Consider the following 127324-nt stretch of genomic DNA (forward strand, 5'->3'; position numbering starts at 1 on the left):
TCGACCACGAAGCGAATTGGTCTGATATGATAAAGAGAATTAGCTCATCTCTGGCTCGGTGTATAGTTTTTATTTTGCAACCCACTGTAGTTCAACGCAAATGCGTCTAGGCCTAAGTTTTTAGCATCAACGATATCCTGCTGGCAATGGTCATTTGTGATGGTGCCGATCTTTTCATATCTGCTCAGTTACAATTCAATGAATCTTCAAGTGAACTCTTACCATGTAGTGCGCAAAGCTAAAATGGTCAATTATTTTGTGTAGTTTTGATGGCTGAAAACAACTTACACGGGTTTCCCCGTTGTTCCAGTAGGCTGCGTAGTCTGAACACTTGATGTGCTTGATTTGATAGTCGAAGTCGACCTAATAGTCGATGTCACAGACGTTGTAGAGGCTGCCTTAGTAGTCGATGTTGCTGTTGCTGTTCCCTGCGTCACCTATCGTTGTCCTTTTCGTAAGCCATTTTGCAGTCATGACAGCACCCATGCCCAAGCTTGTGTTTCAGGTCTACGCACAAGTACAGCAGTGGACAAGGTTGCTGGAACAGAGGTCACACATGTTCCCGCAACACTACCACCATTCGTAAAAGCACCAGTCAAGCCAACTTCACAACAAAAGCCGTTGCCGTAACTGCCCTTCCAAAGCGACCACGCGGAGTTTGCGCATACAGGGTTACCTTCAACAGAGCCCCGGCAATTGCTTGCTATAAACGTTTAGTCGGATCGAGCATCTTGAGGATATTGCATTTTGAACCCCGAGAATCCTGCAAGATTGGACTTACTGGTAGGACAACAAGCTGGGACTTCGCCGTTGCCAGTTGCTTGGCAATTCATGCCGGAAGGGCAACATGCACCAGACCCACAAGAAATTGTGTCCTGTGGGCAGGTTGCAGCCTGGAGAGACCAGCCCTGCACTATGGCTCTGGCAGCCAGGACTTGAGGAAGCCGTGCTGCCGCTGCAACATGGCTAAGTGCTACCAAGCTCAAGATAACTGGCATAATCGGCATCATGATTAGCGGAATTTGTAAGACTAGGAGACAATCAGGTCATTCTTTGACTGAGCTCAGTCGTGGACATCTACATCACCTCTGAACGAAGATGCGTTGATCGTAGAATATTTATACACCTACATGATGTATAACGTTACATAACGTGCATCAGTAGTGAGCTTTTGTCGTTGACTTAGGCACTGAGCCGAAGAGTGTCGTCTTGGCCGTGCTCCTCCAGTGTGACCTCACTTCATCGCACTAAATCAACTGATGGCTACTTTCACGGAACGTCTCATTCGCGGAGAGTAGGGCCGATTGGTGGCTTGCGGAGATCTCCAAGCCTATGTTGTGGGATCTGAGGCTGCGGAACTGCAGGAACTTCGATAGAGTTACAGGGAGGATTGGAACGAGTGTACGAAGTCAGGGGTTCCAAGTTTGCACACGCTTCGCGCTAGAAGATGAAGGCCTGAGATGAAGACACGTGAAGATGTTTCTCCGCTGGCATGTTAGTGAACCTAGTGAGTGAGAAGTGAATCAAATGGGAGAATGACCGGCCCCATTTCAGTCGGCGCCGAGTGCTGCGCCGCCGGAACGTAAGTGCATTTCTGGAACCCGAAGCACCACAGAGCGGGTGATACATCGACGATCAGATCAGTTGATCGGTGTGACTTTTGATCCTTCCGGCTCAAACCTCTCTTGGGTAGCATCCAGCACCTCTGTAGTGTGGACCGGTTGAATTACTCGCTTGAAATCAGCCCCGCGAATGTCTGGAGCGGGGACATACGCAGGTCCCGCTGCGCTGGAATTTTATCCAGGGATATCATCACAATGATCAGAGATATTTCACATTTCTTCACAAAGAGAGCATGCAGTGCGGGAGGGTAATTGGAATCGCTCTCATTTTTCTGGTATCGAAAACGTGACTATACGTTGAGTCGGGAAGTGAGCCCTTTCGCACATTAGTCCTTTCAGACAACTTTTGCTTGATATTACATCTTGGTTTTCCACCATGACGACTTGCCGACGAGAATTGAAGCTGCGACCCAAAGCCATGAATCCTTCGTTCTGTGCGTGTCGGGCTATTGCTTAAAACATTACTGTCGGCCAGCAGCTGGCCCTGCTATTCCGTCTCAATGGACTTCCTCTCGGGTATAAAATGCTGGAGACCTTATTCCCAGGGATTGTCATCTTCGGCCTCTTGACTCTGAAGCCGCGAATCTAGCGTCCGAGGCGCCTCTCTCTGATCATAGTGAAGTCGTTTCTCCGTGGGGTTTCGTCATGATGTGAGAGATCTCTGATACTACACATGAAGAGTGAGTCCCTGAGTCCATAGGCACAAGATTAACGGCCTTGCTAACAACTTGCAATGTGGAATAGCTTCATAAGCTACAGGATCATCCTTCGTCCCCGAAGTGAGAGCCAACTTACTCTATTTCATTGATACTCAAAGACTAAGCACGGCAAATTGAAGGATCCAATGGCCGAGTGCATCTGACACTCTGATATCACGAAGACAATGGCGACGAACAATATACTCGACTGAAACAATAGCCTCAATCTGCTAGACGCTTTCGGTTTGCTGACGTTCTATGCCGCTCATGATAAACGATATCGTGTGGTTCCAATTCATCTTCACATGATAAGATTTTGCAACCTATGTGATGGTGAAATTAATAGACGGCGATGCAACACAGCTTCTCATGTTCCTTCGAACCACGTTCTCTTGGTAGATTGCGCTGTTAAATGCTGCTGAAAACTCCCGGACGAGCCTTTGAGATTTGTCAAAATGATTATGAATCCTGAGATCTCAACCATTTTGGTAGTGTTAGAATGGAAAAGCGTAGGATCCTCTTATCACGCAAATTGTTGGCTCTTCGCCCTGCCAAGTCTGCAGATCTCTCCACCTTGCGGGCAACTGGAGCCCACCCTTATCTGGATCTCACCTTCGGCCTCATCCGCCGGCTTATCATCCATGATCGGCTACATTTTGACCACTTTTCTTGAGACGTGATTGGTGAAATGCTGAAGGCCTGTTTGCCGTCGGCCTGTTGGCCGTCGTCGAACATGTGCGGGTTTACGATCTCAACCCACACAACCGGGTCGACTTCTACCGATGCCAAGGGTCGCTTCGCCGATCCCTTATATACACGCCGTTGGAGACCTGTTTCCAAAGGTCCAGACCGCGGTGAGAGCTTCTCTAAATAATACCTTTTCACACGTACTGACGTATTTGGAACGTGCATGAAGAGCCGTGCAGGTGTTGTTCTTAAGTCCGAAAGCAGAGAGTTGTCCATTTCATGTAAGTATCTGCGAGATCTGCGTTTATCTAGTGACAATTGATTGACTATAAATAGAATACAGAGGAACAAGACACACTTGTGATGGCATCTGGACTTACCTCTAGAATGGCTCGCGCCATTAAAGTCCAGGAGACTAGAGAGCCAGACGGCAGCGAGAAATCCTATGGTCGATTGTCAAATGTTGATCTCGAGCCCACGGCGCCGCAACAACGAAACTGGTCCGGATGGTATTTCTTTGCCTTTCAATTCAGCATTGCATTCTCGCCCACTACGTATAATATCGGATCTTCACTATACGCGATCGGGCTCAATTGGTACACTATTATAGTGGCGTCCTTCGTTGGAACATTTCTCTGCTGTGTCGTTCTATTCTTCAACTCGAGGGGCCCAGCCTGGTATCATGTCGGATTCCCGGTATATGTGCGGGCTGCTGCAGGTATCTGGGGTTCGATGTTTTTCATCTTTATCCGCATGGCTGTTGCGATTTTCTACGAGGGTACGCAGACCTATTACGCCAGCCGTTTTATGAACGTCGCACTTCGTTGTATATTCGGCCACAAGTGGACGGATATACCGAATCACTTACCTGAGTCTGCTGGAATCACGACGTCAGGAATGGTGGCATTCTTTCTGACCTGGCTGCTGCAATTGCCCTCTGCATGGCTTCACCCCAGCAAAGCCGGACCCTTGTTTGTGGTCAAATCTTTCCTATCACCAACGGCCTACCTTGTTACTATGATCTGGGCTCTCGCTAAATTCAAAGGCGTGAACTTGGATCTCGGCAAGAAGACGGTCACAGGAGGGGATCTTGGATGGTCCTTCATGCGGGCTATCAACACCGTTGTGAGCGGCGTGGTACCACCTATGGTGAATATTGCCGATCTGGCGCGGTATGCCAACCGACCCAAGGACGTCTGGCCACTGATGGGGGGACTCTTCATCAGCAAACCGATGGTGATTTTGATTGGCCTTTTTACAACGGCTGCAGGTGCGAAGAGATTTGGCGTCGCCAATTGGAACCTCTGGGATCTGTATAGCCTCATCTTGGACTCGTACTGGGGACCAGGTACCAGAACGGCCGTTTTTCTAGGTGCTTTCATTCAGGCTTTTGCAACTGTCGTCACGAACATCTCCAGCAACGCCATTCCCATTGGTTGCGATTTGGCTGGACTCTTCCCTGGCTATTTCACCATTGTCAGAGGACAGATCTTGTGTAATCTCTTGATCTGGGCAGTCGTCCCCTGGCTCCTGGTCAATTCGGCTCAGAACTTCCTCACGTTTCTGGGATCTTATCTGTGCTTCATCACCCCTATTATCGCCTGCATGATGGTTGACTACTGGGTGGTTCGCAAAGGCAACTTCCATATTCCCTCTCTGTACAGACCTGAGCCAGGCTCACCGTACTACTACACCAAAGGCGTCAACCTCAGGGCCTACGCGGCGTGGGTGTCTGGGGTCGTCCTGGTCATTTCCGGGATTTCTGGCGCCATCAAACCGGGATCTATTAGCCAAACGGCTGTCAACGTATACAATTGCGGTTTCGTTTTGTCACTCACTGCCGCGGCGCTCGTGTACTACTTGCTGAATCTGATTTTTCCGCCAAAGATATATCCAGATGGTGAGCACGAGGACGAGACTCATGCTTGGGAGACCATGGTGTCCACAGAGGGCTTCTTCCCCGACGACGACGCTCAGCCGAGCTACATTAGGGACAGAATGATTCTGGGCGAGGAGCCCAACAGATTCATGACGCCAACCGTGGGTTCAGAGACAGAAAGAAAGGCGTGATAGTGACAAGGGCTCAATCTGCAAAGAGCTGCATGTATCAAATTATAGTACCATGAATAGATATATGATTAGAATTTATTCGACACTCATAGCTCGAAAATCTTACCCCATCGCTTGATCGCTCTTGTGTCTACTCCTTTCATTCGGAGCATTTCCCAGACTACCGTAGCTACTGTGTCGAGCACCGGCACGCCGTACTCAGTCTCCCACTTCTCTACCCTGTGCGCAGCCCTCAGATTAGTGCAAAATGTCGAGATAGCCTGCACCTTCCCCTCTCCCTTCGCGATCACGTCAGCCACCTGGCCATCTAGCATGTCCTCATCAATCTCTGCAAACTTCACATTCTCTGATCGCCGAAGATGGCTCTCGGCCACCACCTTGTAGCCAGCTGCATCGTACGTGGCTAGAATGCGCTCCTGTACGTCATCCAGGTATGGCGTGACAAGAGCAAAACTCTTTGCGCTGAGGAGGTCTAGCGCATGGTTCAGCGCAAGTGTGGACGTGGTCGCGGGGATGCCAGTCGCAGCGGTGATGGCGGCGCAGAGACGCTCGTCCTCGTCAAAGCCCAGCCAGCCCCCGGATGTGCCTGACCAGCCGATCACGTCGACGTGTGCATCCGCGAGCAGGCGCGCTGCCGAAAGTATCGGCCCGTTCGTCTCGAATTGTGACAGGGCCGATGGGTCCAGAGAGATGCGCGTCACTTCAAAGCGGGAAAAGTGCACTGTGACCTGTGGAGAGAGACTAGAGAGCATGGCCGTGGTTAATGGCTCGAGGGCAGTGTTTGACGAAGGGACGAGGATGCCCAGCCGGCAGGAAGTTGGTGGCGCCATTTCGTATAAAATGATTGAAGAATTATAACGCTGGGATTTGAGTATGACAACAGACGGAGCACACTATTGGAACGAGGTCAAGACTGGGTATGTTTGATATGGAAAGTTGGGTTGTGGCGCGTGGAGCTATAAGATACGCGAGACACATTTAAGAGAATCCTCCGGGGTGGTTCGCCGGCTCCTGGATGCCGACGGCGAGTGGCTGAATCGGCGGGGTCCGAGCCGATCGTTTAATGGCCCCGGTTTTGGAGTGCCAGACCAAAGTACGATATACCGTCCGTCCGTAATAGAATGGCTTTTTAGGTGGCACATCTCATGAGGTCTGCACATCAAAGACACTTCACCGTAGAAAGTACCCTTGTTTCGTCAAGTCGAGTGCGGTAAGATAGACCGCATTGATTAGTTCCATTGCATCAAAGCCAAGCCCAACTGCCCTGGACGCGACCTTCAGACTCCAAGGCCAACTTCTTGAATACCGCAGGACTCAAATCCAAATCCGTCGGCTCACAGCCGGTGCAGCGGTCCACGACGGTCACGTCTACACTGCGCCGTCCGGCATTGGTCTCGACAAAGTCGCGCTCGACGCGGATTTTGCGCCCGCACAGAGGGTTGTTGTTCGGATTGGCATCGCCATTGCCTGCCGCGTCAAAAAGCTTGTGCGCAATGGCGACGACCATGTCGTTCTCATCATTGGTGAAGCCACACGCGCCTTGTGCCGGCGTGTAGTAGGTGAGATCGCCGGTTTGGACGCCCGAGCCGGGCAGAGGCATATTCTCTGATGAAGAGTGATGGCGCAAGCCCAGCCCGAGTCCAAGAGCGAGCGCTAGGATTAAAATAAGGATTACAGGGAGCGCAATGAACAGCAGGAAAACGCGTCGTGTGCGGCCCAGGTAGCGCTTATTCGGTGGTAGAAAACGATCGAAGTGTGCTTGAAATGATGTTCTGAAATTGCTGAAGCGACTTGTCGATGTAGAGTGCGCAATTTGGAATGTGGCGTTGCCTCTAGAAGTGTCATTCGCCTCCTTGCTTGGTGCCGCTGTACTTGATGCTGGCAAAAGTCTATTCAGAAGAGAGCGCTTGGGCGGACGAGTGAGCACCTCCCAATCTAACGTCTGCTGGACCCGGGGAGACTCCTGGGGATGTGCCTCTGGATCTGCCATCATTTGCTTTTTTGAGGCAAGTGTATTGACGGCATGAAATCGTGCAAGGCTTAGCTAACAGCATTCGACGCGCATTGACTGTGCGCTTTGAATCCGGACTCTGAAAGGTGGTCGTAATCTCATGACAAGAAAATCAAAAAGGGAGAGAAATGACTTCTTAATCTTAGGAGTCACAAGAGAGAAGTCAAAATACAATCACTGTCAAAACTTGGAAGTTGGCCACGACGTCAATTGGGCATGGTAGCCAGGGATCTTCGTTTCGTAGCGATCATGGGCCAATCGGCTCCCGGGAGGGAAATTGCCGCCAGAGACACCTTTAATATGGTTTCGTGGGGTGTCCTGTGCTACATGTATTACTGAACAAACACTGCTTTTTGAGGCTGAGAAAGATTTAACGACACTTCCTATCTTTGAACGTTATCATCCTGCTATATATGGTATACTCCATCTCAGAGAATAGTAATTAGCGCCAGATTGCCCATTTTGTAGAAACATCTATCACCCAGGGCTTATCAATCATGGATCGGATCGTTCCACCTCTTCGACAAGATAATTATATACGGCTTTTGGAGTGCCGTGTCGAGCCTCAAACTCGCAGCATCCTCTGCAATTTTAAGATCGTCACTTTGAGTCTCTGTGAAGAACAATATACAGCCGTGTCGTATGCCTGGGAAGACGCGACGCCCGTGGGAAAGCTCGAGCTCTCTGACGGCCACACATTTCCACTGAGCAGGACTTTGTCGGATTTGTTCGCCTCATTGCAACAGAACCAGGAGCGATTCACTCTATGGATAAATTCAATTTGCATCAGCCAGCAAGATCCTCAAGAGAAAGCTTCTTAAGTACGTCAAATGTGCAAAATCTTCTCATCAGCGGGAAATGTTCTTGTTTGGCTTGGGGCTAGCACCGCAGAGACTAGCAATGCGTTCCTTCAAAGCAAGCAGTCACTTGCCTGGCCAGATGGTTGGGAACAAGAGAGAAAGAATGGATGCGATCTATCTGGACTAGACAGGGTCTTCCTGTTGTTGAGTCGTCCTTGGTTTCGCCGCGTTTGGGTGATTCAAGAAGTCACTCTGAATGAAATGGGTTTGATGTCTTGCGGCAACGATATGATCAGTCTTCACGTCCTTATGGCGAGCGTATATGCCATATGGAAATGGGAAAATGCGTCGATTATGATGGTGATCACCCCGCTATTCTCAGATTATGGAGTGCCTCAAGAATGTTTACTATTCTCGAGGAATTTCAAGAGGCTGGTGGTGTTCGGTACGAAGTTTTGCTTCAAACTGCGTTCAAATGCTTAGTAACGGACAAGAGAGACATGGTCTTTGCTTTTCGTGAATTGCAGATCATAATAGAGCGTTGCCTGGACCGGACTATACACAGGCTACATCAGTGGACCAAGTTTATAGAAAGATAGCCGAGGCTCTGCTCTGTTACGGGAAGTCTCTTGATCTTCTAGCACTCGGCGGCATCTGCCGGAGTCGTTCGGTGGACTTACCGACCTGGATTCCGGATTTCAGACATCATTCTTTCTCTGATCCTTTTCCTGTGTGTGACAGCTGGCAATGGGACGTGGGTGGTCCTCTGCTAGGATTCCCCCAGATTGTTTCACCCGACCAACTCCATCTTCAAGCCAAGATCTTCAGTATCGTTGATGTTACTTGTCCCGTCTTCTGCTCATCTTCTATAGCCGACCAGAAGATGACTTTCAGATCTATATTGAATCGAAGACAAATGATATCACGAGATGTATCGGAGGAGTCATGGCTTCGCGTGATTGCCATGACTTTAATTTTTAGTCTTGACCTCAATGACCAGCCAGCTGGGCCAGAGTATCATGATTATTTCCGGCAATATCTTGAGTGTCTGCAAGCTAGCTCATCTCAAAAAGACATAAGTAAAATCCGCAAGAAATTGTACCACCGAACTTTGAGAGAGCAAATAGACGGATGGAAAGGATTTACGACAAGTGCTGGGAGCTTCTGCGTAGAGCCCGCGGAGGTGGAGGTCGGTGACTTGATATATGCTGTTCCATGTTGCCGACTCCCGCTCGTTCTGAGACCAGCACCTGAAACTTCCCAATCTCAAGGGTTACAACAAGCAATTCTCGTTGGCTGGTGTGCTTCTCAGCATATGGTGCAAAAAAAGACCTGGGTACCAATAGGTCCGTGCATTGAGGTGCTATTGAGTTAATACAGTACCAAGTTCTGGTTTCCGGTGGTGGTCACGAACACCAACACGCTATGAGAAGCGCGCGGAGCGATCGAAGAGAACAGGAAAAAGGAAATTGTTTCACACTTGAACAAATCCATTGAGTCTGTGGCATTCGTGTCGTGTTGTACTCGTTGATTTCTCGTTCATCCATGCAGCACATGTGATCCATCACCTCCTCCAATCAAACATCTCAGTTTCGGATCCACCATCTCAGTAATAATCACTTCACATTCAGGCTGCCACTTGCGCAAGCACCTACACACTGCTTAGTTGTGTGAAAACAGGACCGATCAGTTACATAGGTCGTGATAAGGAACCCCTTTTTTTGTTTTTTGAGAAGCAGACTTAATGAAAAATGGGAGAGTCAGTCCATACTGCAGATGACAAGGCGACGCCGGAGCTGTTGGGCAGCACCGGTGAAACCACTCCAGGGTCAGGTAATAGGCAGAAGCCCTCGGTTCACATCCAGCCTCGAAGCCGCCCCCCGAACAAAGAGACCCTACAATCATTGGAAGGCTACTCCGAATATTCAGAGGATTCAATAGATGAATTGGTTGAGCAGTTAAAATTCACGATGTCTAATGATTTTCAGGTACTTATTCTTTCAAATGGCAGGCTTTCTGTGTTGCGTGGGTTAATGGAAGGAAACTCACGTCGCCATACAACAGGTCTCAGTCAACAAGGTCTTTCAGGGAAACAAAGGTTCTTCTAAACAGATACTCATAGAGTCTCTCGTCCGGGCAAATAACCCAGGCATATCCGATACCAAGTTGCAAGATATAATATCTAAAAACAACTTCGAAGTTGAACTTCTCCCAAGTGATCATACGAAGAAAGAGATAGGAAGTGGCCCGGTATTCAAATTTCTTTTGAGTCCCCCCTACCAGTTACTTTGGGAGATATTCTAGGGGAGTCGCAAGACAAGGAGTTGCTAGAAACGGGGTCCCCATACGTAGATGAGGAAAAATTAGTATTCGATACGACAGACTCAGGCAACTCGGACACGGATGCCATCCTTTCGACCCTAATGAGTCCTGTTTTCAAGGGACCCTTTTTATACGAGCCCTTAAAATCGACTGAGCCCGAGATACGCTTACTCCGCCTTGCAAAACCACCGGGACCAGATGGTCTCCATCTCAGCTTGACACCGTATCCGCTGAACAAAGCCCCTAGTTTCATGGCAGTCTCTTACTGTTGGGGTGATGCAAACCAGAGGCTAGAAATCACCTGCAATAAGCAGACGTTAAACATTACGACTAGCCTCGACTATGCTCTCAAGCGCATCTTTAATTGGAGACCTGACCTCGTCCTCTGGGCCGATGGAATATGTATCAACCAGGAAGACCTATCCGAGCGAGCTGCACAGGTAAAGCTTATGGGAGCCATCTACGGCAAGGCGCAGTCGACGGCAGCATATCTTGGCGAGGCGCTTGCGCCGGACGCCAAAGTGAACAGAGCGCCCGATACAGATCAGGCTGGGTTCGCGCTCATGCTGCAGCTCAACGCGATATGGGGCGAGGAAGAAGCCCCTGAACATCGAAACCACCAGATTCGACCCGAGAGCGACTGGACTCAGATGCAGATCCCAGACTCGCAGACCATCGACGGACTCAGGGTGTGGATACCGTTGTTGCACTTGTGCTCGCAGCCCTGGTTTTCGCGCAGCTGGGTCTTACAGGAAGTTGCGCTGGCCAAAAATGTAATCGTTTTTTTCGGGTCTGCTGTCAACGGACTGGAGACATTGACCCGGTTCTGGGGGCTGGCTACACGGCACGACCCGCCGATGGCACTGAAGCACGGATTGGTTGCCGATTGGAAAGATGGAATTGTGAACTGGAACCAGCTCAATGTGTTTGGCGAATTGAAAAGCCGGAAAGAGGGGAGTGAAACTGGGAAGAATTTGATACACCAGCCAGGAAATTTGGGTTTTGTGCTGGCTGGCCGGCGGCGCATTTCACATAGCCTCCTCGACCTCTTGGTGAAGAACCGCTCGGCTGATGCGACAGACGACCGGGACAAAGTTTATTCCCTCCTCTCACTAGCAGATGATACTGAATGCATGGACGTCGAGCCTAACTACTCCTCAAGTAATCTGGCTCCAAAATTGTATCAGGACATCGCAACATTCTATGTCAAAGCAGGACGAGACATAGATGTCCTGGACCATGCTGGTCTGCCTCAGCGCCTGAACAACCTCCCGTCCTGGGTTCCCGACTGGTCCACGAAGTCCCGCCAGCCGCTGCGCTCGTCACAATACCGCTGCACCCGTGACACTGTCTCGCACCTACAGTTGCTTTCCGACGGTTGTCTGCGAGTTCGGGGCGCATTCGTTGACGCGGCTCACGTGTTGCTACACAAGCTCGACTTGCAACGACTAAATCTCGTGAGAGACCTGGAATCGCTAAAAGAAACCCGCAACAAGATGTGGCGACTAGAGAAAGACGCGCTATTGCCACCGCTGCCGTTCGAACCGGACCGCGAGCGAGCCTTTGGTGCCATTGTGGCGCACGCGGAGCAGATGGCTTTGATGCTGCTGTCATCGTACCCGACGCGTGAAAGCACCCGCTCCGCCGTGTGGCGAACCCTGGCGGCTGGCCGTGGGTGGTTGCGCCCCGACGACCCAGACGGTGAACGTCTCGCCCACGAAGCCTGGTGTAAGTCGCGGCCTGACCCCTTCGACAACGCCTGGTGGCCGCCACGCGGTCTCGATGCCGCCACGCGCTCAGCTGTCTGGCCCTTCCAGACTGCAGTCCTCAATGCAAGCCAGGGCTACCGCTTCGGAACAACCGCCTGCGGTTATATGGGTCTGTTTCCTAAGGAGTGCGAGGCTGGAGACCTCATCGCTATCATTCCTGGGGCGAGCACTCCATTCGTCATGCGGCCAGGGCAAGCCGGTGCTCCGCTGACCCTCGTCGGCGACTGCTACATTCATGGGATGATGCGCGGAGAGTTGCTGAAACCAAGCCATCATGGCGACGTGCAAGATACCCACCGTACTGACGTGCGATATCACATCAGGCAGCGTGCTTGGAATGGGGCCAGCACAGAAACAGTGAAACAGCCCCTGAGGCAATATTTCAATCCCGACACGAGCAAGTCTGCACCACTTCGTGACATAGACATCAGATGAGAGATCTAGTGATGACCAGGATACTGAATCAACATTTTTCCTATCACTTTTTAATTTCTCTTCCAAAGTGCAGTCAAAAGAACGACTATATACATCTAAATATTGCTATTGTAACAAAGATAGTAATTGCAACGATTGTTCTGGGAAATTCAGGTTGAAATCCAGGATTTTGAGAAGATTCAGGTAAACTACGAGTTCGAAATTGTGCCAAATGATATCGTAGATTGGGCTGGGTTCAAAGATTCTACATTGATAGGATGATCAAGCGTCTAAGACTTCTGTGTGAGAAGATAAATCTCTCCTTCCGCGCTGTTATCACTGCCCACAAACAAACCTCGTCCAGCAGGATCCCAGGATGCCGCTGTGAGCCTCACGCAATTGCTCTGCGTCAGACCATTTGCGGTGCAAGATGACGGATTGCTCGCAGTAAATATGTCGTTGTATCCCTTCATGCTGTCCGCGGGGGCAACCGGGTCATATGCACCGCTCGCGGTCTTGGTGAACGGAATCTGCACAACCTTGAAGCCTGTAGGAGGCTGGCGATCCCAAGATCCGTGGAACGTCACGTACATGTTCTTGGCGTCCGCATCGAATGTGTTCCAGATGGGCGCGCTGTGGGCTTGGAAGGTCAATCGCGGTGCTGTTGCTTTGCTGTTGCAGCTTGCATCATTGAAGGTGCTGTTAGGACTGAGCACAAAGTGGCTGCCGGTCTTAAGTGCCGTGTTGTCCGTGAAAGAGGAAGCATCCCAGACAGAAAAGCAGGTCGGATAACCGTACCAGACATCCCGAGTCTTAAGTGGATCACCAACTATATTAGAAGTTAGCCCGAAATTCAACGTGAATGTAGTTTTGGAGTAATTTACGGTTGTTGAGCTTCTCTGCCGGATTATCTTTGTGAATATCTACTTGACGTCCATTTTGGCTTCGGGTAAAATCCTGCAATGAATGTGAGCTTGATTCTTCTTTAACCTATATTCAATTGAAAAGCAACTCACATCTCCACTATTCTCTACACCCCATACGACACCGTTCGGATCCGCGACGAAGCCGATCTCATTGCGTAGACCGTACCCAAAGACCTCACCATCGGTCTTATAGTTGTACCCGCTTGCAGGAGCCTTACTCATATCAAATATCTTGATGATCGCACGACCAGTCGCCTTGTCGGCAGCTGCGTAGTCGAAATTGGCGTTGCTGCCCACCTGCAGGAGCACCATGTTGGGTTGCGACGGTACAACCATGAGATTTCTGGTCGAATGGATTCCAGAGTCCATCCCGTTGACGACGGTCTTCTGGTTGCTAACCTTCATCGTGACCGGGTCATAAGCCCAAGAATACGCAGTTCGTTCTGAACTAGCGTAGAGCGTCTTTCCGTCCGGTGTGATTGCAAGACCATGGTTGAGCTGAGCGCTGGCAGCGAGCATGGTCGTACTATTGATACATCCATCCGCGCCGAATGTGTGCACTGAGATGCCTTTCGTTGCTTGAGAGACAATCATATGTCCCAAGGGATCCCACACAATAGTTCGCACCTGCTTCAAATTCCCGGCGACTTTGACAACCGACCATCCTGATGCGAGGGTATAAGAGAATCGAGGATTACCCGAACCACTACATGTAGTTGGAACAGGTAACGCTTGAACCTCTGCACGCACCTGGCCTGATCCGAAGAAACGCTTGATATTAGATTATGAACTCCATCGACTGAGTGAATCGTTAGCATACCTGCACTCAGAAGCAGCGCCGCAACATTAGTTGCAGTAGCGAAGAAACGCATGTTGACCGTAATGCTTAAAGCACAGATGTACAGCCGTCTTTGGCAAGAACGATGACATACCTTACACAAACTGGCAGAACCCTCCCTAAATAGAGATATGGTTGAGGAAATTCAATTTGCCCCTCACCCAAGACCTTAGCCGTAGGTGATTGCATGCCACTATCTCCATAGTGTTTGACGTGTTTTGTCTAATATATTTGTATCGCTTTCTCGGCAAAATGGTTGAGCTTGCGCCTTGACAACGGCAAGTCATGACAGATGTAGTGTCGGTAGAATATAGTCCGCGCATTAAGCGGGGATGATCAACTAATTATCATTCGCCAATTATATTAATATGCCATTCACCTAGCACCGGAGCCATAATGGAAATGTATTTCTTCACCTTTTGATTTTCAGTGTAACCGCAGCCTAGTGATTCCGCAAAGGCATGATAAGTTACTATGTAATTTACAAGATGCTGATAGAGAAGCTAGCAAGTATTATGGAAGACACGCGAAGTACATCATTGCGATAAGTCTTTCGTGCCATCATTTCCAACTGTCTTCATCTGTGTGACCTATGAGCTAGCGATGGAGGTTGGCGCCTTTACATAACTCACTCTTGCTTTCAAAATTAGCTATAAATTGGATATATTGGCCGCGGTTATACGCGATGATTCATAGTCTGGCTAGTTTCCAGTATTCAACATCAATAATCTTGTCACATGGTGCCATATTTTTTGTAACTCTTCTCGGCAGGGACTACACGCCATGCATCACCGTGTCCTGCACAATTACCCCGGGATGACATTGAATCATGATATGCTACCTTCAAGCCATTACTGAGGCCGCACAGCTAGCGTACTAACTCATATCCAACTGATATTAGAATGGTATCAGTGTTGATTTTCTTTCTGGTCTCTACTGCTGCAGTGTCCGTATCATTTTGTTGGCCTTAATCATCCTTCCTCTTGAAAAGTCGAACAGCACCTTTTGCGGAAGAACGAAAGATAGAACTACAGTCCTTCTTGGGTGACTTATATATTAGTAGAAGGATTGCCTCCACTAGGAAGCAATAAACGCAACGTCGCGTCATCGTACTCCTTTCTATGGCACTATTTCGCCTTCAATATCGTAGTGGATCTTTAAGGAATGTATGGTAGCCATAAGACACAAGCGCAACAATGCAACCACTTCAACTCCATAATGCGGCTTACTGGTTAGATCAAGTATCATAGTCACGGTTCGACTCGTAAATGCCGATCCTAACCCTACAAATTCAACTTTACACCCTCGCATGGGTAGACCCACCATTACACACCGCCTGGATGCTACCTTCCCCATATTCATGGCATTCTCTTTAGGAAGCTTGGTATTGTAGTCTAGTATTAGACGATTCTTGATGCCAAAAGGTTGCATAATGGAAAAGAAGCTCTCATACTTCCTAATTCTAGATCATAGCGAAGGAAAGCCTTTTGATATTGCCCCCCACAGTGTTTAAACTCTTCCATAACCATTGCTTGAGTGTACAACTACTTTCCTGAATATTCCATTTAATTGAGATCCTAACTTTTCGAGTGTTCCTCGTATGTCCGGTCTTTGTATTCTTGTCATCAGACTCATACTTCACAATTGGCGCTAAGCACCTGAAGAACAGCAATCGACTGCGCCGAACGAGGGTTTTCTTTCATTGAAGACCTCTGCGGCGTAGTCGTAATTTTAACAAGATCTTAACGGCACAGCCATCCTTCGCGGTTTCACTAGGCAATATTTGGTCCACCACGTTCAAAATGGGACGAAACCTTTGCGGCACAGCAAGGGACTACCGGGATTGTGCCCTGCAAGCTGAATGAAAGGCTCACTTCTTCACGCAACACACCTCGAAACGAAACACTGAGCATCTCACTTGCGGCTTCAAGGCACAGTCATCATCCCACGTTGCACATAGGAATGACACAAGAAAGTCAGAAGCTCCGGTAACAACTAGGTTTCGTGGTTGCTTTCCGATAAATTCTGGGAAACTGAATTTTCTGCCGTATTACTCACTTGGTCTTTCGCATGGAATACACGGGAGAACCAGTTCAATAGAATTCGTACTTGAATATCAACATGCGCATGCTAGAACTGGTCATTTTAGCAGGCTGCTATGCCTGGGAGTTGGTCAATCAGGGGTTAAGGTAACGTTGTAAGCTGTCTAAGCAACTCTGGCCCACTAAAGTTATTTTCAGGCCCAGGAACTAGCCCCGAAACCTCCACTACCCTGCGCTTAACGTGTTGCCGTAGGATCCATTATGGAAATGGCGAGATTGGTCTAGCTTTTCCAGCTTGGTTCTTGAAGAGAACGCGTTCCCTATATAAGCGCTGGCCTAGACATACCTACGGCGATTTGAGTTGGAAATCCATCCCCATCAACCCACAATAACTCTAATCATGCACTCCTCGTCGATCCTAGGTTTTGTGTCGGCTTTCGTGGCTTCGGCCTCTGCGACTGGCGTGCTTCTACCCCTGTACGTCTACCCGTCTGCAGTTTACAATGACGGCGCTGCCAATTGGAAGCCTGTCTTCGATGCTGTCTCCGCACACCCTAGTGTGCCCTGGAGCGTCGTAGTCGATCCACACAATGGCCCAGGTTTGTCTGGTCTACCTGGAGATAACGATGCTAATTACATTTCTGGCGTCTCACAACTTAATGCTTACTCTAATGTTAAAACAATTGGATATGTCCGAACGAACTATGCTACATCTTCGATGGACGAGCTGAAGAAGAATATCACTCAATGGCATGACTGGAGCACTTATACAGGAGCAGACATTGCGGTGGACGGAATCTTCTTCGATGAATCTACCGATAACTTCTCCTACCTCAACGAAGCTATTACCTTTGCTCGTACGACATTTGGCAGCAACCCTATCACAACAATTTGCAACTTTGGTGCTACAGCCCCTGCCGAGTACTACAGCATCTGTGACATCGTCATCGCCTTTGAGAGTTGCCTGAACTGCGTTGGAGCGCCGCAATATCAGAGCCAGACAACAATTAGCGCTAATATCCCATCAGGATACGAGCCTCTGGCTGCTGTAATTGTCCACGACTTCACCGGTGCAGCTTACGATGGTTCTATAGCCGATGCCAGTCTTCTCGCCACCTATCTCAACACCTTGAAATCGGACAACGTGGGATGGGCATATTTCTGTTCTGCTGGCTATGATAGCATCACTACTGGTCCCGCGACTGTGGGTCAGGTTGCTCAGGATCTTGCATAGGGTGTTCAGGACTCTGCTTGATTCTAATTTTCGCAGGAAGAAAGGAAGTGACTTTTCCGAAGACCAGAAAGCAAAGACGACCTGCAAAATACTCTTTGTTCTTAGCTATCAATGAGTAGGCCGAAAACATTTAGGACTTAGGCAATGATACCAACGTTAAGACGAGGTGGAGGTTTCCTATGGAAAAGGTGTATCAGGGGTGCGGCTTACGTGAAGTCGGATATACGAATTGGATAGCATTATGATCGTATTATTAAATGTCTAGATTAAGAGCGGATCTTTTCCGCGTGGAGGATTTCAGGATGAGTTGTTGTATCTTGAAAAGGGGCATCAGTCAACAGCATAGATCCAACTTGTCATAACTTCGCCACAATAAGTAGAGAGTAGGAACTACGACTTACAGATACCGTGTATACGAAGATTTCTTCTAATATCAGTGTCAGGGGCGGTCCTTTTTTGCGTGTGGTTTCAGATAGCTATGGCTGTCGGGCACCTATGTGGAACCAACCAGAAGGGCAGACTACGTAACGAGCCCCACGTCTCAAATAGGCAATGGAAATACGACAATACGCTTTTTGGCATCAAGCGGCTCAGTGCAGGTCTGGCTCTGGTTCTTAAATAGTAAAGTGACCCTCAGTCCACATGCATATATTCAGGAGTGACCTACGAGTAAACTGGGAGGGCTCGCGTTTATTTTTCCTTGTCGTATTCTCTTTGTCCAACACATTCACCATTTTAATCAACTACATTTCCAATTCTTTTAATTCAACAACTACAAGACATCGATACAAGTTCAACCTACCATGAATATAAGTGATGAGGATGGGCCATTTGGCCCCATAGTCAATGGCACTCAGATCGTTTTCTTCGAATATCGACCCAATAAGACAGCAGGATTTTCATTTGTCGCACTATTCACACTTGCTACTCTTCTCCACTTCGTCTACTTCATCTGGTATCGAGCTTGGTTCTTTATTCCCTTCCTACTCGGTGGCATTGGTGAGTTACTTTGTCCCTTCGACAATCATTGATTCCGGACCAGCTGACTTTCAAGCTAAGCTGAAATATTTGGTTACTATGGGCGTGTCATGGCATCTGATGAGCCTGCGAAGGCTGGACCTTTCATCATGCAGAATGTGCTACTCCTCTCCGCGACACCTTTCCTCGCTGCAACCGTATATATGAGTCTCGGACGAATCATCACCGCACTCGATGCTCAACGTGACTCTGTCATCAGTATCCGTTGGATGACCAAACTCTACGTCCTCGTCGACATCGGTTGCATTGCGAGCCAGTTCGCAGGCTCCATCTTACCCGCGTCTGGTGATCCTCAAGCTATCAAAAATGCTCGTATCATTTTGCTTGCTGGCCTCATCACCCAATTTGTGGCTCTAGCACTTTTTATGTTCACATGCTCGCATGCATTTAGGCGCATTCAACGCAATTCACCGAGGCCGCTCGTGGCCGACCCAATCGTCAAGTGGCAAAGGTACTTTTTTGTCATCGAGTTCGTAACGGTTCTCATGATTGTGCGGAGCGTGGTACGATCGATCGAGTATCTCCAAGGAGAGGGCGGCTTTATTATCTCTCACGAGGCATTCGTATACGTCTTTGACGCGCTTCCAATGTTCATCGTCATGGCCATGCTCGGAATTGTTCATCCGGGACGACTAGTCCGACTCATGCGTCGTCAAAAACGACTATCCGAGGGCCATATTTCTTTAGATAGTACAAGGATGTGAGAGGAAATGCGGCTGTATATAGAAAATGCCCACATTAGAGGGAACATGGCGTCTAGGGGACTGATCAGATAGAGACTCGAGCTAATTTGAGTACATATTACGGTATCATTTCGTCATCAATTGGGCTGTACTGAAGCCTCCATGCTCGGAGTCTCTGTTGAGAAGATTTACTCCTGGCAGTCAGACTTTTGGCGTATCCATTTCACTGGCCAGGACACCAAGTCTTTGTGTTCGGGATCTAGAAATTGGCACATTGAACATACAATATGTTCTGGCCATCCTTCCGTTATCCATGATGTTTCCAGTTCGCCAAGAACCACAGCCCAACAAGCAAAAATAGCAAGCGCAAGAGGCACCTTCCGCTGTAGACGGTCCAAAAATGGCTTTGTTAAGCGGTATAACCATGCAAATGGAACGTTGCTGTATGGGACTGAAGCTGACAGCGATCCGGACCCTTCTTCGAACGCTGCTGAGAGGAAGGGCTCAAGAGAATCCATAGCTTTGATATACACCTCTGCTGAACCGGTATCGAGCGGATCGGTAATAGCGGTCGCAATACTGCGCAGATATTGCATGTGAGCGAGATATGAGGCATCTTTGGTGGTCGCACAAGTATATGGACCATGTGGACTTTTTTCGGTTTCATCGCCGTCGTCAGGTTCGCGGATTGGTTGAAGTTCGTTAATACATCGTACCCCGCGCAGGAAGGTGAGAAAGGAGCCCTCATTCCCATCGCTAAAGCCTATGTACTCGCCCTGTCGCGGTCCCATCCCAAGACTAAACAGGCTGATGAGAATAGTCGATGCGAATGCTGCCTGGAAGTCCACAAGATTGATAGTTCGAAGCATCTCTGTCGCACCACGCATGCCAATGACATGATGGGCGTCGGCTTGAGCAAGTAGTGAACTGCGTTGTGCTGGACTGACACGGGCTTTATGAAGGGCTCCGAGGCCGAGTAGAAGGTGTAAGATATGTGGATGTTGGAAGCCCATTTCAGGAAGCTTCACCCGCCAGAAGTGGTTCCCCGGGCCATTCGACCATTCAGCAACAGTACCCGAAGTCAACAGCACGTAATGATGCCAAAGTTCGAGATCAAAATATGACAGGCCGGACGACGATTGTTCAGGTGATAGCGGGTGAGAAGAGCTTTCAGGTAGCTTCAGTTGGCCACACAGAAGTTGTAAGTTCGAGATGACCCGCCTCGGCGTTACTGGACGGTCGCCGGATGCCGTCAGGTCACCGGAACGCCTGCCGGCATCCGGTGCACGGCAGTCAGAGTTATAAGCGGATGGAACAAATCGGAGTCCGCGTCGGTAGCTTCTTGCAGTGTGCGACAAATTTTCCGAACGATTAGCATTTGCGTTGGCTGCCGTATCGGGATGGTTCACTGGACGGGAGGGAGAGCTGCAAAGCACATCCCGTTTGACACAATTCAGACAGATAGGCCATGTCTCGTCACACTTGATCTTGCGCTGTTTGCATTCTACGCATCCATGACGAGATTTCCGATGGGAGCGCCTATGCCGCTTACTGTCCTTGTCGGTGCTCTCCGGGGTGCTCATTGCTGGGACTAGGAGCCAAAGACAAACAAGGTGGCGTTCAAAGGCCATGCAGTCTTGAGCCGACGTGAGGTAAATAAGATCTAGCTTTAATCCGCGCACATTTCGCTTTGATGTTGAAATACGCATAACCAGTGGAAGTTGCCAAAAATGACTCGTAAGTAGGGTTGACGACGTGGTTGATCCGCTTGGCAAGTTTGTTAGCGCGCGCAAAAAGGGGGTCTGAAAACTAGCGCCCGCGTATTCATGCACAATAATTTCCTAATGAGGAAATGCAAGATCGTATCCTGCACTGGTGGGCGCCATGAATATAGTAGAACGATTCGTGTTTCAAGTCTAGTTAACAAGATCGAAACAAGAGCATTTTACTTTACTCGCCGGTTTCACATATCTCCGGCGCCATGTTGATGAAGCAAGAAACAGCGAAAACACGAACATCTGCTCAACAATGCCTGAGTCTACTGTTATTATTTCGAAGAAATCATTGGCCACCGCTTTCTTATCTCGAATTCTATTACCATGCAACATCCTAGTTCTCCACTTATTCACGATCACAAACGGACAGCGAGCAGCTGTCGAAGAAACTTCAAATGCCCTCATGTTTGTCTCTTCCTATCTACTGCGTTATATCAACACTCCTGGACTGGATTTGATGGAGGATGCGCAAATTGAAAGTCTGTGGAGTCGACCTGCAAACTCAATAGTTAGTCACTATCACTATAATTGCGGTAATAAAAAAGAATACATACTGCCAGCTGCGAGTCGCCCGTGGGGTCCTGCGCATCCAGAGTGATCTCGATAGTCACAATGATCTCTCCCGAAGTGCCACAAGGCGACCAATGCGTACTGCTGGCCGTGAGGTTATCCGTCTTTACATAATCATTGTTGATTGGCCCATTTATTTGGATCGTTCGACGAAACTAGGTTGTGTATACATTAGTAATGATCTTCGTAGTGTCCACAAGATGATGCTTTGTGTGGGAAGGGCCTAAGGGAGATAACATTGGAGAACCAAACGAACTTCTTCATCCTCTTCAGAGTACCCAACGTTGACATCAACTACTCCTGTATCCCTACGTTGTAGCTTACTGAAGCCGCGCTGCGTCACACCGAGCACATTGAAAGCATAGCCCGAATAGTGTGTAAATCGGACTCTTAGCTCGCAAAGCTTCTGGTAATCATCATCTGTCGTTCCTTGTCCGGCACTAGCGACGAATTTGTCATATATAACCGTAAATGTCCTTTGATCTGCTAGAAGCTGAACAGATGCAGTGTTGGACGGGCAGCCTGAGCCTGACATTGACACAGATTGGATCTTGACATCCCGGTTCTGTCGAGCGTCAAGGCCGAAAGGAATGAGATGAGCTGAGGAAGTTAAAGTTGCTAACAACAACACTAAAGTGGAGAATGAGAACTTCATCTTGAATTTATGTTCAATTGATACTAGGGACTGAGATTATGGAAGTTTTCCAGTATCCGACTTATCCAGAAATCTGCGCGGAGCGACACTTGACCACTTATCCATAACCCTAAACTGTTGCCTATTGACCTAATAGTGATTCAGCAACTTCTACATCACAAAAATAGTAACGCCTTTTCAATCATTTTGACATTCATCGTTGCCTAGACTCTAATCAAACCAGGTCAACTATAGATGAAGCCGCACGGGTCTAGTTCGGCGATTTGTAGACAGTGGCATGCATTGTTTATAGGCTAGAACAACCTCAGGGGCAATTGTGAAACTCTTCCTACCGGCAAGCAAACCAATGATAACTGCATGAAGACTCAGCCACTGGAGAGGTTGAATTTGGATATGTGCCAGTGGACCAAAAAGGCTATTTTCGAGCCGGCTACGAATAGGGAGATGAGTTCTCGACTTGGTGAGTTTAGGCTAAACTTCGCTTTGCATGATATCTCTGGTCTCGTGACTTCAGCACCTCTGTAAAAAGTCAGGATTTGCACGCAAAGGAGGTTTGCAATCATTTTGTAATATTTGCTGACTTGCAAGAACCACACATGAGTGGCTGTGGCTCAAACTGTTCACGAATTACGATTCAGCATATGGGGAGCTTATGCTGGTCGCATCTGGCCAAGGAAGCTATGACGAAGACAACAAGTTCTCATTGCTATTACCTACTATGAGCCCTCGCTCTGCAACACACATTCTACATGCAACAACAGAGAAGTCATTTCACACCTTGCGCCCTTTCGTCGAGCCATTAGTCTTTGACGCCCCGCTCGCCTTACCGTTTCCGTTCGCATGACCAATCAGCTTCTCATCTGGCATGATCTTCGGCCCATTCAGCACCGCAGCCTTGTCCTTCTTGCGATACGTTGCAAAATAGAACGAGATGAACAACACCAGATACGAGCTGAGGATGCCACTGCCCGCAATGGCCGCGAACTCCTCGCCGGCGCACTCACCCGCGTTCGGCAACCACGGCCAGTACGTGTTGGTGAAGTACGTCCAGCAAGCAAAATACACAAACACTGCCGGTCGTGTTAGTTCTGTAAAATGCGAGTTGTAGGTCCTGGTGTTGAATCAACTTACCGAGGTCAATGACGAACTGGATGATCTGCAGTCGCGTGACCCATTCTTTCCACCAGACGCGCACGCCGCGGGCGCTCTGGAAGTAGTACCAGTACATGACGACGTGGACGGTCAGGTTGAGCACGATGGGCACCCAGGAGACGGCTGTGAGGCCGACTAGCTGGGAGTAGCATAGCAATGCAGTCGCACCATGGTGGTAGCAGTGTAAGAAGGCTTGTCACCCTTAGCTGTCAAGACTTTGGTACGATCAGGGGATACAAAGTTCTTACTCAGGGGCTTCTTCTTGAGGAAGAGGAAGACTGTGTCCAGCAACTCGACGTATTTGGTCACATAGTTCAGCTAAGGCAGCCGTTAGTGTTACTTGACTCAAGCCTTGAGCTGCGGATGTTGTCCTACGTAATACAGCAGCACCAGCGGCTTTGTCCAACCGCCATTGGCATCGCAGATGGCGTAGAAGACGCCATGCCTGACAACGGTCGGGAGTAGCTGCTCAATGAAGAGAGCCAGAAGCCCGCCGCTGACCAGCGTGAGAAAAAGGTTATGGACGAGAAACACCGGCTGCAGCTTGAAAGGCTTGCGGTCTCTCATCCACTCTCGACCTCCAAATATGACAGCATAATATAAGATGATAAAGGTTGAAGACTCCTTCAGAGTCGACAAAGGGGTCTCTCCAGGAGTGAACTTGAAGTCCTCGGCCGGATAGCCCATGACGGCCGTGAAGGCCTTGTCGAAAAGGGGCCATAGCTCGACGCCAAAGGGGCGGTCGAGCGTGGGCAGAGGCAGCTGCTGGTAGGACATGGCGGGCATTGCTGCTGAGGTCGTCATCTCTTGGAAGATAGACACAGAGACCGACAAAAGGATGGACAAGACGGGACGAGTTGGAACTGAGCAACGTGGGTTTGTTCCTCTACGCTACGAGCGTGGGAGAGGCCGGGGGACTGAAGAAGAAGACAGCGGCCAAGAGAGCAGAAGTCTTGGAGTAGTCTCAGGGAGATTGCTGCCCCGGGACGATCAGAGAGGTTTGGAATGAGACAGACGAGAGACGTGAGTCAGTCACAGGAGTGAGAAGCGGAGGCGGATGTCGATGCCGATAGGGCAAGGACAAGCGAAAATATGGGCGAGACATGATGCCGCAACGATAATGGAAGGTCGGTCAGTCTGTTTGCCTGCCGGCCGGCAGTGGATGCGGCGGCGTTACGGTAGGAAGCTGACACGAAGCCTCTAGATAGCAGCGGGAGCAATCACGAAGGCGGTCATCCGGGAGTAGTAGATGCAGGTAAGAGAGGCTACCGAGCCTTGTCTTCTAGACTGACTGAGATAAGCCGCCCGGAATAGAATGGAATAGATTAAACATGGATGTGAGGTATGTGAGATACTGGTTGCTGGAATCGGAGCGTGTCATTCAATAAAGGCAAGGCGTGCTGGAGCTGCGCGTGTGGTGATCCCTGATAACACCATCGCAGGGCTAATGCGAGTGCGCATCTTGCCAGTTCTAGGCAAGAGGATGCATACATTCGGTCAATAAATTCCCCAATCCATCCGAACTGGGTTGAAGCAGAGCTGGAGTTGGGCTTGAAGTCGCGCGCAATACGGTGATTGGTGGAGTGACGAGGCAAGACAAGATAGTCAAGACAATGGGGACGGAGAGTTTGCGGGAAGGTTTCATTCACGAGCGCGTTACACAAACATATTCACACATACACAAGTACGTAGCGAGTCGTAACTAGAAATGTATTGATTCCCGTGCGCCACATACGGCACATGCAGGAATGCCCCTGGAGATGGTGGTTGATGGGATGGGGAAAGGATCTGATAGGCGTTGGTGGAGATGGTGTCACTTCAGTTGATGTGTGCATGGTCCCAGGTAGACTCAAAATAGGGGCGACTCGAGGGAGAAGTACCTGTCTCAGACCAGTGACATCTGGATGTGGCTAACTGCGGGAGATAAAATAATGACGGCTCGACGGAGCAGTAGCTCAGGGCCTCTGCATTTGAAGGGGGGGTTCGTATCGGCACGCCAATACCCGGCAACAACTGGCTGGCGCCCCGGTGCCAGCTGGTGGTGCGAGTGCGACGCAGTGGCTGGCATCCCCTGGTCCTAGTGCCATCCACACCCATCCACTTCGCGCCGGGACTGGCCCTTTAGTGAGCGGCAGGCGATCTGACAGCACAACGCTCCCTGTCTCTAGGGCTTTCCCGGGTGGCTTTTGGTGGCTGCTAGCGGCTCATCATCCTACCCAATTAGGCATGCCGTGCCCAGCAGCCGATGCATCTAACCCTAAAGTGCATGTATCAGAGATAGCAATGCCCCCACGGGCCAGGACCTCGATTGATGCATATCTGACAGGTAGCATTCTGAGGTCTGCATCAGCTTAGGTGTTAGTGCATCTTCTGCTGCACTTCGTACGTAGCCAATCTCTCCCCGGCCCTCCTTCATCTCATCTCATTCATTACCCTCATACCTTAATGAGCCTTAACCACACACCCTCCCCCCCAAAACGAATGAGCAAACACCCCCTTCTCGCAGATCCCTTCCTTCCCGGAATGTTTCGATGCGTGGGAAGGAACGAACGCGCTGACCCGACTCGTCGTACCTTGCGAAGGTGCCTTGGGCTGCATGGCGCTATGGGACACGTTGGAGGGCTGAGTTCTAGCCCATCTCCCTCTATCACTACCTAGGTAGGTATGGACATTTAGTCATGGTTGGATTGTTTGCTAGGCTTAGGCCGGGCTGGGCAGCGCTGACATGCAATGTCGTGCCCTTCGCGCCTTCCCTCCACCATGCCGTCATCCCTTCCTTCCTCCATCCAGAAAGATTTGCTTTTTCCATTGTTCTGCTTTGGGAAGCCGACAGATTCCGGGCCCCGGCGACCTGCTCCGTCATGCAAGACAATGGCTCCTTAACAAGGGCCGTCGCTTCCTATCAGGGCTGAGCACCGAGGGCGTGCCGAATGGCAGGTGGCAGGTGCCAGGCAGACAGACTAGCAGACTAGCAGACTAGCAGACATGGCAGGAAGCTTTCTTCAAGCCCAAGCTTGCGTCTAAGAGTGGCGGGGGTCGTATCCGAACCTAAGTGACTCTCGCCTCGTCTGACATCTGTCTAGGCCTTGCTGGATACCCTAATGCTGGTCCTGGATCTTCAATCACTCCTTCAAGCTTCATCTTGGGAGCATATTGCGAGGTTGGAAGGCACACACACGCGCATACGAACCCTACCCTACACTACACCACTCCCTGGTCCGCGGATGCTTACCTGCAGCAACCTTTCTCCCATCCCACCCAAAAAGCAACCATGGATGTTATCTCGCTCGACTCGCCAATCAAGCAGTCACCTAGGCGAAGCGGCTTTACGGAGTCTCGGACGTCAGTGCCATGCGATGACTCCTCAAGAAGTCTGGGCCGTGAGGTCGACTCGCTATCACTGCGCCCAGAGAGTCGAGAGCATCTTGGCTCCGAGTCGACGCAGAGTATCCTCCGGTATGATCGTTTAAAAACTGCGCAAAACGAGTACAGAGGCAGTCAGTTAAGCAGAAGCCCCTACTCGTACTCAATGTCTGCAGCTGAGCCTTTGCCCGAGAAGAGCGGACGGAATTGGACGCGGTTCTTCAAGAGAGGCGCACCGACATGCGACTTGGATGTACCCCTGGAGCCATGGAGGAAGGCTCTCATCACGTTTGCGTTGGCAGCTGCGGGCTTTCTAGTGAGTTGAACCTTGCACTAAGGATCGTGAAACTATGTTGCCAATTGACTTTAACTTACAATGATGTAATAGGTGGGACTTGATCAGTCAATTGTTGGTAAGTGATCATGACTACACTCATGTGGACTTATTCTGACCTTCTATCTAGAGCCTGCACTGCCTACTATCGTGGCTCAGTTTCATGCTCTTCATGATATGGGAGCTTATGGCTCTGCATATCTGTTGCCACAATGCGTTCTTCACCCAACGTGTAACAAACTGTACTCTATGTATTCCTTCTCTAGCGTTTATATCTCGTCTATTTTGATTTTCGTTGGTACGTCTTTCAACTCTATTCGCATTGGTGGTCAGACTAACGAGTGATAGCTGGTTGTCTTGTATCTGCACTTGCACAGAGCTCACCACAACTGATATGTGGTCGAGCAATCTCTGGCATTGGTGCCGTTGGCCTTAGTCTCGGGGGGTTTCGTCTATTGGCACTGCTGCCCGAGTCTAAGAAGCAGAATCTGTCAATGGGTGCCTTCTCCCTCATACTGGGTAAGTAATTTGTCTATCTCGAGCGTCAATTAGTCTCATTGACAAATTTTACCAGGCTCTAGCATTGTTGTAGGGCCTATCATGGGAGGTGCCATCACCCAGTCTCTCGGCTGGGAATGGATCTTCTGGATTAATCTTCCCGTTTTGGCTATTGTTCTGATATGTGTTCTTGTTGCCATGCTCGCAGGAGGACCAGATCTCCGTGGTCAAAAGTATGACTTGCCATTTCTAGAGAAGCTCAAGTCGCTCGACTGGCTCGGAACGAGTCTTCTCATTCTGACTTTGACACCCTTCATTTTGGGAATACAGCTCGGCCAGACTGATAATTGGTCTGGCGGGCGATTTCCTGCTATGTTTGCAATCAGCGGAGTTTCTTTCATTCTTCTCATCATACAGCAAATGAGGGCCCCGGAGCCAATTTTCGATCGAAAGATTATGTTGAACAGAAGCGTGTGGTCTACTGCTGGTCTATTCCTGTCAGCCCTATCTTGTGTAGCTGTACTGATATTGTTTCTTCCTTTCCTCCTTCAGGTATGTCTATCTTCGACCATGATAAGACCGAATAATTCGATTATCGTTCTGCTAACATCGCTTAGAAAGTCAATGGTGTTTCACCGAGGACCAGTGGATTTCTCACATTTCCACTGGCAGGCACGTTGGCTCTGGGCACATTCATATTCTCAATTGTCTCTACACTTGTCCCCTACTTCAACCCTTTCGGGCTTGTGGGCTGTGCCATGTTACTGGTAGCAGCTACGCTATTCGTCAATTTGACGAGGTTCTTCAGCATCCCGCAGATTGTTGGCTACGAGGCTATAGCTGGCTTCGGCGTGGGCATGAGCTGGCTATCAGAGATCATTTATCCACGTGCAGCCCTTGATAAGCACCAGCTTGCCACGTCTTTAGGTTATACAAGAATGATACAACAAGTCGGCGCGTGAGTACTACTCATTCATTTACCTATGAGTGAGAATTACTAACGTCTTTTCAGGGCCGTGGCAGTACAGATGGCTACAGCTATCTTCACCCATTCCTTACGTAAAGAGCTCATGGGCGTTCCGTCGTTGACGCCAGAAGAGCTAGGGGCTATTTTGAGTGGGCAACGAGCGGTCACCCTGCCGCTCTCACCAGTCGCCCAACTTGGAGTAATCATTGCATTCAGCAGGGCAATCCGGACTGGATTGATTCTCGCCAATGTCTGGGCGGCTCTGGCCTTCTTATTCTCAACTGTGCTGCCCTGGCCAAGGCTCAAAGGGGGCATCACAGACCGAGGGTCGCTTCCGAACAAGGGACAAGTCCGTGAAGTCAACTCGACTAACCCTCTTACGGATGACCTACCCGCTGCAGAATCTGGGGCTTCTAGTGCTGTGACTATAAATATGGAGCCGCAGAAGCCGGCATCAACACTTAATGTGTAAGAATTGGGTCTTTTGAGGTTCTATAGACATGGTTCGATAGATATTGTAGTGTCGTGGGGAAATTGGCAGAATGCAATTGAAGACTAAATTGGACCATGACTATGACTATGACCCGCTTTTGAAAGACCAAAGCAAGTATAAAGGAGCAATATCTTAAATACAACACCGTCTTGTCTTATCTCCTACATTCAATCTTGTTTTAAGACAGACCCCATCCCTACGTTCTATTGACATATTTAAGCTAATCAGATGACCTCGTAGCGGATGCTTTGCCCTCGTCTCCAGAAGGCGCACTATCCGTTGACTGCGGAACTGGCTGGCGACGCAGCAAAGAGGCAGGGTCGAAGATAAGGAAGACGCCAACAGCTACAAACATGAGCGCGGCGTCCAGTCCGATGAAGAAGCCCTCCCTCTCAATCAGATAGCCGGTCCAGCCCTGAGCCAGCTCGACCGTTCGGTAGATGCTGCGAATGTAAATCATGACAAACGACACAGCCAGAGCAAGCAGCACGAGCTTCACCGCGCGGGGCAGCACGCGCCTTCGGACGCGGCGCAGGAAATCCAGCACGAGGCCGGCGAAGAGCGTCATGGTGGCGAGCTGGAAGGCGATGCCGGCGACCATGATGTTGGTGCCGGGCTTGGTGTTGCCGTCAATCTTGCCGGACTCGTTGGAGGCGAGGGCGCCGCCCACGGCCTGCACGACGAGCGAGATCACGTCGCACGTGCAGAAGACGATGGCGTACATGGCCGGCGACAGGGCGCTCGTCTCACGGCCCAGCTGCGTGATCAGCGTGCCGAGCAGCACGTACAGGCCCGCGGCGAAGAAGGTCGGCGCGATGATGAGCGTCGTGATCTGCATCAGGAAGGCATCGTGGTTGTAGGGGCACTTGGCTGACCAGGTGCGTCCGGCCCACCCTATGGCTTCGGCTGAGAGGGAGAGTCACTCATTAGTTGACGGTTCTACTGCATTTGACTATGGCCATCATTGGGTCGATAACGACCGAAAAGACACATCCCAACTTGATGGCATCAAAGGAAACGAAAGTAGTGACATACTCGTTGCGCCGATGGCAAACAGAACGGACGTCCATCTTCTGAACCGGCCGATCTGAATAGTGTGCCCAATCAAAGCTATGCCAAAGAGGGCACAGAAGACAATACCTGCCGCCAATGTCGGGCGGTAGCCATAGTCTGTTCTGACGCCGGGCACAAGATGCGGATAGCAGCCTTCTCTGATGTGAAGCAGCTTGTTCCAGGTATCGGGATCGATGCCCGGAGGTGGATTGGTAGCATTGTAGCTCATATTGACAGTCGTACAATTAACAACTAGCGTCTCAACAAACACAACTCAAGTCGAAGCGAATCGAAGGAGGGAAGCAGGAGGCTGGCGCTGGCGTGATGCAATGCAAAGTTATCTCTTGCGAATGTTAGAAGACGAAATCAGCCACCGTTCGAATTCAAACGGCCGTGACGCGACTGGGTGAGGTCACAGGAGACAAGAGACAAGAGTGCTGTAAGACAAGACAAGACGTCTCGAGAATGTGAAGAGGATGGAAAGAGAGAAACAGGAGTGGGAACAGCGGTCAGAATTGGGGGGCTTGCTTCAGTGCGGATACTTGCCTATCCTGCGGCAAGACAACGACTCAGCGCGCCTGTTGGAACGGGAGAGGCGCGAGCGTCTTTGCCTGTTAGGGTGGCGGTTGCGCTGTTGGCTGCCGGAGGACGAGTGCAGCATCCGAGTATGCAGTTATGAAGTTATTGCGATAAATGCAACAAGACGGCCGATATGCACGAGTTTATCTTGACTCCCGATATCCCGGCCACTAACACGACGCAGCACCGCACCACAGCCCGCCGGCTGAAGTCCGAGATCCTTCGGATGGATGCACATTCGGACGGCTCGCCTATCTCAAATAACTGCGTAATCATCGATAAGCATCTATACGCACCAACCGATACGCTGTCCACTGCATGGGAAATTCTCTGATGGAGTGTTCGAGCGAGGATGATGCTTGTATGCTTATAGTGCTGACATGGGCACACTCATCGCCCTTGTGTACCGATGCAACCTCAAAAGCCTACCATGCAGATCCATTCCTCCACTAATTGCACTTTACCTTGCATCAGTACCAAACTTTGCCATCAATATCTGTAAGCATACCAAGATTAGAACGAGGCCTGGCCCACGGATTCGTTTCGTTCATTTCCGGTGCATTAAGAAAATAGTCTTGTACAGAGTGTAAGTTGCATCGTAAAGTAATCCGTCGCTCCCTGCAAGCTTACACACAGCTTCCTAGGTTAACTCCGAAAGATGTACTCGACAGTCACTCTAGCCCTGGTAGGTCTTGTGGCATATTGGATTATCTCCAAGGGCATCAGGCTCTGGAGGTTGAGGCAGTTTGCCAATGCAAATGGCTGTAAACCACCGGCCAGAATCCCTCAGCGGGAGCGCATCATCGGCTATGGCCTCTACAAGGAGGACATGGCAATGGGCTATCAGAGGCGAACAATGGAAACAACGCAGCGTCGATTCCGCGAGCTAGGCAATACCTTCTCAGGGACTATCGTTGGCCAGTACTTCATTTCTACCATCGAGGCCGAGAATATCAAGGCTCTTCTATCTACCCAGGTAGAGCATTTCAACAGTGGCAAGAAGATGATCTTCGGGCCACTGCTTGGAGATAGCATCCTCACATCCGATGGTGCAGTCTGGAAACATGGGAGGGTAGGCATGCAATACTCACAGCTCGTGAATCAACCAACTAATGTTCTCCTAGACTTTGGTCCGACCTCACCTAGTCAAGGAACGGATAACAAGCCTTGAAAGCCTTGAGGTTCACATCAAGAACTTCTTCGCTTGCATCCCAAAGGATGGGTCTACTGTAGATCTACAACCACTCTTTGCGTCCCTGACTCTTGACAACATCTTGGATTTCATGTTGAATGAGCATATCGGAAGTCTCCTGAGTGAGCCCGGGTCTAAGCCACGAGAATTCGCAAAGTCACTCGAGGAGGCTCAAACGCGAATGACAAGGATGGCAGCCAAGGGCCCCTTCCTGCGTTTCTACAGAGACCCAGAATTGGAGCGGGCTTGCAAAGAAGTCCATGACTACGTGGATCATCTTGTTCTCAAAGCCCGCGACAGCAAAGTGGCAGAGAAATCTAGCCACTTCAATGACACGGAAAGGGGGACTTTCCTGGACGACTTGCTCGAAGCGACAGATGATCTTGAGAAAGTTCGGTCCGAAATCGTAGGACTAATTCTTGCGGGTCGAGATACCGCAGCAGACACCCTCAGCAGCTTGTTCTATGTTCTTGCTCGTCGACCAGATGTATGGGAGAAACTCCAAGCTGAGGTCAAGATGTTAAATGGGAGGATCCCATCGTATGATGACTTGAAGCAACTCACATATCACAAGCATGTTATTGACGAAAGTGAGTATTTGTCCCATTATCCTACCTCAACAAGTACTAACTGCCATCATTAGCCATGCGTTTCTACCCACCAGTGCCCGTCTTGTTTCGTTCAGCTAATCAGGACACTACGCTTCCTCGAGGCGGTGGTCCGGACGGGAAGGCTCCTGTGTTGGTGCCGCGTGGGACACTGGTGAGTTTTTCGACCTACAGCTTACACCGCCGCGAAGACATCTATGGCAAGGATGCGAATGAATTCCGACCGGAGCGATGGGACGATCTACGCGTTCGCTGGGAGTATCTTCCCTTCAGTGCTGGCGCGCGGGTGTGCATGGGACAAATGTATGCGCTGGCAGAGATGACATATATTTTGGCCAGAACTCTCCAGGAATTTGATTCATTGGAGAGCAGAAGTGCTGGCCCATGGGTAGAGAGGTGGTCCATAACACTTTCGACTGGCGATGGCACAAAGGTGGCATTAACTCCAAGGAAGGAATCGGAAAAGCAGATTTGATTTATAGAATAGACAACGATAGACAATAGAGAATTTTGCCCTTTTTGAAACCATAGTTTCGTCCTCTAGCAGCACATTTATTTAAATTTTTGATATACCAAGAGGAACAATATTGTAAATAGCAAATAGATATCAAGTACTATCCGTGATTGTTGTTAATCTGCTCTACTACAACATACCGACTTTGATCTTCAACCCTTGAGGTTTCAACGAAGTGCCTTTCTGGATTGGAGGGTGATACCCTGGTATCGCTTCCTCAAACTTAAACTTGGATACAAGAACCACCAGAAATACCTTCAAGCTAATAGTGGCAAAGTCCTTGCCAATGCAGATACGTGGGCCACTGGAGAAGGTCAAGAACGCCTGCGAAGTCTTGGCCCCGCCATTGTACGACTCCTCCCACCGTTCGACGCGGAATTCATCGGCATCATTGCCCCACAGCTCGGGGGACCTGTTGACCGCATAAGGGCTGACCATGATGTGCTTGCCTTTGGGAATCTGCAAATCGCCGACAGTAGTCGGACGAGCTGCTTCGCGCATCATGGAAGGGAAGGCAGGGTACAGGCGGAAGACTTCCATGAGGAAGCAGCGAAGGTACTTCATGCCGTTGATCTCATCTAGTGTCGGAACTTCCGAGGCCATGTGAGGCAGGGATTCCCGGATTTCGGCACGGAGCTTTTCTTGGACATCCTGGTTTTGAGCGAGCTTGAACAGAGCCCAAGCCAAAGTGATTGCGGTGGACTCGTGGCTATGTACATTATAGGTTAGCCAAAAGTCAGAAGCCAGTCAGCGAAGCACCTTACCCGGCGGCAAGAATAGTCAATAGGTGACTGAGAAGCTCGTTCTCGTCCGTTAAACCAGATGCGATGATAGCGGATAGAATATCTAGGTTGACATTGTCAGCATACAACTGGATCCACGATGGGATGCATTACCTTTCTCTCTAAGCTCCACATCATCAGCACCGCCAGCATCAATCTCCTTCTTCTTCAGTCGGATTTGGTTGGTGCAGTACTCCTTCAACATTGCCATGCCCTGGTGGAATTCGCGAATAGGTCTCAGAGGAACTTTGAAAAGCACATGAGGGGAGATGATGGCAGGAAGAGTGGCACCGACGAATCTCTCAAAGGCATTTTGATTCTCAAGAGATGGAAAGACTTTTTGGTAGGCTTGGAGGATTGGCTGATCAGGATACCTGATCGAGTCAAAGTCAGTGCCGAGAGTAGTCGAGCCAATGACGTCTAGAGTAGCAGCCATAGTGAGAGGATGAACAAGGATGACCGTCGGGCCACCAGCTTCTTTTACCATCTCTTCCAGCTTCTGGCCGAAGACTTGTGCTTTAGCCCACATCTGAGGAACTAGACGGCGGTTGCGACTAAGACCAAAGATGGGAGTTAGAAGCTTCTTCTGTTTCTGGGTGGATGTTAGTGAACATGAACAATTCTGAAGCTGTAGGTACGTACTCGATGTTGATCTCCTTCAGCTGCTACCAGACCAACTCCAAGACTCACGACGAGGCCATCACGAACAGCAGCTGGCTTCTCAAACACGTATGGCTGGCTCATTACCGCAGTCACAGCCTGGGAACTCTTGGGTATAAGATAATCAAAAGGTCCCAAGAATACTCGGTAGAATCCGCTCTTGGTGGTGGGGATGGCCTTCTGCCATCGAGCCAAGGGGAATCCCCATGGCTCGGCTAAGAAAGGAACCAGATTGCCCAAGACAAACGGGGTGTTCTGTATGAATTAGACTTATAGTTTTATTAGAAGAAGATTTATCTAAAACTTGCCTTCGGATGAGGAAGACTCTTGGTAGCAGAGAAGAACCAGCGATAGACTAGGCTGTGGTAGACCACATACACGGCGATCTCGGCCAGAGAGGCAGCTCCAAGGTAGAGGAGTAGGGATGGGTAAGAGCTACCAGACAGCTTGGAGTAAAACAGCACCGCGCCAACAACGGACGCGGTTGCAAGGCTTGCAGCACCCATATCTCTGCTGCGTAATGCGAATGAAGTGCAAAATCTCAGTCACTAGCACGACTCACAGAAACAAAGAGCGAAAGTCTTCTTCAGCAAGGAAAAAGACAATTCGAAATGGGAGAAAGGCTGCAGACAATCCAACAATAGCCTTCTTGCCTCATTCGTAACAAATTGCCAAGGATCAGCACAAGGGTGATCTTCTAAGACAATTGATAGCGAAAACCCCAGGATGGCAGGTGTCTAGGACGAAGATGATCCAGGGGGTCCAAGCTGTGGGAGATGATAGATGCATGCCAATATCGGGCATACCTGGTGTAAGTGGATAAGTGCATACGCTCCGAGCTGCTTATATGCATGCATGGGACATCCCACGGGCTCCACCCACAAGAAGGGCGCCACCGATTCCACACCAAGAGTAAGACAAGGGAGGGACGGGAAGCGCTGACACAGCATATCAGCCAGAGCTAAGCATGCAGCCAAGGAACGCACCCGCGTGCGTGGCAGAAGCCGCCGTGTTGTTAGGCTTTGCTAGTGTATCAGCCTCCTTCTTGCCTGCCCCGACGTTGCATTGCCGAGTCCGACTTGCGTCTTGGCTTGATTGATATTGTTATTGTCCATGATAAGCTTCTCGATTGCGATGACGATCAGCGTCGGATGGAACCGTGATGACAAGTCACATATCAAGGGAGGCGTCAAGATGTCAAGGCGGAGACACGGAAACAGGAGCTTGTCCAATGCTCCTCCCTGCCGTACGACGCGAGAACCACTCAAACGGGAGAAGTCTTGGAAGATGAGTCAGATCTTACTTGGCGCCACTTCCTTCACAATCTAATGGAGGCATCGCTGGAATTCGGAGACCTATCAATTGGTCAATCAGAACTGCATTACGCCTTACTGCATCAGACCAACCCCGTCGGGTCTGATATCTCGCGTTTGATAACATTGGTTGGCAAACAGCTTGCAAACCTCACAACATATTGCGCAAGTCTGGCTCAACAAACCTTGATAGCTAGCTGCTTGCTTGCTTCTTGGCTTGACTGCTAGACTACTCTCAAGGCCCCCCCTTTCCCTTCCCATCATACAACACAACAGTCTGTTTCCCAAGACGCACATTGCAGCTATCAAGAATGGCGATTTCCACCACCCTGCTTTCTCTCACAAGCATTCCCCTCGATCATGGGTTTGCAACTTTTTTTGTCGGGACTATTGCTGCTCTCTTTCTATGGTTCTACTCCATTGGAGTGACTGTAGAGGGGAAAGAACCACCGATTGCCAAGTCCAACATCCCATTAATCGGTCATTTGGTTGGCCTTTACAATCATGGTGTTAATTATCTTGATGTTCTTCGGTGAGTTCTGATTTTCTTCCAATTTTGCAGAAGCATACTAACTCCACACAGAAAACAAACAACATGGCCAGCGTATACGATGACGTTTTTGAAGTACAAGACATATGTCGTAACTACGCCAGCTTTGTCGCATGCAGCTTTGAGATCCAAATCGTTGTCTCTAGAGCCACTCAGTTCCCTCGTGGCAGGGAGAATGTTGGGTCTCAGCAAAGAGGCTAACAGGCTCCTGGGCCTTGGTCCCAATGACCAATGGATCGGGTCCCATGCCATTGGTGAACGTAGAGTTACCTTTAGCAAGCATCTAGCCTCTGGCCCAGGGCTTATAGAGCCAAGCCAAACTGCATCAAACATCGTGGCTGATGGCATCAACAAGATTACCACTGAGTGGATCAAAGCCGATCTCTTTATGTGGCTTCGAGATGCTATCACATACGGTACCGTCCAAGGTCTTTATGGGCCCAAGAACCCTGTCGCACTTGACGAGTCCTTGATTGAGGACATCTGGTAAGTTGGTTCGTTTTCGGGGGCATAGATTTATGTATACTGACTTGCATTTCAGGGTTTTTGATGACAATCAATTGCGGTTGAGCTGGAATTTCCTTCAGTGGCTAGTTGCTCCCGCAGGATTGAAAGCCATGAAGCGTCTTTCAGCTGCTTTTGTCGATTATTTCAATTCTGGAAATTACAAGCTGGCTAGCCCCGCAGTTCTCTCCACAGTTGAGATGATCCAGAAACTTGGCATCGGTATTGAGGATTATTCTCGATTGGAGATCTTCAACATCTCAGTCGCCACTGTGAATACGGTGCCAACTGCTGTATCTATGATGTTTGGTATTCTCGCTCAACCCCAGCTTCTCAAGGATTTGCGAGAGGAGATCAAAGCGATTGCAACCACTCTTGAGGATGGTGAATCTGGCCGTAAGCGGATACAGCTTGATATTTCACACGCCCAAGAGAAAACTCCACTGCTGTTTGCATGCTACCAGGAGGCGCTGCGAATTGGTAGCACTCCGACTTGCAATCGCGCCGTGCTTGAGGACACCCTTTTCACAGATCCTACAACGGGAGTGGACGTTTTCATGCGCAAGGATCAGCGAGTCTCCATACCCACATTCTTGTTGCACAATCGTGAGACCATTTGGGGAGACGATGCCATGGCGTTCAACCCTTGGCGGTTCATGCCAGGCGGCGCTGGTGCCGACAGCAAAGGCCAAGCACGCAACCAAGGCTTTGTACCCTATGGCGGCGGCGTTCATCTATGCCCCGGTCGCCATTTAGCGAAGATGGAGATTCTAGCTGTGGGCGCATTGATGACTATGGCTTTGGACTTTGAAGCTGCCAATGGTGGTCACATCAAGCTTCCTGTAGACGCAGCGCCAAGCGCGACGAAGAAGCTGGCAAATACCCAGGGTGTACGGATCCGTAGACGAGCTGGATATGAGAATGTCGAATGGAGCGTCAAGGTATGATCAAGTGTTTGGGCGATCACGGATATTTCTGGCGTTGTTTCTTCCTAGGATCAAGATCCCAGTCATCTCATATCCAGACTTCCTTAGCCATGATTCCAGTGCCCTTGTAATATGATCTCGAATTGACGCTGTTATATCTCGACATAGTGACAATAAGGGGCCATTTAATATGGAAAACCATGCGAATAATCATGTGAATGTATGGATTAGCTGGAGGTGATAGGAGATTTCAAACTAGTATGGTGCACCATGCTTATTCCAGCAGCTTTTGCTATATACAACAAAACTCCATCCACTCACAGCTCAGCATGCTCCTCAAGTTGAATGCCTGACTTATTCAGGAAGACCTCCAAGCCTGGATCGCGAGTTTGCAGATACCAAGAGTTTATCTTGCTCCCAAGGGCCTGGATGTCACCTGATCGCCAGATTACCATCATTACCATCGCCCCCCAGGCAGCAATGAGCGCATTGATGCCCCAGAATCTCCACGCTGGTAGCCACCAAGCGCGAGCGTGAGTCTGCTCCAGTTTGGCCTTTGATTCAGCGGGGAGATCTTTGTCAGCCAAGGTGCCAGTGCGGTACCAGACTTCGAAGTTGAAGAACCACAAGAGCCATTTCCATTGCATGCCACACTCGAGCAAGACCCACCCAAGAGGCAGGTAGCCCCAGTGACCAAAATACGCAAATAATTCATCGAACCAGTGATGGAGGTAAGAAGTGCACCAGAAAGTGCTAGCAATGGTGGACATTGTCAACACCGGGAGCAAGAGTGTGAAGTAAAAGTAGGCGTTGCTCAGCTCTGCGGATTTGAACCAGGTTTTTCGGAACTGATAAAGAAAAACCAGCGTTGTGGTGGTGGCGCCTGATATGGTTGCACCAAAAAAGACAAATTGCATCAACAGACGCGAGAGCAAAGCATCATCTGAAGTGAACGTTGAAAAGCAGGTGCGAATCCAAAAGAGAAGAGCCGGGCCCATGCAATGATGGAGTGTGGAGCCTTTGTCATTACGAGTGACGGTGAGGTCTATTATGTAGGCTCCAGTCAAGATAGAACTGCCAAGTTCGTCAATACAACAGCACATGCTTCGCAGCTGATGAGATCAATTACCATGAGAGCAAAGAAGTCTTTGTATCCTCTGCCGTCCATTTCTCCATCGGCTCAAACCCCTTCAACATTGTAGGAAGTGTGAGATAGAAGAGAACGATGCGAGAGGGAATCACAGCCACTTCAACAGCCAAGCGGCTTTTGATGTCTTCTTGGAGCTTTTGCCAATCAGGCATTGTTCGCTCAAAATGACGCCTTGCCATTGTGCGAATGACAGTAGTCATCGCTGCAAAGATGCCGACGACGACAAAGTCATCGGCCAAGGTAGTTTTAGCATTATGTGTCAAATAATTCATTGTTGATTGTGATGCTTGTAAAGTTTGTCGAATTCTAAGACTAAGAAATTTCTTCAATGATTCAGAAGAAGGTTGAATGATTGTGTGTAGAATTGTGCTTATACTGATGATAGATGAGGTCTTGCCTCAGGATCTAGTACTTGGACAAGGGATTAAAGGAGGATGAGTCTACCTCAAACGGTGTACCCTAGGACTTGATGCACTGAGAAATGGCTATCGTATTGTGATAGCAAATGCTAGTGTGACAAGGGGTACAATACTTATGCTCAGACTGGGAGTCAGCTACATTCATGGAATTTTCATACCAAGACTTGGTATCCTGTACCCACTTCAGCTAACACCCACTTCAGTAGACAAGGACTACGGTTGTTGAAGGCGTTGTCATACTTATTCGTTAGCTCCACGCCACTTGGGAGGAATCTCATGTTTGATAAGAAGTCTCACTAATTGCAACGCTGGCGGCAGGTCAAACCGGCTCGGATCCTCCGTTAACGTTACACCTTGAGACAGCACATGGCTGGTCATCTCGACAGCCCCCCATCATAATCCTACAGGCAAGAATGCGTAGAGATCGTGACGGACTTCTATCTCCCACACCGGTGTGAGACATTGTGATTAGTGTTCACGTTGAAGAGACGATCACGAACTCGTTCGTTCACCGGGTTGAACAACAACTGCAAATCAAATACCAAATCTACAGAACAGTTTGACATATCATTTTAATTGCAACTCGAAGCTTCGAGGTTGATAGTGGGAGGCTGATCAGCCAAGATTGGCAGCTGCGAGTTGGATAAAAGGGGCGGCGTTTATTGCTTATGTTTTAGAGCCACATCTGAAAGTGGCAGCTACCCCGAGGCAGGTGGCCCTAAAGGTGTCAGAACGGCGAAGTTGACTACAAGCTCGGCGAGCTTGAAGAAGGCGTTCAACGCCGGTTATGCGAGCGAAAGATCCGGCAGGCACCTACCGGAAAACTGCCAACGGATGAGGCACCTGTCTCATCACGCAGCCATCATTCTGGCAAATATCAGAAGCTAATTCGTAAGTAGACTGGTCGGTTTACTGGAATAGCCCACTCCCTTGCATCAATATTCATGTATCCTGTATGTGCTGTGTAACCGGTGAGGATCTATGTACCAGGATGCAATTCCTCCTCTGCTAGATAGACGAAGTAAGCTTATCCAGGTCTCGACCAGGGGCGTGCGGGCCGAAAAAGAGAGAGTGATCGCCAATCGGTAGTTGGGTTGCATTTTGCACACATAGACTTAAATGAATATGGAACGAAGAGGTCTCATCCCTGGTTAGGATCAGCATCAGCGGCGCAAGGGTTCAGGGAGATAAGCTTTCAATTTGTCACATATGTACCTGAGGAGCATGTCTCTGTGGGGGCTGAGGTACTTCGCTGACAAGTTCGCCATGTCTCACCAATCCGAGCCGTTACCTCCCGCGACCGTCATCACCGATGATTGGACCGCCTCATCCAAGCCAAGACATCTCCTACCATTGACAATTGTGTACCAGCCGTTTGCTTTGGAAATGGCATCTCCATATGGAGATCCACGCCTATGTTGTGAGTTACCGGAAACAGCCGTCGTAATGATGTTAGTGTATTTGCACTGTCTATCATGTTCTTGGAGCATAGCATCCGTTCCTTCTCACTTGTATTTCAGATCCTCGTACTCTCCCTAACTCTTACCAACTCGCTTTCAGTCTTACATCCCGCTGCTTTCTCTGTGCATACTGTCTTTCACTTAAGCCTCAGCAATGGCGGCGGGACTGAGCTTTGAGATCGATATTCAGATCGCCTCCTTCGCCTTTATCATCACAGGTCTCTTGTACAGAGCAACTCATGACTGGTTTGAGAACAATCTACCAAAATGGCATCAATTTTCTCAGAATTTGCGAGATCGCATGTGCGTCGAGATCGCGTGCATCCCCGTCCGCATCGGCCTCATTTACTTCACCTTACCGGCGGTCGCTACGGCCTTTTCCCCGGCTGAGAGTTGGACTCCCGCGTATACCCGGGATGCATTGATTGCTTCGTTAGTCATAAGATCATATAAGATGTCTCAATACAGTGACCGCTGACAGTTGAATGAAGTTCCATCATGACCGGAGCCTACCTATTCGATCTGATCATCTACAGACAAGACGTCTTGTCAGTCTTACACCACTGCATGGGGCCGGCCTTGTTGCTATGGATCCGAACCTGCTTCTCATCCTTCACATCTGCTGATGCCCTAGTATGTCGAAGCTTGATGATGTTCGTCTTTTTCGGTGCTGCCACAGGTGGTGTAGCTGCTAGCTCAGGTGTGTTTCTCCTGCGTGTTGGGAAGAAGTACCTTAGTCGTGAAGTGCTGTATAAGTACTTCGCACTCAGTGTGGCGAGCTTGACAGTCACGACAGTGCTGTCGTGCTACATGAACGTCTATTACTTCGTACATGTTTGGGATCAGGCATTTGCATATTTCGGGGTGTGGGCCGTACTTCCAATCATGTGGGAGACCTTTGAATGTTACCTACAATGGCGATGGCTTTTCCGCTTCTATGTTTTTGAGGCGAAATTCTGCCAGCTCCCAAGTGAGCGAGAGGCCCGGAGTCCCTCGCCAGATATTCTCAAGGATGTTCCCACCCCAGAACTTCCTTGCACGTCATACTTTCCGCGTTGGACAGTGCCGGTCTTAAAGGTCTTAACCGCGGTGTGGACAGTATTGTTGGGAGTGCTGTACTTCAATCTTGCTCGCGAGCTCTACTTTCTTTGCGCAAGCCAGCCAGAATCAGGTTCTCTGGGAGCAGTGGAGCTGTAAGATGCGAGTGAAATAGACAATAATGTAATTATCATCAATGCAGTGTCTTTAGATTCGACAGCTTGGTGGTGTTCAATGAAAGGAGAGACTAGATAGACCATATTTTAATAATGATCAACGCATAGAGAATACCACGCGTTTTCAACACATAATTATAGTGGAATGACCCAGTCAATATGAGTGCAAACGGGCCGGCAACTTCCTTTCCTGAACCCTAGCGAATTGGATCAGAAAACATCCCTTCACACGGAGCTGACCTACGCCACGTCCACCAGGAGTGAGCACCTTGCAGCCATATAAGGGAGGGTTCCCCGCCGTAGGAGGTCGCGACCGAGCTGAGCACTTGTTCAACCCACCTTCCCCAGTTTTTTTTTGTAATTGAGTAAAGATACCCTCAAAGCTGTGTAAGAATGGCAAGCACAGAACACATTATGGACACTATGAATTGGCAATATTTATCTCCTATTGATCAATTGATGCCACGCACGCCTGTTGGTCAAATATTCTGCTTTCCATCAACAGATCCACGAGTGTATGCAACTTTGAGGGATGGCCTGCGCCAAGTGGCTGAGACTTTGCCATGGGTGGCAGGCTCAGTGATCAAAGAGAAGTCCAGGAAAGGAGAGTCGAAGCTTGGAGCACCATTCGTCGACATTGACACGCTGCTCACATACCACGAGCGTCTCGACTTGAGCTATTTGGCGCTCAAGGATGCATCATTCCCTATCACGCCGCTCAATGCACCTTATCTGTCCCCGAAGATTCATGAAGGATTCATTCCGGAACCAGGCCCAATCTTACGAACGAAGTTGACACGTATCAATGGTGGATTTACATTATCTGTCATAGTACATCACAGCGTATTTGATGGGACTGCTTACGCAGCCCTCATCAAGCTCTGGGCTGATTCATGTCGTGTTGGACCAGAAAAGCCAATCTTGGTTCACCCGGTTCGATTAGATCGCACAGCGGTATTGAGGTCAACTAACGCCGAAGCTGCCAAGCCTTCTGACATTCATCACCTTAAGGCCTCAAAGGACAGCTTCCTAGAAAAGGCAGCTATATATGTCAAATCTTTGTCCCGTTCCTGGTTTTGCTTTGGTCGGAACCGTCGCAAACAACCTATAAGAACAGTCTTCTTTCGCTTTTCTGGTGCCACACTCCAAATGCTGAAGAAACAGGCAAATGCGCATGCTGCCGAAGTTGGTGTTGAGTTTCTCTCAACCAATGATATTCTCAGTGCCCTGATTTGGAGTGCGATGACTCCTATCAACGACATAAGCAAAGACAAAGCGCTCTCTACCCTGGGTATGTCGGTCAATATTCGCAGCCGCTTGGAACCACCACTGCCTAATGACTACATGGGTAACGCGATAACACAAGCTTGGACACATGTCTCTCCAGAGAAGCTATATACAGTAGCCGAAAGTGGCTCTATCCAAACACTCGCAGAGATAGCAGGAGCAATTCGTCAATCGCTAAACAACATCAACAACAAAGATCTCACAAACTTGATCGATTACGTCCATCATCACAATCCCAGCAAACTGTTGTGGGCACCAGGTCCTATCGACTTCTACACTGTGAGCTGGGCTAACCAAGATCCGTATGGTTTAGACTGGGGAGATGTTATTGGCAAGTGCGACTTGGCTTTAGGCTTGAAATTTCGGATCAATAACATCTGCATGATATTTCCTCGAGACTCGAGAACGGGCGGTGGTTTGGACGTGATGATCAGCCAATGCCCAGATAAGGTCGAACAGCTGAAGAGGTCAAAGGTTATGAATATGTACTCTCAACTGGTGGATTCTTGTTGAAAGAACGAAACCTCTTAGTAATTTGATTTATTAGCTCGAGGGGTTAGATGTGGCGTCACACCTAGTTTCTCTTCGACCTGTTCACATACGTCTCTGCAAACCTTTCCGGGCTCAATTACACTCAGTCTAATAATATATACGACTTTTACTACCCTAATTCATTGAGAGTTTTCCTTGAATTGCTAGAGCAAAATGAATATCCGGGGATTTGATGACACCTGCCAAGTCTGCCAAGCTAGCGAAGGAGCCTGCCTATTGACGTATTTGGACTCAATGTGAACTTATCTGCAACGATATTGGGCTGTTGGAAATTTGGGTTAAGCTTTCTCTAGATGCTGTCCAATGAGAGTCACTGCTCGTTTTAATCCTTTCCATAAGACTATGTTGACCTGCCGTATCTAGCCTGCTGATCAAGTTGGTTTGGCGGCTGTACCACTCGGTGACGTGATGTTTAACTAGTACCCAGTTCTTAGATCTTCAATAGAAGATTTCAATACACGCAGCCATATTCCCCACAAGTTAGTGAGTTTCAAGATTGTGCCTTAACAATTGGTTCCTTGATCATGGCTGGTATTCTTACTCCTAACGCAACTTTCACAAACTTCCACTCGGTAAGACTCGCGAACTATTCTTCTGATTCTACTTCATGCATTCTCGAGGTTTTGGACTTCTTGAATATCATAGGGAGCTTATTGCTACATCGACTTGACCTCTCCTCTCAGCGCTCTCTCACTAACTGTGTAGTAGATCCAAAGCGCTTGGCGATACTTCGCGAATGCATGTGGCCGAATCCCTGCCGACTTCAACAAATCCATCATATGCTACGCATGGAATCATGGTGAAGCTTATAATCACTCACATGGGGGATTTTCTGGAAAATCAGGGAGCTGATTGGGAGACTTACTCTCCTTGTTGCTCATTCGCAACCCCAACAACTTGGGATAAATTCAAAATCTACAGAACAGAAAATGCTTGCGGGTCGGTCTATTGCTACACGAACAATGTAACACAGGCGGAGGCATGGCCTCAATGCATCCAGGATGCCGCTGGCGCGAAGATTGAAGAGCTAAGGGAGATCAACTCAAGCTCGGCAAATGCCACTGGTGGAATCACCAAGGAGATGTATGAAGGAGTGTGCGAGTACATCGATTATGAGACCTTGAGTAAAGGTCTCATTGAGAATGGTGCTATGCCCTACTGCCACCGGTGGTCGGAGGCAAGTTGGGGGAAATTGCTCGGATCTCTGGTGATTGTCAGCACTGTCCATAGCTTACTTTATGTGTGGGCGGTGCTCGTTACTCCGAAGCGTCAGAAATAAGAGCACACCGCAGCAATCAGCAGTCATAATTCTATATCATTCGTAGCTTATCTAGTAGTCTTGATAATACAATATAAAATCAAGTGCCGACATTTGCAAATTCGACATGCTGCTATGCAACTAAAATGCCTTTCAGTCCAACAACATGAAAATTACAAAATGTGATGATTAATTGAGACCACAGATGTTCAAGTATGATACATAAGTACGGCTGCGTTAATTGATCCATTAGTCTATCCGTTCACGAGAGGTAACTACCCTAGTCAGCAAACAATGTCTCGCTGTCATCTTAACGTGACACGGTAATCCCTAAACGCGTTGGTCCAAGCGATCATTGCTTCATGAAGTCGAAGCAAAGTATGCCCCAAGTGATGCCAGGTAAATTACATCAATGTCAGAAGGGATTTCACCTACTAAACCCAAAAGTGAAGTCTTCGATTTGCTAGAAGAGCACACGAATTACCCGAGTCTATCGTGGCGCCTATCGCCAGGCAGTGAAAAAGGTCTACAATGATGATCCAACCCTAATTAAGCAATCGATTCGGGATTTTCCATTTAGCTCGGAAATTCCGTAACCTTCCGGATCCCTCTTCATGATCGACGATTCTTTTTGCGCCTTAGGGCAGGGCAAATGAGATAGGGGGTCACGCCGTGGCGTTCAGATTCTAGGCCCATTAGACAAGTTTTGAACTAGTGATAGATAGCCTTCGTCCCCATGCGGCACGTTCCGGACTAATATACGGATTGATGGCCCAGTTTTGTGGCACTGCTTGCCCTTGGCAAAGCTTCTTGCCAACATCGTCAACCATCAAAATGCTAAGCGGGCTTCTTGGTCTCCAGGCTCCTGATGATGTCTGGTTCTCACGCGACATTCACAATCAAGTACTTCAGCACTGGATGCTGATAGTCAAAGGACGTAAATTCGAATTGGTACGAACGCCGGAGGGTGATTATGCCTTTAATTGTGGTTATGAACCCGGCTGGACACCGGAGCGCGAGCGACAGAAGCCCAGCAGCAGAAACCGAGGTGGTTATTGGAATGGCTACGATAGCTGGATTGTGTTGCGCATCGGTTGGTCGAATTTGTCAAAGAAGGAAATCGATCAGTGCTTTACGGCTGCCCGATCATACTACCCACCACGGCTCTCGTGGACACAAGCCCAGGACTTCCTCCGCCGCTTCGCCAACCAGTTTGTAAATCGTTACGATGCTAACTGGAGGTTCTTCATCGACAATTTCGATATTCAACGCCAATCCGTTCCCCAACTTCCTCCTCCTCCAGCTTTTCTTCAGCAGCAAGGAACGACTCAGAGGCAGGGTATTTCAATGCAAAGCGTGGATAGGCTTAATGCAATGCAAGCGGGATACATGAGGGGACAGCAACAGAACATGGCACTAAACAATCAACTCATGCAAAATGGATATAACCCTGGTTATGGAAGTTGAGAAGCCCATCTTATGTCAATGTCTTTTCCATAGCTACTTTCAAATATGAGATCTTTTTTTGATCAAAAAACAGCCAGATCATAGTAACATCTTGTCCCAGTCAGACGTATCAAAATCCAAGAGCTGAAAAAAGAGCCGCACTGCTCCAGGCTCAGTCTAAATACTCTTGTTTGCTTTTGAAAGAGAGAGAGAGAAGGCGCAATCATCATGCAATGCAGCTGGTAGGCTCAATTGACAGTAACGATTTGATCAGAATATAATGAAGAACCAGGAGTTTACGATATCCTGAATTAGGTTGATCTAAATGTAACGATCTCGAAGTATCGTGCAGTCATCAGAGCATTATGGGCTCTCTAAATGCTTTGTATTTATGCAGCCGCAGGAATTCCCCATACAACTAAGTTTGCCTTGACCTTGTCCATTGCTTCAATTTCCTCTTGTTCATACTTCCCAAACTGACCCTGTGCAAGCGCTTGAATAACAAGATAGCCCTCCTCATTAAGCTGTTTAGCTTCTTCCAGCTTCCCTTGCCTTGCCAAGATCTCCATCAAATTTCGCATGTGACCAAGGACCTGAGGAGAGTTTGGTCCTAGCATCGGGTGTGTCCTAATCATTGGCAACGCCTCACGGGCAAAAAGCTCTGCCTCTTCCCAGCGCTTAGCCCTAGAGAGCATGTCCACCATGCCATCAATTGCAGCAAGGTCTTGCGGGCCTCTGAGGCTTGGGTCGATACCCGAATCAAAACGTTTCTTGTATGTTTTCATTTGAGAGTTCAATCGCCGTTCCACGACATCAAAGTCACCAAGCTCTCCACCTAGTTGACACAACAGCCACTCGCGGGTAGTCCAGCGCCGCCAATCTTCGGCCTCAAGATACTCAGCCGGCACCATGGGCCGTGTTGCTGCATCATCCTGTAGTATATGGTATAGTTGTCGTACCTTCGCCTCTTGGTCGAGGGCAGCATCCAAGCTCATGGCGTCGAGCTCATCAGAGGTAAATATCTGCGAAAAGGCGCGGGCGCGGTGCCTGTGATTGTCGTCGAAAGTGTCCCAGAAGGGACCAGTAAGAGTTGGAACTTCCCATGGGAAGACTACTTTTGATTGCAAGTCCGACATCTTGGACGCTCGTGGTTGATCAAGTTAGATGTCAAATTATGGCAAGGTGTTGGGAATTAACGACGTAACCACGGAAGATGACCAAGGCGAATAGAGATGTCCAGACATAGGAGACGGCGGGGTATTTATGTAGGATCAGCAAACCAAAGCGGTACTACTACCATCCGCATACCGTGTTGCCCAATTGTTTAGAAGAACGATCAAATTCTACAGCACTGCACCCTCTTTTCAGAGGAACTTACCCCAGCAAAGAGCAGGAATCAGATGACTAGATTGGTAGGATTGATGCGTCTCAAAAATTCCGTTTATGGCCATGTTGTATCTTCAGGTGGAACCGTTGTCAAGGTGATGATGTTATGAGTTTCTGCTGACGAATCCCGGAGCTTCAAATTTTGCTGCCTTGGATATCTCTTGATAAGAGCCGAGATAGCCTCTACATGCCATGACATTCCGAGCAACCTGGAAAGCGAAGCTGTTGCCTAATACTTTGAATAGAGCAATTCATAATTCTGAATAGCACATCGACTTTCTATACACCAGGATTCATAAGCGCCAAAGGCTTATCTGAAGGGATCATGGGTATTCCAGGGTCAAAGTACGGTGGGGTGCTACAATCACTAAACGCCAATTTCACTAATTACTGTAATCTCAATGTTCATTCAAGAAAGCCCTTGCGGCCGTATTAAATGGAAGAGTGCTCGGCGCACTCATGACCTGTGATCTGAGCTCAAGATCGAGGTCACCGTACCTAGTAGGGAATGCGTATCGTGTAGAGTCGTAATGCTTGATCTATACAGCGCAATGCACTTGCCTCCCAGTCATTGCCCTGCTATGAATGAGGAGATTTTGCTCGTTCCAGCGATCCTTCACAGCTAGGCGTGATTCATCAAGATCTTTGAACATATCAAGTACCATCTGACGCTCGCTAGCTGTTCCTGACTCAATAGACATCATCAATGGTACCGAGAATCTCATACAAGCAATGGGCTTAAAGCACCTGATGCAGGGATAGATGCCCCATATCCGCCTACTCCACTCTCTATTCTGCCATTCAATGTCACCTTGGTCAGGCAACCCTAGAAAGTTGAGGCAAGTGCCAAGTATGCGATTAACCACAATACTTAGCATAGAATGATAGGCAAAGAATTGCGTAGTTTCGAGGTCATTGATATTATAGTGAGTGGTTTCAGAGAACTCGTCATACACGACGGAAATGATACCCAATTGCTCCAATGGCTGTACCCAGTTGTCGTCAATTAGCTTCAAGTCTTGTAGTGTCGCCTCAGCCTCTGCAACGAGTGACAGACCATCGCTATGAGCATCGACCGCGTATGGACCGGCTTCCAAGGCTTGCAATTTTTTGACCAAAATTGGCCATTTTGCAAACCCATGTGCAATAAGCTGATACATGCTCATCAAATTAGGCGAATTGGAGGAAAAGTTATAAACAGCAGCTTCTAACGCAGCTGACCAATCTGGAAGGGTGTACAGATTATCTTCGGCCGAGTCAATGAAGTACCGAATCTAACTTCCTGTAAGTGAAAAAGGAACCGTGCACACTGTGCCCCAGAGCAACCTTACCAGAAATCCGCTATTCTCGAGGGCCAGCCAGATGTCCAGTTCATCTCTTATACTAGACGGCCCTCGTCGAACCATGATAGCATGTATGCCGCGAACATGTAGGGGGTGCCGGTTTTTGGTTCTGAAGAAGTCGTAGGCAAGCTAGCAAATGATTAGAGGTGTAGACGTCCTCTGCTCATAAATTTCCTTACCTGAATTCTATGCATAACCGTCGTTGCTGCGAGTGTTTCAGCCGATGTTTGTTGCTCTGGATCATCGACTGCTCTTTGTAAACTTCTTAGAGCTCTATGATAAGTTTTCGAGTCCATCATGTCTTTGGCTGACAAGCCCTGTCGCAACCTCTCGTATGTGGTGATGAGACAATCTATCGAGTCTCGGAGGGCAACACTTGCTGATATGCGGCCCACCATCAATCTCAGGGCCTGACCTGGCAGAGACATATCATATCCAGTACCCTCAAAATGGTTCAAGAACGCCGCCAGCCGTGTTATCAGCACGTCTTCCTTTGACATGTGCGTTCTGGCTTGGACGGTTTTCTCCCTCATGATCTTCATTTTATGAAAGGTGCCAATGCCATTGCTTGCACTGTGTAGGTTGACTTCCACCAATTTACCAGAAGGTGTAGGGTTATTCAGGTGTCTCCCGCCCAGTAGGAGCTTCTCTTCTAGCCTGCTCTTTTTGGTTGATGAGTGATTGTTATTTTGAACAAACTTGCGCTCCGACAAGGCGCCAGAGCACACCTTGCGATACCGTGTACAGTTACCACATCTTGGCCATGCTGCATCGCACTATACACAATACCAGTCAGTCACTTTGTTTTAATTGCAAGAACCGATGGCGATCTGATGCTGGGGCGGTACTTTCTAGGACGGTATCAGCAAATTGGATATTAACAGGAGCGCGAACTGTTCGTCACCACGTACTATTTTCCTTCTCTTACAATATAGACATCTGTTGCTGCACGGAATTCCAGGCATCGTAGCGCAAGCATCCTTGAGATTGCATGCTCCTTAGAAAACTATGGTCAAGTCCGGGAATTGTAGTCATGTGAAAAATAGACGTTGCAGCAAATAAGCTAGGAAGTTTATTTTAACCACATTCTGGTGGCCATTCCTGAAATGGAAGCAGCGTAAACGAACTTTTAGGAATTGCGCCAAGCCATCATAGGGCAGGCTTGTGACTAAATTCCCCTGAAGCCTGTTGTCAGATTTGACTGCGCCGTCTGGAGACGGCAGGGATCAAGCGCAAGCAATGGGAAGCCCACATTCGCACCAAACGTCATAGCGGATCCAACGCAGTACGTTGCTGGTTTGGGGAACATTCGCTTCATAGATGCGGGTACTCAGAAGTCTGACCAGCTGGGATGCGAAACGGGCTATGCAATCTGGTGGATTGACTCGGACTGCAAACTCCTATAACATCATAGAGCTGAAATCTAGACGCTACTACTGGAAATCTTTCGAAAGAGTGAGATTAAGCTTGGCTTATATTTGACACGTCTCTCCAAACTCAGAACATTTCAGGGAATTAAAACAGGCTATAGCTGTGGCTCGGGATCTTGAGGATCATCCACTTTAGGTTCTGACAGCTGATCGTTAAGGTATGCTTGCATGGAATGTGACTTGTTTCGTGAAGCCACCTAGTGAATTCCGGAAGTACTACTGCAGCTAAATTTAACCATGGTCAGGCTATTCCATTGACGTGAGATGAGTTTCGCGTACCTCAGAACAGCCTCAAACAGATGATAGCTCATTTGGAGCTTGTAGCTGTTGTGACACGCATGCTCCCGTTTTCACACGAGTACATTGTTACGAGTAGATCAGATTCAATATGGTAGCCTTAGACTATTTATCAAGGCGCTTCATAAACTTTAAATGTACATACTTCTACCCTGGGTTTTAAATACGTGGATTTTCTGTTCCTTCGTTCTCCATTGTCTCCTTTGCTTCCCATGCAAGGTATACGGTCTCGTGTACAAGCACCAGGCCGCCATCTGTACCGGCTCCATCATCCTTCTGGCCCTCATGCCCATCTGCATTCTCAAACTCAGGTGCCCTCTCCACTGTGAAGACTTCGTAGTACTTCCTCTCTCTTCGTTTGGCATAAGCCAAAAAGCCTAAGAACCAGATGGCGCCAACAGCAAGAACAAGCCAACCAACCATTGGGACGACATACCACGCCAAGGAGGTGACGAAAGCGGATGATGGCGGTACCCATTTTGTTATGATCGGATACGCGTTGCCAAGGAGGAAAACGACAGCAGATGTGACACTGATGACGGGTTTGATGCTCCGGCCTGTCATTTCACTCCAGGTCATCCCAGCAACCTCGCGAGCCGTGGCCGGAGGACCGCTGAATCGGAGGAGTAGAATGCCCATCGCCAGAAAGACACCGAAGAAGGCGTTGACGATGTAAGCTGCAAGCCCTGTGAGTAAGGAGTACGCGTCTACAGCTTTCATCTTGTAAGTGGCAAAGATGAGAACTAGACAAGAGACGAAATGCAGCAGAAGTGCGCCGACGGGTGTCTTCTCAGAATGCTCTTTTGGTGAAAACCACCTGTATGAGAGAATCGAGACAAACCAGCCCTTCTTCTTGAACCAGTACAGTACACGGCCGACGCTAACATCATGGTTTTGTGCAAAGAATCTAGCCCATGGCAGGATGCCTTGCTTTGCAATTTCCTGCTTGACTCTCGCGGCAGTAAAGGTCATCACCACGATGTTTCCGAATGATGAAATGGCAAGAAAAGCCGAAAAGATGCGGTAGCCAGTGTTGTCTTCGGGCGAGAGCTGACCGTAAGTCAATTCAAAAAAGCGTTGTGCCACATTTGAATTGATCTGCTCCTCTTTGGGGACGACAACCATCTTGAAGACAAATTTAGGTTCAATGTTTCAAACCAGCTAGAATCTAGGGAACTTACGTATGCAACATTAGTTGCCATGTAGAGTAGACAGACGATGCTCGTTCCAACAATCATGGAGATAGGAAATCTTCGTCGTGGGCGACTAATCTCGCCGAGGACGTAGTTAGGTTGCTCAAAGCCCGAGAAAGCAAAGACTACTGTCGTGAGCACAACACATTCTATGATACCGGTATTCGACTTTCAACTTACTGATCGCTAAAAATCCTGACGCATACCCATTTGCGTCAGATGATGCATTCGAAAACGCTGTACGTGCATTTGCATTATCTGATATCACATTCTCAGTTTTGGGCAGCGTTCCTGCAGCAACTATGATTGCTGTTATAATTATTAGGAGCAGCATCATGAGTTTGATGACTGCGAGCAAGTTGTTGAGCCAGATACCTCCGCGACGGGAGAAGGCATGGATGAAGCAGGCAAATGTCGCTGCTGCAATAGCTATGCCGCGCACAGTACCCTCGGATGCTTCGCTGTTGGCTGCTCGCATGATCCAGATGGCGAAGTTGATACAATTTCCCGCCATGTTGCCGAGGACTATGAAAGCAATGCCAAAGAGACAAGTGATGGGAAGGACTGTCTGGCCGCGATAGCCAAGCCACCGAAACGCGTATTGAAGCTACAGAACACTGTCAGATTTGAACCTCCCTTCTCATGTTATTGAAATCTCACGTAGTTCAGATCTCCTCCGCTTCTAGGTACGCTTTGCTCGATGCCCTTGTAGACAATTCTGGGAACGTTGAGGCCATACTCGATGTAAACATGCATTCCTGCGAGTGCATAAAGCACACCTGCGAACCAAAATAGAAGGGCAGCTCCTGTGCTGTGCGTTCCTTTCATGACTGTTTGAGGAGTATTGAAGATTCCACTCCCTAATTTTTCAAGACATTAGCATATGGCTCGTGGTTGTGTGTAGAGACTTGACAAACCTATCATGCGATTAAGGATTAGACATATCACGTCAATGTATCCCAGCTTGAAGCGCTCCTCGGGGGCATCTGTAACAATCTCAATTGGATTTGGCGGAGGCCTTTCTCGTAGCTCCCGCCGCATCGAGTCGAGGGAACTTGCATCATCATCACGTTGTTGCTGCCTTGCAGAGTAGACATCATATGCACTGGCATTGTTCATGGGGTTGCCTCGCTGTTGAAAAAATCGAGAATCCATGACTACTGACACAGGACTGCCCCAGACAGTATGGATGAAGGACTGCTCCTAGAACAACCGAAAGACAGCTAGATTGCTACCAGATAGTATATCATGGGAGGTGCGGGTCACAAATAGTATAACTACGAGTTGGACTACTTTTGGGCTTGTGACTTCTGGTAGTTCGCCTACAGCCACCAGGCAGGCTTGGCAGCTTCGAGAAACACGCCAAGATGTTTCTATGGCCAAGTAGCTCGTCTCCATGTTGCCTGACTGAGTCCTATGCAGGACGAGCAACTGAGACGGCATCGCGCATAAGGCTGTGCAAGCTGGTGGAATCTGCCTGAGAGCCTCGTCGATTCGCTAGTTAGCCTCACTCAATGGTGCTTGCATGATAAGAGCGAACTATAACTGGTCAGCAGGAGACGAGAGATAAAAGCCGCATCGAAGTATGTCTCGGCTGGAGTGGCTGGTAGGCAGCTGAGATGGTTGTGCCCCGCAGACTTGTGTCCCTTGGATCTCGACGCTATCGACATAGCTGCAGGATAGGCGGTGGCGGTGCCGTTTGCGCGGGCATGACAACCCGGTATGCCGAGCGACTCAATGCGCGCTCTTCACCGACCACTGCTAAGACAAGGCAACGAGCCGCCAAGGGACGCCCCAGCCATCCTCAGACTCTAACCAAGCTACCTAAATGGTGCGACAACTGTTATCTGTCCAGATTGAGACGGTAATAAGCGACGAGATGGCCGCCCATTACCGTCGGGCGCGCCCGTAGTCTGCTAGATGGTGAAGTGGAGTGTTGAGCCGAGACCCCGACTGCGCTCATCGGGCACACGATTCTCTTTGGAATTGCGGCTGTTGTAGCTCTCGTCCAGCCGGATGGTATTTGATTTCCAAGCGAGGAGGCGTGCGTCATTCTGGGTCAGCTCTCACCTCGCATCCCGCACACCGGAGGCTGGTTCTGGTCTGGCTTGGGACTATTTGCTGTACTCACTCTCCCGTATACATGCTATCTGTCGCGTGGGCAGATGGGCAGTGCTGGATCGGCTCCCTTTTAGTATTGTATTGGCAAGCCGCGCAGCCTTATTATTCCACCTGTCTATGCATCTTATCAGAAGCAACTGGCGACGGACCTGCGACCGAGACCGCTGACGCTTTACATTGGAACGAGTCATCTGTCTTCCCTCCCTGAATGAAGCCAAGGGCCCAGCCGCTGTCCTGTCGCCTGTACACCGGCCGCCTGAAGTCATAATACTTCCTCTACCTTGCCCCCTCCGACGTGACGGCTCCATCATTGACACACACTTGCATCGGGGGAAACTGCTGCCTTTTCTTGCACACAGACTACGAGAGCGCGCACTTCGATGGCTGGCATCCAGGTTGGGGATATCATTGCTCTGACGAAGATCGCGAAGGAAATCCTCGACTACGGGTGGAATGAGAGGTTGAATGCAAGTGAGTAACCCCTATATTCCATTTCTGATCAGCACTGGCCATGCGGCGCTCGACGTCAGATCGGCCAAGAATGCCCCGTCCGCCGTCGATCCATCCACTCGGGTTCAATGTGCAGCAATTCATGACACTCAATAACGTGATGATGTTGAACACTATTCTAACAACAACGTCACTTTTGCAGCAAGACAATATCAAGAGTTTGGCCAAGATGTCACCGATCTTGCTACCAACCTCGAGGTGCTGGCCGAGGTGATACAGCAGGCAGACCTCAAGCTGCAGACATTGGGTGCTCGCAGCAGGGCGAGGTTGCGGTGGGACTGGTGCTCGCTCAGTCAAATCATTGGGAACTGTGAGCAGACTCTACAAGACTGCTACGTTCTGTTGGAACGCAATGCCCGATTCGCATCGGGAAGCGGTGCTCTGAGGAGCATCGAGTGGAACGTGCTCGTTCAAGGCGAGGCCGACCAGCTGCGACAGAGGATCCAACAGCACAACACCAAGATTCTACTGGCCCTGGCGCCGTTTGAGATGTGAATAACTTCACTCCTCACGATACATATTAAGTTGCTAATGATTCACAGTGATCTTCTTTCTCGCATCCAGCAAGACCTCCAGCTCATCCACCGGGATCTTGCTGACCGCATCACTCGTGTGCACGAGGATGTGCTCAGGATCCAAGGTGTAATCATCCCTGACCTAAGACAGGAGTTGGCCCAACAGGATGCGCGAGAGCCTCATTCGATTGAGGTTCCACTAGACATTGCCGATGCATTCGAACGCGCGTTCAGCACTGTCTCGTTGGAACCCGGCGCAGCGTCACCCGAGCTGAAGGACCTAGCTGATGCTTTCGTTTTGTTCTTCCGACAGAGCACTGTCTGCTTCAAACAAGGCCTCTTCGCGCGAGACAGGGTGCCACCAGATGCACAATATGTCAACTTGCTCAAATGCATCTGGCTAATGCAGCGACTCAGAGAGTCGACAGAGCTGCAGGATGCGCCAGCGGACTCACATTGGCCGTCATATGTGACCAAACTCGAGGATGAACTGTCTGAAGAGTGCCGCCGATTCGAGCGCGAACTTCTCCCGCCACAAGACCCGCTATTGACTGCTGAGATGGTCATGATCTGGCCGATGAAGCGCGAGTCTACTGCACTACACGAGGTGAAGAAGGAAGAGATGATGGAGGGAGTCCTGGACATGTAAGTCGAGCCGATTTATTATTGAGATTTACCTACTGACAAATTTCCAGTAATGTCAAGCATGCTTCCGAAGATCGCGTGATGAACCTACAGCTGCTAAGGCGGTTGGAGGCGGGCGGTACCGACTTCAGGGTCAACATCTCTGAGGAAATGCCGTCACCTAACGCAAAGCGTAAGTGAGCTTCCTCTAGACGAAATAGCTCAGAGCTGACAATCCCGTAGTCGATCCAATTGACTTCGACATACGAGGCACAAACTTGACGCCGTTGTACATAGTCGACGCCAAAGTGCCCTTTGACATTGTCATCGAGACGCGGCGCAGAGTGACAAGCCTCCATTTCCTCAAGCTGAAGGAAGCCCTGAAGTTTCAACACGTTGTGACTAACTTTAGAGTATTCGGCTATTCACAGTAAGGGAGATCTCTGGATGTTTGCGGAGGCGACGCGCTAATGGACGATAGATTCCATGTTGAGGCCAAGTTTGTCTTTTCAGGACAGAGCGAGCCCGTCCAGGATGCTTGTGCCCAGATATGGATTCACAATCCAGTAGAGGGTAGGCTCTTGACAACCGCTGAGTCTCAGCAGGAAGCTCCCTCGCCCGCATCCGGTGCGCCGCCTGCACCGCTCACAGTTCGATCTCCCACGAGCATGAGCGGACGGACTACTTCGACTTATCAGGACACCTTTTCAAGAAGAGACAGCGTCATGTCTGCGATCATGGAACGGTCGCGCCAATCAAGCGTCAACTCAATCCAGCAGAGCCCGCGAGCCGACAATGGCATGTTTGCAGACCAGGAAGCGAGACGCTTCAGCGTTGCCAGAACGACCACTCTGTCCACCATCTCTAGCGCGGCGTCTTACTCGACAGCCCGTACCTCTGTCGGCCCCAACGACTTCTTGCGGCAGAACGGCTCGCCTCCGGATGAGTCTAGTCTGGCCGGCTATGGAATGAGTCGACACTCCAGCATCTCAGACAGGAGCACTGCTCCGTCCAGACTCGGAGGCACCATGGCAAATGGTAGCAGCAGCAGCAGTGATCATACCATGACAATTGCTACTGGATCTGGAAACACGGGGATCCTCCACGTAGAGCCTATCAAGCCGATGCTCGTGCTGTTCACTCAACACCGGAAGACGGGTGTCCGAAACATGGTCACGCTGGAGCTAGACCACCTCACAGATGTCAATCCCGAGCGGTGCAACTGCCGGCGGTCTGACCAGAAAGGCCTGGCATGCCGAGATGTGTCCTTTGAGCGAAACAAGGGCAAGGCGTACCTCGAAGCACGCAGATTCGAGCCGGAGAGCGCACAGCAGGCCGATTGGGACGTGAGTCGCCTGGCGTACGCGCGGCGCAACGAGATGGCGGCGAAGAAGTCAGCGTGGAAAGGGCTGACGAGAGTCACGCTCACGTTCGCCAACCCCCGAGACAAGGCCAAGTTCACCGGCGGGTGGTGTCGATGCGCGCAGAGAGGAAAGACAAAGGAGACGGACGAAGAGCGGCGGCAGTGCGTCGTCGACGGCCACCGAGGGCTGATCGGCGAGGCAAAGGAGTACTATCTCTCCAAGATGGTCGAGTTTGAGAACCGGCGCAACACCCGCCAGCCCGTCATCATGGGTTTCAGAGATGACCGTCAGTGAGGAGAGTACTCATTTTGCTGGGAACATTTATAGATCATTGTCACATTATGTATATAGGGGACTGGCTGGGGACTGATTGGCGCTGTTATGATTTGATGACTGTTTATCTTATGGCTTTGTAACTTTGGGTTAAGGTGAGATGGATGGATATCTGTACGGTAACATTGAGCGAGCGCGGTCGTAATTGTAGCTTCATATTTATATCCAACTTGTTGTTCTTCAGCCTTCACCGTGACCCAGCTACATACAGTGAGCCCTGTAACGTGGGTCCTTACAGTGCCCGAGATGCCCCGAAAGATCAGGGGAGATCAGTCGATAAGTGAGTCGCGGGGCCCCACAATGTGGTCGGAGCTATTAGGAAGCGAGTTGGTCTGTGCTTCAATTTCTTCTTTTTTTTCCTACTGCATTTTGCGACATCGCTGAGTCAACTGGCAAGCGCACCATTTACCGGCCTGTAAACAGCTCACAGTAGCTCTACCTTCGGAGATTCGATCCATCAACCTCGAAATTCCCTCCATCTCTCAGCTCAGACTCGGCGATCCCACGAGAATCGACGACGCCAGCATCTTTTGTTTCTTCTCTATCATCTCCTCTCTGTCGAAGCGCCTATTCTTTTCCTTCGTCTATACAACTCTCTGTCATTCACAATGCTGTCGACTTTCAAGGTTGCCGCCCGGCAGTCGGCCCTCCGAAGGGCCGGAGCTATCAATGTCGCGGCGATGCGCCCGGCCTCAACTTGGGCCAATGTGCCCCAAGGACCTCCAGTATGTGCCATGAACCCACCTGTTTTGAGTGTGTGAGTATTAACCAAAGCTTAGGATGTGAGTTTTCCCACGAATTAACCCTACAGCAGCGCCCAATGGCTGATCAACGGCATCGACATGACATCAGGCCATTCTAGGTATGACTCCTACAACACAGCAAGAAGACATCAACAGCAAAGCTAACACATACCTCAAGGCATCACCGAAGCATTCAAGGCCGACTCCTTCGAGAAGAAGATCAACCTCGGTACGATTACCCGCCCAATACAGTGTCATGTTGTGGAGTGGTCATGTTGACGAGCTCGGAATTAGGTGTCGGAGCTTACCGTGATGACAAGGGCAAGCCATACGTCCTGCCCTCCGTGCGCAAGGCGGAAGACAAGGTCATTGCCTCTCGGATGAACAAGGAGTATGCAGGCATCACCGGTGTTCCCGAGTTCACCACCGCCGGCGCGAAGCTCGCCTACGGTGAGGGCAGCTCCGCCCTCAACCGCGTGGCCGTCACCCAGTCCATCTCCGGAACGGGTGCGCTGCGAATCGGCGCCGCATTCCTCGCCCGCTTCTTCCCCGGCGACAAGACCATCTACATCCCCACCCCGTCGTGGGCAAACCACGGCGCCGTCTTCAAGGATGCCGGCCTGAAGGTCGAGAAGTACAGATACTACAACAAGGACACCATCGGCCTCGACTTCGACGGCATGGTTGCCGACATCAAGGCTGCTCCCAAAGGCAGCATGTTCCTGCTCCACGCCTGCGCACACAACCCCACTGGTGTTGACCCCACTCAGGAGCAGTGGCAGGCGATCGAGGCTGCCATCAAGGAGGGCGACCACTACGTCTTCTTCGATATGGCGTACCAGGGATTCGCCAGCGGTGATACCAACAAGGATGCCTATGCTCTGCGATACTTCGTCGAGAAGGGCCACAACCCCGCCCTTGCCCAATCGTTCGCTAAGAACATGGTTCGTCATGCCCTATCCCAATTGGGAAGCCCAATCGATCTGTGACTGACATATGCACGATAGGGTCTCTACGGCGAGCGTGCTGGTATCTTCTCCGTCGTCTGCGAGTCCGCCGAGGAGAAGAAGCGCGTCGACTCCCAGATCAAGATCCTCGTCCGCCCGATGTACTCGAACCCGCCCATCCACGGCGCCCGCATCGCCGCCGAGATCCTGAATAACGCCGAGCTGTACGAGCAGTGGCTCGTCGAGGTCAAGGAGATGGCGGACCGCATCATCAAGATGCGCGCCCTGCTCAAGGAGAACCTGGAGAAGCTGGGCTCCAAGCACGACTGGTCGCACATCACCGACCAGATCGGCATGTTCGCGTACACTGGTCTGACCCCCGAGGAGATGGACAAGCTGGCCAAGGAGTACTCCGTCTACGCCACCAAGGACGGCCGCATCTCGGTGGCTGGCATCACCTCCGACAATGTCGGCAGACTGGCTGAGGCCATCTACGCCGTCAAGGGTTAAACGACGTTACTCGTGTCTCTGGTGGAAGAGCGGTGTCTGGTAGAGAGTGGATCTATTTGCATGAGCAGGTCAGGGGGCATCATTCCCTGTGTATAAGTTTGGATCGTCTATAGACACAAACAAGGATAGACGGTAGAAAAGCGACAGCCGCCAGCTATATAGCAGATGCATGGATTGTGTAAAATACAGTACAGAAATTCACAATTGTAAGAGTTACGGTGAGCAGTGAACATTGAGATAACATCCAAACGAATCGGTAAAATGTCAGCTACCACTAACCTCGGCACCAGACTGCCTGTTTTCAATTACCCAGTCGGCCGGCGCTATCACCACAGCTGCCGACCTGAGGCAAGTGGTGCTCTAATAAACGGATATCATTGCCCAGCTGGCACCTTGGAATTTAGCCAACTGCCACCAGGTGCGGCCAGCCGTCGACCTCGCTGGCTTAACCGGCGAATACGCGGATGAAGATCAGACGAGTTCTGTGCATGGTGAGTGCACGGGTCGTCCCTGGTGAGGCTACAAGTACAGTTGTAAGCTTCTTTTTAGTGTACCGTGTTTCTGTTACCGCCAGGCAAACGACTGGTTGTTGGCTGCTCACTCAAGATACGGCGCTAACACGGTGGTCCGCTGTCAACACAAGCGCTGGACACTCAGACCCAACCACGCAAGGGCCGGCGCTCAGAGGTGAGACTGGCATCGCCTCCCCATCGTAACAAACGATGTAGTATCCAGCATTCACCGAGAGCGAGTGAGCCTCAGGGCCGTTCGCGATGCGACAATCACTTCGGAGGGTCGAACGATATCGGACGATGCCCATGTGACCTTTCTGCTGCCCACCTACCTGCTTAGGTAGACAGCCATCCGCGCACAGCCAGCCCGATGTCGCGATTGTCGCTGGTGTTGGTGGGATGCTCTTGTTCGGCAAAAAGAGGAAACCACCGGACGGGGAAAGATATCGCAGTCATCCAATCATTCCTGAGGATCGTCATTTGAAACAGGTTTTCACGACAGGCACGCAAACAAATCTTTGGTGTCCTTACAGATGCCCTCACATGGCCTCGCAGGTGGCGATTTTCTCAGCCAGCGATCGTCAAGGGACCCTTCAGAGAGGTGGTGTTTCAGCCCAGTCATTGGGTATGACGGTGACCCTAGCGATGCAACCCCTGCCGCACCTTCGCGACTAGCCACAGCTTCTCGTGTGCTACTACCAGATATGCGAGGTATGGCGTCGATCTCACCAGTTCGGTACCTGCTTCATCCAAACGTTGCAGCCTTCTGGGGTTCCCCTCTGTGGCTAGAACGCCAGGAAGAACTGCAGGTCTGGCTCGCTTTCAGGCTTGAGAGGAGGACCCTGAAGTCTTACCAGCCAAGACCGCCAGGGGACAACAGCACAGCCACGCCCGCACTGGGAAACGCTTCGACCTGCCCATTTCCAGGCCATACCCCGGCGCCTATGTCGTCAGTTTGCATGCACGCGAACTTCTCGACTCGCTGGAATTCTGTGACTCTGGAGATGTGAATAAATGCCATCCAGTCGTCCTCCCTCCGGGGGCGACTTTTGGAAAGATGGGCACCATCTACCTATCGCTCCGACGGTGTCCCCTTGTGCATTCAAGTCAAGTTATTTTGTATATCAACTGCTTTCCCCGAGATTCACCGGCCGAGTGGGTGGTGAATTAAGGCGATTTGCAAGTCTGACATACAATAGCCCATTGTGCAAGTCAAAACAATAGGAGCAACCCCCCTCTGGCGAGGGGCTTCCTCAACAACAAGCGTACCAAACCTTGCTTTGCCTAAAGAAAACCTACGAAGCGGATACGAGACGAATCTCAAGTCGTAAGAGCTAAAATAATTATTTGGTAGCCTCCGGCCAAGCAAAGGGCGGTTTCCTCGAGACCCTAGACAAAGGCTTGACTGGCTGGGAGGCGCCGAGCGCTTAACCACCCGCCCTCGCGCCTACGAAACAGTCAAAGAGATTCTAGGCATAGGCCTCTCGTCTGAGAGACGAAACAAAGCAGGCCGTTCTATTTTGGACCCTTCTTTGGGGGGTTCGTGACCTTCTGGGTTGTCAACTTGAATTGTCAAAAGCAAGGTGTGTGCCGGTTCCTATGTTGTCAGTCACTTACACCTTCTTTCCTCCCAAAATTTGCCCCGACCTCGTCTATTGTCACCACCACTGCTATTGTTCACAACCTGCAACCCCGTGACTCACGACTATTCACTTTGAACAATGACCGCCTAATCAGAACAACACCGTTTTCTTATTGTTTCTTTGTTCGGTCTCCTTTGTCATTTTCTAGCTCTCTTCGGCATATACCAGCATCGCTCGAGGCATCCTCTCTCGACCTCTTAATTTGATGACCTTTTCTCCTACTCGACTTCTTGCACATTAGTTTCCCGAGACACTATTACGAAATCTGTTTCGGCTGGACTAAGACTCGATTTAGCACACAATCGCAAAGATGTTCTTCTCAAGAGAGAAGCAACCCTCAACATACCCCGAGGTACCGCCCTCGCTCAACCACGACTCCTTCGAGATGGAGGACGTGAAGCGCGCGGCCGCGGCATCCTCAAACAGGCCTCCCGACAGTGCTGGCAGCATAACCCCATACCTTGGCCTTCGCTCACGACTGTCGCAAGTCTGGGTCAACCGCTGGACCATTCTGCTAATCCTTGTCCTCGTCCGAGTCCTGATCCTCCTTGCCAGCCTCAACGACGATCTTGGTGACGCAAAGACCAAGGCCCTGTCAGCATGTACGAAAGTCGAAGATATCGGTAGTGCCATGGCTTCTATGCCACACTACCTATCTGTCGGCGTCAACGACCTCGCTGCTAACGGCATCTCTAAAGCCGTGAATGGAATGGTGGACGTGCTCATGATGATACTCACTGGAGTCGAGGAACTCATCCTCTTCATCATCAACATGTATGTTGGGACGTACGCCTGTCTCATTGCCGCTTTCATCCACAGCGGCTTGAGCATCGGAGTCACGGTAGTCGGCGACACGACCGACTTCATGAACTCCGGTATCAAGACAATCACCGACGAAATAGCCGACGACGTCAAGAAATTTCAGGACACTATTAATGACGCCTTTGACGCCTTGAACAGTGTCGGCAGTGTCTTTGGTGGCAGCAGTGACCCGCCCACGATTGATATCACGGGCCGTCTTGATGATCTCAGAGACATCAAGGTCGATTCGACGCAATTCACCAAGGACTTGGTCGCACTGAACAAGACCATCCCCACCTTTGACCAGGTCCAGAACCTCACCCGCCAGGCAATCTCGATCCCGTTCGATCTTGTCAAGCAGCAACTCAATAATAGCTATGCTGGATATGCTTTCGACAACACGGTCTTCCCCGTCGCGGAGAAGGAGAAGCTCACTTTCTGCTCTGATAACTCATTTATCAACGATTTCTTCGAGAACTTGTTCGAGATTGCTGCAAAGGCCAAGATCGCCTTTATCGTTGTGATCATCGTTCTCGCCATCCTCGCCATTGTTGGAATGGCATGGTTCGAGATCGTTCGGTACAGGAAACAGCAACGTCACGCCAGGGTTCTCACAGAGAATGGCTTCGACCCCATGGATGTTGTCTACATCGCTTCTCGCCCAATGACCGCCACCATTGGCATCAAGATTGCCTCGAAGTTCTCTGGCAAGCGGCAATTGCTTGTTCGCTGGGCCATTGCGTACGGCACGTCTCTTCCGGCTATCTTCGTCCTGTCTCTCGCAATTGCCGGCTTCTTCTCATGCTTCTGCCAATGGATCGTACTTCACTCGATCGAGAAGGAGGCGCCAGCGCTGACAAGCCAAGTTGGAGATTTTGCCGAGGATGTGGTCAAGACTTTGGAGGGCGTGTCCGAGAAGTGGGCCAACGACGCGAACGGAGTCATCACCAAGTTCAACGGCGATATCAATGATGATGTCTTCGGCTGGGTCACCAACTCGACTAGCGCCGTCAACGACACCCTAAACACGTTCGACGACCAGATGCACAAGGCCCTGGACGACGTGTTTGGCGGTACTATCCTGGAGCAACCCATCAACGACGTGATCAAATGTCTAATCGACAACAAGATCGACGCTGTGCAGAAGGGCCTGACCTGGGTGCACGACAACGCGCACGTCACCTTCCCCCTCTTCCCCAACGACACCTTCTCCGTTGGCGCGCAGGAGTCCATCGATGGCGATACGGAGCTGACAACCTTCCTCGCCAGCCCCAGCTCGGTGACGACCGACGAGATCAGCGGCGCCATCGAGCACGTCACGACCATGCTGCGCAACAACATCATCCAGGAGGCGCTCATCTCCACGGGCCTGCTGCTCGTGTACGTCATCCTCGTGCTCGTCGGCGTCATCCGCGCCCTCATCGGCATGGCCGCGCCAGACAAGTCTCACGGTGAGGGCGGCCAGCGATTCTACACGGGCGACGGCCGCGCGCCGCTGACCCCGCGCTCGCCAGCTCGGAGCCGGGAGATATCAGAAGCGCGGTTCCCGCAGTTCGGCCGCGGCGTCGCGGAGAGCGCGGTCATGGACGACTATGAGGCGCGCGCGATGCAGGACGAAAAGCTCGGCTCTGCATCGACAGCCCAGGTGCGAGGTGGAAAGGGCGGCCTGAGGAGTCCGGGCCATTGGAGAGGGAGCAGCTACGGTCATGTCGAGGAGAGCTACAGGTAGGACCTGCCTCCCGTCGTGCCTGCGCACATGGTCTGAGTCCACCGGCTCGGTCTCCCTCTTCTCTTCCATTGACTCCTGGCTCCCGGTCGGCATGGTCAGGCAGTTTGCTTTTCGGTATAGATGGCAAGCAGGCGTTCTTTGTTTGGCATTGTTATTTGTCGGTCGGTCGAATGATACCTCGGTGGATGTGTTATTGCATTTACTCTCGATCTGGCATCTCACTATTATTATCCCCGGTCAAGAGGCGGCGCGGACTACTTGGGGAAACCCTCAAAAAATCACACACAACTTTTTCTTTCGCTACGGTCTTTCTCAGGAACCACTCATACTAGAAGAGTCCAGCTCCCACCTCTGCGAGGGGGCAACGCTGGGCTCGATTACAGCCGCTAGGCTAGAGAGCATTTGGATCTTTCTTGTTCATAATGTATTGGTCAATCAGTCAAGCAGTCAAGTGTTCAGAGGAAGTATGAAACTGGGACTGTCTTGTCTTGTCTCGGGAGAAGTGAAGCGGTGAGAGAGGAGGGTATGCAGGCTCCCCTAACAGCGTTGTAGATAGTTGGATACGTTCTTACTTCAGAGTCTACTGCTTGCTGGTCAAATGAAAGGGTGTGCTGCAAATTGTCTGACTCTTCAGAACGTGAATTCTTTGTGATTATATATGGGGCCTTGTATTCTCATCCATCCTGTGAAGCGGCCTCCTATCTAAATGGAGTTATCTTACATCACGGAAAGTAAGGTCCCTGAATCGCGATCAATCTTTTGCTCCATTGCTACTCGATGTTGAAGAGTCATCGTAGACCTGCCAGGAACCCTCCCAATCTCGGGCGGAACCCATCCGGACCTGCATGGTCCGTACATATTGTAACGCTAGTAGAGGAAGAGGCGTCTCCAGTTTTCCGGGATCGGGGGGTGGCAAGGAAGTGAAGAATCGTCCTTTGGGCTTTTAGTGGCGGTTTGCCGATAACAGAGACATAGAGCGGGACGGTTGGGGGACTGCAACAGTGAGGTGCGAGTGCGGGGCACAAATTGGCTAAGAGTCAGAGGTCGAGATAAAAAAAATCCGTGAGTCAAGGACGACATCCATCTCTCTCTACATCTACCTCCCTCCTTACCGCTTTCCCCGTCTTTGTCTTGTCTTGACTTTCTCCTGCATCCAACTATTCTCAAAAACATCAATTGACCCAATTGGACTAGCAAGACAATATGGAAGGCCTCAAGAAGACATTTGCCCACTGCAAAGCGCAGGGCCGGGTACGTTGCCCCTCCATCTATCTCCTGGGAGGATTGGTCCTGGAGCTTGACCGAGTTTCCAGCACCAGCTGCATATGGCACAATGAAGCTGACGATGCACCGTAATAGGCTGCACTGGTCACTTATGTGACTGCTGGCTTCCCCAAGCCCGAGCATACCGCAGATGTCCTGCTGGCCATGGAGAAGGGAGGAGCTGGTGAGGATACCCGCCCCCGGCCCGAGTCCTCTCACCCCGGATGCTGACACCGCTCGATAGATGTTCTCGAGCTTGGTGTGCCCTTTTCTGACCCAATCGCCGACGGCCCGACTATTCAGACCTCGAACACTGTGAGTCGACCACCATTGGACTCTAGATACAATGCCGGTGCTGACAGTTCATGCTAGGTCGCCCTCAAGAATGGCGTTACGATCGAATCGACCTTGCAGATGGTCCGCGATGCCCGGAAACGCGGACTGAAGGCCCCAGTGCTGCTGATGGGCTACTACAACCCTCTGCTTGCCTACGGCGAGGACAACCTCCTGCGCGACTGCACCGACGCCGGCGTCAATGGCTTCATTGTCGTCGATCTACCCCCCGAGGAGGCCGTGTCCTTCCGCAAGCTGTGCACCAAGGGCGGGTGAGTCACGTCCTTTAGTCTCTTTCAACGCTTCGTCACCTGGGTCGATGCGAATACATGCTAATATATGCCCCTTTTTAGACTGTCTTACGTCCCCCTGATTGCTCCCGCTACCTCTGATGCCCGTATGCGCATTCTTTGCCAGCTCGCCGACTCGTTCATCTACGTCGTCTCCCGCCAGGGTGTCACTGGCGCCCTTGGCACTCTCAATGCCCACCTTCCAGAGCTCGTTGCTCGTGTCAAGAAATACTCTGGCGACAAGCCCGCCGCCGTCGGCTTTGGTGTTTCCACCAGAGAGCACTTCCAGAGCGTCGCCCAGATTGCAGATGGTGTTGTCGTTGGCAGCATGCTTGTCACTACACTACAGAAGGCACCCCAGGGAGGCGAGGCCAAGGCTGTCCAGGAGTACTGCTCATACCTCTGCGGCCGTACCCCCGAGGAGAATCTCACAAGAGAAGTCGGTGTTGTGGAGGCCATCTCGGCCGCGCGGGAGCCCAACGGTGAGGCTACTCCAAGCGCCGTCATCACCAACGGTGATGTGCGCGGTGACGATTCTGCTCTAGTAGCAGAGCTGTCGGCTCTACATGGCAAGATCCCCGATCGTTTCGGCGAGTTTGGTGGTCAATTCGTCCCCGAGTCGCTCATGGACTGCTTGTCAGAGTTAGAAGAGGGCTTCAACAAGATCAAGGATGACCCTGAGTTCTGGGAAGAGTATAGATCATACTATGATTACATTGGTCGGCCGGGACATCTTCATCTAGCTGAGCGCTTGACGGAGTATGCTGGCGGTGCCAAGATCTGGTTGAAGAGAGAAGACTTGAATCACACTGGATCTCATAAGATCAATAACGCATTGGGTCAGATTTTGCTAGCGAGAAGACTCGGAAAGACAAAGATCATCGCTGAGACAGGTGCTGGTCAGCACGGTGTGGCTACCGCTACTGTCTGTGCCAAGTTCGGCATGGAGTGCACAGTCTACATGGGCGCTGAGGATGTTCGTCGTCAAGCCCTTAACGTCTTCCGCATGAAGCTGCTTGGTGCGAAGGTTGTCGCTGTTGAGGCCGGCACCCAGACTCTTCGTGATGCTGTCAACGAAGCCATGCGTGCCTGGGTGGTGCTTCTCGAGGACACTCACTACATCATTGGCTCTGCTATCGGCCCTCATCCCTTCCCGACCATCGTTCGTACGTTCCAGTCTGTCATCGGAAACGAGACAAAGGCGCAGATGCTCGAGAAGCGAGGCAAGCTCCCTGATGCGGTTGTCGCTTGCGTTGGTGGTGGTAGCAATGCTGTGGGCATGTTCTACCCCTTCAGCAAAGACCCCTCTGTCAAGCTTCTCGGTGTGGAGGCTGGCGGTGATGGTGTCGAGACTATGCGTCACTCGGCTACTCTCACGGGCGGTTCGAAGGGTGTGCTCCACGGCGTGAGAACCTACGTTCTCCAGAACGAGCACGGCCAGATCCAGGATACGCACTCCGTATCGGCAGGTCTCGACTACCCCGGCGTCGGACCCGAGCTGTCGCAGTGGAAGGACAGCGAGCGGGCCAAGTTCATCGCCGCCACTGATGCACAGGCCTTCCAAGGCTTCCGTCTGATCAGCGAGCTGGAGGGTATCATCCCTGCGCTGGAGTCCGCTCACGGTATCTACGGTGCCCTTGAATTGGCCAAGACAATGACGCCTGACCAGGACATTGTCATCTGTCTCAGCGGCCGTGGAGACAAAGACGTCCAGAGCGTCGCCGATGAGCTGCCTAGACTTGGGCCCCAGATTGGCTGGGACCTGAGATTCTAGACGCTGCTGGATAGCGGCTTTTACTAAAATAGAAGGGCAAATGTCGGAATACTGGTTGAAACCATGTATTCTGAAAAGTTGGAGTTCTAAGTGCTTATAAGCCTGAAGTATATACAGCCTTCAATAAAGACTCAAAAGTCCTTTGCCCTTATCTATTTGTACATATGATACAACATGCTCTGTGCTGTTTAGTGATATTTATTTCGACATTCCATAACTCTTATCCAGACCCATGCCTAGTTTCGCGGCCTCGGCTCCTCTTTCATGAAAGCTTCTGGCGCAGCTTCTGCTTCCTCGCCGATAGCAAAGTCACTCTCTCCGTCCAGCATAGCCTGCGTCTCCTCCATTAAACTTTCTCTCGTCACTCCCTCACCCACGAGCTCCACGGGTATTTCACCAGATCCCTCCTCCAATGGCGGCAAACCGAGCGCCGCCCGCTGTGCTGCGTACCTCTCCCTCACACTCGACGTCTGCATGACCCTCCACCTCAGCTTCCAGCCCCAGGGCCCCAGCTCGCGGATGCGCGCCGTCTTGTCGCCCAGCAGATACTCGTCGAGGCCGCCGACCTTGTCGATGGTGCGCAGCACGCGCGTGGTCACTCTCGTCTGGACGAAGCAGCCGAGGGCGGCGCTCCACAGACGCTTGCGCTGGACGTTGGGCCGCCACTTGCGGCGCGTCTTGATCTCGTTCTTGCGGCTGACGTTGTTGCCGAAGCGGATCCGCGCGTCGCCGTACAGCCCGCCGTTGGACTGCTTGTAGAACTGCCGCTCGCCGAACGGGTACACGGGGATCTGCGGCGTCTTCTGTGATGGCTTGGGAATCGGCACCGACGGATCGTCGCGGGGATGGCCCTGTGCGTAGTAGCCTGTGCGGAGGAGGGGGGAGGTCGTCGAGAGGAGGCGGCGGCTGCTGATGCTGGTGAGGGAAGGCGTGGTTGGTGCTGCTTGGCTGTGTGATAGTGTGCAGGTTGTTCGTGATGCGAGGGCGGCGCACCGCGGTGCCCATGATAATGAGGGCGGCATGGCCCCTTAATGTGGAGAGTAGGTGTTTCTCAGAGCTCTTTTATCTATGACATCTGTATTTATACTGTTTTTGCGAGCAATTGGTACTTCGAGTGGTGTCTCTTCAATCTCAGCATCGAAGCTCATCACGAAGCTCCCTAAAAATTCGAGGATCGGCAAGGCCCGAGCTTCCCAAAGGCATCACGTGTGAGGTCACATGAGAACGCATCCCAAACAGACGCGCTCGCCATCCCCCAAACACGATGTTTTGCAAGTTGCGGCATGATTTTAATTGTAACAGACGAGGTAACGAAGCTAGTTAAGATGTTGCCTCCTGTCGAGGAAGCAGTGCTGCAGAACAATCCGGAGTTTGCAGCTCTGTACAGCACTTTGAGTACAGTGATTCTAAATCCCGACGGAACAACCAAAAATGACCCTTCGGCGAAGGAGAGACAGGCTGTTAGGAAGGTATGTCGACCTTTATTATGATTACCTGGCCTTCATTACTGTCATGTGATTGACAAAGGGTTATAGGAATTAGATAAGCATCGCCTGCGAACTGCAAGACAGCATTTGGTCGCTCAAGCTCTGTCCAGTGCTACACCACCAGAGCCAAAAGCACCATTGAGAAGGGCAAAGTCGCAGCCCGGTCAAGAGTCGAGTTCCGACTTGCCAGAACCCCTTTTGGATCTCCTCCTTCTTCTTCCGCCTCTTCTTACAAGTGCTGAGAATCTCTCTTCCGAGAACACCAAGCTGCTCTTATCTAACCCCCCTTTCTCGTCCCTGGAGTCGCTTCTACCGGATCTTGCAAAGCTAGTGTCATCCAACATTCAATCTACGGCTGTTCTATTGGCGCGGATAGCCAATCCTACGACAAATCCATCTTTCTTACATCGCTCTATTCCTAACATACCATCACATATTCAGACACTGTCCTTCAGTATTGAGCAGGACAAAATAGCTCTGAGCAAGGCACGATTTTCCACGGCGAACTCCCTGGTCCACTTACTACAGAAGCATACACAAGCGCTCATACTACTCATTCGATCTCTCGAGGCGAAACACGGTGGTGTCGCGCGCTCACTTGAGTTTCGAGCTGCGGAGGTGGCATTGCTGGCCCAACGAGGGGAAGTCGATGCCGAGGCCGCACTCTGGAATGCACGGAAAGCGATCTACACGCCAGAGGTAGTAGATGCTTTACGGAACTATGCAAGTCATCTGAAGGACGGCCAGATGAGGCTCGGCGAGACAGTGCGGACCCTGCAAATGGAACTAGAGTCTTATGGAGTTGGTGGTGCGGACGAGGGAAAGGAACGGACGATGCGAGAGATGGCGAGGGTGTATAGAGATATGGGAAGGCAGCTGGACGAGATCAAAGAAGATCTACGACGCTTGCGAAGATGAGTGCTCCTAGCACTGTTCGTCTAGGTCGGTAGCTGAGGCGCTCAACTTCGAAGATTCGTCGCCGAGCACCAGCATGAAATTGATTGTGCGAATGGGTATAGGCGGCGGCAAGGCAGGTATATAAACACATTGCTATTCTAGCTTATTCTCTACGATACCATACCGTCAACTTCATGATTCAAGAGGCCCTCTCGAGCTTCTGCGCAGAAATTGGGAGACAAATTTTGTAATTATTCTACACAGGATCTAGGCTTCCGACCATGACGAGTCAAGGTCTGTTAAGAGATATTGCCAAAACGTGAGTGCGACAGATTTAAGGCGAAGCACACTTCAAATCGACGGTGCCGTTCCCACTAGCCTGGATTAGTTCAGCTTGGGAGACTAGGCGGGTCTCCAAAGAACGGCACCCTCGATGTTCTTCACACTAGCGTCTTCTGTGAAATCATGTTGTCAGGGAAGAGGAGTATAGGCATTCAAGCAGACGCGGTCCTCTTTGAATTCCAAGTACCCCGGAAATGACTTACGCGCAGCACGACTGCGGTGCTGCAGATATGGGTTAGGCTATATAAGAGTTCTGGTGCACCCGGCATCATAGCTTGACTGAGTCGTTTTCATTCTTAAGTTATTCATCGGCTCAATTCTCTCTTACATTTGTAGACCACCTCAAATTTGTTCTTTCTTGCTCCGTATACCCAGTCTTGCTTTCACAGGTTCAAGTTTCCAAAATGGACCCTCTCAAGTCAATCGACATGCCACCCCGGACGGAAAGCATAGCAAGGATTTTTCTGGACTCGCAATTTTGTGCAAAGCCACAGTTGCCACCTAAATCTACCGACCTCTCTGGAAAGACTGTCATTGTCACCGGAGGCGGCTCAGGGCTTGGGTTTTATGCTTGCAAGCATCTCCTCAACTATAAGCTCTCTCATCTGATTATGGCTGTACGGTCCCCTAGCAAAGGCGAAGCAGCAGCTGCTTCACTTCGCCGTGAACATCCAGGGGCCAAGATAGATGTATGGGAGCTTGAGATGGGATCATATAGCTCAATACGGGCATTTGTACGGCGGGTGGAAGATGAGCTACCGAGACTCGATATCGCCATTCTTAACTCAGGGATTGTCAGCGTCGAATTTGGTCTCAATCCCAGCACAGGCCACGAGAATGACATTCAGGTTAACTATCTCTCTACTTTGCTCTTGTCCATTCTGCTGTTACCGTCGCTTAAGGAGAAATCACCTGCTGGTTCTCCAGGGCGCCTTACCATCGTCAGCTCTGGTCTCGCATATCAGTCTCAATTCGCCAATAGTACCAGCGTTCCGCTACTACCATCTTTTGATACTACCGAAATCATGCGCTGGGATCCGGGAGAACGATACGCCACTTCGAAACTACTTCAACATCTCGTTCTGCCCAAGCTCACAGCCTACGTCAACCCTGATGATGTCATCGTCAACCTTGTAGACCCTGGCTTCTGCAAAGGAAGCGGACTGCACCGCGATGCACATGGCATGATCAAAGCTATACTGTCGCTAATGAAGACTATCACTGGTCGAACACTGGAGACGGGCTCATCTACATATGTCGACGCTTCTGTTATCAAAGGCAAAGAGTCGCATGGTTGCTTCGTTATGGATTGGTCGATCAAGCCGTGAGTTCGACCTGATATTGCAATTATTGGATTTCTGCTGACCATTTTCATCTCCAGATTCGCAAACATGGTCTATGACCCTAAAGGAGTCCCTGTCATCAATCGACTTTGGGATGAGACAATGACCGAGCTTGATTTCGCTGGAGCACGAGACGTACTGAAGAATTTGTAGGACTGCAATTGATCTGTTTTCTCAAAATATATGTTTGGCACTTTGGAAATAGGTTTCGCTTCTCTGCATGGAAACATAGCAAACACTTGAAGTCTTGTCTATAGTATGACTGAAAGCGTTTAGAAATCGCTGACTTGTTCATTAACTTTACACGCTCATCTATCAATATCTCTAAGTCAAACGCTCATCTAGAAGCCGCCTCCAGGCCCACCGTGTCCTCCACCATGCCCTCCTCCATGTCCACCCCCTGGGCCCCCAAAACCTCCACCTGGCCCGCCCCCATGATGGCCACCTCCGAATCCGCCACCTGGACCGCCCCCGTGATGGCCCCCGAAGCCACCACCCGGCCCTCCGAAGCCTCCAGGTCCACCTCCGCCGTGATGACCTCCGTGGTGGCCCCCGTGGTGGCCCCCTGGGCCAAATCCTCCTGGACCACCGTTTCCACCCACCATTCCCCCACCGCCATAACCACCATTACCAGGGCCATATTGTCCGCCGACTGGACGAGGACCTGGGCCATAATTCCCCCCGTAACTCCTCCTTGAACCGAAACACATTCTGTAATGAAGTGGGAATGGAGATATGGAAGGTATTCAATTAAAGCCTAATGCAGCGGACGCTGGCGAAGGCTTTTTTTCTCGTTTGCCCGGGTGGCCGAACAAAAATAGACCGTAATTAATTGGCCTTCTGAAGGAAGTCTTCAAGTTGTGCCGAGTGGAAAATGGACTTTGTGCTCGCTTGTGTTCAATTCGTCGCCAGGTAGTTCGCGATTGTTTGATGATACTCTTCAGAACAGTCTTTGGCTGAAGAATCGTCTTGAGGTTGGATTGGTCAAGATTGCCTGAAGTGGTTTGCGAAGCCTACTAGCGAGGGCATCGCTCCTTCTTTAATCATTTCCAAACTCTGTCGTCACTCCACACAGGCGACGTCACGAACAGTGGCTTTCAGGTTATAGAGAACCCACCAGCGCCACAGCAGCACCTAAAAGCGTCCCCTAAAGCGCCCCGAGGGTGGCTCTTGCCCCATTATGGCCTGCTGTGCCAAGCCACACTCCGCCGAGCCACGCACTCTAATTACCGGTTTTGGCAAGGGCGCCGTAACTGATACGCTGATTCACGTCATCCCGGCCAACCTTTGTACCTTCCTTAGCTACGATCCGCCACATCCCGGACCCGGTTGGTGTGCAGCAGCTGAACGATCTCGGCACTGACTTCCGGGCATTTCATCGGCATCCCCGTGCAGGCGCATAACGAGATAAGATTGTGGCTAGGCTCTAAATGGAGTACCGAGAATGATCGTGAGCTATTGAAGACTTGAGCAGTACACACTTGACATTAATTTAGCTATGCAATTCTAGCATGTCAGATACCTGTACAGGTTTTCTACCGCTCCCATCGCCGACATCAACTGAGCATCTTCGGTTGCGGCTCCAATATGCGGCGTGCTCACCACATTAGGGAGCTTCCAGAGTTCTCCATACTTCTCCGCTGTCGGAGGCTCCTGCTCGTGCGCATCTAATCCAGCTCCCCAGATTAGACCTTCGGCTAGTGCTCTTTGGAGATCGGCCTCGTTGACGATGCCGCCTCTGGAAGCATTAACCAAGATAGCAGTGCGCTTCATGGCACTCAACTCAGCGTAGCTGATCATGTCTCGTGTATCTTTCGTCAGAGGCACGTGAATCGTCAAAATGTCTACCACGGACAACATATCTCGATAGTTGGCCGCCCGAGTGTGCTCAATGTCCTTCCAAGCATCGGCCGGCACAAAAGGGTCGTCTCACTTCTTCCCGACACTTATTAAGGAGCTTGGATTCAAGAGCAACACCATCGTTCTTCTATTAACATCGCCACCTTATCTCTTAGCTTTCGTCTGGGCAATTAGCTTTGCCTACGATGCTGACCGGCGCCAAAAGCGCTCCTCTCACGCGACCATCTCGGGCTGCGTCGCGCTCGCCACGACCGCTGCTCTCGTTGGTCTGACAGACCAGCAATGGCCCCGTTACGCACTTGTCTTCCTTGTTTGCGCCGGAACTTTCAGCATCTACTCGATCACGTACACCTGGCTGTCATCAACCATTGTCAGACCGCCGGTTAAGCGCGCCGCTGCTATTGGTATTGCCAATACATGTGCAAACACGGCGTCTCTGTTCGCCAACTACTTCTGGCTGGATCAGTATGAGCCTTACTTCAGGCAGTCTTGGGGTTGTCTTCTCGCATTTCAATTGCTCGGGCTTGGACGATACTCGCTGAGGCGGACCAATCATAGCTTTGAGAGACTCGCCATGGAAATTGACCCTAACGACGAGGCTGCGGTTAGAGAGTTGGATGAAGATGCGCAGAGGGCGATTGTCAATAGATTCAGATACATCACCTAATTACCGTTCGTGTAACACGGGATTCAGGCACAACCTACACAAACAGAGTTGTATTCGAGGAGCATTCCTTCCTAGACTTTGGGTGGTTTTATTCAATGAACTGGTAATGATTTTGAAGTAGTAAATGTTCTCAATGTGACCAACATTGACTGGGAAGTCCTAAAATCTTACAACCATGGGCCTTGGTGATTGGTGGGCTATAAACTGCTCGAAAGATAACATCCAAGTAAAAAGCCACTTATGCCTTTTTCACAAACCCTTAACACCGACCTTGAGGAACCATGGATCCTCGTCAATCTTCTTTCGAATATCCCCCGACGTCAGCTCATTTACGTCCCAAGTTGCCCAAACGAAGCGTCCGTGGAGGAACTTAGCCTCTGAAGATGCCGCCCAAACTGCGAATTGACCAGGCACATTCTCTGAAGGGACAGACCTGGTTAGAAAATGCTTCACGTACGTTGACCATCTCATAAATCATTGAATTGGTACATACCATCAACCCACGGCAGGGTGTTCTCGTCATATCCAGCCATTTTCGCAGCCTCTGTGAAGACGGTGGATGGATGAAAGCTTAGCATCTGCATGTCTTCTGCGGGGATATCTCGAGCGATTTGTTGCATTGTTGCAGTGCATGCACTCTTCACCAACTGGTAACCCGGCATTTGCGGCGCGCTGCCCCAGTTGTGGATATCTTGGGTAGAAACGAAGAGGAAGTGCTGCCAGACTTTTAGTATAAACCCATATTAGATGGCTCCTGGTGATTAGACGGTCTGGCTTACTTTCTGACTGTTGTGGTTTGGCTGGTGATAGAATCTGTTAACAAAATAAAGGGGACAGTGCAGGTTATTTTCGAAATCCTGCCACAATCTCTCACTGCCCTGCTCTATTAGAGGCTTGAGTTCCGGATGGCCAACGGCGTTCCACACCAGCACATCGACATTCGTTCCTTCGGCGTGCAAGCCATCCCACAAGCTGGCAGCAGCCTTGAGATCTAGGACGTCAGATACTTTTCCAATGACCTCTGTGTCGGGATGAGCGGCTGCAAGCTCCTTTACAGTGCTGGCAAGCACATCGGGGCGGCGAGCGGTAATAATAACGCGCGCGGCCTTTGCAGCACAGAAATTTCGAGCAATGGCACGCCCAATACCGGTAGAGGCACCACAAACAAGGGCGGTGCGGCCAGTTTGTGAGACCTCTGGCCGTGTGGGCGATGTGCCAGGATAGGGCTTGTTATGGAGGGTCTAACATACATCGTCGTCGTCAGGGAAAGACTGGATAAGGACTATTGGTTGATCAACACTCACAAGGGGGAACCCGGGCGGAGTTTGTGTAAGCATTATCAATAGGGTCCTTGGTTCTTATTCTCCTGAGTATTAAAATAGCGATTCGTTTCTCTGTCAATGGTCGTTATGGCTCGGGAAGGAATTGTAAAAGGAGAAGGTTCCAAGGAACAATTGAAATATTTATACTATATACTACAGCTATTACTTCAGGGGTTATCCCTAAGTCAACACCCATGCACCTCGCAATCATCGGGTCTTGCTTCTTACCTGAAGACTGAGCAACTCGTCAGGGAAGATATTTTGATAACAGTAGATTCACGCCAAGCTCCACAGGCGCCGCACACGCCGCAACCACTTGTATTTCAGTCGTAAATTCAGCCCAATTAGGTAACGGTCGCTGCGGTGCAGCACTACCATTGGTGGGTTAGTGGGGACGAACCGGGCGCTTCACTGTCTATGTAACACTGCTGACACGATAATTAATAACAAAAAATCGCTTGCATTTGTTGACACAATCAAGTATCACAATTGAACTATGTGTCTTAACTTCCTATATGCACTCAATTCAAGTGCCCGATAATTGACCTGGATCTCGTCTTTCCATTGCGGCAGACGTCCAATGGTGCACATTGCACAATGTCTACGGCTGTTGGAACAATTACCTTATCCTCTAAGCGTCTTCAGTATGATTGACGTTGCCACCTTTGACATCAGCGTCGAGATCCAGCCCTGTTACAGCGGCTCTATCTCCGTCAAAGATCACCGCCATCTCTTCTAGCGAATGCCCCTTTGTCTCTGGATAGAAGAAGTAGATCGTGATAATGACGACGAAAAGAACAGCGACAAAGACAATATAGTATTTCCAACCAATGGCAGCCAGTGCGATAGGGTTAACGAAGATGTTGAAGAAAACGGCCAGAGAAGTGGCGATTTGTAGCAGCGCTAAGCCACGGGCCCGAAGCTCATAGGGCCAGATCTCGGCGGTATAAGATACAAGCAGGGGCGTACTATCATAATTAAGTTGATTAGCTCATCAAGTCTTGTTCGTTGCCATTTCACTTTGGCTTAGGGACGAGGCTAACGCATGACTTACAAAGCAATGTCGTAGAACCCATAATAGAGGTACAAGAACGGGACGACGGCTATTCCAATCGAAGAACTACCAGTATTTGCGAAGCTCCCAGACAGGCCGGTTATTAGGACGAAGCTTATAAGCATGCCGACGGCGCTAATGAGGAAGAGCGGTCGGCGACCGATTAAATCAACGGAAGCCGCGGAACCTACGGCTAGAATAAGATTCCAAATCTGTAAGCATCCGCTGATGAGTGTCTGCTGTGTAACAGAAGTGATGCCAATTGTTTGAAGCACCATCGCTAGGTAGTAAGACACCTGCGTCCATGATATTAATGAGTGATCACAAGGCTGAGAAGCAAAATACTTACAACGCCAACACCGTTCCATTGGGCGAAGATACCAAGAGTGACGGAGATGAACGCCCGATGGCGATTGCCTTTGGTTGAAAATAGGTCAAGCCATGATGTTGACGACATTGCAGCCCTGTCAGCCTCAATAGCTCGCTCGATCTCCCTCATTTCGAATTCGACTAGAAGGGAATGTTCGTCGCCACCGGCATGGTATTTTGTCAAAATGGTCCGGGCCTTGTCTAGATGGCCTTTGGAGATTAGGTAACGCGGCGATTCGGGTATCATGAAGGCTGCAGGTAAGATGACAATAGGGACAGCAATCTGCAGTAGCGAAGGAATCCTCCAAGACCAATCATCGGCATAATTGCGCGTGCCATAAGTTGCCCATGCAGCTACAGTTGACCCAACGTACCACCCACACATGTACAAGGCCGTTAAGAAGGCACGATGGGTGGGATATGCGAGCTCAGTGATGAGGAGTGGCGCAAGCCCACCCCACCAAGCCGATGGCTGGCCGACGAAGAAGCGGCCCATGACAAAGGTGGCCTTGTTGTTTCCTAACGATTGCAGCAGGGCACCAAGAAAGAGAAAGATGTAACCAATAAGCAGACCTTTCTTTCGGCCCCAGCGGTTGGCGAAGTAGGCGACGACAGGATAGCCGATGGCGGCCGAGAGCGGTTGAATTGCATTTATGAAGCCAAGCCAGGATCCCGATGGATCGTCCATGAAGGCAAACCATTGAGGCAATGCTTGAAGACCGTTCATCATGGAACCATCATATCCATTGGCGGCGGAAAACAAGGCCATGGAAATGGCGTAATAGTTGAGTAACAAAAGATGTCTTTGCTTGTACCAAGGAACGCCATCTTGTGGAAGGACACGGGCAAGATCCTCGCCGACGGCGAGCTGTTTGGCAGAGCCTCCTTTTCGTTTTCCGAACATAGTGAGCTTTCGAGCCAGCTTTTGGAGCTGACTTGAGGACTTGACGAGTGCAATGAATATTTGACTTCTAGGAGAACGCAGTCGATGCTCGAAACGAGAACCAATGCAGGAGCAGCAAAACCCTATGATGATCGTTTACTCTACATGTTGGTTATAGATGAGGAGGCAAGTTGAATTTATGCATGCAAGACACAAAACGTAGCATCAGATGCAGAGCGATCCGGGGCCCCGGAGATTCGTTGAGGACTTCGGCTGGGGAAAATTTGGGGCACGCTAACTCACATTGTCTCGCGGAGTCGCGGACTTGACTAGACAAGTACATCAACAATTGGACAAGACGCATGTTTCCCGTCGTCTTGGCACTTCAGACCAGATTTAACCCACGTAGACGCATCATCTGTCGGGCTTATTTAGATCCCCGAGCGAGTCGAGACCGTTTTGGTCCTTCAGAGAATGCTGGATACGACAGACGCATGACACTAATCATCTGCATATCCCCAGCCTACCATACTCGTCTCTGCAATGTTACATTCACTGTTTGGCCATATTAATCGTAACTATAATAATATGTCATAGATAACTCTCAAGCATCTGAGTTAGTTTAGAAATCTCAGGGGCTTCCTGGTCCCAGTACCGTAATCTGTCGATGCAACTACGTGCTATTGCTCGCCAGTCTGAAGGCATCACGATCCTTCCAGATATGGATGCACCAATCATACAAAGAACCTGAGCTGTAGTCTCCCGAATGCTCAACCAAGTGCCGTGGTGTCGGTGTTGGCTTGGTTCCCCCTGTATGTAAAATCCAATGTATAAGAGAGCTTTGTCCACCAACGGCTGCACTAGGCTTCTGTAGGTGGCCTCAGGACCGTTGTGGATAGCGTAATATAGGAAAGGACGATAAATCCAGGTTTTAATCCCCAAGGCGCGGCCTCGGACCATAGCGGGCAATTCTTCGATCGAGAGTTGATCTTCTTCGAATCGAATAGGGGCCGGGAGTCGTTCGAACCTAGACAAAGCAGGCGAATCTTAGTTCATGTGCTAATGAGATGACGACAGAGATACATTACCACTCCTGGAGCTGCAGCTCGAACTCTTCGGCTGCCTTTACCATATATGGTATCGCATCATCAGTCCAGGATGTATGATCTGTGGAGTAGAGCGTGTTGAGAACTCGATTGGCGATTCGACGCAGTGTGATCTCGGTCAAGTAGTAAAACCAGATTTGTTCCTGTTGTTGCTGTGAGACTATTGATTTAGATTCAGCCAGACCCTGGACAGACTTTCGCCCATTGAGTGATTCGTTCACAAAAGAAGGGCTTGGAGCGTCCTCCTCTGGCATGTCTGGGGGTGAGGGGTGCATGTCAGGGTAGTGGAGGTCTGCCAATGAACTGTTGGGGAGATCTATCTCCGCACGCAGCTCGCATTCCGTCTTGTAACAGCTCCAATATAGCCTCTGTTCTAGACGCCGACGCTTGGAAGCCTGTGGAAAATTTGCCACTACAGAGGTCTGGCGTGCCTGGCAGTGCAAATAGAGAAAGTACGATCTCGATGCTGACTGGAACTCTGACCATGCAAGCAAAGGCCTCAGAGTATACATGAGATAGACACCAGCCAGAAAGTGACATTGTGGTGCGAGTATCCCGGTCTCGAGAAGGCCTAGTCTCCTACGCGCTAAGTTGTAGTAAGATTCGCCCTGCTGAAGCGCATCTGCATTCGAAGACAGCGACGACGATAAGGTAGACTTTTCGGAAAATGGCCTAGCCACACAGCCAAGGGCACAAGATAAAAGCTAGACTGTTATCAGTGATCCTTGGAAATCTTTTTCTCGAGAGCATTCAGCACACTCACCACTAAGCAAGAAGCCGAGTCCCACTTCAAACCATCCTCGGCCACCCGATGCGCGTATGTCCAGACTGTATCCACATCTACAACGGGATTTTTTATGTGCACAAGTTCGAGAAAAGCTCGTACGAGTTGCGGAATATCATCCTCATTAATGCCGCGCCCTTTGTTCGATAGTCCATGATGTCTGGTCCGATTCAAGGCTGTCTCCTCATTGTCTGAGTCTTCATTTTCAGCTTCAGCTTCAAAAACAGCATCAATTAGATAGCTCTTTGGATAACGGCTGGCGAAGATCGGCCAGTCGAGAACTGCATCGGCTGTGGTACGCGACGCAGGAATTCTCAGCTCGTTATAGCTGTTTTGGCCCGGGTCCAGGCTATGAGTGGCTGACTGATCGGGTGGCTCCGGAGCCCGGACAGCCTCTAGTGAAGCAGGCGTGTCTGAAGCTCTCATTTCTGGGCCCGGGGGAATATCATCCAAGCGTGAAAGAACCTGATTCAAGCGATCCAGGATCAAGATACTAGCGGCATCAAACCTAGACACGTGTAAGTCGGCTTGTGCTTGTCAGGGATATGCGACATACGTGGAATAATCCTCGGGGTCTTCGTACACACATTGTGCTTTCGCAGCTATGCAACTGCCACAGCATGGACGCGCGTTGTTGCACTTGACCTTTCTAGAACGACACAAGCGACAAGCGGCGACGGCTCGTTTCCGAGGGTAAGTCACGCCGAACCTAGAATTATCAGTCCGCCGACGCTTGTTTCTCGACTGAATCGTTGCCGCAGCCTGGTTCAGGAATTGGCCATCTGAGCTGGCAATAACTGAGGCCGGATTATCCCTTGGCTGAGCTGCATTGACGGCTGGCAACACACTGGAGAAGTGGCCTGGCGCGAAACCCGGGGTAATTGAAGCCCCGTCACGGGGATTACCGAGAGATCCTAATGAAGTGGGCGTATACATCATGGAACCAAACTTGCAATAAAATTGACAACGCAGAGAACTAAAGAATTGGACTGACGAGACTGGCTCGCGGAGTTGCGGGCATGAGGCCATTTATGATTTGTTAATGACTCGTGTCATGTAGTCTCCCCGAGGGCTAAACAGGTCAAATGTGTGCTCGCGGAGTCTCGGACGACCTAGCACATGGACTAATGCGCCGCGATTCAATAATTAGTGGCTAGTCAATGCGGGGAGGCACCCATGTGCGGAGAAGCAGGTGGACATGTGTACTACGATTCCGTTGCACAGGCAGGCTTCACATCGAGAGCCCCTTAGTCGATAATTAATACTTTTAATCTGTTGGCTCAGCGGTCTCGGTCGAGTGCCCTTACCTATAGTTGGGCACTTCTATTCTTTAGGTTTCTAGACTCTTGCGCATCTTGTTCGGAAGTCGGAATTATCTTCGACCTCGTTGTAATCTTCGTAAGAACACAAAACATCTTCTAGAACTTTTTCATATCTTTATTATATTCTGTATAACTTTTGAGGTCTTAAAGTAATGTATGGTTAGGTATTGCATGTGCTAGGACAACAGTCGTATATTTCATCATCCTCTTTCTGCGAAACTTCACACGATGGCTGCTTCGGAGAGGAGAAAGATACTCAACATTGGCCTCATCGGCTGTGGAGAGATTGGTCAGGTCGTCCACATTCCGACGTTACTGTTTATGCAAAGTTACTTTCGCATAACATATCTCTGTGACGTTTCTGAAGCTGCCCTCAAGCATGCCGCCCAGAAGATCCCCGACAATCCTAAGATTACGCGCAATCCAGCTGAGCTCTGTGCTTCCGATGCTGTAGATGCCGTCATTGTGGCCAACTCGGACGAGTACCATGCCGCACATACTATTCTAGCTCTTCAGCATGATAAATACGTTCTGGTAGAGAAGCCCATAGCTTTGACGAAACGAGATGCCTTGGCAATCGAGGAGGCAGAACGCAGCAGTAGGGGAAAGGTTATGGTTGGGTATATGAGGCGCTTCGCTGCACCGTTCGAGGATGCGCTAAGGGAAATCGGCGGTCTGGACAAGATTCTCTACGCTCGAGTGAGAGGTATGATGACTGAATGCTATTTAGCTGAAATACCCAAACTTACAAATTTAGATATCATTGGACCAAACGCGGTCTTTGTCAACCAGTCTGGCACTTTCCCAGAAAAGTTCAATGATTTCGATCCCAAGGACTCCGCAGATAAGAACTCCCGGAGCCAGGAGATGGTTAAGACAGCACTAGAAGAGTGCGGTGGCATACCTGTAACACAGGAGTCAACAATCATGTGGCGAGTACTCTGCGGGCTCGGTTCACATGACCTCTCCGTTATGAGAGAGGCACTAGGAATGCCTGACCAGGTTGTCGGCTCATCCCTTGGACTTCCATTCTGGAAGTAAGTATCATGTAGCCATATTATTTGCGAAGGTTTGAACATGAGTTTCTAACAAAGCTTGAAAGCGTACTTTTCAAGTACCCAACATTCACCGTATCGTATGAGTCCGGCATCGACAACATTCCTCGATTTGACGCCCACCTCGAGGTCTATGGCGCTAATAAGACTGTCCGCGTGCAATACGACACGCCGTACGTCAAGGGATTACCAGTGACGATGCATATAGTTGAAAACGTCGAAGGAATATATAAGGAGACCAATATCCGAAAGTCATACGAAGACGCGTACACATTAGAGATGAAGACGTTCTGGGCTATGGCTGCAGAAGGAAAACCTGCAAAGACGACAGTAAAAGATGCTCTTCAAGATTTTGAGGTATTCGCAATGCTCATGCGGCATGGTTACGGCATCTGAGTTGAGTTGTTATTTAGCATCTGCGAGAGAATTGTAATCTAGACTACATACACTATAGGATATAACCAGCACTTCGTTGCGTCGATTTCGTGGATCGGATTCAACATGCAAGTTCAAGTCTCTCACACAGCACGGGAAGGCGTCAAGCTATCAAATTCTTTCTTCATTATCTAGAAAGTTCGCATCTAATCATCATCGAATCAGGTTCTAATGGGACTCCTGCGACATAGCAAATCTGGTAGTACGCTTGACGTTCGACGGCCTTGGATAGCAGCATTTGGCGCACGCGGATTCCCGGGATAGCGTGACTCTACCACCACAGCGAAGTGCACTAACGCCTACTAGCGCGGCCAAAGCCTATATAATCCAGCAGCCGGTACTTCGACGTGTTTACACGACACTAGCACTTAGATTTGGGTTTCCATTCTCTTCTCTCCATAAAGCACAGAATATTATTTAACAGCAATATGGCTAATGATGAGCTTCCCATCCTTCGATGGGGAATTGTTGGTATGTAGATAGACCATGGCGTACCACTTGGATTGACCCTTGTCCTAATTATCAATGCAGGCTGCGGTTGGATATCTGCCACTTTCGTGTCTGACCTGTTCACGGGTCGCAAGAACACCATTCTTCATGTGGTAAAAGCTATTGGCTCTTCTTCAAAGGAAAAGGGGTCAGATTTCGTCGCAAAGAACTGTCCCTCGCAACAGCCCACCATTTATGACAGCTATGACGACGTTTACAATGATCCAAACGTTGATATTGTTTACATTGGTACGCCCCATGTGCTTCACTGCAAGAACGCCCTCGATGCAATTGCTGCTGGCAAGCATGTACTCTGTGAAAAACCATTCGCACTCAACTCTCAAGAGGTGAAGAGGATGACAGATGCTGCCCGAGACAAAGGCGTGTTTTTAATGGAAGGTAAGGAATTTCGGCGACTCTTTGCGTGTTGAATATGCATCAAATACGCTAATTTACAATACTTTCAGCTGTATGGACACGCTTCTTTCCTCTCGCTAAGAAGCTGCAATCTCTCCTGCACGAAGACAAAGTCATTGGGGATATCCATTCTGCTTTTATTGACTTCAGTTTGTACATGCCCATCAAAGATGCTAAGCCTGGTGCACGTACTGCTTTACGATCTCTAGGTGCAGGTGCACTTCTAGACATTGGCTTTTATACACTCACCTGGGCATCCATGATATTAGATGCATCTCCATCCCGGATTCTTGCCAACGACCCCAAAATAAGTTCGAGTATGATCTTCCACAGCGAGACAGACCCGGAAGGAAAGGTCGATGAGCAGGTGGCCGTTGTGCTTACCTATACAGACCTCAAGGCTCAGGCTGTTTGCACAGCATCAATGCTACACAAGACACCTGATGAGTTCGCCCGAGTAATTGGCTCCAAAGGCATTATCTCAGTTGTAGGTCCCGCCGCTTCAAAGCCCTCTTCTTTGATTGTGAAGGTAAGCGGACAGGAGGAGCTTGTGCTGGACTTTGAAGTCCCTGGCTGGGGCTTTCATTACGAGGCTGACGCGGTAGCGGAAGATATCAAAGCTGGAAGGAAAGAGAACCAAATTTGTCCTCTCAATGAGACGTTGAAGGTGATGTCATGGATAGATGCTGCACGAGCCCAGTGTGGACTTGTATATCCACAAGAAGAGTAGATTTAATTAATTGCTTGATGAAAATAATCTGACCCAGTATGGGTTAGTCAAAACTTGGGCTGAAGTTCTGTTCGGCCTTCCATTAGGTTTCTTCACCGAGAGTGAACTGTCCGATGCGCCAACACTAACGGTCCTTTTGTCGGCGCTAATTTCCACTCCTTTCAGCCCTCGCATGTCAATTATTATACCACCGTCGACATTGGCGCTACCTGGCCAGGCCATGTTACCGCCGCCTCTGATCGCCGCCACACCCTTTTTACCATCCGCAAGCGCAGTCCGTAGTGCTCTTATAAGCGCTGCAACATCTTCGGCACTTGTTGGTTGTTCGATGTATGAAGGAGATATGTCTGCTTCAAAAGCCGAGAAATATGAGCTGATACTGGAGACATATGCTTCGCTACCAGGTGCGGCGATTTTGCCAGGTAGGGCGGCAGCCAGAGCGTTAATAAACTCGCTAATGACAGACATTTAGAAACAGGAATTTGGAACGAAGTATATGACGGATCTTGTGTTAGGAGACAGTGCATATGTGTTTCCTTGTCAAATAAAATCGTGGACAGGGCAGCATTACGAGTATATATATTTGGCTATGTTCAGACGCCACAGTCACACAAACAAGGAGACTGCAATATGCAGTAGCATCAAATGTAGCACAAATCTGCTCAAGATACTTCAGCAGGTAGCCTTTAACATGCTTCACATAATACTTCCTGAGCTAAAGCTGTGGTGAGCATCTAGATACATTACAATACGGTAGACGCGTACTTGAAGGATTGCCGAAGGATCTTGTGGAGAAAGTGATAGTGCGCAAATTGTCTAACAGCTTGCTTCAAGCTAGACAATATTAAATGGAGTGACAAATTTCTCACCGTAAAGCGAATAGCCACTGCTCAATAGACTTGCTGACTCCCCGATCTCAGGCCCATTCCAAGGCTAATTATCAAGAACGGTTTGACATCGTTTCCATGAGTGTTACGCATTCATGAATTACTCTTGAGACTGTCACACATTGATGTGGCTGCAGCCGGACGTTCCGACGGCCCACGTTGTTTCGCCCATGCTTACGGCGGGCGCTAGGAAATAGACGGTCTACAGAGGTTGAGTAGAGTAAGATCCAGTTAAGTCCACACCAGTCGTCCTACACCATCAGATCTGCCATTTTCTGACAACATGCTAAGGACGCCAATTGCTGGACATAAATCCGGGAGTTACACAGAGCAAAGAGCACACAAAGGTTTTGAACAGTGAATGATCGCTGAATTGACGAGCTTTTTGAAGACCACAGCAATCTAAGATACAACCAAGAAAAGTGACGTACAGCTTTTCTATTACAGGTTGACACAAACGCCATGTGTCCTATATAATCAAGTAGCCACTGTGCCCATGCAATATAGCCTAGGTGCTTTCATCCTCATCTCCCCTTTTGATGCGGAGATCTCTGTCAACAACATCATCGAGGACGGCCAGACCTTCTGATTCCGCGTGAACTCGAGCTCTCTTCAGCCTTCGAGTATCACGTTCCGTTTGTCGTGTGATCCACCATGTTGCGAGCGTCACTAAAGCGCATGTGCCAACGCAAGCCATTGCAGCGCCGAAGCTTTGCCTGTATCGTGGGGCATACTTTGATCGAAATATCTGAGGTCCAATGGCACCTCCGATTTGACCATAGCTGTTGACAAATCCTATGCTAAATGCCGATCCAGTCGCCCTGGATGTTGTCTGCACGCGCCAGGGCCACATCAGCGGGTACCATGCAGCAGTCACAGCATTACCAATCAGCGTCGCAACGTAGACGGCTGCGCTAGATGGATAAGCAACCAGTACGCCGTAACATGCAAGAATAATCACGTGTAAGGTCAAAGGATAGACTGGTCTCGGCAGGAAGCCACGATCAGCGAAGAAGCCGGTGACAGCAATCACTAGAATTCCGAAAAGTGAAATCGGAAGGTTCAGGAGCTGGGCCTGGGCAATAGTACTATCTAGCAGTCAATAGCTGTCAAGTTGGAATGAGTTTAGATCTTACGTGAATCCAAGGTTCGCAATAACAGTAGGTTGGTAAAATCGCACACCACTTGTTCCGACTGTAAAGGATGCCCAAATGAGTGTAAACATCCAAAGCCTAATGTCCTTCAGAGAAGCAACTATTTCTTGGAAATTAAAGTTCAACTCTTCAGCTCGAGGGGCATTTGCTGGGAGACGAGCTTGAACAAAAGCTTTCTCTTTGTCTGTTAACCATTTCGCCGTTGGGGGAACTATGGCGAGTGTTAATTGTGATCCCGATACAAGACATGCTCGGGAGACTCACAGTCTGGAAGCAGAAAGTACACGGCAATGCCAACCACAATAGTGAGCAGCCCCTCGGTCAGGAATAGCCTTGAAATGTTAGCTTGAAGTGCACAAGATCTTTCATTCTTTAAAAACTAACCATTGCCAACCAGAAAGGCCTCTTGTCCCCGAAGCCGTATCAAAGGCAAAGGCGAGAATGCCACTGAATATACCGGAAAGATTCCCAAGGATGTCTGTTTAAGTGAGCAGCATGCTCTAGTAGTCATTGTTTCTCCAACTTACAAAAATAGAGCAATCGAATTGACATCTCATCTGGTCGGTACCAGTAAGTCATCTGGAGAATGACACCGGGGAACATTCCAGCTTCAAACTAATAAGACTTATCAGAGATATTGATTTCCTTGCTACCTTACATGAGCTTACCAATCCTAGCAAGAAGCGGGTCCCATAGATTCCGCCCTTATTCTTCACAGGTATATGGCAGAGCAGCATTATTCCCCACGAGATCATGATCCGTGATTGCCATGTACTCGGCTTCATTCTTTTGAGAAGAAGGTTTGATGGTGCCTCGAAGACAATATACGGGACCTATAGTTATGTTAGATTTGTGGGTGCCCTTTGGTACATATTGACTTACATAATATAAAACAGTGAGAAGATTGTATTCATCGGAGGTCATCTTCAGTTGTGTCATGATATTCATAGGAGTTCCTTTATTCATAATTCTCGCATTTGAGATGTTATCAGCGTCAATGTTTTTGATCAGAAAAAGCAGAGAACACAAAGACATGATTCTCCAGTCAATTTTGCGCATTAACTTCTTCTCTTCTGCGGCAGTGAGTAATGACCGTGCTCTCATGCGATCGCCATCGAAACCAGAAATTTCATCGGCCGGCGTTGCCTGGTCTAGTTCTGTACCTCGCTGAGCAAAGTGAAGTGCCTGGTTTGTGGTGCCAATATCATGAATCCCTTCACCGTGATTGCCTGCGGCCAACTGCTTCGTGTCGGTCATGTTTGCCCTTGCTTTGAGGGCTAGGTGTAGTTGACCTTCACGGGTAGCAAGAGCTAAAAGATATAAACCATCAGACTCTGAAAAATCATCAAATTATTGTTGCCAGTCCCGACTCCCGGTCGTGTCTCCACTCATCCATTCAGAGCACCATCAGTAAATAATGCCATTAATACTAAAAGCACGAAGCGCGGGTACAACTACTGCCTTTGATCTCTTCCTCCACTGCGTGGGGGTTAGCTTGCGGTATTCTAAATAAGTTCCCGACCCGCAGTCGGGGTCGCCCGTAGGGCGTGACTGAAAACGGTACGCGAAGCTTAGAAAGAAACCAATGACAGTGGTGTTCTAAGAATTTGCAATACATCTCCACGATGACGAGAGCCGAGCCGCCCCACCTTCAAGATCATTGTCTCAGTAAGAGTTTGGCTGCCACCATGGTCAATTTTGCGGGGAGTATTAGATAACACGGCCAAATTTATACATTCTGTCAGAGCAGGGACAATTCATCGTTCCTATCTTGTCACCAAAAGTACTCTCATTCAATATCATGGCGACGACAATTGAACCACTCAGCCGTCAGGAGGATAGTACCTTCCTACAGGCCTATACACAAGTACCGGAAACAAAGTATGACCGTATGTTTTTGATTAAGGAGATAACCTTGAAGAAAAAGCCGGTGACTGACAGAATGAAAAGTGGATTGGGCTGACCTCGTCACGCTCAATCTCTCAAAATTCAATGAGCCGGGCGGGAGGCAATCGCTCGCCAAGCAGCTGTTCGATGCGATTCAACAAGTCGGCTTCTTCTATATAATCAATTTTGGGCTCTCACAAGAGGAAGTTGACAGACAATTTGCCATTGGTAAAGCAGTTTTTGAGCTTTCCAAGGAGGAGAAAGTAAAATATCGAGCTGACCTGGAGAACGGTGGCTACAATGGATATAAACCTTTGGGTCTACGAGTAAGCACACTGACCCAAAGAAATCATGATTCCGGGAATTTGCTATTAGTGAGAGGATTGTGTTGTTGTATATATGCTCACCCGACTTCAAGGAGTTACGTCCCGGTATTTTCGATAACACGGAAATATACAATATCCCAAAATTTACGCCTGCATACGAGCGTCCACACCCTGAAATCATTGTGGAAAACAAGCAAGAAATCGAACACTTTGCCCGCCACATTCACAACAATATTGTCACTAAGTTGCTGACGCTCTTTGCCATAATCCTTGAGTTACCGGAAGACTTCTTCGCGTCACGCCATCGATATGATGAAGCACCATCAGACTGTCATTTACGGTATATGAAATACCATGTCCGAAGTCCCGAGGAGAACTCTGCATTAGAGAATATTTGGGTTAAGGGACATACCGACTTCGGTAGTTTGACCTTGCTCTTCCGCCAGCCAGTGGCTGCGTTGCAAGTGCGAGGCAATGACGGGGAGTGGAAGTGGGTGCGTCCGTACGACGGCAGCATCACCGTTAATATCGCCGACGCTTTGGAGTTTCTGACCAATGGCTTTCTCAAAAGCAGCATTCATCGCGTCGTCGCACCTCCTCCAGACCAAGCCAACATTGACCGTCTTGGGGTCTTATACTTTGTTAGACCCGAAGATACTCTGGTGTTGCGGCCAGTTGAAAGCGGAGTGTTAAAGAGGTTAGGCTATAATCAAAAAGTGGATGAATCTGCTATTGGTATCAAGGCTGGAGATTGGGTAAAAGCACGGGTGAAGGCCGGTGTATCTCGCACCGGCAAATTATTTAATGATGTGAAGGAACAAGAGATTTTAAACGGGCACAAGGCTAAATATTACGACTAGCTCAGAAAACTTTGTTATCATGAAGGGGGTTCTTAGGGTCCTTGATGCTCGTTTCTCGAAAGTGTTATTATCTGGCGGCAGCTGACATTTCTCTTGTTTGACAAGGAGCTTATTACATATCTGTATAGACGTCGAGACCGACGCAGTCATATGGCTATCTTCAGTATGATATCATACATTTCACTTTTGAAAAAGCAATTAGTCTGGAGGGCACCAGAAACGAAGTGTAAAAAAGGCACAGCGGCTGCAGTCGACCAGGAAAGCGAACTAGTGGGTTTAGTGGCTGCCTCTTCCAAGGGAGTGTACGATTGATAGATCTAGAATCAGCCAATAACCGCATGATAGCGCTCGCAATTGTGGCTTTGGCTGTCTTACCGAGCCCTAGCTAATAGTCGATACTCAACGTCCGTGACTTCAGAGCTGTAGGGGGACACTAGCACTTCCATTTGGGTGAGTGCAGCTCGTTTATATATAATCTGATCCAAAGGTTCTGGCATATATTCGAATGCGGTCCATTATTGCGATAACCAGGTTTGCAACCTCGGCACAGCAAGTATTACATTACTGCGGGTTTTATTGTGAAGATGAGAATTTTCGTGGTTGACCGTAAGGCTCTACGAGTAGCTTCTCGCGAATAAGACTAAACATATTTTTCTGCAGGTTCAGAATTTGCTGATAGGGGTATTTATTACACGTTTGAGTTGCAAGTTGGACCAAATGACTCGGTAGCTACAATAATCGACACAGTCCGGGTCAAAAGATTACGTGGAATGCTTATGTATGCTGGCAAGCATCTTTATCCTTTGAGGGGATCTTTGCCATCTGAGATCGACATCCATGATGGGTCAACTCTACACCTAATGCCAATAGAGCAAGGCAAAATCTCGCCATGGTATCGCCCTAGTACATTCGAGCTTGATTCGTTCATTGAGCAAAGTAGGGGCCGGCTCTGTGTCATAAAAAAGCTCGCCGCCGAATACGGGTTTGATGATGAAACTCACATCGTTGAACCTGAAGCTCACTCTGGCTGGCTAGCCGGACTGGAAAAGTATGTCTTGAGGAATTCGGAATTCAAGATGGTGTCTGGGCAATATGACGCCACGAACGAAAACTTTGGATTCTACGGGTCAGTCAACATACCAGATTATATGGTTCCCTTCGTAAGACTTGTTACTTCGGTTTCTAAGTCCGTGGCTTCCGAGGCTATGATGACTTCTGAATCGCAGTTGAAAAGTCTGCTGAAGAGCTATTTAATTCTTACTCGAATTCTTCAAACCCTAAACAATCTTGTCGATCAAGGATTTGCCTCGTCATATTACAGTTTCCTTCTCGAGAGGCCTAGTCACAATGTTGCCGAATTGATTGCCATCGAGCGATCTTTTCTATTGGCTCTAAAACAAAAACTCGAGGCATCAATTCAAATGCTTGCAGATGACCAGAACTTTTGGGAATGGTCTAGCGAAATTAGGGAAAGCTTGAGTGATTGTCTTTTACCAGTACTAATGAGTTTTCTTGGCTCTTTATGTAATGAGGCACCTCAGATTCAACCTACTTCGGATGATTACCTATCACGTCTTTGTCGAGTCACCATTCTTTTATGTGATTTAGCTCTGGTATCATATGTCGGATCCCATGGATCTACATTCAACGAACAGCTTTCAACACTCGAAAAGCCACGTCATTTTGCAATCTCAAGCAAGTCCGCGGGCGTGTATAGTTTTCGGTGTGATCTCCGCCGCCTGACCTGCCTAGACGGACTGCTGGACTCGAAGCAAGTCTGGGTTTTTTCATTGAACTTGGAGAATGGGGTTAATTTGTTCGAGAGGCCGCCAAATCTTGACAATAGACTATCTATTGTCACAACCATGGAAAAGCTGGCTGATATCTGGGGCCCAGTCCGTGCACTCTTTTCGGCCGACGATCAGTCGAAGATCATTCAATATAATATCAGCAAAGGAGTCGTCCGGCGGTCAAGCTCAAAAAACGCAGATAATTATAAGAGCGCCATTGCGTGTCACTGGGAGGATTGGTCTAGTCACTACGGTCGAGCCGTCTCATCCTTCCGTCGATTGATACCTCCGTCCAATTCGAGCTTATTACTGTCTCCCGGAGATCTTCTTTTAATTGGAGAAGAGGGCTACCAGCCGAATAGTGCTTGCACTTACACATTGTCTGCCTTCAAGGCTGATTATGAGCATCAACTAGAGTGCCTAGGAACTAAGCCTGCTGAATGGAAATCGGACACCCGAAACGCTGTTATATCCTTCTCGAAAATCATTGGCATGAGTCTTGGTCTCACACAAAAGCGCATACCACAAACAACCGTAAAACAGTATACCTGGGACACTTGGACCAGCCAAACCAAGAGGCAGAACCCAATGATCCTACAGCGATTCTCTGGTATTGAAATAAGCCACTGCACAGGCAACGCTAATAAGATCCCACTCAAGACATTCTTCCAACAGGGCACTCTTATACCGCAATCCGATCTTCAATTTCCGGGCTGGAGAACCTCTTCATGGGGCCGACGTTTCCTCGGTGCGCTCGACATGGCAAGCACTGAGTCATTCCTACACTACTGGAAATCAACTGAGTCAGACAGAGAACATGTCACTGAACTGATTGTCTACTTTCTACACCTTCTGAGCGGCACAGGCGTGTCAGATGGCAAGTTGAAGGCTTTCTTGGCTCAAGATGGAGAGGAATATATTGTTCCGATGGATATTAAAAAGAATAGCTGGGCAGCGATTCTTAAGGACACTCATCTTACAGCAGTCTATGTGGCTATACAAAGCTCCTGCATGGAATGTTCGCCTATGTCATTACGATCGAGCTGTTCTCAATGCGTGGCCAATTCAAACAGCACACAATCCCACACTGTTCTACACTTTCAAGCCGAGATTTCTTCTCTTGAAGATTGTGACTATGTTGTTCATGATGTCAGTGGGAAAGTATTCAAGGTGATTCAGGCAGAAAGTACCGAGGAAGCTCTTGTGCTAACAACCGCAACATCTCGACATTCTTCCCAGAGATTAGCTGAGAAAAAGGGAGCTCTTGACAACAATGATGATAATCGACAATTTTACGTTCGAAACATTTATATCAAGTCCAATGCTAAGAGCTTTGGTGGAATGATGTCTCCCAGGTCATCTTTGAGGCATCTTCGGGGGACCAGGGAGCTTACAAACGCTGTTCAACAGTCCCGAAGTTTCTGCAACATTGGAACACCAGCCGGCATTGCAGTGAGAGACGATTCCCATGATGTAAATGCCGATATAGCAGCTTTGGCGGCAATAGATGCTTCAAACCATACCTAGCCGAGAGTGGAGAACCGACGAGTCTCATTCCCGCCTGGTTAAAAAAAATATCTCCCCTCAGGGTATGGACCCTGCGTTAGAACTCGAGAATTTGTTTATTTGATGCAATAATATGAGATGGATCCTGCTTGAAATTCACATCAATCCAGGGCTCTTTGAAATTAGGTATGCTACGAGCCTACAGATAATGACACGAAAAGTATTTCATGTCGGCCAGTGCTTTCTGTTAGTATGTTCTATCCATAAACTACACCGCGTATTATCTATCATCATTGATATATGTATCAAAGACCTCGCTGTAAAACCTTTTCCCCACATCGCGGTGACTACGTATTTTTGTCCTCAGTTGGCTCTCGCCCCAGGTATCATACCTGCCCTTCAGGAAGGAGGAGTCTATATCTCTTCCTTCGTGAGATTCCGCGCTGGTATCATCGTATCTCCAGCATCCAAAGTGCCCACCCAGAGTCTGAAGTGCTTCGTCCTTGGTGAGATCTCGCCTGACCCCTTGGAAGAATGGGACACTAAATCGTTCCTCCGGCCCTACCAATACGCGATGTGTTGTAGCTCGGCAAACACCATGTGTGACAACCTCAAATGCTTGGCCTATATTGACGACAAAGGAGCCAGGAATTGGTGGCACATCGATCCACTTGCCGTCTTTATTCAATGCTTGAAGTCCTTGAACATCCGGTGACGCCTGTAACAAGAAAGTCCACCAGCCAGAAGAGTCCTTGTGCGGACCAACTCCCTGTGCTTCTTCTGAAGGCACAGCAGGATAGTGAACCAGCTTGAGCCGATGCTGGTCAGAGAGGAAAGGCAGAAATGTTTGAGATGGCAAAGACAGTGCCTCGGCCACTAGTCTAAGAAATCGATCACCCAGTAAAGTCAACTCGCGAATATATGCTTCAACTGCATCGCGGAGTTCCGGGTATGCTGAGGGCCACTGTGATATATACATGTGAGCGCTGACAGAAGCCAATGGAGATCAAAGAACATATACCTACTTGATTCGGACCACGAAGCCGTTCTCGAAGTGGAGTTCCTATTTTCCATGTATCTTCCAGCTCAGTCGCAAATTCGACTTGCTCACGTCTATCAGCTTTTCCAGCAGTAGTCTCAGCTCCGTCACCACTGTAGCCCAAGAAGTGTGGCGAGTTGCTGAGAGCGATCTCGTCCTTCGCTTCTTGGGAGAGTGAAAATAGCTTCGGTAACGACTTGACTATGCTTGAGACGATGTCATCTGAAACCCCGTGATTCTTGACGTACAAGAAGCCAACATCTGTCAGTGCATGACGCAATTCTTGGATCAAGTCCTGCCTCCTTTGACTACTTTCGGCCAACGATAAGTCTAGGATGGGTATCTCATCAAATGAATGACCAGGTGACATAGTCGATGGCAAGCTCACATAAGTCGCAGGATCAGCTTCGTGTTCATTGAGTAATTGTTTTTGGAGATGACTGAGATCGAGATGTAAAGCACGCAAATGCCAGGTTCAATCGCGCCATGTCACAGGGTCCGGCAGTGGGGCATGTACTACCGCCCGCTCTTCCGGGCCGACGCCGACCAGTTTCGCTTAGCTTTCCGCTCACTCGCTGTCCTCACGTCACAAGGGTGATCACTACTTTGCTATGTTCATTTCACAAATACAATATGCTTTCCGGTGAAAATGCTACTATTTATATTAAAGGAGGTCCAGCAATCACCAGGAATTACCCGGGAGGTCATAAATACGCTTGAGGACTGCTAAATGCTTCATAACAATATACTCATTCTGGCTTCTTGCCATACACCACTTTCAACTTGATGATGCCATGGATCGCCTTGTTTCGAATCTCTCGGCGAAGATGAGCCGCGTAGACATCAACCTCTACTTTAGCCCATCCCAGTAAGTTTGCTACAAATGACAAAAATCCTGGAATATCGTTTTGAAGAGCGAGTTGAGAATATATCCCAATCTCTTTCAACTTAGCATCTTGTGGCCACTGCCCCAGTGGCGCCTGAGGTTGCTCATGTGGTTATTATGTGTTCTCTCTTGTATGTTGAGGATCTGGAGACGGTGCTTACATTGAAATCCCACTCCTTAATATCCACAAAGCCAGCTTCTTCCATGGCTTTCTTCTGCAACCCATCAGGCACAACGGTGAAGGTCTGGCCAAGCTTATTGCCGCCTTCAATGAATAGCTTGCCCCACTGGCCCATAGCACTCGTGTCTAGCACAGTGCCATCCTCGCTAGTTATGTATGGGGACGCCTCATAACTTTCAAAGTATCCACCTGGTTTGAGAGCTTTGTATGCCTCTTTAGCCAGGGCAATCCAATTGCTAACGCTTCCGAGCAAATATCGTCCATGTACCAAGTCTATGGAACCAGGTGCATAAGTCCATGACTGGTTGAAGTCGTCGATCTCGCTGTTATCATGAGCATAACTACACCAATGTGTCACATGGCGGACCTACAATTTCAGATTCGGTGGCACCCAGCCAGGCTGGATGGGTGACAGGTCTGTCCCTATTACCTCACAATCTGGATGCTCATCGGCGAAGTCACTGGCGGGGTGTCAATAAATGTCGGACTTGGAAGCGTTTGAACTAACATCGCCCAAATTCCTGTTCCGGTACCGATATCTAGTGCTTTCTGAACGGCCTGTGAGTCTTACATTGAACAAGCTAGATAACAAAACACTGACCTTGATGCTGTCTGATATTGGTGCTAAAAGAAGTTTACCGCCCAGGGAGAGCGTCAGGAAATGATGACTGTCATGATTAACCCAGTCGTTCCCTAGTCGAGAGATTCCGAGCATAACTCACGCGAGATCCAAAGTCTCAATGGCTTGCTCATCGTTCGCGCCCCTTTGATTGAATCAACAAATTAGGCCGGGAGCGAGGGAAGAGCAGCTTTACCAGTACTGAGTATCGCCCCTCTCACTGTGATATGTCCTCCCTAGAACCGTACGATACTTGAGAATGCTCGAGGAAACGGAAGCCGTCGAGCTTCCAACCTCGTCGCCGAGCGCTGAATCGCCATCATCGCTCTCGGGGGGCTAAGCGCATGCATTATGTCTTAGCAGTGTGGCCGTACGGTCACAAGAAGCAATGAAGTGGCTGGAACGAACCAACTCGGCTTGCGCCCAGTGCGAGCTGGGAAGAACACCCGCCGGGCTTTCAGCTGCTGGGGAGTCCGATGTAGCCGGATTGGCTGCTGGTGGCGGGCTGGGATTAGCCTGCGTCTCATCGGCCATGCTCAAAGAATTCGGTGAGAGTATTCATTCAATGAAACAGTACCGCGAAAGAGAAAGAAAGCATGAGAGAGTCAATCATCGGTGTGCGTGTCCCCCCGCTGTGAAAAGCGTCCTGGGTGGTCTACTGACTGAGGGTCCGCGTTTGGGTCCTTTGCACTGCTATTCGCCCCCAACTACGCAGTAAGGGTCTGTCAAGCGGGCAGCCATTAAATCAGAGACGCAGGTAGCGGAGAATGTCATTCTGGACCAGTCGAGCCAGCGAACCCACCAGCAAAGCGCTGCCAGGCTGTTCCAACCATTTGTAGACCAGAGCTCTGGTCTACTACCCAAGTAGCCTAGCCAGGCTTAGGAGTGGGCCCTGATGGTCGACTTACAAGCTGTCTGTTTCGTCTGGGCGAGGCATGAATACTGACAATGCTCCGCACACAAAACTTTTATGAACGAATGATACCACGTGGTTGCATGGCGATAGCTTCCTGTTCCGGGGGCGGCCCGCGTCTGAACCCACCTGGCGGATGCCGGTTCAGCGCCCCGGCTCAGCGGACTACCCAGGTATCGCTAGTGGGACTTCGATTGAAGGCGCAGCCAGCAAGGCAAGGCATGGGCTCCAATGCGCGCCATTCCTTCGTAATTACGATGCCAGTCTATACATTATCCGTTGAGATTCTGCAAAACGAGAAATGCCTCATGCTCTTGAGAATTCGATTGATAAGTTGCAGCATTCTCGATAACATCGAGTGTGAGCCACTGCAGTAAGTGTCGATTTCTAACGCTTTTGAAGAATTACAAAGCAGCCCAAAATGCAGCAAAGGCGTATTACTCTTCGTGCGCCGGGCAGCCAAAACCCCGCAACAGCTACGCCACCGCCGGTCCGAGTGGCTTGATTATGCGTCACACATCGCCAAGAACTTTGCTATGCCAGAAACTGCTGTGGCAACTGTAGACCAGCAGTCATGTGTGATGGCTGAAAACAATGCTGTTAATGGAGACATGCCTGGGTTAACTCAGAATGACGACCCAGACCCCCTTGACTGAATAGCAACACTCTCAGAACGTGTTTAGCGCTTCCCACAAAGTTAAACGCGTGACTCCAACAACAATATTGAGCAAACTTTCTGGTTCAACTACTATACTAATTCTAAGAGTTATGAGAGGAACCAGGCAACAGTTGTCGAGATCTCGTACCACTCATACCTCTGATGCGCGGAGGCAAAAGGGTTAGTCATGGCTGCCATCGATTCTTTTTCCGAAGAGGGTTGTGTGGTTCAAGTGACGGTTTCAAGAACCCATCCTTGATTTCTTAAACTAATTTCACTTATTCGTTCCCATCCAAGTTTACAGTAGTGAGAATAAATTCACAGCCGTAGCACAGTCATATAGGCCAAATAATGATCGAAGCAGACGATTGGAGAATATCAAATAGAGGAAAGCTATACAACGATAACCTACAGCCTATTCTGCAAAAAAGTGTGATCTGTCATCTTCCACAGTTGCGGGTTGCGCACACCGTGACTTCATGAATGTACCGAATTTTGCCTCCCTCGACTCGAATGAAGTTACCACTTGGAGTACCATCTGGCTTGGTCTTTTCGATGAATGGAAAATCGTTGAAAATGTCAAGTCCACCAACCTCTTCGTCGATGATGTACCGGCGGTTGGTGATCTTGAAAGGCTGCGGAAACTGGGGCATTTTGCATGTATTGGTAGTCGGCGCCCTTTGGCCTGTGTATGCGCCGCCTTCGAGCCGGGCACAAGGTGTGCCATATGGAACTTGAACAGTTCCATCGCCCCAACTATCAAGATACGAATCACCAGCTGCTTTGATAACATCTCGACTATCCCGCTTCCCCTCTGGGATGGGATCCCACTTTTCCTGCTTGGCCCAGTAGAGCTGTCCCGTCGCATTAAAAGCCCAGTCACCATCATCAGCGACAAGTGATTGAACCGAGGTGATCTTATCATCAGTAAAAAGTAACCGCGTATTGATGACATATGGATGTTTATTTGTGGCTGCTGAGAGCTCCGTGAATGTAGCACACTGAGTAGTATCATAGAGACTACGGTTAAAATCAACCGTGATCGGCTGGCTTAGAATGCCTTTCGTGATATCCATTGGAGTATCATTCTCGGTGTAGTTGACGCTGCTAGCCAGAGCAGATATAGCTGGCTGCCCAGCAACTTGCGCCTCAACATATGCCGCCGTGGCCGCCTCTAGCATTGATCGATCACATGCTGCTGAGGCTCGGATTGCGAGCCCCAGCCACACGAGTACAACAGGGTAGATCATATCTTCAGCTTTACCTCGACTTCCCGAGCTATGTGTATCGTTGTTGTTGGGGCTCTTTCTCGCTCTCTAGGTAGATCACTTCGTATATGTCTGCAGAAATCACGATTATCGCAATCATCTGTCCAAGTCGCAATGATGAGGTCAATGAGGAACATAAATGGTTTTGTCTCCTCCGTTCTGCAATCGCTTGTCGAGTACAGGTTATAACATTTGGATTGTGAGGCAGTAGGGCTACCCCTCACAAATGATGCAGGCAATTACTGTCGTGGTTACAAGCAGTCTCCAAAGATTAAACAACTATCATAATGTATGCTTGTAGTCTTCGTCGAATTCTTTACAACAGGCGAGCAGATCACAGTCTTCGGCAGACGCTGCTCCATTAGAGTGGTTGCTTCTAGACCACCACAATTTACCCGCAATCTCCTCAGATTGCCGGTCTCCGAACCGGACAGGCTGTGGCGGCAGCAATACTGCAGGTCCTTGTAACTTTCGGCAGTGACAGCACTTGATCATTAGAAACCCTGAGACTAGATCGACGTGTCATCTAAGCACCTATAGCCATTGATTTTGACACATTATTACAAGTTCACACATGCGATCAAGGGAAGACATGAGCCTACTTTATTCTCAACTCGTGCTCTCTTCTCGAAAAGCAGACCCACTTATCAGCCGAATGAGACGATTGAACTCCTTTTTACATGGGTGGTCCTCTAGTTCTCCAGGTTCCAGCCTGAAACCACGCCGCCGCCACTCCTCATATTCAGGCACATCGACTGTATGGAATGGGATATCTAAGTCGCGGGCGACTCTATCCTGCCAGGCTGCCTGTGTCATGAGATTGTGGCAGTGTTCGCGACCCATGATCTTTTGGATTTTCTTGTTCTTGGCCATGTCACGCTGGATTCTTTCCCAATGTCGCTGGGCATTGTAGCGGCGAGGATCAGACGTAGTCCTCTTTAACCTGGCGTAGCTGAGAGGATAGCCCATTTCATCATAAACAGGCGGTCCATATGGCCCATTTCGTAAGACTTGTTGACGACGCTTTTCACCTTCATGGAAATCGAAATCTTTTAGTTCTGGTGGAACAATGGCCCCAACGTAGCCAATGGAGTGTTCCATGTCGCTTCGTTTTGTCTTAGGAGGCTTCCAGGTGCTCGTTTCTGAAGTTTCACACGTAGTCGTCCCACTTTTCTCGCTGTTAGAACCAATCTCCGTCTCTCCAATCTTAGGTTTGCTCTGATTGTCTTCGTCACTGTAATTGCATGATCGTTTAGGCATTCGACGCTTGGCGCCCGATGCGGGAGCATAATCCTCACTTTTGCGCTTACGTGGTGGCATATCGAATTTCGCGGAAAAAAAGGGTTTAATTAATTGAAGGTGTAATAAGTCAATACCTAGACAAACCAAGATATACACTTTGTAAAGTTCGAGAATATTCCTTCGTAGTGTTTTGCACAATGTTGTGACGTCAGAAGATCTGATTTTGGGGGGTGACGCGAAGACGCGTGGGAGCTGACCAGGGTCTTAAGTAAACAAACCCCAGAATCGTTAATAAATTACCCTCAAAGGCCTTCCAAACCCTTTCTTGTAACTGAGTTCTCAAGAGCCCTGTGAGCTGTTCATTTCAATTGTCGGGCCAACCGAGGCTCTTGATAGGGAATACCATTTTCTAGCGCACGGGTCGGTATTGCAACACTTTCAATTGGTAAGCCTTGTGAGCCAACTATTGGTCCTCCTCACCGTGCCATTGCGGCTACTGGTTGTGAAGAGAGATCTTCCAACTTTTAACATGCTCGCCTCGGATATCGTTATGAGAACTCTTGCTCACACACAATGCATCAGAATTCAGAATGCAGGCTTATAACGGTTAGAGATGTCTGCATTTTGATCCTCGCAGCCGCATTCTCGATGTATCCTAATTTTGGTAGGTGATTTCCGTGCGCCCCTTTTCTCGGCAGTGCACCGTGGTTGCCTGCGGCCTAGAAGACTAGAATATTGCGGCTCAAATATCTGAAAGCTAGAAATTCCCAACTGCATATGACTCGGTGAATGATGTGTACACCTCTAAGAACATTTTCTCGACATTTAAGAAGAAAGCGATGTCATGCGCCTTAGTGGCCTCGGCAAATATACCTTGGTTGTTCTTCAGTGCCTCGCCTGCCATGGGGTTGGTGTCGATGGACGACAGTCGCCCCAGCGAGCAGGGATGCAAAGTAACCTCCCATACTGTGAATTTACAAGATACTAGCTAACATCCCTAGGTTTCCAGTTGATTGACACTTTGTGGATTGACGGTGGGCGCTATCTGGACCAAAACGGCTCTATTGTAGAACAAGGTCACTAGACTGTTGAACATCCACACCAATGCCGTATGCTCACGAAAACACAGATATCGAACTCGCTTCCGCCAATCTGACTTTGGACTTTGGTGTAACCCCTGGTCCGGTACTTCAGACGACAACAAGACCAGGTGATGCTCCAATCGTGTCCAATGGCTTCATGTGGAGCAACCTGATAGACCATGCTTGGCTATTTGGTGGCACACCAGCGCCAAGCAATGTATCGCTTGCCAACGACATATGGCGTGTCACTGTGGAGAATGGCACTGTTGAATGATCTCAGACTGCTATTGTCGTTGATGCGGAGTATGGTCGCCCAAGCCACGGAGCCGGCTGCAATGTCCCTGACCTTCAGAGGGGCTATTATCTAGGCGGCATGCCTTGGAACAAAAGTTCATCCTCGGATGAGCTAGAAACTTATCTCCACCGCTTATGGATCTTTAACATGAAAAACGAGACCCTATCCTCCATCTCTGTTCCAGAATTTGTTCCGGTCGTCAATCAGAGCCTTGTCTTCATTGATACTGCTACAAGGAGTGGGGCCTTGGTTGCACTTGAAGGATATGTCGAGATGAACGGTATTCTTGAATTGGTAACTACACTTTTAAGGCTATAGGTAAAGACTGCTTGATACAAATGCTGATCTCTGAGAAGGCATCGATGACATCCGTATTCATCTTCGATATTGCAGCTCAGACCTGGACTGAACAGGTAGTAACGGACGTGAACGGCAACAAAAATGAGGATGATGATCACGAGAGGAACCACAATGTGAGCGCAGTACAAACACTGCCATCACGCCGAATGTCAGCATGCGCGGCTGTGGGCTCTTCGCATGATAGAACTTCGCATAACATTGTTTTGATTGGCGGACAGAATGAGGTGACTGCCCTGGGTGATGCATAGGTTTTGAGCCTTCCTAGGTGAGAGCTTACCTTCTTAATATCTTGTTGTTTCACTAAAGCCCGAACAGTGCCGTTTGGATAGAGGCGTCTTCCAATCCGGCATTTGCACCAAACTACCCGAAAGCAGAGAGCTCTTGCCTCCTTCTCAACTCACGCTTCTTATTGATGTTTGGTGGATGCCTCCTTGACGTCAATACCCACAAACCGTGCATGAGCTACTACGATGGACCCGTCAACTATGATATTACCCTTTTAAGTCCTGCTTCTTACTCTTATCACTAGGTCGGGTATTTGGTTCCGCAGCCTATCATAGACGTGATTGGTGGCAAGTGAATATAATGTTTTTGAATGTTCGACTCTTCGCTCACGATATCCCAGTGTTTCCGGTTTAGCAGCACATAGAGCGCCCATGTTCGCTAATTTTTCTAGCTCACTGCTTGAGACTTTATTCACCCCTCCTTATGGCACATGGCTGTGGAGACCCTTTTTCTACGAACGAAACGTGCTCATTATGCTGGTCGTTATGCTGGTGATTCCTTTGCCGCTCGCTGGTATCTTCGCTGGTGCTGGGTACCTTCTAAGACGTTGTCTCAAACGCAAGGAGAAGCCTGCACGACAGGGCTGGCGACCATGGCGTTTTAGCCAAATGTATCTGCTTGTCATAAATTACACAACACTATGCTTTATAGCTCTCGTCTTATTCTTGAACCAAAGAAGCAAGCAGCCCGACTCACTGGTTGAACGTGCGTTGGAATATTCAAAAACCTTCATATCGAATATCATGGCATTTCGATACTGTTACATAGAATAGATTGGTCCGGCGGCCCCGACTCTACTGGTACGTGGACTGGAGATCGATTCACATCTACATTTATCAGATCACCAACGCTGGAGAGACCACCACAGGGCCTCCTCTCCTTCTACTACGACTCTTCGGCTGCTGGGCAGTGGAGTCAGAAGAACGCCACCCAGAGACTCGGTCAAGCTGTCGCCTGGGTGTTCACCTTCCTGCCCACGCTCATTGCTGTGTTATATGGTCGCATGTGGAAAGCGCTGGACGACGAGGTCATGCGACTTGACACCTTCCGTCGACTTCAGCAGCCTGAAGGAGCAATTGGAGCAAGATCTCTCTGTCTAAACTATCACACGTTCTAAACCCCACTGTGCATTGTACAGGCTGTCAAATACAAGCATTGGACCGTTGCCATCTCCAGTATTGGCTCCGTCCTTGCGACAATTGTCGTGCCGATATTTCAAAATTACGTCTTCTACTGGGAAATCTACGACGGGGCGTTGCTGAACCGGCCGGACGATCCGTACTCCTGGCAAGTGGCACTTGTCGACGAGACATGGACTTACAGACTTGTGGCGGCTCTTGTTGCGGTTTGGCTATGTAGCACTGCTCTTTTATGCTGCCTCCCTAGACAGGCCACGGGACTTAAGGAAGACATAAGAGGGATCGTGGGGATCGCGTCACTGCTAGGAGACGAGCATGTTCCATCAAGGCTTGATTTGCAGCCGAACTCGAGCAAGGCAACCCTTCTAGAGGTGGAGAACATGCTCAAAGAGCAGACTTTCTACATCACACATCCGGGCACCCGACATGGACCCCGTCTTAAAGGTATGGGGTGGTTGATTCCCTCTCAGAGCGGTCTTCGGAGGGTTCTGGATGACCTGTTCTCCGGTTCTTTCACAGCAATGCGTGGGATACACAAGAATGCTCGTCCACTCACACAGCCATGCAAGCATGCCTTCTCAAGAGGTTGCGAGACGCTCGAGAGATACCTCAACAATGCCGAGACATTCTCCCCGTTTAGGCGTACGATATATCCTATCTGGCTGACTCTGCTGTTTCTGTTGATGTTGGCAGTTGGCTGGATTACGGCGAGCCTTAACAAGAACGCGAAAGATGCAGAGTGGAATTACACTGTACCGATTGATCCTGATGTATACCTGATTGTCGGTATTTTCATCCAGGTAAGCACCTACAAGAGCCATTTGCAACCACTAGAAATCTCTGATATAGACTACTAACATACCAAGTCCGTCGGCGACGTAATCGAGCACACGGTGCGCTCTCTCGCTCCGTTCTACGCACTATCAAAAGGCTTCCAGCCCCCAGAGGTGCTATGGGCAGACTACACAAGCGGGATCCCCGTCTGGGAGGTGGCTGTGGCGTGGTGGAACGGGCACTACCTACTCTGCTACGCGCTGTGCGCCTCCCTCGCGACGACCGTCTTCACCATCTTCCTCGGCTCGCTGCAGCTCTCTGCGTCCGCGTACGGCTCGACCTCGTTCGAGACGGACCCCGCGGCGGCTACGGCTTCGACGCTGCTCATCGCGTTTGTGCTCGCCGTGCACTTGGCGCTGGGGTATCAGTTCAGCTGGCGCAGGCGCGGATTCCTCCCCCGGGCGCCGGCTTCCCTGGGGGCGGTCATCCCGTATGTGTTCTTCTCGAAGGGACTGAGGGCGGATTTGCGGCGCGTGGAGGGGATGGGAAGCAGTAGGGCGCAGATACAGGAGCTACGACATCTAGACAGGCGGTATGGGCTTGGAGAGTTTGAGCATGATGGTCAATCATACTTTGGCGTTGAGAGGCATAGCAGTGAGCTTAGCGCTGTGCGGTTATTATATGAGCGACCTGGAGATGCCAATGGCACCGCGGAAGCCCATCCGTAAACTGATAGCAACATTTGTATTTTCAAGCATCGCATGTTCATGCGTGGCTTCTTTCTACTTACCGCTCTTCGCAAATTGCAAGAATTGAAGAGTCTATGATTGATGGTGAGCCGTGTGCACGTCCCCGTTCGCATGTGTCCGGGGGATAAGTGATGCAGACAAGCGATGCAGATACGGCGAGATTCTGGTCCGATCCAAGACATACTGTTGTGGCGTCCTTCCAACCACAAGGTATGTACCTATGGTTCTCTAATTGCAATTAAGCTCTGATCTACGATACGGCTGCCCATCTTCCAGACCATTGAAGCGACGCCTGAAAATCTCGCAATCACTCATGAGTATATTGAATCCATCAGGCCTAGGAGGATGGCCTAGGATCAATTCGGCACAGAGGACCCGAGAACCATTGGGTCGGGCACGTCTAACCCAACTTCCGGGAAGGCTAAGAAAGGAGACTAAAACAGCGCAGGGCAAGGCAGGCAAAGCAAAGCAAGGGAGACAAAAAAGGGAAAGAAGCGACCGCGCGACGAGCGAGGGCCGACCCCCCTCGTGGCTGTGAAACAGCGCCGGAAGCTCCCTCGGTGGCCCGCTGCCAGCCACCAGCCTCCTCAATTCAGGGTCCGAACCCCTAAGCACTGCTTGGTTCGTAGAAAAGGCGCCGTCTCTGGGCTAAGAGTCGAGCTCTGCCATCATGTGGAGGCCATAAGCAAACATGGCCGCCATAAAACTGCAGAAAAAGCAACGAGGACGTCATTTGTGAAGCGGTCTAGCGGAACTTGCGAGGTGATGATGGTGAGGCCTTGATAGCAACATTTCCTAAGGGACACAGCGTATACTTGGTGGTCAAGACGTCCCATTCCTGGCATTTGTGCTGTATTACAGGCCTCTCAATCCAGATGCATAACCGAGAAGATCATGTGAGAGGGGAACACGGAGCACCATCCTTAGACTCTGCTGCCGTTGCATCGAAGAGAGGCAATGCAACAGCAACAGCATAACGGCGGGCAGGCAGCGGACATTTTACAGTGAGGCTTGCAGGCCGATGCGACGGTGGGATGTGATTGCTTCTGCTGCACAAGATGAGAAAGGGGTCCGAGCTGCCCCTATTTTTGAAAATTTCTCAAACTCCTTGGGCTCTCTCTCTGTGCCTGACTGGCTTCTGAGTGACTGCCGCGAGTGGGGGCCTCTCCCGGGCTTACAGGGGTCGGAAAGTGCCCATCACACATCGCGAGACCACCGAGCAGGCCTGATCGAACCAACCGGAACAGGGGCGCCCTGCTTCCAGCACGTCGGGTCAGAGGCTTTGGGCAGCTTGATTGGCGAGGGACCAGGGGGTGTGAGGCTGTCGAGCACTTGTAGCGAGTTACAGCGTGCGCCGGCCCTCCAAGAGACTGCTGGAAAGGAAACCAACTGCCAGGAGGACAGTCAGTAAGCTGGCGTTGGTTCATAAAAGATATGCACGATGGACAGGGGGTTTAATGGGTTTTGCTCTGATGGGGCTAGGGGCAGCGTGACGGGACGTGACGGGGACGTGATGGAGGGCGGCGAGTGACCAGGAGAAGCCGGTAGCATCTGCTAAGGTGCCCGACCCCGAACAGAACTCAATCGACCAGCAGGGTTGCAGGCTGCATGTTGGGCTGCAACAAGATTCAGTCGGCGGCCGCATCGCCACAGACCAGAGACGATCAGATGAGATGGATGGATGGAGTCTCTAGATCTCGGGGGAGGGAGCACGAGGTTGTTGAGATGCGGCGGCCTGGCCAATAGCCACTTCTTCTGATCTAGATGCATTGCCAATGGCGTTCTTGCACAACGAGAGTGACGGGTGTCGCGGTTGATACTCACTCTGTCTGCATAGATCCGATGCTGTGTTCATTGGGTTCGTCGCATGCAGCGGCAGCGTACAACCAGAGAGCCCGATTGCGGTGAAAGCTATGCGATTATCGTCAGTCAAAAGATAACAGCAGCAGCAGCAGAAGTAGGCAATGACTCTCGTTCGGTTCCCATCTTGCCATAGAGTATCCAGGAAACGTCAGTCGGCAATACGTAGTAGACAATTAGTAGGTAGTAAAGCGAGATGCAATCAGCATTGAGGAATGATTGACGTCGTCGCTCTAACAGGAGTGACTTTGGGTCCACGGGCAGCGGGCCATCCCACCCTACTAATTTCGTGTACCTGAAAGCAGACTCTGGGGTGCACCGTGCACCGTCCACACGCACACGCTAACTCCCGCCCAACGTTAGTGGCTTTAGTGCCGTCGACGGGAGACGCGACAAGCTCCCCCACTGCTTGCCTGTTTTGTGACTGCCCATCTTGTCTTTCTCGTCAGTCGCGCCTGCTGGTCAAGGAATATGCAAAAAGAAAGAAGGAACGACGGAGAGAAGTGACGACTTTCCACCAAACAACAAACAACAAAAACGACAACTGACTTGGGCGACAAACCGAGCGAGCGAGCGAGCACTCAACTGCAGAACTATTGTATCCATTCACTCATTCCAGCTATTCTTCGGCTGCTGACCCGACAGGCGATTGCTGGGATCTCTCCTCTCCTCTCCTTGTTTGCATTGTGCGGCTGGCTAGTTAACGTTAGCCTTCATTCCTGGCTTATTCTTTGTTTTTGTGCCAACCCTTGCTCCCTTGCACATCATCGCAGCAACTTTGCACAACTCCAGTTACCCAAGGAAAGGAAAGGATGCCCTCCTGCTTCTAGCCCAGCCTCTGTTCATTCCTTACTGCTGGCTGCTTGAGACAACTCCGCAACACTCTCAAGATACATGACCCTCCTCCCACTGTAGTCAGCCTCTGTGCTCTTGCTTGCTGGGCAACCTCGCAACCCGTCGCTCCGCCACCCGAACATCATACCCATCTTCCTGGGTCGATCGGCTTGTTTACCAGGTATACTCGTCGACAGGGGCTCTGCAGTACGGACTGGCCCAGCCAATTTGGAAACACCCCGACTACCGTCTGCGATTCCAATCGTACTCCCCGCGACGAACCAAGAGCTCTTCCAACTTGCTCTGCTCTCCTCCTCAAATGATACTGCCATTGGGCCAGAGCAGCAGTAGTAGCTGTTTTATTTGTTAGTTTGCGCCGCCAGGAACTGCCGCAGGATTAGCAACCTACACCCTCCACGAAACCGGGTCCTGGTGTCCATGGTACAGCTATATCACAGCTTCTAAGACGCTCAAAGCGCAAAGCCGCCTTGACGTTTCCCGGGAGCCATCGCACCACACCCAGACAAACATTGGGAGGACCCCCCCATTCCCTCCCTCCTGCTACGACTAGTTATCGATAGACATCCCGAGCAGTCAACCCTCACCCATTCTATACAGGCATCACCCTGTTTGTCTTGCTGCCGACCTTTCTCCCTCCCTCCAGCTTGCCACCCACCCACATCACCAGCGCCTTGCTGACCGCCAACTTTCTTACATCCTGTGTGACCTGTCAGTACACTACGATTCGATTGGAGCTGAACCCCCTTTTGCGGAGGGCAGAGACTGTGGAGCTAGGACAAGTCGCAAATCCTGTGCCTCTCACTCCTCTTTCTGATCCGTCATCATGGAGGGTGTTGGGAGTCAGAGCCAGCCGAGAGACCGTTCTCGACCTCCTGCTCCTCCCTATCCTCGCGCACCCTCAAGATCGAGCACTAGCACGTCAAATACACGAATGACTCCTCAAAGCAACAACAGCTCCTCCACAAACCTCCCTCCCTCGCCCACCCTACGGCATGCCCATGCCGCTCATCGGCTCAACCACAGCAGTAGCCGTCGAGGCTCGATACCCGAACGACCGCGCTCTCAACTTTCCAAGGAATCCTCGGACGAGTCACATCAGGGACTGCCGGTGGTGTCTACCTTCCTCCAGGAGAAACTACAACGGGAACGGCGGTTCGAGAGCGAGCGATCGTCGAGCAGGATGAGCAACGACATGACTTCCTCCGTAGACCTCAGGGTCGTACACAGCTCTCCCGCCAGAAGCGCGACGGCTGATGGCAAGCGACCTCGTTCGAGTGGTGGAAGCGGCGAGTCGACCAAGAAGAAGGGTCTCGGTCTCAAAGAGATGGAACAGGTACAACCCCTCTCTGGTTCTCATATCGTGTACCATCTCTTCGAACAATCATGCTAACTTGATCGTGTAAATAGACACTGTCCACTCTCCACAAACAAAACTTCGACCTCAAGCTCGAGCTATTTCACCGTCGGCAACGTCAAACTACTTTAGAGGAGAAGGTCGAGACATTAGAGAAGGAGAAAGACGAGGCTGAATCAATGAACCAGGCCCTACTTGGTGAGCTTGAGAAGAGAGACAAAGCAGTCGAGGAAGCTGTGGGCATGATCGTAACGTTGGAGGCGCGGCTGGAACAGCTTCTGCGAGAAAGAGAGATGGTTAGACAAGTAGAAGAGGTCGACAACTTTTTCCTGTCGCACTCGAGCAGCTTTTCCGGCGGGCAAGATGGAGCAACTCCGAGAACTAAGGATATGGGAGCTACTGGATCGCGCGACATCTCTAGGGAACTGGCCAGGATGCCCAGCTTCCTCTCCGAAAGAAGCGAAAATACCGAGAACCTGCGAAACGTCTACTTAGGGGTCCGAGGAAGTGTGTTAAGTCTGCCTAGAGGCGTCGATGATGCAAGAGACGGGAACCTGAATGGGGTTAACAGTCCCAGCTTGAGCGTCTTGAGCGAGAGCTCCTTCCTAAGCATTTACGGCCAGAAGAACAACCTTGACAGCTCATCGCCGCCGGATGCGGAACAGACAACCGCACTCGATGGATCTTCCGAGAAGCCAACCGTTGTTAGGACAAGGAATGGCAGAAGTTCATCGGTATCGCGAATCGTGACGCCAACTAGGATGCGCCGCTCGGGGTCCTTAGGTCGAACGAACACCATCAGTGCCTTCTCCTCAATCAATGATGTCCTGGAAGTCGATAACCAGTCACCACTACAGCGACTGGAAAAACTAGAGATGACGCTCACCGCTATGGACGAGGCTTCGCGACCGCCTACGCAAGAACGAAGCAACCATGATGCGGCTCCACGTCAATCAAAGAACCAACCGTCACGGAGAACGAAAGAGGAGAAGAGAGAGGCTCTGCGCAAGGTCTTAACTGATGCGCCTTACTCCAAGGACATCAATCATGCCCATATTCTCCCGCCTACTCCAGACACCATCTCCACCTCAACTCTGACACGTTACAAGAACTCAAATGACACGCTGTCACAGCAGCGGTCCGTGACAAAAGAGAGAAGCTATCTAGCTCTCTCCGAGTCCACGACAGACCATTCTGCCAGCGGGGAGAGGAAGTTCCTTTCCACCACAGGAGCTCCAACCTCACAGCCGGCATCGACATCCGCATTTAGCAACAGGAGGGAATTCTCAGGCGGGAGCTACTTTGAAGACCGTCTACCCATCCCTCAGCGTCCCCGCTCTGCAGATGAGACTACAACCTCTCGCCATCTCGGCGGTAATGGGTGGGACTCGGATAGCTACGACGACTTCGACGACGCTGCCTCCGCCGCTTCAAGCTTCGATTATTGGATGCGTGAGAGCATGAAACCGAACCGCGCTCTTGCGAACGCAGGGCATGGCCGGAATCTGGGTCGTGTATCTCCCGATCTCTTCAGCTTCCCGTCGGGAGGAGCAGGCTGGGGCAACAATGACATGTTCGCGGGAGGCTTCATGGGTAGCGCCAATGCCCCGTTGGCTCCCACACTCGATGCTCTAGGAGCATCATTGCCGACCCCGCAGGCTGGCATCTTCGGTTCTGGGATCGCGCCGGCGCTTACCAATGGGACTTATGGCCCACCTCCGCCGCCGAACAGGCGCTCCAGTCTCCATGCTCGTACGGGCTCGTCTGCCCCTGGCACGCCATCCGTCGCATCTCGTCAGGGCCCTGTTAATGGTAAACTGAGGAAGTCTCCTGAACGGCGACGGGGAGGATCGATGTCCAGAACAAATAGCTCGGATGGGAGGCCGGGCTCTCAATCTCAGCCTTCAACTACAGTAGCGCCCCAGGTGCAAACGCAGGACGGTCAACAAAAGCGTCATTATCCTCCGAACGCCAGCCAACAGACTACACAGTCCCGAGGCCGGGGTCTGAACAACTTGTTCCGGCGTTCAATCGGCTCTGCTCCGCCAGACAACCACGTTGTCCCTGCATCAGCCCCGCCAACTGAGTCGTCCTTCCCGGCTGCCGTTAAGAACGGCCCGGTACCGATGGTTGGTGTGCCATCGTGGGGCAGACGGGCTGATTTGATGGACGATGATCGTGCCTCGGCCACACCACCTCCGATCATGCGGAATAGAGGCCCCGGGCGAGGCAGTGTGGGTGGCGACGAGGCCGAGATGGCAGCTGCTGCGTCTGCTGCGGCGGCCGTTGTGGGTACAGACTCCGGTCTAGGCGCGGGCTTAGACGAAGTCATGGCACCCCGAGATGGAGGCGCACCACTAGGTCTCTCACCTTCTGCCACTGCGCCGGAAGTGGCTGCGTCTAACGTGGTGGTCAACGCACAGGGCAAAAAGAGAGGCTTCTTCGGCTTGGGGAGAGTGACGAGTCTGCGAAAGGGCGCGCCTTAGGAGGACCGCAAGAAGGAAGACCGTAGCAAGGAAGACCGTAAGAAAGAGGATGACAAGAAAGCTTGTGATGAGCGAAGCGATTTCGAGACTTACGTACCGCTGATGTGGTCACCGCTTTCGATCATACAACGGAGCTTTATGGGTTGGATTTGATCAGTCCGCGCGTTTTTGAACACGAGTAGCGGCCCGCTCGTGGAAAGCGACGAGCAAAACATGTTTAGATTGTCAGAACAAGGAATGCTTCGCTGGCTATTGTGCTTTTTGTATTGGCGCTTTGGAAAAGGTTGGACAAGGAAGCATTCAGGTTGTGCTACTACTCTTTTATCGGTTCTGAAGAACCGCAAAAAATCGCCCAACGAGGCGAGAATTGACTTGTATAATAAGATTACTATACCCAATATACAATAGGATAAGATATCCACCATCTCAGATATTTCCAATGGGCTGGTAGCGGTTCGTGTTTGACCCGATGGTGACTGGTTAGATGACGGCAACCCAGAATATATCCCGATAACAAGCGAGACAAAAATTAGCACTCACAAAGTACGGTATGTGCGTAGACGACTGACAAAAGATGGTAATCAAATATCAAGAAGGCGATATGAATTATATTACCTAATTCGACGAAGCTAGAATCTATACTAAAGGGGTATTGGTCAAGAGATAGAAAGAAAGTCGCTCTCGATCCGAGGGTGAGAGTTGATACAAAATTTCGGGAAATTCGGCGTGCCTTGGCGGTTACGCATATGCGTTTTGGAAGAAAATACTCGTCCTGAGGGCAGCTTCTCGCAGAATCCATCTATCATCAGGAAGCGTGGGAATGGATCTTAAAGACCTGACCCTTTGTGTGGTTGACAAATTGCCATTATGCTGCAGCATTTGGATGGATCGGAAGGTGCTATGTCTACTGTCGAGGGTTACTTCTCGAACATGAGCGTTCTCTAGATGATCATCGGTAGCCTGGATACTCGACATGCTGGCGTAGTTGAGTTTCTCGTTCTCAAATTTTAAAGACCAATGTTCATTGACTATGCATTGACCTGATGCCTTCAAGCTCCTGGATACGAATAAGGAGAGGTTCCGAATCAGCGTCTTTATCCAAATTCTTAAGTTTTCCTATGGCGGCACGCGTACTGACTCTGCTGGTGCACGCTTGAGCCTTTCTACTTGGACTGCCTCCCTTAACATATTCCCGCTTCGCCTCGCCATCGCCGTGCTCACACCGAGTCCCAGCGGATCAGCAACAAACTCCCGTCCCAGCAGCGCAAATAGCACGGCCGCACACCCAATCACGACAAACATGCTGCTCATCTCGAGCGCAATGAAGAAGCGCGAACGATAGCGAATCACCATCCACACGCCCCCTCCCAACGTGCTCAGAGCAAGCAGGAGCCCCGGCCGGCCTCTCGCCGCATTCGCTACCGCGCCCACCACCATTGGGATGACCCCGCGTGCGGTATAGGCGACGAGCTGGCACGCGTTGAGGGGCGCTTTGCTCCAGTGCTTGCGCAGCACGAGATCGAGCGCGGCGCGGTTGGCGCTGTTGGCGGGCGAGAGAAGGCCGAGCTTGGCGTACGCGATGCCGAAGGAGACGGTGCTCAGCGTGCGCGCGAACATGTACTCTGCACAAGCGAGCATCCAGGCGAGGTAGCACACCTTGGCGGTTGCCATGGCGCGCTTGGGGAGGAGCGGGCTGGCCTGGGGCTGGGCGCGGAAGCGCCATGGAAGGCGGCCGTTGGTGAGCACGAGGAGGCCGGCAAGGTACGCGCCGGCGAGGTCAAAGGCCCACTTCTGAATGTACATGAATGCGAGCCAGGGCCACGAAAAGTCGAGCATCTCATCGAGGAAGACCTCCGGATTACCGCGTGCGAGGCGGAGGCCTTCGAGCGGGTCGTTGTACATCCATGCGCCGAGCCAGGGGACGAGTATGCGGCGGATGTGGTGCACGAGAACCGCGATGCCAAATTGGAGGAAGGCGGTGCGGTAACCGTCGCGGAAGAGGGCGGGATTGGTCCGTCGCCAGAGATTGGCCATGCCGCCGGCTATGACAATGGAAGAGACCTCATCTAGTGGGCTGAAGGAGTAGGAAGAACGGAGTGTAAATAGTGGACTCAATATTTGACGACGGGAGAGTTGATGAAGAGAAGAAGGAACGGCGGACTGGAAGAACGCTGTCAGGGGGTAGGATGAGTGCATGTAGGAGGGCACAGCCGAGAAGGAGGAAGCTGGCTGCGATAGTCGTATGTCGTTGATGGTGAATGTGGAATCAACCCGGGCGCGACCAATAGACTTGGTCTTGTATATGACGCCAGTTGCAAACCAACGCGCACTAGATATATTGCTAGGTCGTACATGGTCTCTCAATACTGGAGAGTCTTCTTTATCTTTGGAAGTTGGACTAGATTTAAGACCAATCGCGCTTGTTCTCATGCGTATCAGTCGTGCGGCTTCGAAGCTTGGGTCGCTGGGATCGTGTATGCTGAAGACTTCACGAAAGTGTTTACCTGAAAGCTCGTCCCAATACGGATAACTCGCGACTGCCTCCATCCAATTCGCCACGTTCAGAAGCACATCTATCGGCGAATGGTCGTCGCCATACTGCCTCAAAAGCGCTTCGTAAATTGGTGAGCGGGATAGAGCTACACAGACCGAGCGCAGGCCGCGGGCTGCGTCTGCAAATCTCATAATCACGCGGTTCTCCTCCTTTCCAACATATGGGAGCGTTTTCCGCAACGATTGATCGATTGAGAGCGTCTCAATCTCGGAACTTGACTCCGTGAAGTATTCCGGTGCATGCCGTCTACCCTTCATTATTGCTGGTTGGCCCATGTTGCTGGCCCTGAACGCCTCTATGGCCGAGCAAGCGTTCTGCAGTATTATGGAATAGCCGCGACCCTGGAAGAGTCCAGCCAAGGCAGTGCTGGGTCGTTCAATGGCGAGTTGCGCGTCTCGAATTGATGCAACACACTCCCTGTAATTATCTGCAGCTGGGAGAATTATGGGAGCAGTGACGAAGTCAACAAGCCCAAGCAAGAACATCGACGCATCAGTACACACACGAGTTGCCATCTCATTGAAGCGGTTCGCCACATCTTGATTCGAGAGCTGGAATCCAGATGATGACAAGTGTGTGCTCCAGTAATTCCAAGCATATATGATCAGAGATGAATCAGTGCTGGTGTCATGAACATGCGCCAGGCGAAGAGTCGTTGCTGAACAGATTCTCATGCATACATCAGCAGCGAGAAGATGTGCTTCGGGCGTTGCAAAGGAGAGCCGGGACGTGTGCTGACCGGCTTGTGCTTCATCTTGGATGTGATTCAAAATGCTAAATACTCCTTGATCGCAACAAGAGACGCGCCTCTCTGAGCCATCTGCGTTCCCGGGCTGGATTGTGACGAGGTCGCCGATGAGGGCTTGCAAGCTTGCTACGGCGCTTTGCCCTTTGACATATCCCGATTCGGTGACGAGCCTCTCGATGCGCTCAATATCCTGCGACGCTTCAATCTGCAATGCCATCCACAGCTCATGCGCGCAAAGCGGTCTCTGGGCGACGTGAAGCCACATGAGAGCAGATCGTGCGAGGGACTGTTCGGCCTCGTTCAGATGCTCGCCAAGCTTGGCCAACCGGACCCTGACCTGGCCATGATCCTGGTCTGCCATGCTGTTTCCAGCAAGGTAATCTGTGCAGGCCAACGTCGTCGATCCGGGAAAAGAGCACCCTTGAAGGCAGGAAGCCTCACTTCGTTAACATCATGCACATCGGCTTCAATGACTTATATATATATATGCGCTTCGACGTAGCTCAGTTTGAAGGTCTGAAGGAGGAAGTGGACAGATTTCGTGGCAACAGGCTTTAGCCCCGCGGCGTTGGAAAGTGGTGCCCTTTGATAGTGGATGGAAATGAACTCGGCCCTTAACCCCAAGACCAACGGAGCTGCTAGCAGTCACCTAAAGTGCCACTAGCATTTGCCAACGAGCCATCAGAACACTACACGACTGGGTAAGGGACAGAACGTAATCACGCCTGAAGCTCGCTAGAGGCCCCTGAATCACCTAAAGAGTCTTGTTTGTCATTTTCGTTTTTATTTTATTTTTGTTAGAATGATATGCCTGGGATCTATGCAATGCATAAGGCGAACTTGCGAGCACCGGTCTAAGCAAATAGCACAGTCTGCCTCGGTATGAAGTTCTGGCCGTGTTGTAACTCAATCCCTTAGTTCAAAGGGGGCTTTTCAATAGCACTCAACTCCTCCCGACCAGTTGTCCAGTGTTTTGCAAGCTTGTACTTCTTCCCTGCCGCCGGCCCTCGATGGATCAAGGTCATCACCTCCCGGTCCTTCATATCTGTCGCTTGCACGAGGAGTGGCATTGTCTCATCTGAGGTAATTTGTGCAACCGCCTGCCAGCTGTTCCCTAGCATTGTGAACCGAGTGCTGCAGAGATACCAGACTGTGGTGCCAATCACTAGCAGGAGATGTATCGCCGTCATGGCCAGTACGATCTCAAAACCGACCCACCGGGCTGGGACCTGGACAATGAGAGAGTTCATGTACGTCGCTGGGCTGCCCACTGTGAAGCGCGGGAGCTCGTCGAAGTATGCCTGTTGCACAAGCGTCATGAACCACCCTTTCAGCGCTTTAGCAGGGCTACGAGTAGTTCTCAGAGTGTCGTGGAAGAGGCTAACGTGTGCTTGATTGCCCGACTGAGAGAATTGCTGGCCGCTGTCAAGACATTTCCCTCGTATCATGAGCGCAGAGGGATAAGTCGAAGCTTCACCAAAGGTTCCGTTTACCAAGACACCGGTCGTCGGCAAGGAATGTATCAGGCCTTCCCAGAAATCAAAACGGTCCACATCGAAGGGACTTCCCCAGTCCGTGTACTGGTAATCCAGGGCCATCAGTCCTCTTTCATCTGGTAGTTCATATTCCGGTAAAACACCTAGTTGCCGTCGCACGTTTTCTGTATTGTAGGACAAATAGATGTCGCTAGTGTCGCCCAGTTCCCATTCTGTCTGCAAAGTCCCCGGCCACGCCAGTGATGGTTCCGGTCCATCATTTTGGCTCGTAGCGGAGATGTTATACACATAACCATCAATAGGCCCTGAAGACGAAGGGTCTCGGTTGGCGCTGAAAGCACTGCGACAACTCGTGACAGAAATTTCTATATCTGTATTGTTGGTCAATATTGCTGTTGTCCATGGTCCTTCGGTAGAAAAGAAAAAGCTGTCTGGGCGAAAATTCATCAGAGGAGAATCAAGACTGTTATTCGTCTCTAATATCCAGTTCAATATGGAAGGCGCAGTGGTGTTAAACACGAGGAAGATATAGTATCTGTCGAATTCCGAGATGAAGCACACGGAAATATTCCACATTAGGTTATACATTGGGTCGGACATGGGAAGCAGGCAGTAGAATGGTTCTGGTTCTGATGAAGGGAATGTGCCGTCCAGTGTGAGGTTCCCTGCAATAGCACTACCAGACTGATCTGCATCGTAGACGGCGGAAAACGTAATATTTGCAGGTGTGCACACTACGCCAGTGTCGAAGACAGTGGCTGGTCCTGTGTAATTTCTGAGCGTCTCTCTAGCTCTGCTTGTCGAAAACGGAAGAAACGCTGTAAAGGAGACTCCAGTGTCGTCGATTTGCTCATCTGTATTTGCTGTACTATTCGAGAACTCTGCGAATCTCGGATATTGTCCAGGATTAGACTGCCACATATTAGGAATTGTGCCGATAGTATCCCTCCCGTACGCTACTATGGACGAGTTCAGATATCCGGGAATATTGATATTCGTGAAATCGCTCAGCAATACTGTAGAGGTGAAGATAGAGGCCAATGTGGTTATACTTGCAACAACTATAATTGGCAAGCAAATAAGTGTGGAGGCCCTCGCGACCTCTCCACCGCCAGAGAAAAGTAGCGATAGAGGTTGAATACCCAGGGCCCGGACGATAGAAAAGAATGGCGCTTGCTTTAGTCTGACCTGGCAGCGTTCTAGAATGATGGATGCAATCATCGACATGACGACGCCCGTTTGCACTGAGATAGCAGTGCGTATTACTGCAGCACAGATAGTGACGGTTCTCGTCGCCCAGCCACCGAAGACAATAGATCGCCAAGCATCCCCAGGATTGCCTTGCACCTTTGCTATCATTGCACCTTGCCAGAGCAGACCCAGGGTTCCCATTGCGGCTGCAATTAACCCGCATCCCATGGCGAGGAGGGCAATCTTAGTAGAGCCAATGGATTCCCATGATCTCCGAAATCTGCTCATTACCGCACCATCTCTCTTATCTGATACCACCCCTTGATATGCCGGAGATTGCGCTTTGGGCTCGGATTTCTGCATCTCCAAATGAGAGTAGACAGTGATCGTAGGGGATTGAACGCTATTTCAAGGGCTGTCTCGTATCTGCCGTAATTGGCAAGCCACCAAGAGGAAGAAGAGAGAAACCGCTCAGCTCGAGAGTCGTTGCTTTTACGGAAGACAAGGCTGAGAAATTTGAAACACAACGTGCCGTCTCACATGATATCTATTGTGGCTGTAATCCTCAACAAAGATTGGCCGAGACTCGGAATCCCCTGGAGAGAGGCACGTAGGACTTCTTGGGCAATTGTGAAAAAATATCTATCAATCATCGTCTATCCAGGCAATATCAGTTCTATCATTAAAACTCGACATACTGCATACAGGGTTCAACCAATTCGAAAGCAACATTCAGCCAATGCTTTTAACACAGATCATGTGTGACGCCGTAGCCCTGACAAATAATCCAGGAAGGCCATCCATATATATTTCCGAAAGCAGACAAGCGAATTTCTCATGTGAATGGTGAATTGTTCTTATGATTGATTCGTGATTAACATGATGTAAATAAATAACTCGAAGTACAGCTTTGGATACGAGGATGAGTACGCCATAGGTAAACTGAGGGGCTGCTAAGCGCAGGCAGTCTAGTCTCCCTCTAGTTTAGAGCCATAGCATTGTCACCCATCTCTATTTATGCCTCACGACCAGAAACTCGTCCCCATTGTGAGCTCACGACGCCGACTTGGATCGTGTAGGCTTACCAAGCTCAGCCCTGATCCGTACAGACCCTGGGTTGGCGTAGTTTCATTCCGACACACTCGTTGCCCTTCTGGAGCTGGACTGTGTTAAGGTCGCCAGGCTTTGAGAAGGGCCATATGTTGGGTGAGCACAAGCCTTGACAGAGCCCTTGAGCGTGAAAGCGATGGCCACCACCCTGTACGAGCGAACGCATCTCCCCAAGGAGGCAATGCAAATCCGCCTACTAGAGTTACAACCACTTCAAGAGGCCGATACTCGGACAGCTGGCGAAGGCACTGCCGTGTACGCCGATCACGAGCATATTGCACCCCTTCGAGGTCGTCTCTTCTCCACACCAATTGACGGCGCGTCGTTTCAGGCATTGTCATATGCTTGGGGCTCTGGAGAACAGACTCACAATCTATGGGCAACGTCTGCTACGTTCGGGTCTGACAATGATGAGCACCTGTATCCTCTACCAATCACCGCCTCGTTGGATCAGGCGCTGCGTCATGTGAGGCAGAGAACAGAAACACTGACAATATGGATCGATCAGATCTGTATTGATCAGAACAACATGGAAGAAAAGACTCAACAGGTAGCTCTCATGACCCAGATCTACACCCAAGCCTCAAAAGTTCTTGTCTGGCTTGGACCAGGAACGCCGGAGTCAGATCGCCTCATGGACATATGGTGTAGTGTTGGGCAGGAGGCGCGTGATTGGGGTTTGGAGAGCTATTATACAGTCGAGCGCTTTCCACTATTGAAACAAATTGAGACTGGGGTCGTTCCTAAAGATCTGATGGATCTTACTGTTGCCTTTGACAAATTATGCGAGAGAACTGCCCTGAGGTTCTTGGGCAAGACATCATTCAACGATGCAGATGACCTGAATGTCTTCAGGTCTATAACGGATTGGTACCAGCGACCGTGGTTCTCACGAGTTTGGGTCATACAGGAGTTCGCACTGAGTCAACAGCCCGTTTTCATATGCGGCAATAAAACAGTAGAGGCTCGATTAGTTTTATTGGCGAAACAGATTCTTGAACGATCGAAGACTATTCGACTGATTTTGTACAGAGACAGGAATACGATGCAAGTCTCATCACCTCCTGACACAATTGCTGCCTTTGACAGAGTATATTATGATACGACACAGCCTTTCTTCACTGCTGCAAGTCGTCGAAGGAAATTAAATGGCGATCATGGCCCTGGTGACGCTCTGTTTCAGCTTCTTGTTCGGGTGTACGCAAATCGCAACGAACAGGAATTCATGGCTAAAGACCCACGAGACCGTATATACGGATTGCTTGGCCTTGCGATGGATAGCAAAATGATGGGAATTATTCCGGACTATTCTCAAAGTGTGACAGCAGGCCATGTGTACACGGGAGTCGCGAGGGCTATCATTCACCAGCTGTCAACAGAACCTGGTGATGACTATGCACTGGACATCATGGGGCTCATTCACTTCCCAAAACACGGACCAGATGGGTTGGTTCAAGCGCTCCCTAGTTGGGTACCAGACTGGTATCAACTCCAGCAATCCTTTTGCGCCCGTATTCACTCGAGCATTAAGCAGCCTGTCCTCTTTGCCGCGTCAGGATTTAACAGAGTTGCTCACATATTAGTGACCACAGCAGATGACATACTGGGCCTGGAAGGATATTATGTTGACGAAATTGCCGAAGTTGGCACTCCTTGGCTTGGGGCTTCTGACAATGACTACGCATCTCATCTTATACCATTACGAGAGGTAAAAAGGTTATATGCCATCTCTACCAATATGCTGGCGCCAGCCGGGCTTGACGACTCTCGAAAACGTGCCGAAGCACTTTGGCGAGTACCAATTGGGGACATTCAACAAACCGAAACAGTACCACAACGCGCCACTGCTCGCTCTCACCTTGCATATAACTACTTGCTTGACAAACAGGGTCCTTCACTGGCAGGATCGGCCGACGAAGATCAACAGGAGTCTGAGCGGTCCCTGCGTGAAGAACAAAACAGATATACAATGCGTATGAGAGAGATGCGAAATATGCGTCCAATAGTGACGAAGAACCGAGGTTTTGTTGGCATGGGGCCCCTTAGTACGCAGCCAGGCGATGCTGTGGTTATTTTCTGCGGTGCACAAGTGCCACATGTCATTCGGCAACAAGATCATCCCAAGACATTCTCCTTCCTTGGAGAGGCTTATTGTCATGGAATCATGGATGGGGAAATACTGGCTGAAGAACAGAACTCAGAGGCTTTCTACTTGATATGACATGATAAAATTACCTCACGCTCGATCGAACCACGTGCTTGAACGGGTCTGGGCAGGCGGCAATGGCTTTTGACTAGTCGGATGCTTTGTACATGCGATTTTCTCATGACTATTTCGAAAGAGGTCATCCTTACAAGATCATGGTGTAGGCATTTAATTACACGGCATTAGCGTCAAGTGTTGTCCTGCCTACGGTGGACAAGCTGATCAGCAACAGGGGACTTGAGAGCCGGTGATGGCTGGAGTTGCAGCAAGTAGCGTAGCAATATTGACCTCTTAGACAAAGTAGATTTACAGTGTTCCCTGCTTCTAGAAAGTCTTCGCGGCGCAACGTATCAAGCTTAAATCGATGTCAGTGTGGGACGACATGGGATGATATCGGCTATCGTGTCGATCGTTGCAGCCCTAAATTGCCTCAGCGCGCACCGTGCCTGACAACGGGAACTCCTTCCACATCCCGTTGCTCGAGAAGCTGTGGCTTGCTTGTGAAGGCGCTGGACTACGGCATGCCGAGACTCTTATCTTTCAGTGAAATGTCCTCTCAACTTCCGTATCGGGGAGGTTTCATTTGTCTGCTCGACTTGGTGAGGTGGCCGGCTGGGCATTATCTTGGCATGTTAGCGAAGCCTCCGGCTCCTCTTGATTTCTGAACTCCCGCGTCAAGTCCCGGACCAGGTCCTACGATCACCGGCAGCGGTTTGTAGAATTTAATTGGTGCTAAAAGTCAGGTGGCATTTCAGCAGCAGCCCCCCTATTAAACTGCTTCTTCACCCACACCCTATAACGTCGCCAAGCCGCGAAGTACTACCAGCATAGCACCGAAAAGACGACCCCAAAATGCAACAAGCCCAGACCCTCGCCCCCAGATAACGTGCCGCCGAATAGGCCGTTAACCTGGTTTTGAGGCGTCCAATCCAGCGAGAAACGATGGGCGCAATTGAACAGCTAACGACGTATAAGGAAGGTTATACTCTTAAGCCTTGTGTGAACACTGAGTCGGCTTCGTCCAGTCTGCTCATAATGGATTGACCTTCCAGGAACAGTTGAGACAAGTGCACCTCGGCTTGATGACCAGACTTGAGATTATGACTATAAAATCTCACACGTTCTCACAATTTAGAGTCTCTGTCAGCTCATCATCTGGCCTTGTGTAAATTAGCCTTGGAAGCCACTACTGTGTCTCATCAGACTTCATTTGCAGATAAACACTTTCTTGCTTCCTTCATCATGCATGTGAAGTCTGCTTTGCTCTCCGCCCTTGCGGCCTCCAGTACCATGGCAGCTGTAGCTCCAAAGCTCTTCAGCTGCGGTACACCAGAGCCAAGTGAAGAGCACAAGAAGTTGTCTTTGGCTCTCGCAACACAGGAGAAGGAGATGGCACTGGCTAGCAACGATACCTTCACCACCATGGCCACGATTAGCGTTGATGTGTATTTCCATGTCGTGGCTGCATCCACTGCGCTGAGCGATGGATACGTGACTGTCAGTCTATATCGGGCTATGACACTATATATATGTACTGATTTCCGCAGGATACCCAACTCACCAACCAGCTCTCGGTGATGAATGCAGCATATGCACCGCAAGGCATTTCCTTCGTGCTCAAGGGAACCGATCGCACCATCAACTCCAATTGGGCCAATGACAACTCTGAGTTGGCTATGAAAAAGGCGCTCCGCAAGGGCACCTACCGTTCGCTGAACCTGTACTTCCTTAAGTCTCTCAGCGGCAACTTGGGATACTGCTATTTCCCTGCCAGTGTCACTTCTGGATCAAACGACTTCTATTACGATGGCTGCAGCATCCTGTACTCAACTGTTCCAGGTGGTAGCCAGACTAACTACAACTACGGCCAAACTGTCACCCATGAGGTCGGACACTGGTTTGGCCTGTACCATACTTTCCAAGGCGGCTGCACGGGCAATGGCGACTATGTATCCGACACCCCCGCTCAGGCGTCCGCTTCTTCTGGCTGCCCCGTTGGCCGTGATTCTTGCCCGAGCCAGGCTGGTGTTGACCCCATCCACAACTACATGGACTATTCATATGAGTACGTAACACAATTTTGACAAATGCTTAACAGCGTACTAACGGGTTTATCAGCACTTGCTACGAGGAGTTTACTGCTGGCCAACAGTGAGTCATGAGTTCTCTCTATATCTGATCTCATAGTTACTAACGGATTATAGGACACGTATGTACAGTTACTTCAACACATATCGTGAGGGCAAATAGATGGACTTGGCGGAGAAGGAGGTTCGTTCAAGATAATTTTCAACGAATCAGCTCTACATGCCACTATCAAGAAAAAACCGCAGCTGCTAGTCAAGTAGGGGGTGGTGCAACATGTATATACGGAGTAAATCAAGTATAAATCTGATTTTATCTATAATTTGAATCTTGAATATTGCCGAGATATGCCTTCATAGCTTCATGAGATGACGGAGATCGAGATGTGGCGTCATCACACGTGCGGGGGAAAAGAAGCATCTTCTGTTCCTGGTAATAAGAGAAAGGTCAGAGACACTTCTATCATATAAACAAATTCACTTTGATAGAATAATCTTCTTTGCCAATGGCTCTGTAATGACTGACACTAATGCTAGACTTCATGTCATATCTCAATTTTGCACTGAGCACGTAAATTTTGCTACGAAACTTCTACGAAAGCTTATTGAATAAATATGCCAATGCACTGCTTTCAAACCAAACCTTGTCCTTTTCCCAGCCCCTGACAATGAATTCCACTCCCGTCTTGATACCACCCTTAATCTGCTCGGGAGTGCCACGAGGTGGAGTCTTTGGGTCTCGTCTTGTATACCAGCAGATCAGGTGCACACCCGCATGAATGGCAGTCCGGAATGCCAATTCATCGCTCAGCGCACCATAGCCTTCAATAAAGCCCTGAATGGCACATATTGCATTGTCGAGACCCTTGAAATGCTTACGCTCGTAGAGATCACCCACCATTTGCCCCAAGTCATATGCCCGGTGGCCAAACTGAGCAAATTCCCAGTCAACGACGAAAAGGTTGATGGCTCCCTGCTGCTGTGCTTCTGACGCTGATGCCCCTGAAAGGAGGGCACTGTTCGTGTGTTAAGATAAGCTTCAATAGACTTTCCACGAACAAACTCACTTCCCGGACCAGAAGTCCCCGTGTATGATTCCCCAGTCATTCCCTTCGTCCTCAGACGGTTCTCTCGCAAACTCCTTCACTCCCATTCCTTTTATTTCTTCTAGGGTCTTTTGATGAGCCTGGAGAATGTCCGGAAAATTCTCAACGACCTTGATAAACACATCGTACGTGATTCGAAGCTTCAATCTTCGCATGGGCTCATTTTTCCAAACTTCTTTCCTGAGATTGGATTGCTCCGGTGCTGCACTCCACGTGTGAAATGATCGCAGCCACGCCCCCAAAGCGCGGTTGACAGATCTTATAAATGTTTCAGATGGTAGCCTGGTCTCATTTAGTGATACTAGCATAGTCTCTAAGTCTAATGTATCCTGAAAATCTTCTATGACCTGGAGATTCATGTTGGGATTGAACAGATATAGATGCGGCGTCTTGACAGAGATATGATCTGTCGTGGTCGGCAAGAACTTATTCATAGCATGAAGCATAGATTCTTCGAAAGCCTATATAAATTAAGACAATTAGATTCATCGGACCCAGCTATCGGAATATGAGTAAAGGGAGACGTTATACTTACCGATCGTGAGACATCCAGAGGAAAATCCTTATTGACAGCCACAAATTCTGCTGCATGCTTGATGATGACACTGTTGCTGGTGATTGTTGAGGTTTCGTCACGCAGAGGTGTGACGAGGTTCCCACGAAACACAAAATTGGTGGTCCCCTTAGTTAGTCTCGTCAAGGTGGAGCAAGCATACGGAGTGCTTTGCAACGACTCCAGGATGCGACTGCATAGCTGCTCCGTTTCCTCTTGCGTAAGTGGCGCCATTCCTTATTGTCTCAATCCCGAAAACCATCAATATTCAACAGTGTCGTCGTTGAACAAGCAATGGGTCTCGTATCTCAAAAATTGCTGAAATTGATGAGAATTTGGAGTATGACTCACGGGAGAAATATGCAGTGTCCGGAACGCACGCCATCGAGCGACCCCTCAATTAGTAACTGGTTTTAAAACCCTCTCACAGCAATATGACCTTGAAACAGTAGAAACCTAATTTAGCAGCTGATAATTTACGAACTCAGTGAATAATATATATTGTGACTACAAGTCAGACAGTGTGAAGTCTAAAACTCATCGATAAGCTGTTAACCAGCGACGATTGGCGAGTCTCTTGCACGTACTTCCTATGATCCCATGATACGTATAGTGAAGATGCGTTGATCTCTTGTGGCTTCAACTATGATGCGATTTCCATCATCGAGTTCAAAACAGAAAAGAAATTGGGATGACGCAAACTAGGTAGAGTAGTATGTCATCGCGCCGCCAGCTCACAAGAGGTCAGTCAATGAGGTGGATTGTGGAAGCGTCACCTCTATAAAGACTGTGAGAACAACGGCCTGTCTGTCTATATAAAGTGACCAATTCAGTATGAGCGCAGCATCACTAAATCTTGCACAAGGCAAAGTAGTATCATAGGGCTCGCCCGCGCAGCGGTGATACCCGATAGTGATTTAAACTGAGACTTTATTCAGGTACAAGAAATAATTAGACCGTATCACCGCAGTGATTCGTTTGAGATGAAGTCTTACCAAGTTGAATAGTAAGTAAGACAAGAGCTTGTTGTTGGAAACGTAGGGGAGGGTGGCTGCCTATGCTAAGCTCAACCCTACCTAACGGCCTGTTTTAGCCCTCCTATCAGGTACCTTGCCCGGAAAGCGGTTAGATAGGCAACAGCAAGATTAATACTTTAGACAGCCGTTACATTTAACATAATATTATACACTAGATCGAATTGCTAAAAGCGCCAATGGCATAACAACTTCCGTGCAAAGTTGGTTTTCCGGCCTATATACCCATAGCAATAAAAGAATGTCATCTCTAGAGAGACAGCCACCCTCAGAAGGCTCCAAGCCAACGGCACTCCCATTCCGCGATAATCTGAAGATAGTCGAACTACCGACTGCCTTGACTGGTGCTAACGAGATTGCACCTGGAGCTCAAATGCATAGCGTTCATGAGCCTAGCACAGATAAACCAACAACAGCGGGTTGGGATGCAGAGGTAAGCACTACAAAGGCCTGAAGAAGGAGGGGCCTGACAGCTCTATTGTAGCTACAGAAAAAAGTCCTGTTTATTCGCCACAAGCTTCAAAGAGGCTTCCTGAACCGCGATGAAGAACCTAAGGCAGAACATATGGAGACATTGGCCAAGTATATTAGCAGTCTTGAGGGCCTTCCAGACGTGGAGCCCCGCGTGATTCGACTGGTAAAGATCGATAAGGTGCTGAAGGCTATCTTGAAACTTGAGGACATTCCGAAGGAAGATAAATTTCATTTCAGAGGGCGGTGTGAGAGACTTTTGGAAAAGTACCACGAAACTCTAGATGCTGTAGCGAGAGGCCCTCGTGTAGTTGATCCATTGATCTTCGATGATCATGAATATCTCTTAGGAAGTTGGGTCTTCGTCGAGAAGGAAGGTAATAACAACGAGCAAAGTCCATAGTCTAAGATTTGAGGGCACTGCAAAAAAACGTTACGCAAGCTTTCGAAGATTTGTGACAATGTCAGGGGTAATCAACATTTTGCATTATTCCATGTAACTGTAGAACAAATGGGCAAGTTGTGTGAATGTAGTCAAGATTTGCAAGCTCTTCCCGCGCGGCTCCTTCACCATAATGCGCTATGTGGAAATACTTGAAGACTAGACTTGAACAACAGTAATGATGTATGTAGGCCGAAGCGATATCAGAAGCGCACGCAGGAAACGCGACATTGTTGTCACGACCTTTAGAGACATCGAACATGACTTCACCAGAGACGGTAGCGATATCCTTCATCAACATATTCTGCGCCGACAGGACACGCAAGAAACTTTCCGCTACCGACTTCGAAAACATCTACATTGTTGCGAAAGTTCTCGCACCACGTACATTAGGCACGAGCATAACGCAGAAAGGGCGCACTTACTGCCTCGGCTGGCCTACCGAGCCTGAGGATCCTCCGCACGTTTTGGATCTGGAGGCGACTGGGAAGCTCCCACCCGTTCTGATGGTGTCGAATCTCTATGACGAAGCTACAGTCACCCAATGGGCTCTCGGCCTACGTGCTCAGATGCCTACCGCGATCAATGTCTTCCGAAATGGTGGTGGACATACAAGCTACCGTTTCTACGGCGAGAGGACCGATGCGATTGTGTCATTTCTTGTGAATGGAACTCTGCCAAAGGATGGGACAGTGTTTGAGTCTTAGCATAAGGCAGGATGCATGATGACCTTAGTATTTAAGGTTTAGGAACAGCAAGGTTGTAGCTTCAATTACAAAGTACGAGTATCTAGAATTGTTATCGAAGCTGTTATCTTGATCTATATGGCCGGCTTTGCCCTGGTTAATGGTGAGGTAATTCAGGAAGCTCAGTACCTACGCGTGACTGCCTATTCTCAGGGTTTGCGTGCCTGCCGAAACGCGATTTTGCTTGATTTCAAAGAGAGAAAATACCCAGGCCCGTAAGTTCAATTAGGAAAGAGGCACTGGGGTAGGCTTACCTTCTTTCCTTACGCAATGTTCCGGGCAAGAAGTGATCATTCACCTAGGCAATTTCGGACCTGAGTCCACTGTTTACACAATCACACTTCGGCAGATATACCCAACAACTTCAGCTCCCTCAATAACCTGCCGTTTACGAGGGCATCGCCATCAATACACTCATACACTGTACGTACTGCTTACCTTTCACGTCCTCGACACTCGTGATCCATGATGGATCCG

At 49.9% G+C, this 127324-nt stretch overlaps 21 protein-coding genes across 21 annotated transcripts; 12 read left to right on the forward strand and 9 right to left on the reverse strand.

The window, feature by feature from the left end:
- Positions 1 to 4024: 4024 nt before the first annotated feature.
- Positions 4025 to 5077, forward strand: UCRPA7_4204 (putative allantoin transport protein; the record flags this gene model as incomplete). The annotated part of the gene is made up of 1 exon (XM_007916758.1): positions 4025 to 5077. The coding sequence occupies one exon, from the start codon at positions 4025 to 4027 to the stop codon at positions 5075 to 5077; it is 1053 nt and encodes a 350-aa protein (XP_007914949.1).
- Positions 5078 to 5163: 86 nt separating this feature from the next.
- On the reverse strand, positions 5164 to 6677 carry UCRPA7_4205 (putative asp glu hydantoin racemase protein; the record flags this gene model as incomplete). Its single annotated transcript, XM_007916805.1, has 2 exons — positions 5164 to 5805; positions 6384 to 6677. 2 exons carry the CDS (start codon positions 6675 to 6677, stop codon positions 5164 to 5166), a joined length of 936 nt encoding a protein of 311 aa, XP_007914996.1.
- A 3784-nt stretch (positions 6678 to 10461) lies between these two features.
- Positions 10462 to 12414, forward strand: UCRPA7_4206 (putative heterokaryon incompatibility protein; the record flags this gene model as incomplete). Its single annotated transcript, XM_007916780.1, has 1 exon — positions 10462 to 12414. One exon carries the CDS (start codon positions 10462 to 10464, stop codon positions 12412 to 12414), a length of 1953 nt encoding a protein of 650 aa, XP_007914971.1.
- Positions 12415 to 12683: 269 nt separating this feature from the next.
- On the reverse strand, positions 12684 to 14191 carry UCRPA7_4207 (putative cellobiose dehydrogenase protein; the record flags this gene model as incomplete). The annotated part of the gene is made up of 4 exons (XM_007916799.1): positions 12684 to 13222; positions 13278 to 13350; positions 13410 to 13897; positions 14140 to 14191. 4 exons carry the CDS (start codon positions 14189 to 14191, stop codon positions 12684 to 12686), a joined length of 1152 nt encoding a protein of 383 aa, XP_007914990.1.
- Positions 14192 to 16599: 2408 nt separating this feature from the next.
- Positions 16600 to 17433, forward strand: UCRPA7_4208 (putative cell surface spherulin 4-like protein; the record flags this gene model as incomplete). Its single annotated transcript, XM_007916781.1, has 1 exon — positions 16600 to 17433. The coding sequence occupies one exon, from the start codon at positions 16600 to 16602 to the stop codon at positions 17431 to 17433; it is 834 nt and encodes a 277-aa protein (XP_007914972.1).
- Positions 17434 to 22925: 5492 nt separating this feature from the next.
- Positions 22926 to 24092, reverse strand: UCRPA7_4209 (putative fatty acid elongase protein; the record flags this gene model as incomplete). Its single annotated transcript, XM_007916757.1, has 4 exons — positions 22926 to 23224; positions 23286 to 23441; positions 23555 to 23624; positions 23682 to 24092. The coding sequence occupies 4 exons, from the start codon at positions 24090 to 24092 to the stop codon at positions 22926 to 22928; spliced, it is 936 nt and encodes a 311-aa protein (XP_007914948.1).
- A 5089-nt stretch (positions 24093 to 29181) lies between these two features.
- On the reverse strand, positions 29182 to 30243 carry UCRPA7_4210 (putative rta1 domain protein; the record flags this gene model as incomplete). Its single annotated transcript, XM_007916745.1, has 2 exons — positions 29182 to 29867; positions 29997 to 30243. 2 exons carry the CDS (start codon positions 30241 to 30243, stop codon positions 29182 to 29184), a joined length of 933 nt encoding a protein of 310 aa, XP_007914936.1.
- Positions 30244 to 33074: 2831 nt separating this feature from the next.
- Positions 33075 to 34855, reverse strand: UCRPA7_4211 (putative cytochrome p450 protein; the record flags this gene model as incomplete). Its single annotated transcript, XM_007916773.1, has 6 exons — positions 33075 to 33110; positions 33163 to 33616; positions 33672 to 33753; positions 33804 to 34281; positions 34332 to 34604; positions 34706 to 34855. The coding sequence occupies 6 exons, from the start codon at positions 34853 to 34855 to the stop codon at positions 33075 to 33077; spliced, it is 1473 nt and encodes a 490-aa protein (XP_007914964.1).
- Positions 34856 to 36600: 1745 nt separating this feature from the next.
- UCRPA7_4212 (putative cytochrome p450 protein) lies at positions 36601 to 37663 on the forward strand (the record flags this gene model as incomplete). The annotated part of the gene is made up of 2 exons (XM_007916760.1): positions 36601 to 36698; positions 36754 to 37663. 2 exons carry the CDS (start codon positions 36601 to 36603, stop codon positions 37661 to 37663), a joined length of 1008 nt encoding a protein of 335 aa, XP_007914951.1.
- A 13380-nt stretch (positions 37664 to 51043) lies between these two features.
- Positions 51044 to 52086, reverse strand: UCRPA7_4213 (putative high affinity methionine permease protein; the record flags this gene model as incomplete). Its single annotated transcript, XM_007916793.1, has 2 exons — positions 51044 to 52009; positions 52066 to 52086. The coding sequence occupies 2 exons, from the start codon at positions 52084 to 52086 to the stop codon at positions 51044 to 51046; spliced, it is 987 nt and encodes a 328-aa protein (XP_007914984.1).
- Positions 52087 to 53905: 1819 nt separating this feature from the next.
- Positions 53906 to 59744, forward strand: UCRPA7_4214 (putative aspartate aminotransferase protein; the record flags this gene model as incomplete). The annotated part of the gene is made up of 11 exons (XM_007916801.1): positions 53906 to 53941; positions 54558 to 54669; positions 54851 to 55199; positions 55251 to 55868; positions 55919 to 56040; positions 56091 to 56277; positions 56329 to 57497; positions 57783 to 57824; positions 58466 to 58516; positions 58582 to 59231; positions 59295 to 59744. 11 exons carry the CDS (start codon positions 53906 to 53908, stop codon positions 59742 to 59744), a joined length of 3786 nt encoding a protein of 1261 aa, XP_007914992.1.
- Positions 59745 to 62209: 2465 nt separating this feature from the next.
- UCRPA7_4215 (putative plasma membrane fusion protein prm1 protein) lies at positions 62210 to 64429 on the forward strand (the record flags this gene model as incomplete). The annotated part of the gene is made up of 1 exon (XM_007916803.1): positions 62210 to 64429. One exon carries the CDS (start codon positions 62210 to 62212, stop codon positions 64427 to 64429), a length of 2220 nt encoding a protein of 739 aa, XP_007914994.1.
- Positions 64430 to 65632: 1203 nt separating this feature from the next.
- Positions 65633 to 68089, forward strand: UCRPA7_4216 (putative tryptophan synthase protein; the record flags this gene model as incomplete). Its single annotated transcript, XM_007916783.1, has 5 exons — positions 65633 to 65680; positions 65789 to 65876; positions 65937 to 66007; positions 66065 to 66297; positions 66379 to 68089. The coding sequence occupies 5 exons, from the start codon at positions 65633 to 65635 to the stop codon at positions 68087 to 68089; spliced, it is 2151 nt and encodes a 716-aa protein (XP_007914974.1).
- A 236-nt stretch (positions 68090 to 68325) lies between these two features.
- Positions 68326 to 69111, reverse strand: UCRPA7_4217 (putative 54s ribosomal protein l24 protein; the record flags this gene model as incomplete). Its single annotated transcript, XM_007916772.1, has 1 exon — positions 68326 to 69111. One exon carries the CDS (start codon positions 69109 to 69111, stop codon positions 68326 to 68328), a length of 786 nt encoding a protein of 261 aa, XP_007914963.1.
- A 2729-nt stretch (positions 69112 to 71840) lies between these two features.
- UCRPA7_4218 (putative short-chain dehydrogenase reductase family protein) lies at positions 71841 to 72311 on the forward strand (the record flags this gene model as incomplete). Its single annotated transcript, XM_007916762.1, has 2 exons — positions 71841 to 72139; positions 72197 to 72311. 2 exons carry the CDS (start codon positions 71841 to 71843, stop codon positions 72309 to 72311), a joined length of 414 nt encoding a protein of 137 aa, XP_007914953.1.
- Positions 72312 to 74934: 2623 nt separating this feature from the next.
- UCRPA7_4219 (putative short chain dehydrogenase protein) lies at positions 74935 to 76022 on the reverse strand (the record flags this gene model as incomplete). Its single annotated transcript, XM_007916791.1, has 4 exons — positions 74935 to 75104; positions 75179 to 75401; positions 75465 to 75926; positions 75990 to 76022. The coding sequence occupies 4 exons, from the start codon at positions 76020 to 76022 to the stop codon at positions 74935 to 74937; spliced, it is 888 nt and encodes a 295-aa protein (XP_007914982.1).
- A 5731-nt stretch (positions 76023 to 81753) lies between these two features.
- Positions 81754 to 82976, forward strand: UCRPA7_4220 (putative myo-inositol 2-dehydrogenase protein; the record flags this gene model as incomplete). Its single annotated transcript, XM_007916774.1, has 3 exons — positions 81754 to 82231; positions 82283 to 82562; positions 82628 to 82976. The coding sequence occupies 3 exons, from the start codon at positions 81754 to 81756 to the stop codon at positions 82974 to 82976; spliced, it is 1107 nt and encodes a 368-aa protein (XP_007914965.1).
- Positions 82977 to 103454: 20478 nt separating this feature from the next.
- Positions 103455 to 104530, forward strand: UCRPA7_4221 (hypothetical protein; the record flags this gene model as incomplete). The annotated part of the gene is made up of 4 exons (XM_007916785.1): positions 103455 to 103472; positions 103589 to 103670; positions 103722 to 103828; positions 103895 to 104530. 4 exons carry the CDS (start codon positions 103455 to 103457, stop codon positions 104528 to 104530), a joined length of 843 nt encoding a protein of 280 aa, XP_007914976.1.
- A 3928-nt stretch (positions 104531 to 108458) lies between these two features.
- UCRPA7_4222 (hypothetical protein) lies at positions 108459 to 111106 on the forward strand (the record flags this gene model as incomplete). Its single annotated transcript, XM_007916795.1, has 3 exons — positions 108459 to 108599; positions 108674 to 110432; positions 110535 to 111106. The coding sequence occupies 3 exons, from the start codon at positions 108459 to 108461 to the stop codon at positions 111104 to 111106; spliced, it is 2472 nt and encodes an 823-aa protein (XP_007914986.1).
- Positions 111107 to 112222: 1116 nt separating this feature from the next.
- Positions 112223 to 113140, reverse strand: UCRPA7_4223 (hypothetical protein; the record flags this gene model as incomplete). The annotated part of the gene is made up of 1 exon (XM_007916770.1): positions 112223 to 113140. The coding sequence occupies one exon, from the start codon at positions 113138 to 113140 to the stop codon at positions 112223 to 112225; it is 918 nt and encodes a 305-aa protein (XP_007914961.1).
- Positions 113141 to 121701: 8561 nt separating this feature from the next.
- UCRPA7_4224 (putative metalloprotease protein) lies at positions 121702 to 122661 on the forward strand (the record flags this gene model as incomplete). Its single annotated transcript, XM_007916737.1, has 4 exons — positions 121702 to 121908; positions 121959 to 122476; positions 122530 to 122562; positions 122616 to 122661. 4 exons carry the CDS (start codon positions 121702 to 121704, stop codon positions 122659 to 122661), a joined length of 804 nt encoding a protein of 267 aa, XP_007914928.1.
- Between the last annotated feature and the right edge of the window lie 4663 nt (positions 122662 to 127324).

The sequence above is a fragment of the Phaeoacremonium minimum genome, assembly GCF_000392275.1.
Source record: "Phaeoacremonium minimum UCRPA7 unplaced genomic scaffold PA7_03_scaffold_330, whole genome shotgun sequence".
In the NCBI taxonomy this organism is placed as follows: Eukaryota; Fungi; Ascomycota; class Sordariomycetes; order Togniniales; family Togniniaceae; genus Phaeoacremonium; species Phaeoacremonium minimum.